This window comes from Mytilus edulis, chromosome 7 (genome assembly GCF_963676685.1).
Source record: "Mytilus edulis chromosome 7, xbMytEdul2.2, whole genome shotgun sequence".
Classification (NCBI taxonomy): domain Eukaryota; kingdom Metazoa; phylum Mollusca; class Bivalvia; order Mytilida; family Mytilidae; genus Mytilus; species Mytilus edulis.
Genome location: NC_092350.1, coordinates 48,888,488 through 49,032,666, shown reverse-complemented (window position 1 = coordinate 49,032,666; position 144,179 = coordinate 48,888,488). Strand labels below are relative to the sequence as shown.

General features: G+C 32.5%; 2 protein-coding genes across 2 annotated transcripts; one reads left to right on the top strand and one right to left on the bottom strand.

Annotated features, from left to right (window-relative positions):
• Nucleotides 1-42,002: 42,002 nt before the first annotated feature.
• Nucleotides 42,003-122,402, bottom strand: LOC139481681 (uncharacterized). The gene is made up of 9 exons (XM_071265147.1): nucleotides 122,260-122,402; nucleotides 117,406-117,573; nucleotides 115,788-115,900; nucleotides 94,272-94,422; nucleotides 88,037-88,156; nucleotides 62,837-63,010; nucleotides 54,533-54,712; nucleotides 48,928-49,006; nucleotides 42,003-44,700 (listed from the first exon to the last, which is right to left on the bottom strand). The coding sequence occupies exons 1-9, from the start codon at nucleotides 122,342-122,344 to the stop codon at nucleotides 44,340-44,342; spliced, it is 1,431 nt and encodes a 476-aa protein (XP_071121248.1). The 5' UTR covers nucleotides 122,345-122,402; the 3' UTR covers nucleotides 42,003-44,339.
• A 1,431-nt stretch (nucleotides 122,403-123,833) lies between these two features.
• LOC139481680 (uncharacterized) lies at nucleotides 123,834-141,206 on the top strand. Its single transcript, XM_071265146.1, has 9 exons — nucleotides 123,834-123,997; nucleotides 126,522-126,689; nucleotides 127,922-128,034; nucleotides 132,181-132,346; nucleotides 136,454-136,567; nucleotides 137,469-137,657; nucleotides 138,901-139,029; nucleotides 140,209-140,287; nucleotides 140,747-141,206. The coding sequence occupies exons 1-9, from the start codon at nucleotides 123,907-123,909 to the stop codon at nucleotides 141,081-141,083; spliced, it is 1,386 nt and encodes a 461-aa protein (XP_071121247.1). The 5' UTR covers nucleotides 123,834-123,906; the 3' UTR covers nucleotides 141,084-141,206.
• Nucleotides 141,207-144,179: the final 2,973 nt, after the last annotated feature.

Sequence of the window (144,179 nt, the reverse complement as noted above, 5' to 3'; positions counted from 1 at the left end):
ATATAGATTTAGAGGACATAAGTATACCGGTATGGATTATTGATTGACTGTTATTTAGCGCCACTTTCAACACTATCATGCTATTTCGTGGCGTTGGAGAAAGCCGAAGTGCCCGGAGAGACCCCTGACCTCCGTATGGAAAACAGACAATTCTGGTCAATTAAGATTGGAGTCGAGCTTACCTGCCACGTGGAGAATTCAAACTCGCACATCTAAGTGTTGACATGCTAGTGATACAGCAGTTTGCCTACTTATAAAAAGAAGATGTGGTATGACTGCCAATGAACAACTCTCCACAAGAGGTCAAAATGACACAGAAATTAACAACTATAGGTCACCGTACGGCCTTCAACAATGAGCAAAATCGATACTGCATAATCAGCTATAAAAGGCCCCGAAATGACAATGTAACCCCTCGATCACCGATCGCGAGCGCCCATCCCTTTCACTCGAAATGGATTAAAGGAGATATGGAATGAACCTGAACACGGTGCATTAAATTTTCGTGCAGCTTTTTATAATGTTTTTGTGCATATATTTCACAGTTTCAACTATAGATCATTATGGGTGGATTCTTGACGTCAAGCGGCAAATTGTTATATGCGAATTCGTTCAAGAACATGTTAATGTGATATGAATATTAACCCTGCTTTGTACTAGACTGACACCCTGAGCCGGATTTTTAACATGCTAGTTCAAAAGGTAACATTCCGAAGGAAGACATGCCACCTTACCAGGACACATTATTCCGATTCCAAGCCGACCAGCTTTTGCTCTTATTCCTTAATCCCGCGTGCTAAGCGGGGAAGTAGCATGCAAATATGAATTTTAAAGTCTTTGGTTTTGACTCGGCCGGGGTTCGAACCCACGACCTCCCTCACTCAAAGCGAACATGCTACCACGGGAGAAGCCGCTCATATACTAGTATTCACCTTTAGACTCAATTAAACCGGGCTAACGTACCGACCATTGATTTTTTTTTTAGTGTGGGGGCAGGGGGGCAAGTTCTTTTGTAAATGTTTGATTTAAAATTTCTTTAATGAAATTTAAAAAAAAAATAAACCATGTTATTTTTTATTATTGTCGAACAAGGAAATACACGTGCTCCTTCACACACTAGAGTCGGTGTCTAACACATTTATTTATTAATATATAATATACAGATCATCCGTTTAAGCTTTGGATACAAGGATCTGACAACACTTCATTTTACTTTCTGTCCTTGTATATATTACATCAGCCATTGAAATTTCAGCCTTCAAATTTTTGAAGGTGTGTATCAATCCGACAAAACCTGAGAATCCCAATGGTCTTGAATTGGGCGTTTTTAGATCGGCGTAAGCAGAGCTTAAACACACAATATCTGTATTCTAATCCGATTGGTGTCTAAAAGAACTTAAAAAATTGCATTTATTTATTGTTTAATGAGACCTGTTGTTCTCTTACAGATAGAGAGTTGTCAGTGTTTTGAATTTTTCAAAGTGAAGATTTACGGGAGCGGCTTTTAATATTTTGCGTTTCTCCTGGAAACATAATAGATTTAAACAAAAACAAATAGTGCAATGTGACTGCTTTATACTCTATAGTAAAGGTCCTTTTGAGGCAATTTTGGCTTTTCAGAGTTTTGTTGTTTTATTGGCTATTATCTTAATAACCAATAACAGAGAAACCTTTTCTTGCAAGGTATAAACAAGAACATATATAACCAAAGTACTGAAGTATGAAATTTGTTTGCGAATTCAGGGAACTTAGTTTGGATTTGCCGTTTGTGGTTTCATTGATATTTACCACACCTTCATTCAATATTAACTTCAGAAGAAAAATTCTCTGCTAGAAGAAATTGTTGAAACTAATTATTCAGTTTTTAACCATGCAGGTGAGCGAAACGAGGCGTAAAGATTGATGCCTACGGACGACGAAGAATTCGCCATAATATTATACCGCGGCAAATTTATAACTATATAAAATTGAATGCCACCTTTCCATTCCAAAAATGATAAAATGAAAGCCCTCCTTTATTTCTTCCTATCCCCTCTTTTTTTGGTTACAAATGACCGGTCCCTTATATGAGCCATTACCCTATCAAAGTCCGATTTTTTGCAATCCTTATGTGTATCTTGAGAATATATATAAAGAGAAACTCGAACAGCTAAAATGATCAGCAAGGCAATATTTACATAAATAAACATACTAGGATTCGTGTATTATAGAAAAAAATGCTAACGTTAGGTATACCGAAATTTGACAAATATAATGCCTTCCCTCGTTAAAACGATCATATAGCATGACATAAAATAATTATTTCTTAAATTTGATAACCTTAACCGTATTGTAGACTCCGTATGTTCATTATTGAAGACCTGTCGATTTAAACAAAACTTTGCAATTCATATATATTTTGACAATTTTCCAACAATATCAGATGTGATTTGTTGCATTTTAAAACGAGGTATTAACATGCCAAGCTTTATCTCAAGTCTCAACCATTTTCCAAACGGTAGCTACAATTTGAGCCTAACTAGTAGTAACTCCTTGACCATACCGACGATGAAAGCACATCATATAATGACGTTTCGATATCATATAATGAAGTAAATAAAACCACATCATATACGATTACAAGCACATAACATAATGACACAAACACATCATAAGATGTTTACACATATTATAAGAGAAACTGCACATCATATAATGATATGCACACATCATATAAGTATATTTTCACAGCATATAAGTATATTTGCACAGCATGTAAGTATATATGCACATCATACAAGTATATTTGCACATCATATACGTATATATGTATATCATATAAGTATGTTGCATATCATATAATGATTTTTGCACATCACATAAGGATATTTGCAAATCGTATAAGGATATTTGCATATCATATAAAGGTGTTTGCATATCATATGACGACAAGTGCACATCATATAAAGGTAAATGCACATCATATAATGAAAGATGGGCATAACATGACAGTGTTGACGTTCCATATCTGTAACTACGCATATTCATGTTTAATAGGGGTAATTTTCAGTGGACTTATTCCACCCTAGATCTGAGATAACTGTAACTATTTATGTATGACAATTAAAAAAAATCTGATACATGTACCTAGTATGTACAAATAGTTGAATAGCTTCAAATATGTGGCTCAACATTGTTATTGTTGCTCGTTTGGCTAGAGTGCAAAGTAGAAATTTTCCCGGCCTTAATCCGAACGTCCTTCATTATTTATTAATTTTGTTAATTTGTTCTAATCCTGAATATACATAAAATATGCATGATATGTGCCATTGGACGTTAAGAAACCAACAATCAATATGATACAATAGGGAATAAATAACTTCCACATGCACTTGTCTTTCAAAGTTCAATATTGATTGTTTAAGTTAATTGTATTTTTGATCTAAGGCAGAGTTTTAAAATATGACCGTGTTTCTCTTTTTGAGCCCTACCATGCATCTTGCACTTTAGTTGTCTAACGAATTCACATGTAAAATTAATGAAATATTGCATACAAAGAAAGTATTTCAAGACCTTTCCCTTATATATTTGAACAATTGTCAACAAATTATGTGTGACTCATTGTTTTTTCTAATTTGTGACTTTATGTCCTGTGACTTTCAAAACATTTATCATGCAATTCTTTTAAATTAAACAAATGATGCCTGCTTTTTGTACTATGTCTGTAAATATAGAGTTGGAAATACACGTGTAAATGGTAGAGAAGCTGTATGTTGCGAGGATTTAACAAAAAAAAACTAAGTGGGTAAATACTCTGTTTGGTATTGTTGTGTTTTGAGTACTATAAATTAAACCATTACTGTTTACAAAACATACCTGCAGAACGGTGAATCATTGGCCTTCTGAGACTACCTAGCCAGAAGTTTCCTCTGGTCAAATTGTTCGACTGTTTAATTATATCATATGCAACAAATCCATATGACGAACATTTTTTGAAAGAGGTAGCCCAATCATTTGCGAGGTAATTCTTGTAGATAAGTCTTGAATTTTGACCTTAAAATTAAAAACAATTAGTTACTAATCAACTCCGAAAAACGCAGATGCTAGAAGTCATAAAAACAATTTATCATTTTAAAGCCAGTTTGATATGAAACCTTAGAATTAAACGTTTTTAAAAGTAGCAAAATACACTTATATAAATACTACATAAATATATAATAACTTACTGTATGGTAAATATATTTCAGTTGATTTAATTTCTATTCACATGTGAAGTAAATAATTTAAATGCTCCATTTTTCTTCTTCAGGAATACAGTTTTATCTACTATTGCCCATCGTCATACATTTCGTTATTTTGCACTTTGTGTATTTCCATGGTAATTTTTCTTCAAAGTGTCCATTCATTGGAATTGTTTTCAAAGAACGTTACGCAAATTTAATGAAAATAAAAACTTATTTTTTTAAAAACAGCAGATACGTATCTGTTAGTCTTTAAAATATTTTGTACTATGAAACTTAGAGAAAAGGGACAAACACATACTTTCAAAGTATATACCTTTTCATACATTTTCTAATTAAGCAAATACTTACAACTTAATACTATCAGATTATTACATGGCATTTTTCATATCGCATGTATTATCAGCCCTAGGTTCAATATCAGCCCAAGAGCCGCATGGCTCGAGGGCTAATATTAACCGAGGGCTGATAATACATGCGAGATGAAAAATGACATGTTATGATCTTTTTATCATATGCTTCAACAGTAGAGAAAAATAACAGATTCATATATTGATCTTTTTACGTGGTTCCCGAAAAGACGTTCGGAAAGGCATGTGATAACAATCGAAGCATGTGATAAACTTTTCATATCCGCCCGCTAAACACCAATTCGAAAAATATGGAATAAACGTTAATTTAATGCTATTATCATACGGTAAAAATCATATGTTATTTAGTCTAAGTATATGATAATTGCACAGATGTTTGTAAAACGGTGTTTTGTGTTTTGTAGATTTACTTAATAGTTTCTAATATTAGTAAAAGGTGTTATGTTCTCGTTCAAATTATTAAATCAATGTTAATCTTTACTATGTATACGGAATAAATAAATACAATAAACAAATGCTAACTATTTTCAGTGCCGGAGATAAGAGATGATTCTTACCAGTACACAAAGGTTTGAACTTCGTTTCGCACGGGTTGGCTTTAAAATTCTTTTGGCCCTGAGAAATTGTTACACTTAAGCAATTTCCAATCCGGTACTGCCTACTGACGTTCACTGAATAATAACAATGACAATAATAACAACGACAATAAATACAACGATCACTATACCTTTTTATGCTTATATCTTTATGTTAACTTTACACAAAACAGTGTTTTCTAAAAGCATATATTTAAAATATATTGATTTTTTAGTGAATTAACTATAACTATTATAAAGAATATTGGTTTCGAAACCAATCCTCAGAGGCTGATCCAGGGTTGTCACTCTGTGTATGTTATCCCTTCAATGTGATTAACAAGAATAGTGCAACATGTACATTTTCCTTTAGAGTATATGTTACAGTATTTGTTCCTAACGAAATAAAGGTATCGGATATTTTTTTAGCATTGTTTATAACATAGTTTCCAATAGAATGTCTGTTAGACTAAACAAATATTTTTAGACACCTTTACTTACCTAAAAGCGAAAAACATATACCCTGCTATGTATGTTTATAAAAAGAAATATGTTCAAATGTATCAGCGATCGGTAATAATTTAGATATGTAAGGACAAAAATGAATATGACAGATTTGTGTAAGTCGTTCTTGTAGTAAACTAAACGAACATTTCGGTCGATAAAGTAAATCTTGTAAAAGAGCCAAGCTTAGGAAATCGTTAAGACACAGCTTGCCCTAGACATTTTGTCATGTTAATTATAAAGCTATTACTTTAGAATCAAAGCAAAAACAAAACTATTAAAATCGACCTTTACATTTATTTTGTTTTTGGGTAAGCAAAACATTCCAATTAGAGATCATATGGATGACGCAATACCTGTATCGGATAAGGGATAAAATCTTGTAATTGTCAAGCACCAACTCGTATGTATATACAAAAGAAGTTGTAATGTGATGAGTAATGGGATAACTGTTCAAATGAGACCACAAGACAATAACATCTAAAGTTAATATTCGACCGTCAACAATGATTAGAGCTTAACTCGCTTGGTCAGTTATTAAAGGCCTCGAAATGACAAATGTGAAAAAATTCAAATGTGAAAAATAACGTTTTTTTTTTATATTAAAAAACATATGAACGAAAAACAATCACTAGTATATAACACCAAAAACAAATGACCACTACTTCATTACAGGCTCCTGACTTGACAGAACACATACAAACAGAACGTGGAGGGGTTAAAAAGTAAGCAGAATGCCAAACCCTCCCCTTTAACTAGGACAGGGGTGTGACAGTACAACATCAGATCGAACCATATAAATCAGCTGAAAAGGTTTAACTCATCAGAAGGAAACAAAGAGAAATACATCCAACAAAACAGTGTGTACTTGTGCTCTTTTCTATGAGAGTACTATATAACTGAGAACCTAAAACTGACGTTGATAAATGGTTGCATTTCTTGAAACATATCAGAGAAATATTGCTTAAATGTATGTAATTACATTAAAAGAAAAATCACACGAAAACATCAACGTTTATAGCATTCCAGATGATGACGTGATAATTGGTTATGCATATTAGTATTTGTTTTGTACCAGACTGAATAGAAATTGAGTCAGATAATGTTTTTTAATTTGCCATTCTCAGATATACAATGCCTTCGTCGAGTCTACGAACTGTGTAACGTCTTGGTGCTCAATATTCCGATAAATTTATTTTTCTAAAACATATATAAAGAAATTATAAGCAAACAACATGAACAATGAAGTACAACGATGTGACCCAAAAATAGGTCTGCTTTTTCAGGCCTGTTGCAGACCTGTTGACACGTCTGATTTTGGCCTGCCATTTGGAAAAGTATGCCCCAGACAAGGTGACACCTGATGACAGGTCTTCATAAGACGAAACCTATTCACAGGTCTGCTTATGATCGATTGAAATTTCTAAGACTGTTCACATGTTTTACATACTTAAGCTTTTATTTAGTAAATACCAAGCGTATTGACCCTTTTCCCCGTACAGCAAATGACTTTCATTGTAAGTGACTCTGTGCACACGATTTTTTTTTTAAATTCTTATATATATATAGTAAATAATGGCTATAAAATTTCAAGCTTGTTAATTGATAATATATAAACGTATCGTAAAATGAAGTATTGACTACATTGGAATTTATCTTTTTACTTTTTTACTGGATTTAGAGTTAAAATGTGTTTAACGTATTGACATTCTAGACATAATATTGTTTAAAGTCTTTTGCTTCAGCTAAAAAATAAATCATACTCCGCTACATGAAATTGTGATATTTTGCACTTAATTATGTAAGTTTTACAAAACTTTTGATTTTTTAAAAATACTAAGGCTTTTCTACCTCAGGAATAGATTACCTTAGTTGTATTTGGCAAAACTTTTAGGAATTTTAATTATCAACATGATCAATGCTCTTCAACTTCGTACTTTATTTGGCCTTTTTAACTTTTTTAGATTCGAGCGTGACTAATGAGTCTAATGTAGACGAAGCGCGCGTCTGGCGTAAATACAAAATTTAATCCTGGTATCTATGAAGAATGTTTTTTAGTAGCCGCTTCTTGAGCACTTCTTTTTATAAAACAAATAAAATGTCGGCTCAGAGCTTACCTTTGTACAGATTATGTAAACACTCTTTTATCAATAAACGATACACAAAAGACATACAAAACCAAAATATAACATGTGAAACAGATAAACTTGCCATTACTGTTTATTTTTTACTTTTTTTATTATAAAAAAATGATACTGTGAATCTTACAATGGTATTATATACTTCATACATGCCTTCTATTGTCACTGTAAGATATGTGTGTTTAATTACCTTTTTTGTAGACAACAAAATTGTTCTGACTAGTGCTGTCGTTCAAATGGTATGAACAGTAGGCATACTTGTCACCGCGGCATGTCTCTTTCTGATTACAAGCTGATTCAACTGTTGTATTACTTAGTTTAGAAAGACTCAAACAGGAACAATTGTTTTGCTTGTAAAAAAACAATAAGATAAATTTAAAAATCATTAATTTTTATATAAAGTGTGTAAATAGAAATGATTGATTAAATAATAGTAAGCTAAACTTTAATTCTGAAATTATTTATTTTTTATGTAAAACGTTTTAATTATGATTGCCTGAAAATGTTCTGTCTATCAGCTCATAGACATTATTTCATCAACTTCATCAATGTTTTATTTAATAACTTACTATTTAAAATTTGAATTTAGAATTAAGTTAAAATGAATAACTGTAGGTTGTGTTCTCAATTTTTTCCTCTCGAAAAAACGTTAAAAATGTTATGATGAATACTTTTAAATAACAAGGGTGTTACAGTCCAAACACAATTGTTGAAGTCATTTCTTCAAACACAAAACAAAATATACAGTAACTTCTTTAAGAATAACGAAATAAAGGTAAACTTCATATGACTAAGTTAAAAATTATACTTATGTTAAATGCTAAATAAGATAAATATATTGACACACGTGTACCGACTATAAGATATGTGGCAGAACTGAAGTATTTGGATATGCACACAAAACCAGGTCCAACCCACCGTTTTTCCTTCATAAAATGTCCTCTACCAAGTAAGGAATAAGGCCATTGTTACATTAAAGTTCTGTGAGTGTTACATTTAAATGTTGTGTCGTAGTTATATTTGATGCGTTTCCCTCAGTTTTAGTTTGTAACCCGGATATTGCTTTTTTTTCTCAATCGATTTCTGAATTTCGAGCAGAGGTATACTACTGTTGCCTTTATATTCATATATGTGCAATACAATGAAAATGTGTGTTTGTTTCTAACCCGATGAATCAATCAATGTATTGATTCCATCATAAATTGGGTATTGTGTCTTGTGTACTACGTTTCTACTGTACTTATTGAAGCACCGTGGAATAACAAAATAGCTAAATTGTTGTTTATGTTTTTGTTCGATAGGGTTTGCAGTTTATAACATTATTTCGTAAACAAAAGGTTCAGTTCAAAAGAAAATAAATTTATAAAAATACTCCGGTATCAATAAGAACTCTCAAATCTAATTAATCAATAATTTTCGGAAATATGTCATTTATGAGTTCAGTTTTTTAATAGGCTGTCTCTTCCAAATGTAGAGAATAGTACAAAAGAAAAAAAAGAAGAAAAAAAGTACTACGAACACATTTTGTATTCCCTAATATAAATGCATGTTACCCAAATCTATCCCAACAAACTGACGAAGCACAATACTGCGACTAACAATGTTCTTTTTGCTCAACTTTATAATGTAACAAGGCCAATCGCCATGGTGCAATTTGTCCATTCTAACATCAGTGTGAAATACATATTGTAACAAATAGTCATAAAGTAACGTATACAATTATTTTATAATATTGTTCATAAAATGTTCATGACAATGATGGTATGGAAAGGTAATTTTATATTCTTGTTATTATCCTTTAATTATTGAAATCGTTATACAAAATGAATAACTGACTTGGAACTCTTTTAAACCAAACATATATAATACCATGGATAAGGAGCTTACTTGTAATCCGATGTAGTAATAGTCTTCACAAAAGTGCAAGCACTGCTGCAACTGAACACCATATGTAACACGCGTATGTTTATCAATGAACTTTGGCTTAACATACAAGCAATCTAGAATATAATAAGCATACGTGTATTAAGATGAAACCTACAAATACATTTCGGGATATAAAGATACGGAAAGAAACTTTCGCATCCATTGTATGCTTAACTTATTTGATAAGTCGTAGTAGATATGTAAAACGTGAGTATTGGTAATTTAAATCAAATGATTTATTGGAATGGTTTTTCAGATGTTGTTTTGAAGGTAGCAACAAAATAAGGGTGTTTTGGGGTAACAGCAATATACTTATTAAAAAAAAACCAAACAGGAGCATTTCTTTGTGAATGCTACATGACATTATATTTTGCTATACGAATGCGTTTATCACACTAAATAAGTCAGAATGTGGTGTAAACTTTACTTTCCGCTATAAAGAGGATGTTCTCTCACTAACAAATTCAAAACTTGGTGATTTTGTTGAAAGCATCATTCAAATCGAACTAGAAATAAAGGATACAAAAGCGACAGTAAAGTCTGTCTCATATCTTGACTTACATCAATTTAGAAATTGACAATGAGGGTCGGTTGAAAACTAAACTTTCGACAAAAGAGATGATTTAAGCTTTCCAATTGTGAAATTTTCATTTCTATGTTGCAACGATCCAGCAGTGCCTACATACGAAGTATCCAGTTTTTGATGTGGTTAGTGTTGGTTAGTCTTTATTTTCTTATGTTGTGTTTGTTTGTTAGTCTTTCTATTTTTCAGCCACGGTTTATGAGTTTAAATGTCTCCCTGGCATCTTAAGCCTCTCTGTTATACAACTATAAGAAATAACTCTAAACTTATGTCAATTATTACTTACTTTGATATTCAACCCATGGAGAGTATTCTGCAGACGCATCTACCCATCCCAATTGTCTTTCACTGTCTGGGACTTGTATTTTATCAAGTAACCCTACCATTTTACAGCGATCTTTTGCCGCTTCCCATGTATAACTGCGATCTGAGAAATATCCAGATGATATTTTAGCTGAAATTTACAATAGTACAACATATGTATGGATTTATAGAAAAAGGGATAGATACACCTGTTATTTCTCACTTACATACCAGAATTCTAGAAATTGTCAATTGAATATTTGTGTTATAGAAGACCACGGATATAACTCAATTGTTGTACAAAATGTACCACAATCCCGTCATTAACTAATTGGTAATGAATATCACCTGATGTGTATCTTTCTAAGCAACACGACAAGTGTCACGTGTAAAACAGACGGGTTTTTTTATCGAAAAGGCTAGCTTCAGATGTTAATAACTTGATGACCATAATATTGAAAGAACCGTTAAAGTACACATACTTATATTGTTGTTTTACTGTGAACTTACGTTATTTTTTTTAAATGAGCTAGCTAAGAAACAAATTGAGGAAATACTTTCTTTTCAATAAACTACATTTTCTAGTAAGAAAATGATGGACGATTATGAATGTAAAGTTTTCGACATGAACAGGAATATTGCAATACACCATTTTCTAAGCATTTAAAGTTCTTTAAATATAACAAGTGGTTGGCATTAGTTCTTTACTTAATCCCGGCATGCGCTCATAGATTACCTAACGATGTAATTTTAACACACTATTTAGTATGTAAATATAAGATCAAGTAAAGGCAACAGTAGTATACTGTTGTTCAAAACTCATAAATCCATGGACAAGAAACGAAATCGGGGTAACAAACTAAAACTGAGGGAAACGCAATAAATATGAGAGGAGAACAACGACACAACATTAAAATGTAACACACACAGAAACGGACTAAGCATTAGACAAAATCCTATGAGAATAACAAATATAACATCATAACCAAATACATGAATTTAGGATAGATAAGTACCGTGACACGTCTTATAGTAATGTGAATTCACACTAAAAAATAAAAGAAAACAAACGACACAACAGAAACACAACGTTAACGTGTAACACACACACACACACAGAAACGAACTATAATATAACAATGGCCATATTCCTGACTTGGTACAGGACATTTTTAAAGGAAGAAATGGTGGGTTGAACCTGGTTTTGTGGCATGCCAAACCTCCCTCTTTTATGGCCATGTGAAATATAACATTAAGATGACAAGACAACATTACAGGATTACAATATAAATAAATAGGAGAACATAATTAATAAAGAAACACACGAATAATAGTTGACAAAAGGCAACAAGTTTAAAATTTTTATACGCCAGAAGTGCATTTTGTCCACACAAGACTTACCAGTGACGCCCAGATACAAAGTTTGAAAGCCGAAACAAGTACAACGTTGAACAGTAACGAGGACCAAAAGTTCAAAAAAGTTGTGCCAAAAAACGGCCAGGGTTTTCTGTTAGGTACCAGAACATCCCTATTATTTAGAATAATTTATACTTTTGCAAACAGTATTTTTTTATAAAATTACTATACAAAAGATATATGATAAAACTGAAGTATTAACTATTTACAGGAACCAACCGAAATACACTACATAACCCGACGAAATGCAGCACATCCGAATAAGTTTAAAACTCAACGCCAAGTGACGTCATATTTGAAATTGTAAAAAATGACAAAAAAATTACGTCACATTTGAATTTGTAAAACAGATCATCAAAAAATGAAAAATGACGTCAAGAATGTTTAACATATTCACAATGCGAAAGAAATAAACGCAATATTTCGCTAGACAAACTAGTTTCATCAAACCTGCATCTCTCCAGGTGAAATCGGATATAGATGATACAAGACTTGTGTAGCTCAATGTACTGGTTGCACACTTTGCAGCTAGTTTGTTCAGCGATATATTGCGTGTTAAAATTACGTTGTTAGACAATTCATTAATTATATTTATATACATCAGTTTGCTTCAAAATTCCTAGTTAACTTCGTTTTTTTTGGAAATTTGAATGTTGCAATAACCCGGTTGTATTCGTACATGCCACCTATTGACTGATTGATATGTGACTTATGACCCGGTAAGTGTTACTTTGCGGATGCAATATACTTCAGATATAAATGATTACCATTATCGTTAAAAAATGTACAATGTACAAACAAAAGAATTGTACACCCCGTTTAAAACAAAATTTGTGTAAAAATTATTAATTATAACAGTGTACACATGTAGTTTGCGAAAAAACGTAAAAGAATCGCGAAACGATAACAAAGCAAACCTCCGAAATAACAATGATTTCGAACAACGCAATTGTTTATGACATAAATAAAACTGTGCACAATGACGAAACTGTTTGCCATAGAATAACAAAGTCTGTAAAATAGCGTAAACTTAAAAAAAATAGTACATATGGCTCTAAACAGACATTTTAGGCATTTTCTTGTGTTCTTCCTTATGCATATGGTGCAGTTTACCTATGAAAGAACATGTCTAACTTTGATTAACTTTACTTTGTTCTTGTATGTTTACGCTGTCTTATATTATTGCTATTTGCCGTATCAACTGATGATATATTCCACTGATCATTCTCTTAAGACAGAGTGGGTTTGTTTTATTCATGTAATCATAGCTTTAGAAAGCTCGTAGATTTTAAAGAGTCTTCTAATTGTGTGTGTGATTGTACTGATGGCCTTTGAGCAGCTTCGACAAAAAACAACTCTCGTTAAATTATCAATATCTAAGGCATATTGTATCGATGTTGTTTGTTGGGAAAATTATTGACTTATTTGTCCGCCCTAAGTACACTGTGTCTAAACCACACCGGCAAAATTTGCTCGGACTCGATGGTATCTAACATCCGGCACAATGACGGAACACCAATAGACAATAGACAAAAGAAAGGTAGGTTTCTCCTTATTTTTTTTATGATATCGAAGAATATATATACATATACAACTATTTTCTATTGTGAGATGCAATATTTTCTACAACCGTTCTATATTAACGGAGAAATATGTCAAAATGCATGTCAAAATGACGAATTGAGTGAACCTTGCCTCGAAATTGTTTAATTTCTCGTTAAATTGTTCACATTGTACGGAAAGAAAGGTACGGGAAGATAGATATTGACACGGAGATTGCAAATTTAATTATTATGAGCATCTCAATAATTGTATTTCTGTGTATGGAACGAAAGAAAAGGGTCATGTCAAATTAAAATAAACCGGTTTCGTCAATGTTGTTACTACACAATCACCCGGTTTCGTCTATATATATCACCCGGTTGTTTTGGTTTTTTTTAACAAACAATTTATGAAAAGAAACTTTGGCACGGATCTGAACATTGTCTTTCGAGAATTTAAATATATATTTATTGTAAAGTAAACTTGGCGTGTTAAAATCTATTTTAAACGGGCACTTTTGGACAATTGTTAATTATGATAATACACATTTTCCTAATGAAAGGCGTATCCCTTATTTCACTTAACTTCAAACTAATTTTAAATGGAATATAAATACTGAATAGCAAACACTGGTATCTAATTATTTTGTAGCATTATTATATTTTCTTTGTTTATAATAGTAGTATGTAAAGATGAAAAATAAAAGGATATGGTTTGATTGTGCCATAATTTTAATTTACTTAATGAATGGCTATTATTTATTTTGAATTTATTGAACCATAAAACTAATTTTTGACTCTTCACATTGAATAATCCGCGAAGCGGATTATGTAAAACATGAAGAGTCAAAAATTAGTTTTATGGTTCAATAAAATCAAAATAAATTATTGCCATTCATTATAAATAAATTTCTATCAAAACTAAGGCTCAAAGAACTTTTTATATTATTTATATCAACAATAACAACGTACACACATGTTGGCGTATGAATACACAACGTCAAAGTGGGCATGTCGCCATCAATAGTTATCAAAGGTACCAGGATTATAATTTAGTACGCCAGACGCCAAAATTGACAACATTGAAAAAAAAAAACAATTTTAACCAATCAGAAGACAGTAAAAACACAAAATTTATTTATTATACTATATTATATACACTTAGTTTACAATATTTACTATCAATTATTAATACATTTATGCATTCAATCATTGACGAACAGTCCCAAACCGACTATAGTCTATACTGTTCTGCACACATTAATCATGCATGCAGTCCTGCCAGATTTTCTGGTACTATATATACTGTGTTACTTACGCACTAAAGCGAGTTTTCACACTTAAGCATCCATAACATAGCAGTGAGATTTGCAACATTCTCCCGTTTCTGGTAGGCACATTTATTTTCATAGGCATGTTTTTCACATTATTTTTACAATTCAAATTCATTTTTTGTACAGTTCAAATTCATTTTTTGTACAGTTCAAATTCAATTGAAACTTCAAGATAACTTTCGAAAACAATATCTGACAGTTTTGTATTTTCAATGTGAATAAAAGTTGGTTTGCAAAACATGACCGTCATTTATATCTAGGTCTTATTAAGAAGAAGTGACGGTAACCACTTATCCCATAAACATTGACAATGAGACAACTTTCTTTTAGACACAAAAATTATGTTGAATTAATCAAGTTTAGGTCAGCGTATGCCTTAAACAATGAGAAAAACACACAAACTGCATGAAAGCAAGCTATAACAGGGCCCTAAATTATAAATGTAAAACAATTCAAACAAGAAAACTACCTGCCTATTTTATGTTCAAAACGCATATGGTATAAAGCAACCAAAGACAACCATGGAATTACAAGCGTGTGATTCGGGAATGGACTGAGTCAAAGTGTTGTCGCTGACACAAACAGTACAACAAAAGTACAAATAATAAAAAATGATGAAAAAACCTTAAATCTTCCGATGACAGAGCCTGTATAGTAAAAGCGCGATGTGTGCCAAAACTTGTATCATAGTTAAAATTATCCCTTAACGATTGTAGAAAAGATTACATACATAAAATGATTAGATTACTTATAAAGGTGTCCATCCTTTTGAGCGAGAAAATCACATATCAATTGTGTGTTTCGATTTTTAAGACCGTAAACTTTAATTTCAAGTTTAAACATGTTCAACATATTTTCCCATAACTCATATAGAAAACGCATATTTAGAGAGCTTTAATCTCAATATGCTGTTAAAAAATTTCGGAATGCAAAGTCAATTAAAATATTTGTGTTCTATAAGAGTAGGAATTCAAGTGTTTGCTTATTATTTATTTGAATCTGAGACTCATATAAATAATAAGCCGTTGTCCGGTGAACGAACTTGTTTTTCAACGACCCACAAAACTCCTTTTGAACGCTGAAGTTAAATAATCAATAATAATGTAATGCGATTATGATTTTTTTTATTTGACCAAACCGGGTTATGCATTTTGAAATCTATGACGAAACCGGGTTGTATACATTGACGAAACCGGCCAGTTCCATTTTGACATGACCCATTCCTTTCGTTCCATACACAGAGATACAATTATGGGGATGCTCATAATAACTAAATTTGCAATCTCCGTGTCAATATCTATCTTCCCGTACCTTTCTTTCCGTACAATGTGAACAATTTAACCAGAAATTAAACGATTTCGAGGCAAGGTTCACTCAATTCGTCATTTTGACATGCATTTTGAGTTATTTCTCCGTTAATATAGAACGGTTGTAGAAAATATTGCATCTCACAATAGAAAATAGTTGTATATCTATATATATTCTTCGATATCATAAAAAAAATAAAAAAAATAAGGAGAAACCTACCTTTCTTTTGTCTATTGGTGTTCCGTCATTGTGCCGGATGTTTGATACCATCGAGTCCGAGCAAATTTTGCCGGTGTGTTTTAGACACAGTGAAGTAGTATCAAATTTAAGCAGTTTGTATGTTACCATATAATAAACTAAGTTTTAAGCACTTCTTTCGTACGAAAGAGTGTGAATAAGTTATGTCTTTTACTTATGACAGGACAGTAATGTTGCAAAATTATCTTGGGCTGCAACTCGTTTTTAAATGTAATGCACTCATTTAATAGTACATGCATGTTAAGAAAATTTGCTCAATGTTTTATGCAATGAAAAGAATAACGTTTGATTTTAAGTTAATGACCTACCATACCCAAAGGTCTTAAATCAGCGCCCTATGTAAAACATTGTTTCAAAAAATTGTTAGGGTTTCAAAAGGTACCATATTTATAGTTCAATAAGCCAGACAAGCGTTTCGTCTACCCTAGACTAACCAGTGACGTCCAGATAAAAAAGTTCGAAAGCCAAAATAAGTTCAAAGTTAAAGATCATTGAGTACCAAACTTCTTAAAACTTGTGCCTAATACGGCTAAAGTGTTAAGAACATCCTTAGTATTGAGAATAATTCATACTTTTGAAAACAGCAACTTTAAAAAAGATTAAAAAAATAGGATAGCATTAGGATAGAATTCAAGATTAGGTATGTAATACTGATATAACATTTATTAATAACAATTAAAATTACAATACTTATTAATATAAAGTTGTGGTAGTAATTAGATACTTCATTGTATTATCTAGCTATGTCGATGTTTCTTCTAAATCAAACTGGAAACCAAATATATCGTAATAATTTTCAAACAAAAATCTAAATAATTGAACTGGTTGAATAATTATATTTACCATAACAAACGAATACAACAGAAAAATAGTAAGATTTACAACTACAAACAATAAGACATCTGTCAACATCCGATGAGAATAAAACATATAACATCAAAACTAAATACATAATTTTTGGATAAAAAGTACCGTGACACGTCTTATAGCAATGCAAATTCACACTCAGCAAAACAGTCAGTATCGGGAAAGAGTCACGTTCGGCAATTAAAAGATCAGACAATTATAAAGAATATTGCAATTGTATCATAATATGTGACACATTATTTATTGTAGTAAATCTCATTTTATAGTTTGAATCACTCAATTGGCCCCTACATATTACCTTTAAGTAATAGTTAAGTTCAATTATAAATCAATATTGAAATTAAAAGACCTACAAACAAAAGGGGATTTTAAGATCCACGAGCCCGAATAATAACGAACAGATTTGTAATGCGACGTACTGTATGGTTTGGTTACTTGTTGGTTATTTCGCTATTTAAAAATTATGTGATATGCACTGAAACTCTGGTTTATCCCTTATCATAGGATTTGTCACCATTGTAAGCAATGACTGCCTGCAACTAACGTTAAATTTATTTGTCGGAAAGGTCAACAAATTGTGTTCAGTTATGAAATAACAGATACTTTATAATCAAAGGATTTCAACATTAAGCATGCTAAGCTGATCAGATGTTTGTTTTGGGAACAAAGAATGAATAAAAATTAAATGTCCGGTCTCAATCGCAGTTGAAAGCCGTACGATGGCCTATAGTTGTTATCTTGATCATCATTTGAAATATGGTGTGGAGTTGTTTCGTTGGCAAGCCTAGCACAAATTCTTATTTTTTTATCAAACAACTGTTGTCGTGCCTCGTAGATTTTGCAAATTGTTAGTTCTGTGTTGCATTCAGCATTTTTATAAAAAAAAAGCTGAATTGTAATATTATATTTTAAACAGATTTGAGTCTGCTATCTTATCAATTTGACCAATATTTACTTTTTATGGGACAGAATGCTGATGTTGTCTACGATACATGATCGTATGATTAAGACCACGGAGATAAAATTAAAACACTTTCAAATGTTCATGTTTCGTGTAGATTTTGTGTTTGTTTTATCAATTACAGTGTGTTCCTAATTGTAAATTTCATAGATAACATAATTTTTACAAAAAAAAAAACCTCCATGGCAAATACAAACAGGCAATGCCCATAAAATTTGACAAGATTAAAAGACCGACTATATCAACCAACAAAACTAACGAAAACAACTGTCTTTATACTGACTTAGAATAAACATTTTCTAAAGACATTAGTGGTTGAAACCCTGTGGTGTAGCTGCCTACACTCAAAAAAATAAATTACTAGATTTTACTTAAAACAAGTATTGTTTTTACTCAAATCAGGTAAACAAAACAGGTAAAAATGTTTGTATAAAATGGAGTAATTGCTAGTAATAATCTAGTTAGTGATCAATGCAAGAAAATGTTCAATGTATATTAAGTAATTTTTTAATAATTACTAAGTAATTCTTTTCATAAATAATAAGTACTTTTTTTATACACATTAGGTATTTCTTTTTATTATAATACGTAATTATTTTAATACTCATTAAATATTTCTTTTGATTATAGTAAGTAATTCTTTTAATGTAAATTTAGTATTTCTATTTGATAATAGTAAGAAGTTCTTTTAATATTTATTGAGTATTTTTTAAAATAATTTTAGTAATTATTTTATCACTTGTGAATAAAATCATCATAGATACCAGGACTAAATTTTATATATACGCCAGATGCGCGTTTCGTCTACAAAAAACTCATCGGTGACGCTCGAATCCAAAAAAAAAACTATTACTCGAAACAGTGAATTCATTTGTAGGTTTTGAGTTATTCATTTACATACACATATAAGGTATAGATACAGATATATTTACAGATTACAATAAAAACTCTACCCTACTTTTTACAAATGCATATGCTTTTAGAAAGTAACATATATTTAAAGAATGATCACATATACTATATCGTTTGTTTGTATCCATTTTTATTCTTGTTTGTTGTAAGTTAACATGGGATACCTCCAAAGCAACTGTTCGTGCTACATTTTCGTTTAATTGAAATAGTGCACAACAAATACCTACAAAGTGTCCATTTTTGTATTTCTCCTTTTCTTTCATTATCGTCAATCGTGCAAGTATTTCAACAAATTCGTATACTTTTTGTTCAAATTGAAATCGGAATGAGTTGCAGCAAATTTTCAAAAATAGCTTACCAAAGTCAAATGAAGCCTTAATTCTGATTGGCCGAAAAAAAATCAGTCTCAAATCAAAAACTACTTATTAAATACAGAAAATATGATACAATTGTGTAAATTTATAAAACATAGTCTATGGATAGCACATTTAGTAAGACGAAGTTCACATTCTAAAAATTTAATCAAACGTGAATAATAATAGCTTCAATATATTCTGATATGGAAATACAGTGGAGATCACTTCTAACCTCTCATTAAATCTGTCAGAATCTGTCAGGAGAACTGTTCTAGGACAGTACGTAGAACTGTCAGCCTGACACCTTTTAGTCAGTTCTAGCTAGAACAGTTCTAACCTAGAACTGATTTGGTCAATTCTACCTAGAACTGATTTGGACATTTCTACCTAGAACTGATCCTGACAGTTCTACCCTAGAACAGGTTTAGACAGTTCTAGCTAGAACTGACCAAATATTTGGTCAGTTCTACTTCTTGAACAGTTCTACGGTTAGAATTGATTTCAGGTTCTACGGTTAGAATTGATTTATAAATTCTACGGCTAGAATTGATTTATAAATTCTACGGCTGAAATTGATTTATAAGTTTTAAGAACTCTTTGTCTAAATATAAAGGCAAACTAGCGATTAATATTATATACAGTTTTGCTATTTTGCCGGTTTTATTTCAGATCTATAATCGGCAAAAGAATGTTTAACCCCGCCATATTCTGCATGTATGTGCCTGTTCAAAGTCAGGAGCCTGTAATTCAGTGATTTTCTTTTGTTGATGAGTTACATAAATTATTTGTTTTTCCTCCAAGTTGTGTACATACATAAGGCCGTCAGTATTATGGGATGGGGGGGGGGGGGTGCATTTTTACATCTGTCATTCCGGGAATCAGGATGGCTCGTTATCACATCACAAAATTATATGACCTAATTAACCAAATGTAATAACTTGTTTCCCAATCCACAAATGTGATATCTGTTTACGAGTAGTTTTCATACCTCGGACGGATCCGTTTAACAAAAATCTGTTGACCGCATCAATCTAAACTGACATTATTTGCTCTTTCTTTCTGCAATTCTATATAGCTGCACAGTACTTCAGTTATAAGTTTAGGTCAAGAGGGACTGTAGTATACAAGTTACAGCAATATTGGAAAACAATTTCTAGTGCATCATATGTCCTCTTTTTATTCAAAATGTCGAATCATAAACAAATATCAGTTGTTTTCATACTTCAGACTGAGTCGTGTAAAAAAAATTTTTGACCGCATCAACCAAAACTTACCATATTTGCTTTTTTTGTATGTAAATCTAAATAGCTGCACAATAATTCAGTTATAATGTTAGGTCAAGAGGGACTGTAGTATATAAATAACTACAATATTAGAAATCAATGACCAAAATTTTTTTCCCGCATCAATTGAGAGTGCCAGCATTTCCTATTTTTATTCAAAATATCGCATCAGAAACAAATATCAGTAGTTTTTATATCTCAGACTGACTCATATAACAAAATTATTTGTCCGCATCAACCAAAACTGACCATATTTGACAGCATCAACCAAAACTCACCATATTTACACTTTATTATGTAAATCTTATTATATATAGCCGCATAGTAAATCCCTTATAGTTACATATCACAATGGATTGTATAATTGAAATGACAATAATGATGACAGCAATATTGGAACACATTGCCTACAAAAAAATTTCCACATCAATTTAGAGTACCAGCATTTCCTATTTTTATTTAAAATATCGCATCAGAAACAAATATCAGTAGTTTTTATACCCCAGACTGACTCATGTAACATAATTATTTGTCTGCATCAATCAAAACTGACCATATTTGACAGCATCAACCAAAACTGACCATATTTGACCGCATCAACCAAAATTGACCATATTTTCTCTTTTTTATAAAACTCATATAGTCGCATAGTAAATCTGTAATATTTTTATGTAAGGATGGATTGTATGATACAAATGATAGAAATATTGGAACACAATGCTACCTAATTTCGTTTGCATCAATTAAGAGTGCCAGCATGTCCTCTTTTTATTCGAAATATTGCATCATCAACAAATATCAGTAGTTTTCATACCTCAGACTGACTGGTATAACATCTTTATATATTTGCACTTTATTGTGTACATGATGTAAATCTTAAAAGCCGCAAAGTAAATCACTCAAGGAGGCTCGAGGGTATAAAAATTTCAGAAGAAATTGAACATTTTTTTTTCACTACAAATTTTATTTATTACCTTTTGTAGTTGTTACTTTATCATATGGTACAAAAATCATTCAAAACAATCAATTCGTGTTGGCCCCAGATGACATTTAAAATGTGTACATCATTGAAAAAGTTCCAAATTATCTCCCTTTGGTGGAAAAATGCCCTTTTTTGGCTTTAAAATTGAAATATCTTTTTTAACTCATCGGTGACATATATTTTTAAATATAATTTCCATATAAGCTGTACTTAAACTTAATTATTGTAAAATTTGAGCGATTTCTGTAATAAATTTCTTTTTTTATTTCGATATTACCTATATTTTTCCTATTACTTCAACCACCTTTACAAAAATGTATGCTTCTTTCGAAGGCAGATTGTGAGCGCAAATGAACGGTGACCCCACTTTTTTTATCTTAATTTTCTATTAACTATAAGATAAAGTTCATTTATAGAAAAATATAGAGAAATCCTATATAAATGATTTAGACCCGCGAACCCCCTTAATATATTTTTATATCAGGATGGATTGTTTAATATAAATGAAAGCAATATTGAAAAACAAAATTATGCTTGCATCAGTTTATAGTGCCAGCATGTCCTCTTTTTTATCAAAATTTTGAGTAGTAAACTAATTTCAGTAGTTTTGTTTTCTCAGACTGACTCATATAACAAAATTATTTGTCCGCATCAACCAAAACTGACCATATTTACTCTTTATTATGTAAATCTTAATATATATATAGCCGCATAGTAAATCACTTATTGTTACATATCACAATGGATTGTATAATTCAAATGACCATGATGATGACAGCAATATTGGAACACATTGGCTTCAAAAAAATTCCACATCAATTTGGAGTACCAGGCAAGTCCTTTTTTTATTCAAAATATTGATTTGTAAACAAATTTCAGTAGTTTCGATATATCAGACTGAGCCGTTTTAACAAAATTATTTGACCGCATCAACCAAAACTGAACACATTTACACTTTATCAGGTAAATTTATATGGCCTCATTGTAAACCAATAATATTTCTATGTCAGGACGGATCATATGATAAAATGACACCAACTGTGGAACACAATACACCTTATCGCTAATCCCAGCTGACCCGGCCACTTGAACTTTTGAAGCATTCAACAATCACTGTTCCATTGTGGCGTCAGATATTTCGTTATATGAGGTCAAAATTTTACGGGAACCTGTGTGATATCAAGAAATGGCGGACAAATAGGGATAACGTGTATGTATACCATATCTAAATATTTAGCGCGCCGTTATTTCCTCTCTGTATCCATGATAATGAACCGTCACTAAAGTTAATTTCAAGTTAGAATAGTTTTTGATGGTTTTAAACAAAACTATTTAACGGCATTATCCAACACTCACATGACTGATTATTTATTACTGTCCTCCAGTGTATTTCCATTGATAAAAGAATTCAATGTTCTCGAATTCAACCCACTTTTTTCTGACGTTCATTGTGGTCTTTGTTTTTGTTTTCATGCTTCAGTGAACATTTTTACTACACATTCCGATGATAATTGTAGTAGTCAGCGTGGTCATGCACGATGGGTCCCAGACAAGGAAAACCGGTTTATTGAGACACTCGTTAGTGACGTTACTAAACTTGACGAGATATCACTGCTTTTGTCAGAGGACAGTAGTACTGATCCAAAAGAACGAATCAACACAGCTGTTGACAAAATATGTGATCTTTTTAAAAGCACCGCTAATCGTGTGTTTAAACCAAAGGGAAGATTCTATCCATCTGGTACTTCTAACCAACTTTGGTTTAATAAACAATGCAGAGATAAGCGAAAGGGTTTCCATAAAGCGAAAAACCGTTACAGTTTAAATAAGAATAAAGAGAACCGAGATGAGATGAAAAAGTCCGGGAAAGTTTATAGAACCGAAATGAATAAAAGTTTCGAGAGTTTTCAACATGCACTAGAATCTGACATGCGTAAACTTTCGAAAAAAGATTCTGGTAAATTTTGGAAAATCTTGAAAAGATTTGATAGAGGGGGGTCTGATAAAGATACTCAAATTACTATTGATCAATTATATGAGTATTTTAAGTCATTAAATAAAAGTGATGTTCCAGATGATGATATTGATTTTGAGGATTTAGCTAATAGTATAAAAAATCAGGGTTTTATTGAAATTATAGATCAGGAAATTACATAGGACGAAATACTGTCAGCTGTTAAAAAGTTATGTAATGGGAAAGCCCCAGGGGAAGATGAGACTGTCAACGAATATATAAAAAGCAGGGTGAATCAATTTTTGCCTATTTACACTAAGTTATTCAATTTAGTGTTTGATTCTGGAATCGTTCCAAATTCATGGCTTATTGGTATCAATAGAGATTTACAGAAAGTCTCGGATCCGACTGTTGACACCGACTCTGACAGGTAAAATGAAGGGGGTCATCTAACAATAGAAAAAAGTACTAAATAATTAGTTTTTCAAGAAAGATTTTATTATTCAAATAAGGTTTGTCTTCTGTTAACAAATCCTGCACAAGTCTCCACAATCAGTCTGAGTTTTTGTCGTGGGTGCCTCCACAAAGTACCCATCACTTTAATTTTTTTAAGGTCGCCCATTGCATTTTCAACAAGAATTCTATATTCTGCAATAGCTCTGTTAAATTTTCTACTCTTGCGTTTCTGGAAATCTGGTTTTCTGGTAATTTGTTGTCGCGTAAATAGCGTAATTACGGGATGACGATTTGGATAAATTTTATCTCCCAACAGCACACATTCCAGAACCAGATGGCATATGACCGATTTATTACCCCAAAAAAATCCCAAAATAATGAAAGTTATCGGAGCTAGTTCTTCTGAAAACGATTCCGATTGATTATAGATTAAGAAAACAAATAAAATGTATTTCCTTCATTTGTTTAATTTATATATATATATATATATATATATATATATATATATATATATATATATAAGTACGTCTGAGTCAGTGACAACCCTACAACAGATGTATCCATCGGATCGCCATCAATGATGGTGATACATGGCTGTGTACATAATGTATATACAACTCGTCTAAACATCAACCCAACAATGTTAGATCTGTAAATTTGCTTTCGCAAATTTTTGGTTCTTCCCTCGCCGGGATTCGAACCCATGCTACTGTGATATCGTGACACCAAATCGCCTGCACTGCAGCCGTCCCGCTAGACCACACGACCACCTGGATTAAAACTGACGTGGAAAGGTAACACATGCCCACCGAAAGCTCTTTTTTGAGAGCCCAGGTGGTCGTGTGGTCTAGCGGGACGGCTGCAGTGCAGGCGATTTGGTGTCACGATATCACAGTAGCATGGGTTCGAATCCCGGCGAGGGAAGAACCAAAAATTTGCGAAAGCAAATTTACAGATCTAACATTGTTGGGTTGATGTTTAGACGAGTTGTATATATATATATATATATATATATAGTTTGAACATTCACAAATCTTATTCACTGTTTCTTAGCTCAAAGTTATTTGTGAGTTATAGTCCCTGGGGCCAGTTTCACGAAGCTATCCTAAGACATGTCATAAGACATATCTTAGGACATGTCTTATGATCCTCTTATGACTATCCTAGGACATATCTCAGATCTCGTCTCGAAGCTGTCTTAGGATCATCTTAGCTTAGACATCCTAAACCTGTCGCAAATTCTTTAAATTTTCAAATATAAATATGATCTACGGAAAAAAATCATGTAAATGTAGTATGCCTTACTATAAATTATTCTTAACGTATTGATTAATATAATGACATAATTTGCAAAATAAATATAAAAAAATAAAAGTAATTTATATATAATAGTTATCAAAAGTACCAGGATTATAATTTTATACGCCAGACGCGCGTTTCGTCTACATAAGACTCATCAGTGACGCTCAGATCAAAATAGTTCAAAAAGCCAAATAAATACAAAGTTGAAGACTTATAAATTATATAAATTATCTTTAAACAATACATCAATATAAATATGAAATTTTCAATGCAAAATTAAGAAAAAAGAATATAAAATTATGACATTGTTTTGGTAAAAGTGAGTTGAATTCAATTTCGACTTTATTGGTTATAAAAGGTTAGGGGATAAAATCGTGCAATTTTTATATCAATACATCGAATTTTCATTGTTGACAAATCCTGATAATCCGTCAATGTATACATGTTTTAAGCAGGAACAGGAGAATAGATAATTAGATAATAATAAGATATTTTTTTTCAAAAATAATATAAAAAATGAGTGTAATTTATATAAATAAACGTACAACTATCCTAAGACCATCATAAGACACCTCTCGCGTTGTCCTAACTTTATGACCAACTTTAAGAGATGTCCTAATTTAGGACCGCTTTGTGAAACCCACTTAGGACTAAGATATGTCGTAAGACCATCCTAAGACATGTCTTAGTCCTAAGACAGCTTCGTGAAACTGGGCCCTGATCACTTGGCATCTGTAGTTTTTTCCGTCATATTTTGCAACAAAAAAAACATAACGATTTTTAGCTTTACATTTCAAAAGGTAACTGTCCGCTGCGCATTAAAATATGTCAACCACCCGTAACGCAATATTGTGACTCTAAGCGGACCATGCTACGTGCTCTAAAAAAGGGGGGGATGGGGGTGATCAAAATTTTGCCAAACATTTCCGTTATTTAAATAATATTTATCCACATCTGTTTTGTCTAGAACAAAACTTGGTAGACCCCCCCCCCCAAAAAAAAAAAAAACCCCAAAAAAACACGCACACCGATTTCTATCCTAAAGATTACTCCCTTACCCGGATGTTCCATTTATTTTTGTATCTGTGAAACAGGAAAATGTATACACCAGAATGCAGGATATGTTTATCTATATTTTAAATTTTTTTGAGACGACCCCTGTAATTTTTGCTGTCAGAGTCGGAGTCGAAAGTCGGATCCGAGACTTTCCGTAAATTCTATTAAGCCGTTATTTAAAAACAAGGGGGATCCAAATAATTTGGACAATTACCGAGCTATTTGTCTTACATCGAATTTAGGAAAGGTGTTCACCTCTATACTTAATTCAAGACTTAATGCTCTGTCAGACGAGATCGGGATTATAACTGATGCCCAGGGTGGTTTTCGTAAGGGGTATTCTGTCCAAGATAGTATGTTTATCATGCATGCTCTAATTTCACTATATTTAAGTTCGGGAAAGAAATTATTTTGCGCTTTTGTAGATTTTAGAAAAGCGTTTGACACAGTGTGGAGGGTGGGACTATGGCAAAAACTATTAAAATATAATATTGGTGGGAAAATGTTTAAAGTTATATTGAGCATGTATACAGATATTAAGTCTTGTGTTAACAATGGAGAACTGAAAACAGATTTTTTCCCGTGTGAGGTAGGTGTAAGACAGGGAGAAAAAATGTCACCTTTTCTCTTTGCCTTATACCTTAATGACTTGGAGGAATATCTGGATGAAAACGCTGTGGATGGTCTAAAATTTATTAATGGAAAATTTACAGAGAATCTTGATTTGTACATCAAGTTATTTATTCTTCTGTACGCTGATGACACAATTATTTTTTGCGGAGTCGGCAGAAGGGTTACAAAAAGCTCTGGATGTTTTTGAGCAATATTGTTTTGAGTGGAAACTCACTGTTAATGTTACAAAAACAAAGATTGTAATTTTTTCAAAGAGAAAGTATAATAAGAATATTACTTTTAAACTATGTAATGAAATTATTGAAATTAAAGATTCATATGTTTATCTTGGTCTGCTGTTTAATTACAACGGAAATTTCTTTCAAGCTCGTAAAAAATTGGTAGACCAAGCTCAAAAAGCACTTTATGCTCTTTACAAGAAGATACAAAATATCTCACTTCCGATTGATCTACAGCTAAAATTATTTGATGCGTTGGTGGTTCCTATTTTGACCTATTCCTCGGAAATATGGGGGTTTGAAAATAAAAATAACACTGAAAAGTTACATCTACAGTTTTGTAAGCGCAGTTTGGGTGTGCGATCATCTACGCCAAATTTTATGGTATATGGGGAACTTGGAAGATTTCCACTTGAACTGCAGATCAAGTTAAAAATGGTATGTTTTTGGCACAAGATAGCAACAAATGATAAAAAACTATCGGGTAAACTTTATAAGTTACTTTGGTACATGCATGAGCATGAAGGTAGTAATTTTAAGTGGTTTAACTATGTAAAATCTGTGTTCAATGATTGTGGCTTTTGTGAACTATATAATTTTCCGGAGCAAGTTGATTATAATTATCTTAAAATTAATGTAAGGCAGCGTCTCCAGGACCAGTTTATTCAAAAATGGTTCTCAGATATAAACAATTCATCAAGGGGGGAGTTTTATCTACACTTTAAAGAAGAGTTTTGCTTGGAAACATATCTGTTAAAATTAAGACGGGGGCATAGAGTAAACATATGTAAACTAAGGGTATGTAATACAAAGTTTCCCATCGAAACAGGAAGATGGAGAAATGTACCACGAAATGATAGGATTTGTCCACTCTGTAAAGCTGGTCTTGGAGATGTATACCACTATATATGTAAATGTACCAACTGTGAAGTTAAGGATTTAAGGGGGAAGTTCATACCTCCATATTATTTAAAATATCCAAATGAAAAAAAAGTACTTGGCATGCTTAAATATAGTAATAGTAATGTGCTGTCTAAGCTGTCAATTTTTATTCAAAAGGTAGAAAAGATGCTTGTCTAATTTAAAACTGTAATAAACACAAACTTATTTCTGAAGATGTATAATTTAAAAATGTATTCTGTTTGTATTATGAACTATGTTGTAATTAATATTGTGTATATAAATATGCTCCTGTTACGCAGTCTTCTGCGGCTGAGTTTTCTCTAATAAACTAATATACTTTATCTTAAAATAAAAAAAGTACACATATGGAAAGTTCTCTTCTTGGAATTGTATACTGTTATTATAATTTGAAGAAGGCAAAGAAAAGTGCATGATTTTGTAGCCGAACGTCCAGGGGCAAATGTTTCATTCATGTTCAGATCGAGTATATTTTTCTGACGTTCCAGACTCACAGATATCATTTAAAATACTTATGAATAAGTCTGGCTAAATTGACGAGATGGTGCAAATGTACATGTATATGTTTTTACGGTATACAACACTTTTTTCATTTATATCCCATAATTCATCCACTGTACAATTTTCGTTTGAACATTTGTCAAAACAGAATCTGAAATCATGAATGTCAAACAAAATAAATTACGATTAAAATTCCATGAATTAAATGCAGAGTTATATTTAGGAAGAGACTGTTAAAAACGGGGAACGAAGAAACGTAAACAATGATGTTTCATTATGCAATCTTCTAAAAATATTTCTCCGATGAGTTGGATAACCTTCTATCCACTTCGATATTTGTACATGTAACGTTTGATCAGTAAAAAATGTAGAAAATCTGCTATTATATAGCAAAGAAATTGGAAGTGATTTTTTTTTCTTCTAAATTCTAAAATGCCCTTACTACAGTGACGTCATTTAGAACTGTTCTACAGTCCTGACTGATTTAGTCAGTTCTGCTGACAGTTTTAAGATTAGAACTTATTTGAACAGTTCTACCTAGAACAGTTTTAGACAATTCTACCCTAGAACTGATCCTGACAGTTGTACCTAGAACTGATTTAGTCAGTTCTACCTAGAACTGATTCTGACAGTTCTACTTAGAACAGTTCTAGGGTAGAACTGATCTGGGTAGAACTGTTCTAGAACAGGTTAGAACAGTTCTTTGACAGAAATGTTCTAGGTAGAACTGTTCTAGAACAGGTTACAACAGTTCTATGACAGATTATTCTGACAGTTCTAATGAGAGGTTAGAAGTGATCTCCACTGTTACTTGAGTAAAAGCTAGTAATTTGATTTTTACTAAGTTTTAGTAATTTGAAGTAAATTTATAATAAGAAGTAATCCAAATGTTTAAGCATTTCAAAGAATTAGCTAAATAACCTTGTTAAAGTTATCAAAACTTAATATGCAATTTTCAGAATCTGAAACCTACATGTCAGTAAACTGCTAGTAGTCTGTTGTTATTTATGTACATTTATTATTGTCATTTTGTTTTGTTTCTTTTTTTTACATATTCTAACATCAAACTCGGACTTCTCTTGAACTGAATTTTAACGTGCGTTGTGTTATGCGTTTACTTTTTTTCTTTGGCTAGATTTATATGGTGGGTGAGATCTCATAAACATGTTTAATCCCGTCGCATGTTTCGGCCTGTCTCAAGTCAGGAGCCTCTGGCCTTTGTTAGTCTTGTATTATTTTAAACTTTAGTTTCTTGTGTATAATTTGGAGTTTAGTATGGCTTTCATTATCACTGAACTTGTATATATATATTTATTTAGGGGCCAACTGAAGGACGCCTCCCGGTGTGGGAATTTCTGGCTGCATTGAAGACCTATTTGTGACCTTCTGCTGTTATCTGTTATATTGTCGGGTTGTTGTCATTTTGACACATTCCCCATTTCCATCCTCAATTTTATATGTTGAAATTGTAAAAATAATAGAGTTAAATTTTTTTTTTTTTTTTAGTTTAAACATATTTATTTAAATTTAAATTATAGTTAAATTAGAGTTAAATTTCATAGGAAGCATTCATTAATACAAATTACATCATTATGAAGTGCATTAGCCTACTTAGGAATACGGAGTTTTATATCCAAGTTATTAGAAGTAATTACAGTAACTTGTATACTTCATTTTAGCAGAAAGAAAATATAAATATGTGTAGTTCTTTAAATATATTACTTAATCTAAGTAATTTCATTTTACTAAATGCCGTAAGTTACTACTTAAATAAGAACTAAGTTATTAATTATAACTTTGCTATAGTGTATAATGCTTCGAACTGTCTCGCAATTTTACTCCTTTTTAGATATGTTCAATGTTATAGAACTGTGTTTTAGCAAAGTTTTAACATACTTTTATGGTTATATGATGATTGATTTCTGAGGAATATGCAAACAAAAAACTGTCTGTTCCTTTTAAAGTCTTTTTTGAAAATCATGGTATTATCTATACTTTTAAACGAGAAGACCTCATTTTGTGTGTCGCTTCTCTTCTTTCCACAATAAATTAAGCAACACGCCTCTGTGTCCTATAGGTAAAATGCATAGTCGCATTTGTCATCCATTCATATGATAATTCAGATTGAGTTATTTTGGGAGAAAAACGAGAAAAAGGCATCTGGATATTGTCCCGTCATTGGGCGACATTTTAAGTCTGATTAGACTTCCAGTTTGCGTGTTTCTGTATACTTTGAACATACATAAACTAAGGGTATTTTCAGAATTCTATCTGCTATCATTTTCCGGTTAACTTTCCACGGCGGTCACAGAGTTTATTACATAGAGAGGGTCTGTATACTAAATCAATGACCACCATGGATGGATTAGTAAACTTAGAATTGAAAGTAAATACACTATATTTATATAGTAATGAATGTTAATAATATACAGATAAGCGCTAGAATTATTCATGTGAACTTTTGATACCTTTTCTGAAATTCTCCAGTCATTAAATCTTTTACAAAATTCATTGATTAGGGAAAAAAAGAAGGTGTGGTACGATTGCCATGTTGAGACAACTCTCCACAAGAGACCAAAATGACACAGAAATTAACAACTATAGGTCACCGTACGACCTTCAACAACGAACAAAGCCCATACCGCATACTCAGCTTTAAAAGACCCCGAACTGAACAATGTAAAGCAATTCAAACCAGAAAACTAGCGGTCTTTTCTATGTACAACAAATGAACGAAAAACAAATATGTAACACAAAAACAAACGACAACCACTGAATTACAGGCTCCTTACTTAAATGTTCATAACATACTAAATATATTATGTTCATATTGAAATTGATAGAAAACCAAAAATTGGGAATATTGGAAATAAAGGAGAAGGGATAAAAAAAAGTCCTGTCCCCAATAACCTATGACTTATGATACTTTTGCTGAAATTCTCCAGTCATTCAATATTTTACAAAATTCTCCCAACAACACTTTACATTCTTAAAACTACTCTCTGAATGCCCGCGATTTCGTGGGTGTTTTCTAGTACTATTTACCTGTATAATGGGCGCAAATGAATGGTTTAATTTTTGTTGCAAATGAAATATGATTTGTGGTGCAAATGAAAGATTTTTTGGCGCAAATGAAATGCCAATTGGCACAAAAGCAAAGCACCGAATTGAACAAAACAAAAAACTATCGGGAACATTAAAACCTGAAAAAGACTCGGGCAGTATTTTATAACATCGTTTCCACTAAATACGTGAATGTCAGTCCTCAAAAATCAAATTCACAATATTAGTGTAGTATATGACAAGATGTAAACTATTTAAACTAAGTAAATAACACATAATACATGTAGTAATACGACAAGAACAATTAAAAAAAGGGAATTCCCTCTTTACTTCCTCTTCTGAAACAATACATTGTTTCTTAAGTACATGAAGTACGCATAGCCTTGCGTGTACTAATACAAATGCCACTTTTTAAGGATAACAGATGCAACACATTTGTTAACACTTTTTAAAAGTTAACAACCACTTCCTTCCTCAAATTATTGATTATCGTCCTACTTTCTATGTCGAACATAAAATTTAATCATGAAAAAAATTATTTAATAAATGCATGCTACACGCGTGATATTTAAGTAAATGTTACTTTTCTGTTAATGGTCACATGAATTAAAAAAAAAACATTTGCTAATAGTCACTATCTGATCGCTGAAAGTCCACGTTTAAAACCATGTAAATATGTCTTAGTTCTGTCAGCTTACTGAATGAGTAAAATGAATAATAATCTGGACATTTTACCATATATATGTAATATGTCAGGTAATGCATTTTGACGTTGCTATTCAAATTATGAGCCGTCTTTTATTTATTTTAACAAAACAAATTTGCGTAGCTGGACTGTACAGATTCTTACTGTTTGTATTAGTTGTTCGACATGATGATATATCATTAGCAAAAGGGGGATTTGAATACATTAAAACTCAACCACAAAAGGCGCATATACCATGTCAGGCTAATGCGTTGTTCGTTGTTGTCTATACATGTGGGCACGTTTATTTTCATGTGTGGATAGGCCGTTGTTAGTACGTAGTGGCTAAACTCTAAGGAACTCTAAACAAATGTTGTGTTCCTGCTATTTTTTGGGGTTATGGAATGCGTAGGATTTATTTAGAATGCAATTTCAAAGATAAAAGAAGAGGTTAACATTAGCTACACACAGATTATCTTTAACATACTTGTGTATTTGTGGTTGGTGACACCTGTACTTTATAAAGAGCTGATATTGTTGTGGTTGTTTTGGTTGTTTCTGTCGTCCGTCAATTTGTTCGTAGTTCGACATTGGCCAGGCTACTCCGATTGCACACACAATCAATATAGATAAACTTAAAGATTTGGTAAACTTTAGTGCTTCGAGTACTACATAGAAGAGGGACGAAAGATACCAAAGGGACAGTCAAACTCATAAATCTAAAACAAACTGACAACGCCATGGCTAAAAATAAAAAAGACAAACAGAAAAACAATAGTACACATGACACAACATAGAAAACTAAAAAATAAACAACACGAACCCCACCAAAAACTACTAGGGGTGATCCCAAGTGCTCCTAGGACTTTACTTCATGTAATATCTCCAAAAAAAAATGATCTTAGAAAAACATGTCTTATAAAATCAAGGTATGTTTTACATTGCAAAAACTAACCATTAAGATGATTTAATATATATATAACAAATAATATATATATCGGCTTACCTTTTGAATTGATTACTAGCACATTAAGTATAAATGTAAGAAGATAAAACATGTTAATAACAAATTTTTTCCATATTTCATGAATCCCTACATCGATGAGATCATCGTGTCATTATCATCGACACACGGAAACATTTTAACACAGCTAAATTATAACCTATTTCCGCTATGTTTGAAAATAACTATTTGTATTAAATTTGACACGGTATAGTAATACGATACATGTTTGTCCAATAATGAGCATTTAATGCTAACGATTCAGGCGACTGAGTGTCAATCCAGCTACTTTCCTACTGTTACAGCTTTTTCTTAAAACCCCAAAAATGTCTAACAGCCATACTCACATGAATTAACAAAATACATTCGTAATACAGTTTAAGTATTTATGTCTATTATTTTCACGTGTATACCTTTAAAAAAAAACCACATTATCTCTACTAAAACTCCAACTGTTCACCTTTAAGTAAAACTAACAAATCAGTAAGTTCTTGTCCAATATGCACGATCTAGAGTATATTTGATTCTTGCTTCTTTGAAAGGAGACAAAGAAGGTCCAATTGCTCTTAAAGAGTAAATACTATATTTTTACTGAACTCTATTACACTGCTGCTGTTTTCTATGCATGTCTTATCACCTTAAAACAAAATAACTTTAATATTTTATTAAGCCACTGTTTTATGGGGTTTACTTATACTTGAACTAAGTTTTATTCTTTTGGTCAGTCTGATATATTAAATCTTCAGTATTTCTTAAATAAAGTATCAGGGCCCTCTTTAGATATAATAATCCGTTGTTCTAAAAAACCGGAACTAAAATTTTGTTGTATGGGTTACAATTTTTGTTTTGTATCGACAGCCATTTAAGTAATCTTATTATATCATTATATAAGGATGTTGAATTATAGGAATCTAATAATATACACTCACCTAGTTTTATAATGCTTTTAAAATTTGTATAGTCCGACAAAGATTCTGGTTGATTGCGGTTCTCTAGTTATAAGATTTGTATCTTAATGTGCATAGAGAAGGTATATATTTAAATCCCTGCACAGTTGTTTATTTATCTGTTATAATAATAATTAATACATTCTAAATTGTGCATACACTGTCGACAACAAATATCTAAATGTTAATTCAAATTTAAATTGTATGTGTTTATTTGGTTAAGTTTTCTTTTTGAAATTGGTAAAGCTTGCTTCACACTGCCTCACCTAGATTTCTTTGCACCCGTTGCTGTCTACTCCTTCTTGTTCGTCTTCTTCGCTCACCTCGAATGTCGTCCCAGCTATATAAACCTGTCTCTCTGAGATCTAACCACCTTGCCCACTTATCTAACTGCTTTTTTTCCATCTTGATATTTGAAATGTATTATTTTACTGTGACCTTCTGTGAACTTCTGAATCTAACCAAATAAGCGGAGAGTGTGTCAATGGGACACTGACAATGAACCACCATTGCATTTAACGTTATAAAGAGGCATTACTTAAGAACGGTAAAAGTGTCGCAACCCAATACGCACTTGTCTGCGTTTAATAGGAATAAACATTCAGTCGTGTATGCGTTTCTTAAAATTTGGTTGCGGCAAAAACATATTAGAGAACGGAAACTAATTGTTGGGACGCACGTACGTAATTTCAGATGTACAAAGGTAGCACTTAATACCCATTCGATGCAGCAGGTCATATAAAATAATTCAGACCTTTTTATTCTAAACTTGAACATACTCGACCAATTCCCGACTATCCCTACGACCCCTATACGACGAAGTTGATCTAGTCTGATCGAGAGTTCAGGCTGAGAGCGGGTTTAGTTGATTTGGTCTAGCAAGTCAAGTAAAAATCGTGAATTGGTCGGAATTCTCAAATATGTATTCATTTAGTGGTCGGGTTGGAGTCCTTATGGAGTCATTAAGGAGTCGTGAATTGTCGAGGGCAGGTCGTGTACAGTCGGATAGCTGTCGGGTAGAAGTCGAAAACAGGCCCTAACAAGAATTGTGTTACGCTTGGTTGTGAAAATGTGGAAAATCGAGATAATCGAGTTGATCCGATCGGCAGTGTGAACCTAGCTTAAAACAGGCAAAATTGTCCGTTTCTAGATAATCAATAAATTGAATAAAAAAAGTAATTAATGTTTCAAGTAATGTCCAATGATGCTATACTCCGGAATGATGTATCAGCATATATCTAATATATCATTATGTTTTTTAGTTTTAATTGTATGTAACATGATTCCTGAACTTTTAGACGATTTTGTCAATTAAAATTTTGGTGCCTTTGTTAATTGAAACAGAAGTCAACTTTGAATGTTCTTTCATGGTAAGACTTACACCCAAACAAAGATACTGAATATCAACTGAGATATTACCTTTCTAAAAGTAACATTGGGGGGGGGGGGGTAGAATCTTGCGTTTCCTGCTTTCTAACATGAGACTGTTGTCTTTCATTCATTATAAGAAATGTGTGACACATAAAAATCATTTATTAAGCGGTATTTTATAGCAGGGAATCTGACTTGTACATTCAGTGTATATGTTAGCGGCAATAAGTGAAATAAGGCATTAAGCTTAAATCCTAGGCAATAAGCTAACGCCTAGGCATTAAGTTATTGCCTGAAATTTTCAGGCATTATTAAAGCTGATTACCTGAAATCTTATGATGATTATTCATCCTATTGCCGAACATAATTTTAGGCAATAAGTGAAATCTGGAATTAATGCATATTTGGTGATTTATTCTTGATATAAAGGAGTTACTTGATTTATTTCTAATATAACATGTGTAAATATACATTCATTTGACAGATCTTCAAATTTAGTAAGTTTGTTTAATAATTTTAGAAGTTAAAAAACAGAATTTACACATACTTTTTTTCATGTTTTTGTGATATTACAAAATATTAAAAAGTGATTGTTATAATCCAATTAAACAAGGGGGAGATTCTATAAAATAATTTTAATATTTATTTGAAAAAATGTTCACTTCACTATAGTCGAGATGATTTAAACTGGTCAAAAGTAGACACAATTAAAATGTGATTTTTTTGCTCACACCATTTTTCAATTTTTTTTTTATAGGATAAGTAAGTTTTCTTTATTAACAGTTTCACAACTTGTGATAACAAAATTATTTGAACACAAATTTTTATCAAGTTTTCATATTTTTAGATTATTATTTTAATATAGATAACATATCTTATTAGTGATTTTATTTCCAGTCTCTTGTGGAGTGTTGTGACACTTCCATTTCAGCTCCCTCAAAGCATGATTTTATTGATTATATGTAAAAGTTAAACTATTTGCAGTTAGTTTGTTCAATTCTAATATAAAACGTAGTTATATCTTTTACTTATGTTTTGTTTCATATAGTTTACAATGTACAAATTATTATAATTTAAAAGTAATATTTATTTTCAAATAATTAGTCGGTTTTTAAATTAAAGTTGTTGGTTAAATTTGATACAATATTAATTTTTTTCATTTGCTATTTTTTACGTCAATCCGCGATTAGGACATCCTAGCTAAAATAATCCTCGGATAGCTTCAATGTGCATGCTGAGACATGTCGTAAGTCGGTCCTAATTTTATCATAATTTCTGTCCTAGGAATATCTTATAGGATCGATCTTAGGACAGTTTCGATAAACAGGCCCCAGTTCTCATAATGTTATTATTTAACAAACATATTGTAATTTAACTGAATAAATGTCTTTTATTTACTCGCATTTATGTTTTAGGCATTAAGCTTAATGCCTGCACATATTTCTCAGGATTTAAGCTTAAATCCTAGGATTTAAGACTAATGCCTAACATCATTTAGGCAATAGACATACTGCCTAGGCGTCAGCTTTTTGCCTAGGATTTAAGCTTAATGCCTAATTTCACTTATTGCCGCTAACATATATATAAAGGCAACAGTAGTATAACGCTGTTCAAAACTCATAAATCCATGGACAAAAACAAAATCGGGGTAATAAACTAAAACTGTGCGAAACGCATTAAATATAAGGGAAGAACAACGACACAACATTAAAATGTAACACAAACACACACACACACAGAAACGGACTAAGCATTTGACAAAATCCTATGAGAATAACAAATATAACATCAAAACCAAATTTATTCATTTGGGAGAGATAAGGACCGTGACACGTCTTATAGTAATGTGAATTCACACTTTAAAATAAGAGAAAACAAATGGCAAATCGGAAACACAACGTTAAAATGTAACACACACAGAAACGAACTATAATATAACATTGGCCATATTTCTGACTTGGTACAGGACATTTTTAATGGAATAAATTGTGGGTTGAACCTGGTTTTGTGGCATGCCAAGCCTCCCTCTTTTATAGATATAGGAAAATGTGGTATGAGTGCCAATGAGACAACTCTACATCTGAGTCACAATTTATAAAAGTAAACCATTATAGATCAAGGTACAGCCTTAAACACTAGGCATTGGCTTATACCTAACAGCAAACTGTAAAGGACCCCACACAATAACTATAGTGAAGCCATTCAAACTGGAAAAAGAACGGTATAATCTACATAAAAAAAACAAGAAACGAGAAACACTTATGATTCGGGTAAATTAACGACAACTACTGAACATCAGATTCCTGACTTAGGACCGGTGCAAATAATTGCAACGGGATTAAACGTAATAATGGTTCCCATATATGATACAATACATGTAGTGTAGCATCACAACATTGAAACACACACTATAAAATATCAATTTGAATGGCTTAACTTAATAAAATTAACGGAGTTCGCTAATCAGTTTCAAAATAATCATCTTTTCAAAATACTAGTTTTTATTGATAGGGAATTAATTAGGGAATCCAAAGAGCACAATATATATATATATATATATATATATATATATATATATATATATATATATATATATATATATATATATATGAGTCTGAAAGATTGTGTAACAATACCGATAAATAGATGAAAAACAAAACACTAAAAAGTGTTGAATATCATTGCACAAAGATGAAAAAACTGAACAGATGATATAAATTATACAATAATTGCAAATATTTCGGCTCAACAAATGGCCTTCTTCGGTGACAAAAGTTTTAACAATAATGAGATATAATGTATTGGTGACAAAAGTTATTGTTAAAACTTTTGTCACCGAAGAAGGCCATTTGTTGAGCCGAAATATTTGCAATTATTGTATAATTTATATCATCTGTTCAGTTTTTTCATCTTTGTGCAATGATATTCAACACTTTTTAGTGTTTTGTTTTCCATCTATTTATCGGTATTGTTACACAATCTTTCAGACTCATATAATTTTTCCTGTTTGTGTAGTATTGTCAATTTTGATGATCCAATACCTATTAAGTTTACTGGTTGGTAGATTCGTATAGACTCTATATATATATATATATATATATATAGGTCATAGCCATTGAAAAGTTGGTGGAAAAATATTCTCTCTTGACTTTTCATAGCTTTATCATTGACAAGTTGAAGTTCTCAAAAACTATTAAAAAATAAATAAAATGTTATAAGACTTTTACAGATGGCTTATCATTATACATGTAAAAGATTTATAAGAAAAAAATTGGGGACCAATAGGCAATTGTGTTTAATGAATTCAAATTAATAAAACTAGAGGATTTCGAAAATCTGACAAAAATCGCAACACATGACAAGCGAAATATCATAGATATAATGAACGAAAAATTTGATCTATGGTATTTGTTTTGATGGTGTCAGATTTGTTTTACAGCTGGACCAAAACCAACCCCATATAGCAAATACTAGGATTCTTTAACGTAAAGAGAACTTGACGTGTTGATTTACGCACCGTTTTATAATTTAACATAGCCGTCGTCTTGTTGACTGCGTATTTATACACAAATCAATGCGGACCTTATGTTTTAGCACGGATTGTAGGGGGGGAGACCGAACGGCCATAGTGTCATTACCTGGACAACTTTGGGGTTAATTCAAGATGTTGTCATCGTAGAAGCTATTATTTATTTCATGTTCTACTTACTAATCACATTGTGTATAAATTGATTTCATGTATAATTTATGATTAGAAAATCAGGTATAAGTTTAAGGATTAATAACTATGTAATAACTTTACACCTTGGAATATAACGGTTGTCATTGTAACTGAAGGTATATCGTTTGTTAACTGAGTGACAACAAGCAGTAGTAGTTGTTTCCAAATAACTCATTTGTATTGAATGTTTCCTTTACGGCTAGATGCACCTGGTAGCAAACATATTCACAATATTTGAGTTTTTTACTCCTAAGGGTTTGTCACAAAATATACATGTACTAATAGTTAATTTACATCACGAGTACATCACGAGTACATGTATGTATATTTCTGTCTGTCTCTGCTTGCAATCATTACCGACTTCGTCTTCCACCTTCTCTAACGTCCTTAAAATGTTTGACGTTTTAAAATCAATTCTCACACAATCGGTCCAGCGACATACTTAGTATAATCAAAATAAGATCATGTATCTACCTTTCAATGTAACGTGCACGTTTTGCTTCAAATTTCCAAAGTATGCACCGTCATGATCAAGATAGTTATATTGGCAAAGTACAGGTCATTTAATGTTGTGAGGTGCTTTAAATATACAAACGCGGAGGTTTGTAAGCATGTTAAACTCTTGATTATCAAAGAGTTGTTTACCTGGATCAGATATATTTGTTGTATGTTGTTTGTTTTTATATTGTGTTATTCGGCGTAGTTGGATGCTGCTGATGGTTGTTATTTGTTGTGCAGTCAACTTATTTGAGCAATTTGTATTTTGAATTGAGGAAGGGGTCTGCGTTGTATGTTTTCGGTTGCGGATTAGCATGGAATAAGACGATTATATGTCTTCAAAATTTAATTTTGGAAGTGACACGTCATCTGATTGACTGACAGTTTTTTGTTTATCAGCTGATAGACATAATTTTGTCGTGTGACCGTGACGTCAATAACGTTTTTTCATGATTTAATCCTTAAAAGTGAATTAAGAGCTCTAAAATTATAAGGAATGACTGTACTATGTTTCTTGCTTGTTTCAAAATAACTCCACTTTTAAATGAATGTTAAATTAGTAATAAAAATGCTATGCGGTTTATATCAATCTTATATTAACTTGAATTTCTAGCTAACTGGTTTATCACTGTATATAAATAAGTTTAAAACAGTTATTTGAGTTCAAAACAATACACATCAACAGTTGTATAATAGTAAGACAGCAAACTTACAATAACATTTAGTAAAATTCATAGACAGACGTAGACCTGTTTGCAGGGGTTTTCGATTAGTTTTTTCTTGGTATATTATTGCGACAACTTTGTAATTAAAAGAATTAAAGCCATCATATATTCCGTTTAATTGAGTTAACATATTGGATCGTCTTGCGTGATTTAAAAAATATTTCTGTTACGTCCAATATTAGCACTACATGTAATCTTTTGTACTCACTCCAAAACAAAAGTTGATTTTGTTTTCTTTTTGCAGTTTGATATAATGATGATACTTATCAAGTACGTTTTATCTCGTTCTGTGTGCTGTAAGAGTGTGAAGACCTTCAATAATGGGTACACATCTCTATGATAATGACAATGTATAAAAAAATCGAGCATACAAAATATTATACAGTTTTTTATGTTAAAAGCACATATTAAATACATGAGAAATATGTGTACATTGTCAAAAAGTATAAATTTAATTGTACAAATTTAAAAACAAGACGAGTAAAGAGACTCATTCATAATCGAGTACACAACATTTTATATCTGAAAACATATCAAATACATAATATGCAATATGATATGTATATTGTCATGCTTTTCGAAAAAAAAGTGTACCCTTATTTGTTCGAGTTTTAGAAATAGGACGAAAATCGTGACTTTTCTGTTTCGTAGCGTTGACAAATGATTTATATTTTCGACACAGTACCTGCAATTTAAATCCGGCACTCTTAAGTTTAGTTTTTATAAATCCAAAAAGTTGTCTCTGATGTTTTAAAGAAATTGAGACAGTTCGAACGCGCACTACAAAAAAGACACAGAAACAAACTGTCATACATAAAAAAAATATTTACATTACCGCTTGCTCAATATGGAAGCGTTGTAGAAGGAGTCTTTATTTGTACAATTACGGTATATCTGTGTACCTGCTTTGTTCAATAGTTGGCTGATTGCAGGATAAAAAGCGTTTTTCTAACAATTCATATACAATTTTTCGGTATACAAGTAACAACAACAAAAAACAAAAAAAAACGTCGCAATATCACAGAGGCATAATATCGATCTGACTGATGCACTTTATATAGATCTACTGTGTAAGTATGACACAGTTATAAAAACATAACATAAACCTATTTTAATTCTATCTTAATTAAACCATAGTATAAGTCAGAGCTACATATCTTCTCATATATTTCTTAAAATTCTTTTCTTTTTTCAAATAAACAAAATTGAGTTTTCCTTCTTTCCATGTATAATTTATATAAACTGACAATGTTATACCACCTTTAGTTTGTAAGAAAAAAACACCAATACAGCATGATGTATTTATTTTGACTATATTTTCTTAAACTGTTACAAATAAAATGAAAACATCCTGGTAAAATTTAATATTAAATAAGAAGATGCGGTATTACTGCAAATGATACAACTCCACCAGAGACCGAAAAACCTAGAAGTTAACAACTATTATACAATATTCCGTCATCGACAATGAGCAAAACCAATACCACAAATTTAGCCATAAAATAAAGGCCTTAAAATGACAAATCTAAAACATGCAATTTAAAAGAAAAAAATAGCAGCCCGATTTATGATCAAAACAATGAACGAAACCAAACATATATTTAAACAACAAACGACTACAACTTAAGTTAATAAAAGGCTTTTAACCTATAACAGGCATATATGGAATGTGGCAGCCCTCAAAATGACAAATGTTCAACAATTTAAAAGAAAACTTGCCACATAATTTATAATCAAAAAAATATATGAAAACAAATATGATATAAAACAGCAAACGACTATCTTTGAATTGCAGGTTCATGACGTAGGACAGGAACATACAGAATGTAACATGGTAAACCATGCGTGTTGGTGCAAAATCCTTAGATTTACCTCATAAAAGAGGGACGAAAGATACCAAAGGGACAGTCAAACTCATAAATCTAAAACAAACTGACAACGCCATGACTAAAAATGGAAAGACAAACGAACAACAGCACACACGACACAACATAGAAAACTAAAGAATAAACAACACGAACCTCACCAAAAAACTAGGGGTGATCTCAGGTGCTCCGAAAGGGTTAGCAGATCCTGCTCCACATGTGGCACCCGTCGTGTTGCTTATGTGATATCAAATCCGGTAAATAGTCTAATTCGGTAGGTCACATTCGTGAAAGGAAAGGGGATTGTAGTTACGACGTAAGGAACATATCCGATATCATTTGTGAAACGGTTATTCCATAACGGTCAACCAACTCGTGATTGCATCCGTAAAATTTACGAAGGGATGATTTCAAGTTCACCATTTGGAACTCTTGGTTTAATAGCTTTCTTGTGAGCAGCAACCCTCTATCACGAAAATCATGGTAGGAAATGCAAGCACATGAATATCGTATCAGTTGGGAGATATATACCCCGTGTGCAGGTGCTGCTGGAATGTTGCTACTTAGAAATGGAAAGTTCACAATTGGAAAGCTGAAATCATCTCTTTGTGACAATGGTGTAACAGTACATTAGAACAAACAAATATTAACTTTTCAAGATATGTTGCCGTTTGCTTAAAATCAAGCGACAATCATTTTTTACATATTTAGGACTAGAAATGGTTAAAACGGTCCAAGTATTTCCGGACTGACTTTTTCACTTGTGTATTATGCTGTCTTAATACGCCATTGTTTGAATTTATATATACGGTGTTCGTTTTGCTTATTGGTAAATGACCTTACAGTGACTTTGAAATTGAAGGCACTTATAATGTAAATGACTTCTTTTATTGCGTTACAATGAATCAAATTAGAAAATTTTCTTAGAGCATCGTCAATCACTGAAATCGTGACTGAAAAACGCGGGCTTGTTAGGTCAAACATCAGTCCTTGAATAAGAGCCACACGTGCGACCTCTCACAGAATTCTGCAAATTTTTGTAACGTACATAGAGCTTGGTGCAGTTGCCCTACACTAGGCATAACATCCATACATATTCATTCTCCACATGGCAATTAGAGCAAGTTTAAGAGTGCCAAATCTAACATTAATGTATATACATTTGTACATTAAATAATTCACAAATAGGTGAATATAAGAATACGAAAAATAAGTATTTTAGATGTTATGTTTAATTTGTGCGTACAAGAATTCACCAGATAAATATTCCTTTTCACAACCCAACTCACATATTAATCACATTGGTACATGTGATAACAATATGTGTTCACACACACTGAACCTCTTACAACATCCTTTGAAAACACATTCCGCACATTCCAAAAACAAACTAATTTAGTCTCTTAATTTTTGTATCATTAAAAGAAAGTAGCAAAGCATGGTTATTTGTACAAAGTTGTATGGTGAAGCATTACAAAGATCATTATAAAAAAAAACTAATACCAGTACTGCTGCATTATCTGGCTAACGAAATACAAACGCAGTACTCGTATATTACAAAGTAATACAATTATATTCCTTATGTCGAAACATCTTTTAATTCCTGATATTCAACTTCGCCTTCCACATGACTATATTCTTCAGTGTCATCAACGACAATTTGTCTTGGTCTGTCTGTTCCACTTGTGACATCATAGTCATTTTCCAATTCTTCATTTCCAACAGACTGCATGATATCATAGTTGCTCTCAGTTAGAATCTGATTCTGACTGAGTCGATGATGTTCCATGTGATCATAGGTATCGTCGGCTGTGTTGTTCCTAATCGGTTCGCCAGCAATGACAGGTGCTCTATCTTTTGTAGGCTTGTTGACCTGTGCGTATGTTACTTCATTGTTTTGTGCAGGAATTTGCTGATGTCCAGATCTTAATGAAATCCGTCTGAAGAACGACAGAAATGAAAAAATAAATAGTTGAAAATTCTGGAATGTTGTAATATCGTCATATATGTTTATACTGAAAATATAAGGTATAATAACTCACACTAGAAGAAGTCAAAATGAGAACAACGTGTTGTTTTTAACGAAATTTCAACCTATCCCCCCGTCCCCCCCAAAAAAAAAACCCACATAAGTATAGGACAGGCATCCCCTGTTCTTCGTTCCTCCTTTATATTTGTGTGTATATTAAAGAAATTAAAAAAAAAAATACCATGTGTATATCAATAACTGTTTTTTTTTTTGTTATAATCATTTAAAAATAAAATAAAAATATACAAAAAAGGGTTAAATAGTAGACCCCTGCTTTGGTTTAGCTCCTCAAGGTCCCCTTTTAGAGACCCTTAAAACAATGCAAGTCGGACATATTGTGTTGTGGACAACTGTAAACTAAAAAAAAACCGGCAGAATAAGAAGAGAGAAGAAGAAAAGAAAAAAAAAGAGAAAGAATAATCAGAATCTGAATTGAGCAAAACCAATAAGTCTCCCAACTTTGTTTTTCTAGACTAAATTAAACTTACTAGTTAAAAAAAACCCGGAAAATATCAAAAAGATATTAAAACTGGTAAATAGATGATAAATGTACAATACCATGACGATGATGACACACAAATAAAAAAAGATCGAGAGAAAAACGATCAAAAATCTAAACTGAGAAGCACGATTCCAACTTAAAACCAGAGATGATGTGGTGCTCTAGAAAAGTAAGAGGACCCTGATTACACAATGCATACTGCTCATATAAATACAAGTTCGCTGATGAGTCTTATTTGGTGACGACACATTTTGAAGTAAGTAACACTGAATTGTAGTTACAACTAATGAATAAAATCCGACCTCATCTTTACAACAGATGTTCCATAAATGCAAGACAACATGCGATCGTATCTATTACAAAAACAAAAACTTAAATTTGTAGAAAGAAATGTCCAAATTAACACCATTTTCAAATTTGATAACGGTAAAGTAATTACACCAGAGACTGCTTATTTACAAATCCCCAAAAATAGCAGTTTGATAATAATTAAACTGTTTTACATTTGACGAAGGTTAAGTAAGTGAACGTGGCTGAGTACTTATGTATATCAAATGAATAACACCCTGTGATTTAATTTGATATACATTGTACGCAGCAGTCTTTGTTGTAAAATCTTATGTCGCCACCGAAAGCTTGATTTTTGTTCGAGGGGTCAAGCGCGCCGGTCATAGAACAAGGCGATTTTGCGCCACGATATCTCAGTTGCATTGTTTGTAAGAATCCTGGCCGGGGAAGACAAAAATTTGCTTCCGCAAATATTCATATTTAACATTGTTGCGCTGGTATTTACACGAATTATATCGTGAACTCGTAAAAATTATTATTATTTCTTTTAAAACTGCTATTTATGTAGGATGTTTAAAAACGCAGAGTCTGGTGCAAATACGCTACCATTGTCGAATGTGAAATTTTATATCAAGCTTATTTGCATTGATCAGTGCTATTTATTGGGAATGTATATACACGCAACGTTGTTGTAACATCGTAACTGTCATCACCTCTTAAATTTTCGAAGTGTACTAGTTCATATCGCACGTTACTATTTTTATTTGAAGCATATCTTTGAAATTTTAGTTGTAAATAGCTTTATCTTACCTCCTATCCATTTCTAGGAATATGATTGATTAAAAGCATGAATATGTAACCTGTAATATATACGTGTTTCTCGTTTCTCGTTTTGTTTATATAGATTAGACCGTTGGTTTTCCCGTTTGAATGGTTTTACACTAGTAATTTTGGGGCCCTTTATAGCTTGTTGTTCGGTGTGAGCCAAGGCTCCTTGTTGAAGGCCGTACTTTAACCTATAATGGTTTACTTTTTAAATTTTAATTTGTATGGAGAGTTGTCTCATTGGCACTCACACCACATCTTCCTATATCTATGAAGACTGTGTATGTTTCATATTAGGTTAGAAGGAAGGCTTATTTCAATACACGGTTAAAAGTGTAGTAACGACTTTGGCACTATTTAAATATTTAAATGTATTGTAAGTTCTGTTTAATCATGTTAAAAAAGTTTTTGTTCTTGAATTGTTATTGTTGACATAAGTTTTTTTTTGTGCAGACCAATGGAAGTAGGTTAAAAAATTTAAATACCTTAATATGAAAATAATCAAATGTGGTATGATTGCAAGTGAGACAACTCTAATTTAAATTCAACAAAATTAATAAAGATATTCGGTAAGATAAGATCGTCACATAGTGTGATAATGACCTAATACAATATATTCGGGGTTAGTTTATTCCATATGGGGTTTGAGCTCCGCTGTCACCCCACATGTAATTTACTGACCCTGTATATAGCATAATAGGTCACTAACACACTATGTAACTAATAATATAACCTAAGTCCTGTTTAAAATGTTGAAATTGTAAAAACTAGGATTTCGGGTTTAACTGTTTCATTATTAAATTTCAAGATTGTTAAAGTTTAATCAAAGTAGATTAATATGATTTATTTTACATCATAATCATACTAATATAGGATATCTGTTTTCCGAAAAAAATATAGATAATTACATTAAATGTTTTCTTTTTTTTTTTGTTATTGGTGTTGTTATGTACACTTTATATGCGTTAACATAATTTATTTATTGTGGTCATTTATCGTTTCTCGTAACGATCCCGCGCCCTCGTTGGAAAGATCGTTCACTATTATTCAGACGTTTTATATGTATAATATAATAAATATTCCATACGCAAGCTCTTCTTGAATGTTAGCGCTTAAACATAGAAAGTTCATCACTAAAATCACCTAAAATCATCTCTCCAAACGTAAGATCGGGGTTTAACCGACAAACATTGTCAATCTATAAATGTAACTAAAGACACGTAACGGACATAGTATCAATTAGAAGTAAATGTTGATTAGGTAGATACCTTCAATATAGTCAACAACATTGTAATTATTTAATGAGAAGAATATTTGAGTAGGTATAACCATTTGACAATGTCGTTATATCACATTTGTTTTTCTGACGACTTGTCAAAATATTTTTTTCGTTAAGGAACATTACAAAAAAATATCGAGAACCTTTTAACTAACAATTAAAATGTTTGTAAATAAATGTAAGATTACAGTTTGCTTTAATATCCTTTTTTATCGACTATAAATTATAATAATGACAATCACTGTAGTTGCTACAAACAGCTGAACATATGGATGCAAAGCAGGTATGTTTATAATAGTTTTACCAAAACAACAATCGACGTAGAAAATAAAAAAGAGCTTCTCATTCTCTCTGATGCATAATACGACGAACTTACCCCTAAAACAACAGTTTTACCTCGTATTTCTAGGTTTTTCTGTTCACACATTGTTGTCAATATAATGGAATTTGATGCGACTGTCATACAAGTAAGAGGTTTAGCTAGCTATAAAACCACCTTTAGTCAACTGTTTTCTACATACTAAAATACCTGTACCAGGTACCTGTATGAAAGCTTTAAAAGGAATTTACTGACCCCATATATCTCGTATTAGGTCACTAACACACCATGTAACGAATTTATCTTACCGATTATATACACATTTGGTATTTAGACTAGCGGCCTATCAAAGTTATCAAGTCTTCAATGTTTAGTATTAAGATCCTATACTTCCATTTGTCTGTACAGAAAACAAATGCCAACAATAACAATCTTTTAGCTTTAAATGTGTTGTATTGATTCAATTTATTTCAATCAGTCGTGTATTATATGTATTTATTTCTTCGTCTGTTGAATGCTTTCAGATTTCTTTTTTTGTTTTGAAAGGGAAGTAACTCCGTTATGCCAACAGTAACAACATGTTAGCTTTAATTATATTTTATGAACATATTTCAACATTTCATTGTCAATTTCGTCGTCTGTTGAATCATTTCACCGTGCTGTTTTTATGAAGGGTTGTAGCATCATTTGTGTTTTGAAAGGGAAGTAACGCCTTACTTCACCCATATGGTTGCTAACCCTATATGGCAAATAACCATGTGACACCCATATCAAATATACATGGTCACCACGTGTAGTCCATTAACCATTCATGTCTCCATAAATCTATTGGAGGTAAGATAAAACACTATATAATGCTCTTTCTTAATATAGATCATATTACAACTCTTATAGTATCCAATAAGCGGGACAATAAAAAACATACCTTCTATATAAAACGATCACTACGATAAGTACTGAAACAGCAAGGACGGCGGTTATAATCAGAGCCATCAGTAAAACATCTGAAAAAAAAACGTATACAATAGTTACCATTTAGTGTATTTATTAGTGTTAATGTTGTTATGGAAACGAAGAACTGTTAATAATAACAATAATAAAAAAACAACATTTTGCTTCGGACGACATATACAGGATATTTCATATATTTCAACCAACCTTTTTTTTCTTAAAATGCCCTGTACCAGGTCAGAAAAATGGCCATTGTTATATTACAATTCGTTTCTATGTGAGTTACATTTTAATGTTATCTTTCTTTTGTGTCGTAGTTCTCTTATATTTGATGCGTTTCCATCAGATTTTGTTTGTAGCTCGGATTTGTTTTCTCTCTATCGATTTATGAATTTTAAACAGCGGTTTACTACTGTTGCCTTTATTTATACAGATTTAAAAAAAAAACATATGGTTGTTATCGACTCTTCCGTGGAATTAGGGAGATCATCCACCACTTCGAAGTCAGTACATGTGTCTTAGGCCGTGTTCACATTGACCTAAACTCGGTGTTGTGTAAGTGTAACTCACACGTAAACTAAACAAAATTACGTTCCCATTGATAAAATTCAATGTTTACATGTAGTGTAAAACATGTTTTGTCTACATGCAGTCGATACTCGATGTAGGCCTTGTGTAGATTAAGTGTACACAAAACTAGGCATTTAAAACATTAGTTTCACCGTGTATATTTAAGAAAGAAACATTTTTTGAATAAAATTGATATTTATAGCAATTATTAATAAAGATCTTTACAGAAATATTTGTCTAATTAAAACTTGATATATATTTTTTTTTTTTTAAACTTAACGTAGCTTTATTTATTAAGCCCTTATCAAGACTCAAAGCAGCATCATTGCCGAACACACAATTCATTTGAAAATTAAGGTCTTTTCGAATCGACTTGACTTGCACAGAAATGTTTGCCACTGGTCTTTACTCAAACAACCATTCACTCATAAATGCATTACTTAAAAAGTGTGAGGTAAATGTATTGTTTGTCTAGTACATATATCTCGGATCCGTTAAATTACCCTTAAAACTAAAAAAAAAACCATTACCCCTCCCTTTGCCAAATACTCCTTGGAGAAGAAATATACCATTTAAAACAAACAGAAAAGATAGGAATATAGTGATCCCTAATATATCATTCCTTCGTCTCCTTCAATCTCTGTACCGATGTAATGCATTGGCTATATGAGAATAAAAATATATATTCTTCGCCTGTAAGCATGCTGCTGCAGCCTACGTTTTCTAATGCTTAATCGAGATATCTTTATTATTTTTAAACTACTGCAAATCATCAAAATGGCTTTCATAAAGAAGCAACCACTTAACTTTAAAAAAAAAAGGGGGGGGGGGGGGTATTTTGTTAATTTATCTTAGCCAGAAATTTTTCCGCGCAAACGTTTTATTCCGTTTTTTTTCGATGCTGGTAATCAATTTTTTTTTTCAACATTTAACACTATAATGTATGGGGAAACTCTTGATTTAGAATATTTTTGTATCATCTGTAGGACCTTTTTTTCCAATTGGGGTTCGGAATATTTCCATCGATACCCCCACCCCCATTTGAAGTCAAATGGTCGTTCCCTTACTGCTAGAAAAGTTGTCCGAAAACTTTGCATTCGGTTCTACGTAATGAACATTTAAATGTCATAGAGTTTACAAGTGTGAACAAATCTTATGTACAGCAGCCGGTTGTACGAACGTGTCATTAACCTTATGTGTCATTAAGTCTTCATTAAGCCCTTATGATACATTAGGATAATGAAGACTTAATGACACATTAGGCTAATGCAATGTTCGTACAACCGGCTGCTGGTAATTAAACAAGGTGTATAGATGTGAACAAATTTAATGTGAAACCAATGTCCAGTACGTTAAACTAATTGTAAACAAGATTACTGTACATGGCGTTTGTTGTGAACACGGCCTTAGGCCGTGTTCACACCAAACGCCGTGTAGAGTAAACATGTTTACAATTAGTTTAGTGTAGTGTACACTGGTTTTACATTACATTTGTTCACATCTATACACCTTGTTTAGCTACCTGTACATAAGATTTGTTCCCACTTGTAAACTATATGTCATTTAAATGTTCATGACGTAGAACTGAATTCAAAATTTTTGGAAATTTTTTCTAGCGGTAAGGGAACAACCAATTGACTTCAAAAGGGGGGCGGAGGATGGGAATGGAAATATTCCGATCTCCAATTTGATAAAAAAAAAAAAAAACGGTCATACAGATGATAAAAAAAAAATGTTCTGAATCAAGAGTGTCCCCATACATTATAGTGTTAAATATTGAAAAAAAAGTATTTGACAACCAGCATCGAAAAAAAAGGAATAAAAACGTACGCGCGAAAAAAAATCTGACTCAGATAAAAAAAAATAACTCTCCCCCCTTTTTTAAGTTAAGTGGTTGCTACTTTAAGAAAGCCATTTTTATAATTTGCAGTAGTTTGAACATACAAGAGAAGTCTCGATAACGCATTAGAAAACGTTAGCTGCAACAGCGTGCTTACAGCCGAAAAAAAAAGGATTGAGATATTAGGGATCACTACATTTTTATCTTTTCTGTTCGTTTCAAATGGTATTTCTTCTCCAAGGAGTATTTGGTAAAAGAATAGGGTAGCGTTTTTTTTTTTATATTTATTTTACGTGTTATTTAATGGATCTGAGATACTAGACAAACATATCATTTACCTCACACTTGTTTTAGTCATGCATTTATTCGTGAATCGTTTTTTGAGTAATGACCAGTGGCGAATATTTCTGTGTACGTCAAGTCAATTCGGGAAGACCTTTTCAAATGAATTAGGCAACAATTATTTACTTCATTTTTTGTGGAGGGGGAGGGGGGCGTGAGCTATTGATTTTTTTCAGGACAAATTTTGGTGACAAGTCGATATCAATTTTAGCATTATATATAGTGGCAGATGAGGGTGAAACAAACAATTTTTTTTCAGGGCCAAAAACTGGAAACTTTTTTAGTTTCCAAAACAAAATCCATAGCTCACCACCCCCACCCCCCTTGCCTTTATGTTTTATACTCAACTATAATAGCCCCCCCCCCCCCTCCCCCGAAAATCAATTGGTTGCTGCCTTATGGGTTCGGTAATGATGCTGCTTTGAGTCTTGATTAGGGATTAATAAAGTACGTTAATTTTTTTTAACAAAAAAAATCTGTAAAAATTTAGACAACTTATAATTATCAAAAATATCAATTTTACTCAAAAATAGTTTCCTCCTTAAATATATACACGATAAAACTAATGTCCTAAATGCCTAGTTTTGTGTACACTTAACCTACACAAGGCCTACATTGACTATCGACTGTGTGTAGGTAAAACATGATTTAAACTACATGTAAACATTGAGTTTTATCAATGGGAACGCAATTGTGTTTAGTTTACGTGTGAGTTACACTAACACAACACCAAAATTAGGCCAATGTGAACACGGCCTTAGATAGCTCATTTTACACAGGTATCAACAATATATGCATTCAATATACTATTGCCCTAAATAAGGTCCATAATTTGAATACTACGGTTAAAGTCATATGAAACGAGTGACTGGTGAAAAATAATGTTTTTCCAATTCTTGAACCAATGCATGTATATATCATAAACTTACTAGTCTTCTGTGCACGATTTTATCATTTTTTACGCAAATATATCGTATAATCGTCATTTTCTTTCTCTCTGTCTGTTATAATTTAACAAATATGGCAGCTCATTAAATGCCGTATTTTTACTCCGATGTTTACCGATTATCACCTTAGAGTAAACAATAAAAAAGCAGGGATATTAAGCACATGTTTAACATGTACAATCAGATAATAGTTTATTTCGGTGACAGATCCATGCGTGTTGCGATCACCGGATTTTACGAGAGGTTCACGCTAAGGTCATTTTGCATACGGAAAATATGTCGGCGAGTTGTTTCCTGGAACATGTGAAAGCAAGCAATTAAAAAAGTTAACTTCTTCTAATAGTGGACAAATTAAAGAATTTTCTTCAGAAAAAAGGTATATTGCACATAGTTTAATAATGAAAACTATCCATTTTGTTATAAAAAACATATGCATCATTTTTTTTTAATTTGAAGTTTCATACACTGTATGACTTCAGGAAAATGTCACATACGGATTTCAAAGATATACAATTTATATACTTTTCTTAAAATAAAGGAGATACTAACTACTTCCATGGCCAGTTTATATTATATCTTACTTTAAAAGTTTAAGAGGAGATGCAAACACACTACTTCAATTAAAATTGACAGAGAAGTTAACGTGCAAATTTGAAAAAAATAATTGTCGGTCATTTTACGATTCTGGACACAACTCGTAATCAGTGATGGACAATAACTGTTCGATATCGTGTATGAGTAACATCTTAGGGACAAATGTCGAATTCATTATTCACTGCACGAAAAACAATTGATGGAAGAAAAAAAAAATAACTACAGAACAGCAGTTGTTAGATAAAATTCATGTTTTATGGGTTGCACTTTGTAAAAACAGCTGTTTCTCAAACCAGGCCTCCTTAGGGGAGATCTTGAATATTCATAGAAAACTCATTTGGTTTACATACTATTTCCCAGTTATGGTCTCTGTGTTCCATCTCATAGACACATAACTTGGGCCAATGGGAATGTTACCAGTAAATATACATGTGCATATTGTTTACATTGAAATCTATGGTAACCTTTCATTCGAGGTAGGAGTAGTTAAGAAAATTAGTGTTAGTTTAAACTCTGAGAAGTATAGGGCATATAAACGTTGAAAATATGCCGCACAGCCCTATATTTTGACCTTTGAAAAAATTTTCAATTTCAATTCTACGATAAGATTTTTTTTTCAAAACTACATAGTAAAAGAGGTACAGTTTTAGCCGTAAAAGAAGTTCCTATGGGAAATTGCATTGTCAATATTTACAGAAATGTAACCTATAGTTTTGCAGACACGCAATTGAATGTAAAACAAACAACCAAAACGTGTAGAGATTCGTATAATGCAAAGATTAAAAAAAGGAAAATGATAAAAAACAAGAATGTGTCCAAAGTACACGGATGCCCCACTTGCATTATCATTTTCCATGTTCAATGGACCTTGAAATTGGGTAAAAAATCTTATTTGGCCTTAAAAGTAAAAAAATCAACCAATAGGGAACATGTGTACTAAGTTTCAAGTTGATTGAACATTAACTTCATCAAAAACTACCTTGACCAAAAACTTTAACCTGAAACTCACACTTTTAATTTCTATGTTCAGTGGACCATAAAAATGGGGTCAAAAGTCTAATTTGGTTTTAAAATAAGACAGATCATACCATGAGGAACATGTGTACTAAGTTACAAGTTGATTGGACTTCAGCTTCATCAAAAACTACCTTGACCAAAAACTTTTACCTGAAATGGGACGAACGGACGGACAGACGAACGAACAAACGAACAGACGGAAGGACGCACAGACCAGAAAACATAACGCCCCTCTACTATCGTAGGTGGGGCATACAAAATTAACTTACTATCGATGCTTTCTTTTGATTCCAATCCAGGAGGACTTTCAACTGACATTGTAGATGTAATATCCGTATAAGCACAGATTGCTTGATATTCTTCATTGCATGGCCTAACAAAACTAAATACTTTATGATCATCTTTCCGTATCCGCACAGCAATACAATATGTTTGGTTTACATTTACGTCTGTAATGTACGTAAGTATTATACGATGCATGAAATTGTTTCGACTGATTTGATTGTATTGTAAGCTTTCTACCATTCTAATGTGTTCATTCTAAAATGAGTGAATGTTCACTAAGTATCTTGTCTTAGGGAGGGATAAATCCTACTTTGTAAAGAATCACTCTGATTCAAACAAAAAATTCTCTGAAACCGATATTATCAAGATGCTTGATTTCTTGATTGACAACATATTTGTTACGTTCGGAGGACGTGTTTTTCAACAGACTGTCGGCATACCAATGGGAACAAACTGTGCCCCTCTACTTGCTGACTTGTTTCTTTATTATTATGAGGCTGACTTCATGCAGGAACTTCTTAGGAAGAAAGATAAGAAGTTAGCAATATCCTTTAACTCTACTTTCCGCTATATAGATGACGTTCTTTCACTAAACAATTCAAAATTTGGTGACTATGTGGAACGCATCTATCCCATCGAATTGGAGATAAAGGATACTACAGATACAGTTAAGTCAGCTTCATATCTTGACTTACATCTAGAAATTGACAATGAGGGTCGGTTGAAGACAAAACTTTACGACAAAAGAGATGATTTCAGCTTTCCAATTGTGAACTTTCCATTTCTAAGTAGCAACATTCCAGCAGCACCTGCATACGGGGTATATATCTCTCAATTGATACGATATTCCCGTGCTTGCATTTCCTATCATGATTTTCTTGATAGAGGGTTACTGCTCACAAGGAAGCTATTAAATCAAGAGTTCCAAATGGTGAAGTTGAAATCATCCCTTCGTAAATTTTACGGACGCCATCACGAGTTGGTTGACCGTTATGGAATAACCATTTCACAAATGATATCGGATATGTTCCTCACGTCGTAACTACAATCTCCTTCCCTTTCATGAATTTGACCTACCGAATTAGACTATTTACCGGATTTGTAATCACATAAGCAACACGACGGGTGCCGCATGTGGAGCAGGATCTGCTAACCCTTCCGGAGCACCTGAGATCACCCCTAGTTTTTGGTGGGGTTCGTGTTGTTTATTCTTTAGTTTTCTATGTTGTGTCATGTGTACTATTGTTTTTCTGTTTGTCTTTTTCATTTTTAGCCATGGCGTTGTCAGTTTGTTTTAGATTTATGAGTTTGACTGTCCCTTTGGTATCTTTCGTCCCTCTTCTTTTAGTCTTATCTTGTCGTAAAAAGAACCAAACATAATAAACAAGTATTTTTGTTCTTATTTTTAAGGTCTATTTTACTTGAAGAATACCTGCGCTAGGTTACTTTTTCCAAAATGTAAGTACTTTCTTGTAATCAATTGGTGTCTGTCACGCATGCACGAAGAGCACAACGTTACTGTGTTTCAAGTCCCAGGACTATTATACTAGTGTATAAATTCCATTTGAAAGTTTTTTCCTCATCCTTTTTTTGAAATTTTATTTTTTGAATTTAGATGCTGTAGTTCCTATAACAAAACCCGTAGAAGAGTGCTTTTGACAACTTAAAAAACGATAATATGCACTAAGCATGAAAAGGGGAAACTTATATAAAAGTTTAACTTATCCTCTAGAAAAAATCATTCTCCATGTTATAATCCACAATGAGATTTTTAGAAAAACAAATTAAGAAACTTAGGCACTAGTTCACTCAAGCCAGAATGTCAATGTGGTATATTAAAATCATTTACCTCATAATTATTCAAGACAACTGACGTAAATCGGAAATGAAAATAAAGACAAAACCGTGTGCTTAAATATACAAACTACTATATAATTAAGGGACGACATCAAAAGTTCAATGTAGGATAAAAAACTTAATTCATATAGTTTTTTCACTGACCCCCCCCCCCCCCCCCCCCACCCCCCTCTTAACTTAATTTGGGAAAAATTGATTTACCAATAGGGATATATGTAAAAATCGATTTTAGATATACAAAACTTGCAGAATTTTAACCCCCCCACCCCCAAACTATTTGATTTAAGTTTTTTATCCTACATCGATCTTTTGATGTCGTCCCTAAGCAAATGAGTTCTTATATATATTTTTATATATAAAAATGAATATATTCAGCGCTATGATTTTATTACTCAATATATAAAAAAAACACATACGTTATACTTTAAGCAATATACAGTACTTGCAACCTTAGGCGTTACTGTTTGACGTGAACTTGACTGATCGGTGAATGATCGGTGACGGATGTTTGACTGATCGATGACTGATCGGTGATCGGTGACCCATAGGATCCGTCAGATAAGTCAAATAACCTATGTAAGAGTTACCCTGACAACTGTCACCGATCGATCAGTAAATTAAATTTATGCACGGATCGGACGGATACGTAAAATTGAGAAAGGAAATGGTGAATATGTCAAAGCGACAACCACCCGACCATAGAGCAAACAACAGCCGAAGGCAACCAATGGGTCTTCAATGTAGCGAGAATTCCCGCACCCGTAGGTGTCCTTCAGCTGGCCCCTAAAATATGCATAATAGTACAGTGATAATGGACGTCATACTAAACTCCGAATTATACACAAGAAACTAAAATTTAAAATCATACAAGACTAACAAAGGCCAGAGGCTCCTGACTTGGGACAGGCGCAAAATTGCGGCGGGGTTAAACATGTTTATGAGATCTCAACCCTCCCCCTATACCTCTAGCCAATGTAGAAAAGTAAAAGAATAACAATACGCACATTAAAATTCAGTTCAAAAGAAGTCCGAGTCTGATGTCAAAAGATGTAACAAAAGAAAATAAATAAAATGACAATAATACATAAATAACAACAGACTACTAGCAGTTAACTGACATGCCAGCTCCAGACCTCAATTAAACTGATTGAAAGATTATGTCTTCATCATATGAATATCAGGTACAATCCCTCCCGTTAGGGGTTTAGTATCATACTATCATAAAATATATGAGAAGAACATAACCCGTGTCATGCCAACAACTGTTTTTTTTAGAAGTAAATGTGTTTAGTTCCGATGCAAAGACCCTATCAGTGAATCAATGTTAAAGCCAAAATATGCAATCTTTAATGACCTGACAACAGTATCGTAACTATATCCCCTTTTAATAAGTCTATTTAAAGGTTTTGTTAGTTTCTGAGGAGAATACTGACATTTTTGTGCTTTATAAAGAATATTTCCATAAAATTTTGTATATATTTAAAATTCTTATATAAACCGAACTCCACAGTGTTTACAATCGATGAACGCGGACCTCTACGAAGACACCTTAATTTACACGTTATAATTTGTAATAAAATTAGTTGCAATAAAAAAGTAAAAATAGTTTAACAGAATAAGATGCTTAGAGCGTTAAATTGTTTGTGTTGATTAATATTTTCGTATTAAATATTATAAACCTCAGAGACATATAATACATAATTGTATTATATGACTCAGTTAACATGAACTTATTTCTACGAAAATGGTTATTGTTGACCGCCATTGGATTTTTGAACTTTTAATAGTTTCGAATAGGTTGTTTTTTCATGAAATTAAAAGAATGTCAAAGAAATGATATAAAAAGTTTGTTCCCATTGTTTAGAATTACCATAATTAATCTTCTTTTTATCAAATATTGTACTATTTTATTTGCAATCAGTTATTTTTACCATCTTGAGACAAGTCTTCTAATCAGAATTGAGATATAATGAGAATTAAAATACTTAAACTTTTAATTTTGTGGAATAAGAATGCAGTTATTGATTTATTTTTGATGCATATTATTAACTGTCATATGATTTCAGTACTTTTTGTACATAATGATTGGCTGTTCTTCATAAAATAATTTTACTTTAAGGAAAAAGATATTAAATTTTTGTACGCGTTGCCTAAAATGCAAATATTTCTTCATTTTACTGAAAATTATTGGCCGCCATTGGATTTTTGTACTTTTTATATTTTGAATAGTTTTTTTTCATCAAATTAAAAGAATGGCAGAGAAATCACACTAAAACTTTGTTCGCATTGTTAAAAATAACCAAAATTATTCTTCTTTTTATTAAAAATGATACTATTTTATTTGAAACAGTTATTTTTACCATCTAGAGACAAGTCTTCTAATCAGAATTGAGATATAGTGAGAATTAAAATACTTAAACTTTTCTTTTTGTGGAATAAGAATGAAGTTATTGATTTATTTTGATGCAAATTATTAACTGTCATATGATTTCAGTACTTTTTGCACATCATGATTGGCTGTTCTTCATAGAATAATCTAACTTTCAGGAAAAAGATATAAAAATTTTGTACGCGTTGCCTAAAATGCAAATATTTTTTCATTTTACTGAAAATTATTGACCGCCATTGGATTTTTGTACTTTTTATATTTAAGAATAGTTTTTTCTCATAAATTAAAAGAATGTCAGAAAAATCCTACTAAAATTTTGTTCCAATTGTTTTAAATAATTAAAATTATTCTTCTTTTTATTAAAAATGATACTGTTTTATTTGAAATCAGTTATTTTTACCATCTTGAGACAAGTCTTCTAATCAGAATTCAGATATAATGAGAATTAAAATACTTACACTTTTATTTTTGTGGAATAAGAATGTAGTTATTGATTTATTTTGATACTAATATTAACTGTCACATGATTTCAGTACTTTTTGTACATCAAGATTGGGTGTTCTTCATAAAATATGCTTACTTTTAGGAAAAAGATATAAAATGTTTGTACGCGTTTCCTAAAATGCAAATATTGTTTCATTTTACTGAAAATTATTAACCGCCTTTGGATTTTTGTACTTTTTATAGTTGAAAATAGTTTTTTTTCATAAAATTAAAATAATATCAGAAAAAACATACTAAAATTTGGTTCGCATTGTTTAAAATAATCAAAATTATTCTTCTTTTTATCAAAAATGATACTATTTTATTTGAAATCAGTTATTTTTACCATCTTGAGACAAGTCTTCTAATCAGAATTCAGATATAATGAGAATTAAAATACATAAACTTTTATTTTTGTGGAATAAGAATGTAGTTATTGATTTATTTTGATAAAAATTATTAACCGTCATATGATTTCAGTAAATCATGATTGGCTGTTCTTCATAAAACATGCTTACTTTAAGGAAAAATATATAAAATTCTTGTACGCGTTGCCTAAAATGCAAATATTTTTTCATTTCACTGAGAATTATTGACCGCCATTGGAATTTTGTACTTTTTATAGCTTAGAATAGTTTTTTTTAATAAAATTAAAATAATATCAGAAAAATCATACTAAAATTTTGTTCGCATTGTTTAAAATAATCAAAATTATTCTTCTTTTTATCACAAATGATACTATTTTATTTGAAATCAGTTATTTTTACCATCTTGAGACAAGTTTTCTAATCAGAATTCAGATATAATGAGAATTAAAATACATAAACTTTTATTTTTGTGGAATAAGAATGTAGTTATTGATTTATTTGATACTAATATTAACCGTCACATGATTTCAGTACTTTTTGTACATCAAGATTGGGTGTTCTTCATAAAATATGCTTACTTTTAGGAAAAAGATATAAAATGTTTGTACGTGTTTCCTAAAATGCAAATATTGTTTCATTTTACTGAAAATTATTAACCGCCTTTGGATTTTTGTACTTTTTATAGTTGAGAATAGTTTTTTTTCATAAAATTAAAATAATATCAGAAAAAACATACTAAAATTTGGTTCGCATTGTTTAAAATAATCAAAATTATTTTTCTTTTTATCAAAAATGATACATGTACTATTTTATTTGAAATCAGTTATTTTTACCATCTTGAGACAAGTCTTCTAATCAGAATTCAGATATAATGAGAATTAAAATACATAAACTTTTATTTTTGTGGAATAAGAATGTAGTTATTGATTTATTTTGATAAAAATTATTAACCGTCATATGATTTCAGTACATCATGATTGGCTGTTCTTCATAAAACATGCTTACTTTAAGGAAAAATATATAAAATTCTTGTACGCGTTGCCTAAAATGCAAATATTTTTTCATTTCACTGAGAATTATTGACCGCCATTGGAATTTTGTACTTTTTATAGCTTAGAATAGTTTTTTTTAATAAAATTAAAATAATATCAGAAAAATCATACTAAAATTTTGTTAGCATTGTTTAAAATAATCAAAATTATTCTTCTTTTTATCACAAATAATACTATTTTATTTGAAATCAGTTATTTTTACCATCTTGAGACAAGTTTTCTAATCAGAATTCAGATATAATGAGAATTAAAATACATAAACTTTTATTTTTGTGGAATAAGAATGCAGTTATTGATTTATTTTGATGCATATTATTAACTGTCATATGATTTCAGTACTTTTTGTATATAATGATTGGCTGTTCTTCATAAAATAATTTTACTTTAAAGAAAAATATATTAAATGTTTGTACGCGTTGCCTAAAATGCAAATATTTCTTCATTTTACTGAAAATTATTGACCGCCATTGGAATTTTGTACTTTTTATAGTTTAGAATAGTTTTTTCAATAAAATTGAAAGAATATCAGAAAAATCCTACTAAAATTTTGTTCGCATTGTTTAAAATAATCAAAATTATTCTTCTTTTTATCAAAAATTGGAATTTTGTACTTTTTATAGCTTAGAATAGTTTTTTTTAATAAAATTTAAAAAATATCAGAAAAATCATACTAAAATTTTGTTCGCATAGTTTAAAATAATAAAAATTATTCTTCTTTTTATCAAAAATGATACTATTTTATTTGAAATCAGTTATTTTTACCATCTTGAGACAAGTCTCCTTATTAGAATTGAGATATAATGAGAATTAAAATACTTAAACTTTTATTTTTGTGGAATAAGAATGCAGTTATTGATTTATTTTGATACAAATTATTAACCATCATATGATTTCATTACTTATCAGGATTGGCTGTTCCTCATAAAACATGCTTACTTTAAGGAAAAAGATATTAAATTTTTGTACGCGTTGCCTAAAATGCAAATATTTCTTCATTTTACTGAAAATTATTGACCGCCATTGGATTTTGTAATTTTTATAGTTTGAAATAGTTTTTTTGTTCATAAAATTAAAGGAATGTCAGAGAAATCATACTAAAATTTTATTCGCATTGTTTAGAATAACCAAAATTATTCTTCTTTTTGTTAAAGATGATATTATTTTATTTGAAATCAGTTATTTTACCATCTTGAGACAAGTCTGCTAATTAGAATTGAGATGTAATGATGTACTTTTTATTGTTTAGGAGTAGTTATCTTTTTTATTAAAAAAAAGACTCTCAGAAAAATATAATGTAATGTTGTTTGCATTGTTGAAAATTATTTCTATTTCTTGTTAAAAGCAGTTATTTTTGTAATTTGTTGTTTTAAATGCTTCGATTGTGACGAGAATATAGAAAGTCCGTGATTATGATAGGTTTTTTTTTTAAGAATTTTATGATGATAAGGATACAAAAATTTAAAATATTGAAAAAAATAGACTATATTTTTCAATAACTGATTCTTTCATTTTGTTTTTCCCGAGAATGTTTGGAAAATAATAAAATAAAAACCGCGATGTAGACACCGTTTTAGAACTCGCCGGTTTTGAAAATATATAACCTAAATAAAACGAAAAAGACCATTCTTTAATGATGATATTTTAATTTAGGTTTTATCTGTACATTTCTTTTCATTTCAATTCATAAAACTTTGCTAAATAATTAATAAACAAAATGTATAATTGAACGTTCGATTTTCAATAGTCGCCATTTTAATTAGATTAAACGAAACTAAGATTCCGTAATTTGTATTAGTTTATCATGTGACGTATTAAAGTTCAATCCGTCATCAAGGTCGATCGGTACTATCCGTCCGATCAGTCCGATCAGTCAATTACTTTTACTATAAGTCTGACGGATTGCTGACGTGAGTTTGACGCGAACTTGACTGATCGGTGACTGATCGATGACCGCTGACTGATCGCTGAAATAGTAACGCCTAGGGTTGCAAGTACTGTAACATTTCAATTTCAGAGGCGCTGATATAAAATTTAGACTCTAATAATACTATTTCTCTTACAAATAATCTTACCAACGCCCCTGACTTTGAGCCTATTCGTCTAGTAATAAACATGATATAGATAGATGTATAATCATACCTGGTAACTGTTGCATACTATGTCTCCTTGTATTTCCTAGCCAGAACCTTCCGTTATGCGATGTTTTTAAACTTTTGTAAACATCATATGAAACCAGATTATCCGGCGAACATATGTTGACAGATTTAATCCAAACATGAGAACTGCTGTGGGAGTAAACTGTTGCTGAATCTTCTAATTAAAAATAAGATAATAAATCGAGGTTTTGAATGTCCTTACAGATAAAATAACAAACAATGTTAATACGACTCTTCGAGTACCTACATGTAGCAATGATTTAACAACCTCGGTTGTGTCCCAGAGACTGCGTTTACTCATTTCAAAGCAAAACTTGTGTAACATAAATTTGAAAAGGATAATGATTTTTCACGATACACTAGAATACATTTATTTAAGGTAACAGGTACGTAAATGGCTTGTCCTGCGATTGTTAAAAGAAATTGCATGCACGTAGAACTTATTAAACGTATAAAAAACCTGATCACAAGTACAGTATAAGTAAACTTCTTAAAATTGTTACTTACTAATAGTATACCATCCAACTATTTTACGGCTTATAAGTTTTTAAAAATAAATCCTCACTTTAAAATTGTAAGATATCAGTTATAATTTAAAAAGAGTAATGACAAGATCTCCATATAGAAATTAAACTGTAAAGAAAATTTTTGTATATATTATACCTTAAATTTTGTCCAAACCCCAACCACTTTACATAAGTCTTACAGGAAATTTTCATTATTATTCCTGATATATGTATAGCACACTCAGCTATGATTATAAGTAATTTTTAACTTTTGACCATTTTAATTCTTGTAAATACATGTATATGCAGTTGTTGTTTTTTAACACTTTCCTACACCCTAGCACATATAAATTATTATATATTTTTTAAAAAACTTTATGATGACAATCCTATGAATTAATTATGATATCTATTATTTAGTGATCATTATAACCAAATTCAGTCATCTGTATATAATTTAATTAATTGTTTCCCTATGTTTTAAGGTGTAAATAGTTGCTCAAACTATACCCTTTGGGTAGTGCTCCACATTTAATGGAGGAATATACAAGAAACTGAACTGAACTGATTAAAAGAAAATGAAAAATCGAAAAATTTGAGTTGGTCACCGATCTAATTTCTGAATTCCAGACATCTGAAAAGGTTTAGGAAACAACATAAAATACATGTTCACATTTTCAACCACAATTTTGCTGCTTCACAATAAGGGAGGCAAAATATACGGCGCAACGGTAAATTGAAACTTATAAGCCGAAAACATACTAACAATGCCATTGGAAAAAAACGAAAAACAGCAGAAAGACAAACAATAGTAAATAAATGGGGAAATATTTCCATGGGACACAGGTGATGCTCCTGCTTGCATATAATGTTATGAAGTGACATAACTAAAAACTGTAAAAGTGACGCTACCCAAATTTGTACTTGATCTTAGTTTTATGGTAATAAGAATTGCGTAAACGTTGCATTACATTTGGTTGATGCAAACTAATCTTAAAGAACGGAAACAAAATATGTAGCAATTTTTTATTTGTTATTGAGCATAACTCTATAAAACGGTAAAAGTGACGCCACCAAAATTTAAACTAGATCTGTGTTTTTTTTTTTTTTTGTTTGTTTGTTAATCAGCATTGTGTATAAGTCTTCTAACATTTGGTCGAGGCAAACTAAAGTTAGAGAACAGAAACAAACTTTGGACGGTAAGACTTACAGACAGACGGACAAGTGTTAAACTTAATGCCCCCTCCGCTACGCAGGTGCATAAAGAAAAACACAAAAGTACAGTTTTATTCCCCCGATAGTTAAAGGGGGTCATGCATATAAAATATTTAAAATTATGTTTCAATGGCACGAGAACACAACACAAACATTAACACATACTTCGATCCAAATAGCACTGGTCATTTGCAAACTTAAGAAGTGTGTTTAATATGACACGAAAGGAAATGTGGGATAAATGTAAATTATAGGCAAAAGACAAACAAAAAGATTATTTCAAAGTTTGTTGCATATTATCCTTACTTTTTTCCCACCTTTGTATATAAATTCCAACTTATTCATCTTTTGATGTTTTTGTTTTTTTGTTTTTTTGTTATTCGGCGGCTTCGCCGTGGTTGACAATTTTTTCTCGGTTTACCAATCTGCTCTATCCCCAACTCAGCTATATGTTGTTTATAATTGTTCAGCATGGACTTCGAACACACATTGTACGACGTTCCGATAAATTTATCCAGTCTAGATTTCGTGAGCTGTAATGATCAAGCTAACAATGTACTGAATAGAAAAGCTGCATGTGATTTTGAAGAACCGTCTTCGAGCGAGTTTTAATTTGTTAACTAGATATTGCAGCGGTTGGAAATCGGCAACAGCATAATGTACCTCGTAATTTATGCCAACAATATACCTGTTCATACTTTAGAATTTTTTGCTAAGTTTTGCGAAAATTAAGAAGAAATACGTATAGCAAAAATAAATCTATAATTCATTTTTTTTATAGCAGCATTTGCACATGTATACAAACAGTATCAACTGAAATAAAAATAACTGTAGTTCAAATTTTTTGCGCATTTTAAAATGAATTGATTGGTGCACGCAGACTTTTTTAATCTTCAGTATAATATATTTACTTTGCTAATTATTTTAAATTTAAAGTGGCGGTAAAGAGTAATTTTCAATCAGCGGATCTCTATTTTTCCCTTGCCGCTTTTTCATGTTGGAAAGCATGTAATTCACAATGTTCCATTCAATTCAAATTGAGTGAAAAGCAACGTGTAACATTTATTTTAAATTTTCGTTCATTTTGAAAGACAGTTTTATTCCCGTTTGTCCGTGCATATATATAAGGCCCCATCCCCATTCCGATTATCGTTCAAGTTTATTGTCCCACGTCTGAAGTAATTCCCGACATTATACTAGTATTTCACAAATTTCATGTCACACAGGCAACAATTAATTAAACTATTGCTTTTCAATATTTTTTAACTATAAATTATTTGTTTTAAAATAGAACTAGTACTTTCATTTTTTGATTCTATTTATAGACCATATCGCGGACGTGAAAGAAAGCACTGTAAAGAAAGGTTTATGTATTTACAAATATTTTGATGAGAAAAAAAGGATTATATTACAGTCATAACAGGAATACCAAATCAAGAATATTAGTATTAATCTCTCGATGATTGAATACGTCCTAGCCGTTTTCACTGTGACTGGTCAGTTGCTTTGGATTATTTTTTCTTTGAATGCAAATGACTGAACTTGATGATGATGTACATTGTAAGTCTGTGACTATATTTGCTATGCCTATGGAATTTCAATATATAAAATGACAATATATGGTGTAAGCTTTAATTTTTTATTGTGGGAGTTTATGTGTGTAATGCATGTACATGTTTATGATATTCTTATCAATACTACATTCCGTTTTCACGTCCCATATCAACATTCCCGATTTTTACGGTAGTAAATACCAAATCGGTAAGCGGAAGAAGGGATCCCGTAGACCGCCCTACGTCACGATTCATGAATTATGCATATTCTATTTATAGGCTATTTTTAAACGATTCGGAAAATACTAATGCTAAAAATAGAATTTTCTTAACATGTAAAACTATCTTTAAAAAAAACGATGCAAAATCAATAACTTTGATGGAGAGTGGTAAAGGGTTATTTTCGTGGAACGTGATCGCGTTTTTTTATTTCACGTTCAACGTGTTTTTACTTTTTTATTACACGTTCAGTCGTGCAAAACAGCTAGGTGTTCAACATGTTCTGCTTATGTAATTTTTATACGTGCTTCGTGATTCAAATGCTTATTTTGCGTGCTCGGTATTTTTCAAAAAAAAAATCAAACACCAGACAGGGATCGTCAACATGGTCAAGAACGAAATTTATTTATGTTGAAACATATTTATTTATAGTGGATTGGGAAACAAGTTTTGCAACTTATATTAATCCCTTTCCACTTTGCGGGTGCGAGTTCTGCCTTGTAGCGGCATAAGCCTACTCTTTTTCTAAATCTACAAGGGTGTCTTTAACGTCCAAGAGATATGGCTCTCTCTTAACACGGGTCAGCCATTTATCGTCCCCTTCCGACGGACTATCATCGTTTCCTCAAGACCATACTCGCAAATGGTGTCGAGGGAGAGCCGAAAATTGAGTTCCTAAAATTTTCATCCCAAACGGGAATCGAACCAGGAACCTTAGTGTTAGTAGTCCGATGCACTAATCAAAACACCACGGCTCTCTACAAATTGATTTAATTTTGTTTCCGTGATAAGAAATGATAAGGCGGTAAGGCCAATGATGTTGTTCCTTTATTTGCATTTTAAAAGTTCAGAATATCTTTATATACTTTTTTAAAAGCTGTAAATTATTTATATCATAAATGTGTACACACTAAATAGGGAATATTAAGTAAAACAGAGAGTTCATATATACAAGAGGACAGTGACTCAGTCACAAAAGGTTCACCTTAAAGTCTTTATTTTTCGTGCAACGTTCATGACAGAAATTATTTCACGTTCAACGTGAACATGGTGAAATGGTGTCTTAAATAGGAAAATGTTCTGCATTATAGTAGCATATATCATTGTGCCCTCATTAAGCAAATACATATTCCTTTTTAAGATATAAAATTTAGTTCGTCGTACGTAAGTAGTTCATGAATATTCATGACATGTGACCATTTGTCCGCACTTAAAACCCGTGCGGTCACTTTTCTGACCATCGACTCTCGCTATAGCCTAAAGTAGACACGTGTATTATGTCCGAAGAAGAAATTTCTGCCGTGGAGCCAATGGACGAAAGTCAACTCTTAAAAGACGACGATAGTGATCTTACTACAGCTGATGCAGTTTCCTTATTTAACAGTTCTTTAAATAAGGCACTTCAGAGACAGAAAAGTGAGATTTTGTCGGAGTTTAAAAAGACCCAAGTAAGCTCTGTCAATACAAACACACACACGTTAGTCAGTGGTCAACCCTCTACAATTGCTTCCCAGTCTCCGTCATTTGAATTCAGACAGGAAGGGATTAAAATACAGTTTAATTTTAACACCGACCGTATTTCTTCATTAAGAAGAATTGAACATTTGCTAACTTCCGAGTCACTTGACCAAACTCTTGACCTACAGTCTATTGTTAAATCTGAGCTTGACACTTTGAACCAGCGAAACAAAATTCTAAAAATCGCTGATCGCCATGGGTGGGATACCGTCCACGAATATCTGGACGATCCTCTTGCTGACAATGTTGAAGATGCTTCAAAGTTACGCACTGCCGTTTTCAGAGCTAACCGTAAACGTACAGCTAACAAGCCTTACAGCAGAGGTGGTGGCAGAGGAGGTTTCAATGCTAGAGAATTTTTTCGTGGCTTCAGCAAAGAATCTGGACCCAGAAATGACAACTACAGTCAACAAAACAACTCCCAGCAGCAGTACAACGACGGACTGTGCTTTTACTGCAAAAGACCAGGACACACTGCCCGTTTCTGTCCCTTCAAAGCACGTGCCTTCAGTAGTTCCAAGTCAGCACCAGCCACTATTACAAGTGCTCCATCCCTGTCTTAATGAAAAAGTTGAGTATGATATAGAATTTGATAGTTATGAATATACTGATGGAAATAAGACTGTAAAAAATCGATTAAAAGATCATGTTCAGTTTTGGGAAGATAGTTTAAAACCCTCTGAATTAGTTTTAAGCACTGTAAAATTTGGTTACGTTATTCCTTTTATGCAAGAACCTCCATCAGTTTATTTGAATAATAACAGATCAGCATTTAATAATTCCTCATTTGTTTTGAAAGCTATTACAGAATTAAAACTGAATGGTTGTATTACTGAAGTTTCAAATAAACCTTATGTAATAAATCCTCTAACTGTAGCCATCAGTGATTCGAAGAAAGAGAGATTAGTTTTAGATCTGAGACATGTTAACAAATATGTACAAAAACAGAAAATAAAATTTGAAGGGGTAAAAGAGGCCAAGCAATACGCAAAAAAGGGTTTTTTCATGCTTAAGTTCGATTTACGTCATGGTTATCATCATATTAATATACATCCAGAACATCAGAAATTTCTAGGTTTTTCCTGGGTAATGGATGGACAAGAAAGATATTTTATTTTCTCAGTTTTACCTTTTGGGCTAACTTCAGCTGGACATATTTTTACTAAAGTTGTTCGTACATTAGTTAACTTTTGGAGATCACAAAGTTTCCCGATTATTGTGTATTTGGACGACGGATGGGCTTGTGACAGTAGGGAAAGATGTGTACGCATGTCCAAATCTGTTTTACATACTTTATTGAAATCTGGGTTTTTACCAAATTTTGAGAAATCAATTTTTTCACCAGTGCAAAAATTAGACTGGTTAGGTTTTTCATGGAATCTGGTATCTGGTGTCATTGAAGTTCCCAGAAAGAAAATTGAAAAAATACAGTTAAAAATTGAAAAAATTCTTTCAGATAATCGTTCAACTGCTAGAAACTTGGCATGTGTTCTTGGGAAAATCATATCTTTGATCCCAGCTTTTGGTCAGATTTGCCAATTGATGACACGTAATTTATGCATGTCTGTTTGCCAGAGAAATACTTGGGACTCATATTTTGAAATTTCCACCCAAGTCAACACCGAACTTGAGTTTTGGAAAAGTAATTGTAAATCTATACCTAATTTATTGGTATGTCCTATACACAAAATTCCAGAACGTATTATTTTTTCCGACGCCAGTATGTATGCTGGAGCAGGTTTTGTCGATGGTAATGTTTTACAAATTGCTCATTATATGTTTAGCGAACAAGAAAGACTTAAGAGCTCCACATGGAGAGAGTTGAAATCTGTCGAGTTTATATTAGAAAGTATGTTTGCACAGTTAGCAGGAAAACTTGTAAAAATTTATACTGACAATCAAAATGTCGTGCATATTTGTCGAGTTGGCAGCATGAAGCCTGATTTACATGAACTTGCTATGAATATTTATACAACTTGCATAGTTAATAGTATTACGATTGAGGTTGAGTGGATCCCTCGATCCGAAAATGTACAAGCAGATTACTTAAGTAGAATTTTTGATTTTGATGATTGGGCTGTGGACGACAGCGTTTTTCTTATGTTTAATAACAGATGGGGGAAATTTACGTTTGACAGATTCGCAGACGATAAAAATCACAAAATTGCACGGTTTAATTCAAAGTTTTGGGTTCCAGGAACTACAGGAGTCGACGCTTTCGCTTTCGACTGGTCAGGAGAAAACAACTGGATTGTGCCTCCAGTCTGCTTAGTTTGCCGAGTTTTAAATCATATGTTAACTTGTCGTGCAAAAGGTGTATTGGTAGTTCCTAAATGGAAGTCTGCTCTATTTTGGCCTATGGTTTGGAACAACACAGAAAATAAATTTAACGATTTTATCACAGATGTTGTTGAATTTGATCGTCCTAAACATTTCTTTTTATCTGGTTCAGACAGAGACAGTGTTTTTGCTAAATCCCCATTCATCAGTAGCGTCCTTGTTTTTAAACTTGATTGTTCATCGTAGGAGGTCACATTCCTTTGTACGGTTCAATGCACAATTTTACTATCGGGTGTAAATTTTTACTACACGGTAAAATACACGTACACAAAATAGGTAATTACTACGGAATGTACCCACACGCTTACATATGTGTACATTATTAGTTCAGAGTATATTAGCTTTAAAGAATTAAGATGCACCTTGTGCGGTTATAATTTGAGAAGCACCTTGTGCAGTATATAATTTAGATGCACCTTGTGCAGTTTATTTTTGAGATGCACCTTGTGCAGTATATCATTGAGAAGCACTTTGTGCAGTTTATAATTGAGATGCACCTTGTGCAATTTATAATTGAGATGCACCTTGTGCAGTTTGTAATTGCAAAGCACCTTGTGCAATATATAATTGCGAAGCACCTTGTGCAGTTTATAATTGAGAGGCACCTTGTGCGGTATAAAATAACAAAGCACCTTGTGCAGTTTAAATGCAAAAATGCACCTTGTGCAGACTTTAATTGAGAATTACATTGTGCTGTTACAGTACAAAAAGATTTAAGATAAGAAATGCACCGTATGCGCTTTAAAATATGAAATATGCACCTTGTACAGGTGTTTAAGATGCACTTTGCATGATTGTTCTGTTAAAGTGATATATTTATATTTAGCATTAAGCTCAGTTGTATTTAGTTTTATTTATGTTTCATTATTACAGGACAGTGCAACATGGAGGGAAATTTCTCAGTTTGCGAATTCGAATCAACAGTTTACCGGATGTGAAAAAAGCATTTTCAATATTGTGAGAAGCAGTAAAGCAATTTCTACAAATAAAAAGTATGATGTGTATTTCAAAAAATTTAAAGAATGGTGTATGACACATAAAGTTTATTCCGTTACCTGCAAGTGTATCATCCGTTGCAGTTTATATTAGTGGCCTTGTGCAGCAATCCGTATCTGAGTCAGTTTTATTAGCTCATTTTTATAGCATAAAGTGGTATCATGATTTCAATTTAGTGTGCAATCCGTGTGAAGACAAGCTTATTCGGATGATGATTGAAGGAGCTAAGAGAATTTTAAGTAAACCAGTATTGAAAAAAGAGCCAATTACAGCAGATCATTTACAGAAGATAGTGGACAAAATTGGTAGTGATCGTGCTCATTTGCCGAATGTTAGAATTTGTGCTATGATGTTAGTTGGTTATGCAGGATTTTTACGCTACAGTGAGATAGTTAATTTAAAAATGTGTAACATAAAATTTTTTGACACTTATGTTTCTTTGAATATTGAAACTGGGAAATCTGATGTATATAGAAGGGGTAATAATGTTATAATTTCTAAAACAAATTTGCCTACTTGTCCAGTAGTTTGGTTATTGACATACATTAATTTAGCTAAATTGGCTTTGGATTCTAATCAATATGTGTTTCGTTCAGTTAGATTTTTTAAGTCAGTAAATTCTTATAAGTTAGCAGAGGTTAATCGTCCTTTATCTTATACTAGAGCTAGGGAATTACTTTTGGGCACATTAACTGCGATCGGTCTTGATTGTAAACTTTTTTGTCTTCATAGTTTGCGCAGTGGTGGTGCAACTGCTGCTGCAAGAAATGACGTTCCTGATCGTTTAATCAAAGAGCATGGAAGGTGGCGTACCGATTTTGCTAAAGATGGTTATATCAAAGATTCTGTTAAAAAGCAACTAACGGTTTCGTCAAATCTTGGTATATAACAGGTTTTAGATATTTAACCATTTTGGTGATATTATTCGGCTCAATTATGCTATGAATTTACTATTTTTTCCCTTTGTCTCGAGGTTATAGCGAGTAGCACACCTACTTTATGTCGTTTGTTCTTTGTTAAGGCCATAGAATATTAATTACTTTATATTCGGACGAACGTAGTGAGGGAGAATATAAATAAAATTTAGTTCGTCGTACGTAAGTAGTTCATGAATATTCATGACATGTGACCATTTGTCCGCACTTAAAACCCGTGCGGTCACTTTTCTGACCATCGACTCTCGCTATAGCCTCAAGTAGACACGTGTATTCACGGTTGATTTAATGTGAATTTGTAATTGGAATTATGATATTATTGTTGTTATGTTTGTATGTGGTACATACATTGTTGTATTATATAGAATTAAAGGTTATAGCGAGTAGCACACCTACTTTATGTCGTTTGTTCTTTGTTAAGGCCATAGAATATTAATTACTTTATATTCGGACGAACGTAGTGAGGGAGAATATAAATATATGATATTTCGAATATATATGACACACAGTAGTGGTGCCTTAATTATGTTGTAAAGACTTGCAAATGTCCCATGCACGTGATCCCATGGCTTTGAATATACTATGGAGTTAATATTTTTATTATCTGCTTAATAGAGGACTTTGATGTAGGCAAATTGAAAAAAAAAACATGTAGCTTACACGTTCTTAGACACGAGACATTTCCTTTACGGGGTGTGAGGGGGTGGTGGTAGTGGTGGTGGGGTGGGGGTGCTGGTCTTCGTTTCCCCTGTTAATTGTTTATAATAAAGCTACATGTTCTATTAGGGCGTTCTACAGGATCTTCTGGGTGGTCTACATGATCCCCTGTTGTCTGAACCTTATATTTCTACTATAAAACGGTCTTTAGGATCTCCTATATTGTTTGTTTATCATGTATATACTAAAGGACGTTCTACAGGATCACCTGGGCAGTCTATAGGATCCCCTGTTGTCTGAACATTATATATAAACTATAGAACGTTCTATAGGACACCCTATTGTTTGTCTTTGATGTATCTACTAGAGGACTTTCTACGGGATCCCTTAGTCGGTCTGTGTGATCCCCCGCTTTCTCAACATTATATATCTACTACAAGACGTTCTACAGGATCCCCTGTTGTTTGTTTTTCAAGTTTATACTATAGGGCGTTCTACAGGATCCCCTGGTCGGTCTACGGCTCTCTTGTTTTCTCAATATAATATATCTTCTATAAGACGTTCTATAGGATCCCCTATTGTTTGTTAATCAAGTCTATACTAAAGGGCGTTCTACAGGATCCCCTGGGCGGTTTTCAGGATCCCTTGTTGTCTGAACATTATATATCTACTAAAAGACGTTCTATAAGACCCCCTGTTGATTGTTTTTCATGTTTATACTATAGGGCGTTCTACAGGATCCCCTGTTGTCTTTACATTATATATCTACTATAGGACGTTCTACAGGATCCCCTGGGCGGTCCACAGGATCCCCTGTTGTCTTTACATTATATATCTACTATTGGGCGTTCTAAGGATCCACTAGGCGGTTTACAGGATCCCCATTTGTTTAAATATATATATATCTACTATAAGTATCCCCTGTTGTTTGTTTTTCATTTATATACATTCGGGCGTTCTACAGGATCCCCTGTTCTCGCAACATAATATATCTACTATAAGACGTTCTATAGGATCCCCTGTTGTTTGTTAATCAAGTATATACTAAAGGGCGTTCTACAGGATACCCTGGGCGGTCTTCAGGATCCCGTGTTGTCTTTACATTATATATATACTAAATGGCGTTGTATATGTAAGACCCCCTGTTGATTGTTTTTCATGTTTATACAATATGGCTTTCTATATGATCCCTTGGGCGGTCTGCAGGAATCTTTGTTTTTCAACATAATATATGTACTGTAGGACGTTCTGTTGATTGTTTTTCATGTTTATACTAAAGGGCGTTCTACAGGATACCATGGGCGGTCTACAGGATCCATTGTTTTCTTTACATTATATATCTACTATAGGACGTTCTATAGGATCCCTATATTGTTTGTTTATTATTTATATACTAAAGGGCGTTCTACCGGATCCCCTGGGCGATCTACAGGATGCCCTGTTGATTGTTTTTTTATGTTTATACTATAGGGCGTCCTACAGGATCCACTGGGCGGTCTACAGGATCCCCATTTGTTTAAAAATATATATCTACTATAAGACGTTCTCAAGTATCCCCTATTGTTTGTTAATCATGTATTTACTAAAGGGCGTTCTACAGGATCCCTTAGGCGGTCTACAGAATACCCTGTTGTCTTTACATTATATATATACTAAATGGCGTTCTATAAGATCCCCTGTTGATTGTTTTTCATGTTTATACTATAGGGCTTTCTATATGATCCCTTGGGCGGTCTGCGGGAAACTTTGGGTGGTCTGCAGGAATCTTTGTTTTTCAACATAATATATGTACCATAGGACGTTCTTTAAGACCCCTTGTTGATTGGTTTTCATGTTTATACTATAGGACGTTCTAAAGGATCACCTGTTGTCTTTACATTATATATGTACTAAATGGCGTTCTATAAGACCCCCTGTTGAAACTTTGGGCGGTCTGCAGGAATCTTTGTTTTTCAACATAATATATGTACTATAGGACGTTCTGTTGATTGTTTTTCATGTTTATACTAAAGGGCGTTCTACAGGATACAATGGGCGGTCTACAGGATCCATTGCTGTCTTTACATTATATATCTACTATAGGACGTTCTATAGGATCCCTATATTGTTTGTTTATTATTTATATACTAAAGGACGTTCTACCGGATCCCCTGGGCGGTCTACAGGATGCCCTAATGATTGTTTTATACTATCGGGCGTTCTACAGGATCCACTGGGCGGTCTACAGGATCTCCATTTGTTATATACTACTATATAATATATATCTACTATAACACGTTCTAAAGTATCCCCTATCGTTTGTTAATCATGTATATACTAACGGGCGTTCTACAGGATCCCTTAGGCGGTCTACACAATACCCTGTTGTTTTTTTACATTATATATGTACTATAGGACGTTCTATAAGACCCCCTGTTGTTTGTTTTTCATGTTTATACTATAGGGCGTTCTAAAGGATCACCTGTTTTCTTAACATTATTTATCTACTATAAGACGTTCTATAGGATCCCATGTTGTTTGTTTATCATTTATATACTAAAGGGCGTTCAAAAGGATCCCCTAGGCAGTCTACAGGATCCCCTTTTGTCTGAACATTATATATCTACTATAGGACGTTCTATAGGATCCCCTATATTGTGTGTTTATCATTTATATACTAAAGGGCGTTCTACCGGATCCTCCGGGCGGTCTACAGGATGCCCTGTTAATTGTTTTTTTTTTTATGTTTATACTATCGGGCGTTCTGAAGGATACCCTGGGCGGTCTACAGAATCCCCTTTTGTTAAAAAAATATGCATCTGAGATAGGAAATTCTATAGGTTCCCCTGTTCTTTGTTTTTCATATTTATACTATAGGGCGTTCTACAGGATCCCCTGGGCGGTCTACAGAATCCCCTTTTGTTAAAATAAAATATGCATCTGAGATAGGAAATTCAATAGGTTCCCCTGTTCTTTGTTTATTATGTATATATTATAGGGCGTTTATGATCCCTTGGTTGGTCTGCAGGATCCCCTGTTTTCTCAACATTATATATCTATCATAGGAAGTTCTATAGGATCCCCTGTTGATTGTTTTTCATGTTTATACTATAGGGCGTTCTACAGGATCTCCTGTTGTCTGAGCATTATATATTCTTCAGGATCCCCTGTTTGATTTGTAGGCATCTAGGATAAGACCTTCTATAGGTTCCTCTGTTTTTTTAAACATGTATCTACTTTACGTATATACTAGAGGGCGTTATATAGGATCTCCGGGGCGGTCTATAGAATCACCTGCTGTTTGTTCATTATGTTTCTAGTATAAGACGTTCTTTAAGATCCTCTGGGCCGTCTATGCGTTCCCCTGTTGGTTGTTCATCATGCATCAATAACAGGGCGTTCTATAGGATCCCTTGTTGTTTAATAATTGTGCATCTGCTATAAGGCTTTCTATAGGATCTCCGGTCGGCCTATAAGATCCCCTATTGTTTTATAATAGTGAATCTGCTATAGGGCGTTCTATAGAATCCTTGGGTCGTTGTAAAGGACCCCCTGTTGTTTGTTCACCATGTATTTTTTAGAGGGTCTTCGATATAATCCAACGGTCGATCTAAGGAAGCCCCTGTTGTTTGTTCATCATGTATCTATTAGAGGGCATTCTATAGGATCCCCGGGACTGTCTATATGATGCCGTTGTTGGTTAATCATGTATCTACTAGAGAACGTTCTATATGATCCCCTGTTGGGTCTATATGATCACTTCTTGTTTAATAATCGTGTAGCTGAAATACGGTGTTATATAGGATCCCGGGGCAGTCTATAGGATCCCCTGGTTATTTTTTTCATTATGTTTCCAGTATAATGCGTTCTATAAGATTCTCTTGACCGTTAATAAGTTCCCCTGTTCGTTGTGCATCATGTATCCATTACAGGGCGTTTTATATGATCCCCTCGGTGGTCTATAGGACCCCTTATTGTTTAATATTTGTGTATCTGCTAGGTGTATCCACTTGAAGGTGTCCTATTTAGGATCCCCTATTGTTGAATAATCGTGTATTTGCAATAGGGCGTTCTATAGGATTCCCTGGGTGGTCTATATGATCCCGTATTGTTTAATAATCGTGCATCTGCTATAGGGCGTTCTTAAAGATCCCCGGGTCGGTCCATATAATCTCTAGGTCGGTCTATAGAAGCCCTGTTGTTTGTTCATAATGTATCTATATATTGGAGGGCATTCTACAGGATACCCTGGGTGGTCTATAGGATTCCCTGTGGTTTAATAATTGTGTATCTGCTATAGTGTGTTCTACGGGATCCCGTTGTTTGGTAATCACGTATCTACTAGGGAGCATTCTATGGGATCCCCTGTTGGGTCTATAGGATCACCTGTTGTGCAATATTCGTGTATCTGCTATAGGGCGTTCTATAGGATTCCCAGGGAGGTCTATAGGATCCCCTGTTCGTTGTTCATGCATCTATAACAGGGTGTTTTATACGATACCCTGGGCGGTTTATAGGATCCCCGGGTCGGTCTTAGGATCTCCTCTTGTTTAATAATCGTGCATCTGCCATAGGACGTTCTTTGTTATCCCTTTCAAAGGGGGCATATTGTTATTGTTCGTTTCTTTTTTTTTCATTTCGTTTATAATATATCTTCTTAAGTGTATAATATATCTTATTGAATTAATAAGATATCTTATAAAGTATATAAGCTATCTTTTAAAGTTGATAAGATATCTTATAAAGAGTAAATTATATAAAATATCTTATATATTATATATTATATGAGATCTCTTGTATAGTATATTAGATATCTCATATATTATATATACGAGAGAGATTTTATATATCATTTGAAATATCTGATATATTATATGAGCTATCTTGAAGTTAGAATAAATAGTAAAACGGCTTGCCATATATACTCATTGAATCTATTATCATTAATAGACAGTACATCATCAATATATCGGAAAGGGATATTAAAAGACGGGTCAATTTCTTTTCTCCTGTCTGTACAAATCCATAAGAATACGAAAACAAATAGAATTGGCATTGCGAGCAAAGGCGGATGTCATACTGTTGACAAGTTTCCAGACGACCTTGCCATTGCTAGGTTACCGTCAGCAATTTTGAAAGAAAATTTATACTAAAAAAACACAACTACATACTGCTAGATACATGTAGTTCTGAGGATCATACAAATTGTTGACACCTACTTTGTATATTGAATATCATGGTTCTATGCTCAGGAATACTAGAATTATATACAAAAAACATTAAAAAAAAATACTGTTGACCAGTGTTTATAGTAATCGAGACCATCTTGGACCATCCCCTTATTAAAAAGCACAACTTTATATAATGGTTTACATTATGCCATAATTCCATAAAGATGAATGTGTCTATCCTTTTCCGAGAACTTGTCGGGACAATAAAATTATGGGGAAAAAGAAAAGAAAAAGAAAAAAAAGACAACCAATAACAATATGCCCCCTCGACCTTTGAAAGGGATAACATAGAACGCCCTATAGCAGATACAAGGTTATTAAACAATAGGGGATCATATAGACAGACCCGGGGGTCCTATAGAATGCACTATAGAATATGCGCGATTATTAAACAAAAAGGGATCATATAGACCGCCAAGGTATAAACAATAGGGATCCTATAGACAGACCCGGGGATCCTATAGAACGCACTATAGAATATGCGCGATTATTAAACAAAAGGGGCTCCTATAGACCGCCCAGGGGATCGTATAGAACAACCTGTTATAGATACATGATGAACAAACAACAGGGTATCCTATAAACCGCCCAGGCGATCGTATAGACCAACCTGTTATAGATACATTAGTATATACATAATAAACAAACAAAATATGGGATCCTATAAAACGTTCTATAGTAGATATATAATGTTCAGACAAAAGAGGATACTGTAGAACGCCTTTTAAATAAACACTAACAACACCAACAGGGGACCCTATAGAACGTCCTATTTTAGATATATAACGTTGAGAAAACAGGAGATCCTGCAGGCCGCCCAAGGGATCATAAAAGCCTTATAGTATATACATGAAAAACAAACTACAGGGGGACCTATAGAATTTCCTTTCTCAGATGCATAATTTTTAACAAAAAAGGATCCTGTACACCGCCCTGGGGATACTGTAGAACGTCTTATAGTAGATATATAATGTTGAGAAAAACAAGGGATCCTGCAGACCGCCCAGGGGATACTGTAGAACGCCCTATAGTATAGACATGAAAAACAAAAACCAGGGTCCCTATAGAACGTCATATAGTAGATAAATAATGTTGAGAAAACAGGGGAGACTGCAGACCGCCCAGGGGATACTGTAGAACGCCCTATAGTATAAACATGAACAACAAACAGCAGGGAATCATATAGAACGTCTTATAGTAGATATATTATGTTGAGAAAACAGGGGATCCTGCCAACCAAAAAAGTGATCCTATAGAAAGCCTTATAGTATATACATGATAAATAAACAACAGGGGAACCTTTAGAATGTCTTATCTGAAATGCATAATTTTCATTAACAATAGGGGACCCTGTAGACCGTCCAGGGGATCATGCAGAACCCCCCATAGTATAGACTTGAAAAACAATCAACTTGGGGTCTTATGAAAGTCCTATAGTAGATATATGATGGTAAGACAACAGGGGGTCCTGAAGAACGCCCTATAGTATATACTTGAAAAAAAAACCAACAGGGGATCCTATAGAACGTCTTATAGTAGATAAATAATGTTGAGAAAACAGGGGATCCTGTAGACCGCCCAGGGGATACTGTAGAACGCCCTATAGTATACACTTGAAAACAAACAACAGGGGATCCTATAGAACGTCTTACAGTAGATAAATAATGTTGAGAAAACAGGGGATCCTGCAGACCGCCCAGGGGATACTGTAGAACGCCCTATAGTATAAACATGAACAACAAAAAACAGGGGATCATATAGAACGTCTTATAGTAGATATATAATGTTGAGAAAAACAAAGGATCCTGCAGACCGCCCAGGGGATACTGTAGAACGCCCTATAGTATAGACATGAAAAACAAAAACCAGGGTCCCTATAGAACGTCATATAGTAGATATATAATGTTGAGAAAACAGAGGATCCTGCAGACCGCCCAGGGGATACTGTAGAACGCCCTATAGTATACACTTGAAAAACAAACAACAGGGGATCCTGTAGAACGTTCTCTTCGCCTAGTAGATACATCAAAAACAAACAATAGGGTATCCTATAGAACGTTCTATAGTTTATACATAATTTTGAGAAAACAGGGGATCCCACAGACCAAACAAGGGATCCAGTAGAGAGTCCTCTTGTATAAACATGATAAACAAACAACAGGGGATTCTATAGAACGTTCTCTTAGCCTAGTAGATACATCAGAAACAAACAATAGGGTATCCTATAGAACGTTCTATAGTTAATATATTATGTTCAGACAACAGGGGATCTAGAGAACACGCCCTTTAGTATATTCATGATAAACAAACAATATGGGATCCTATATATATGTTTTCCAAAAATTACAGGGCTCATAAAGGGCATAGAATCAGATACAATTGATTTACATAATTGGTAACAACAACAATAATAGAGGCATATACATATATATTTGGAATATAAGCATTGGTCAGAATTAAGCCAAAAACCACATATATATTGTGAATAAAAGAATAATAAAATTACATTATATATGTATTTGTTCTCAAATTGTTTACTTGACTTAGTGTCAGTGTTCATATCTGATCTCCTTAATTTAAAAAGTCACAAAATTATAACAGCCCAGTTTTTCCATAAGAGTAACATTTTCTTGGGTCAAGAGCCATAAAATTTAGAAGATTTATTTAAATTTATAAAATTATAACAATTGTTAGAAATGTCTTGGAAAAAATCGTCCCTTTGAATATCATAAAGAGGGCAACTAATAAAAAATGAAGCTCGTCTTCAACTTTACCGAGTGAGCAATTAGAACAAAGACGCTCAGATCTTTCTACATGTTTTTTTGAATTTCTGTTTGTCTCAATTTTTAAAGAGTGAGCGCTTATTCTTAATTTACAAATTGACTGTCTTTTTTTTTGAAGTCCTGTAATTCTTAATATTTTTCTTTTTTAAAACAATTTTTTCCCTTTTTCGGAGTTAATTGTTTGATACTTCAGTTTATTCCAAAATGTGAAATTACTTTTACATAGTTTATTTTTAACATACTGAAATAAAGAACCAATTGATTGGTCAAAATTTGGTAATTCAATCTCTCTCTGAATATAATCTATACTAGAATACCATGTATTTACATTAGAACTATATAACTGTATGTTTACAACATATACATGCATCAAATAATAATCCTTCTTTAAAACGTTCCAGTCTATGCCAATATTTTAACATTGATAAAATTATATTAAAATACATAGGAAATCTACCAATCTCTGACATTACAGCTATATTACTTGACTTTCTGTTTACACCAAGAATATATTTCATAAATTTGGTATGAGCTTTTTCATAAGAATCCTGACCAAAAGCTTGTTCCTATAAAACGTTCTATACTATAGTAGATATATATATATAATAATATTCAGACAACAAGGGATCCTGTAGACTGCCCAGGGGGATCCTGTAGAACGTCCTTTAGTGTATACATGATAAAAAAAACAATATAAGGGATCCTATAGTATTTGTAGTAGATATATAAGGTTCAGACAACAGGGGATCATGTACATGATGTAGAACGACCAGGGGATCCTGTTGAACGTCCTAACAATAGCTTTATTGTAAACAAGTATTAATGGTTCCTTTAGAACGGCCAGCTATAGTAGAATGGTCAGACAACAGGGGGTCAGATTACAGATTTGTTTCTTTAAACGCAGACCAGTTTAAACACCCTCTCACACTCCTGTAAAGCCTTAGTACGTGTAACATGTTTAACATGTGTAAGCTACATCTTTTTTCAATTTGCCTACATAAAAATACTCTTTTAAACGGATAATAAAAAGATTATTAACTCCATAGTATATCCAAAGCCATGGGACCACGTGCATGTGACATTTGCAGGTCTTTACAACATAATTTAGGCACTAAGTCTTACTGTTTATCATATCTATATATGAAATGTATCATGGGTATTTTAAAAAGGAATCTGTATATATATTTGTACTATGATATATGCTACTCCAAAGTATAAACAAAATACTTCCGAGACCCATTCTTTTTACTTTAAACAGTTTTGTAGAAACATTATGGTGAATAGAAGTTCTTGCAAGCTTGAAGTTGGTCAACGAGTACGGAACAAGTAAACCCAACTCTCCGGCCATCACGACATGCCAATTTTCTTTCATTTTCATTGGAGGGAAGCATTATTTAACTGTTACAAGATATTTTATTTTACATTCTTCATTTTTTGCTACATTTTGATGAGATGCATTCAATACTCTTCCACCAAATTGACTATTATTCCGACAAAGCGGAATATATTCCGACATCTTGAAAATATTTGTTCTGGTGTACGGGAGATACATGTAACTCCCATAGCAACAAACGTCGATTTTCCCGTTTTCCGCCAGAGGCGTTCATTTACGTAACTCTCACCTTAATTGATCAAACAAAAAAGCCTATTTCATGACACATAATTTACATAAGAAGTTCAGCCATAGAAGACATCGCTTGACTTTATATATGCAGTCTGGTTATCTGATTAACCTACATAGATATAGGAAGATGTGATATGAGTGCCAATGAGACAACTCTCCATCCAAATAACAATTTATAATGCCCGCGTCACACTGTCCCGATTTTTACGCCGATTGCAACACGATTATGAAAATTTTCAAAATCGGGACTGATCGTATCCAGATCGGGCTATTCGTAGTGCCATCTTTAACCATCTTTAACCATCGGCCACTTTTTCTAACCTTCGGGGACAACTTCGGGAAGGGTTCTAAACTTTTTAACATGTTAAAAAATCTCCGAAGGTGCGTCCGATGTTGAGGGTTCGTATTGAGTTCGTATAACCATCCTCACCATCGTAATGTCACCGGAAATGCATCTTTGAACATCGTATTGCATTCGTGTTTCCATCGTTTTTATCGGGCAGTTTTAACATTACGATGTCTACACGAATAAATCACGAAGCTACCCGAAGGTCTAACGATGGCCACACGACTTCGTGAAGACCTCGTAATCCCGTCGTGTTGCCATCGAATAAAAGTACGAAGGCGACAAGATGGAACTACGACGGCAATAAATCCAGCTAAATGTAAGTTAAAATACATTTAAAGTGCCATGCGCGATATGCACTGGTCAGTCTAATACGACAGTTAAGAAAGACGTTCACAAAACATGGAGCTCATATCATATGATTCTATGAGAACAAGAAAGGCGACAGCGTTGTTTCTATTAATTCAAATAGAACAAGAAGAGCAGCTATTACAGAATCTGGATTTACTTTTACAAGTAAAATATTATTTTTTGTCAATTTATCATATCAAGTAACATAATGAAAATCATAAACGCGTCTCGTACACCAACACTGCAGGTACACGTGTATAGGGAAACCAACTTTACTCCATAACCATTTTGTTTTCTATATGTCATATTTTGCCGCATTTGTTGCTTTCTCCACATCCTTCCTTTTGTCTATTATATTATTATGATATTCTCCTTAAAAGAGCTCTTTTTGAATAAAAGGGATCAACGAACCCATTACCTTACCTTTAAGATAGATCAGTAAACATGGGCATACTTATGGGTGATTATTCAGACTAGTGCACACATTTTACAGTTCATACAAGGCAATGCCGAGCGTGGCACCCCCTCGTATGTAACATATTGGGGACAAATATGGATGTACTATATTTGTATATGATACATGCAGAAAATGGTAAATTGAATATGCATATTTGATACATAAACTATTTTTTTTAAAAAATCAACCAAAATATTCAGTAACTGGAAATACATTTAATATTGTCTTTAGAACCAGCAGGTAAAAAAATGAGCAACCAATTTCCTGTGTACACGACGTCTTTTAGACATCGTATGGCCCTCGCGCCATCATCGTATTCCATCATGTAGCCTTCGTAATCCATCGTACAGCCTTCGTGATCCATCGTGTAGGCTTTGGCTGAGATATGAAGCTTAAATACCCGTCTTCGGTTAACCTTCGTATGTCCATCTTTTGCTATCGTATATAATTTCGACACCATCGTATAGACTTCGTTATTCATCTTACTTGCTTCGGTCACTTTTTGGTATTTTAACGAGATCGGGACCAACTTCGTACGAACTTACAATGTTCGCATTCGGGTGTCCATCGTATATAAAAATCGGGACAGTGTGACGCCTGCATAAAAGAAAAACATTACAGGAAAAGGTATGCCCTTCAATACGGAGCCTTGTCTCACAATGCACAGAAAGCTATTAATTATACAAGGGCTCTCAAAAATTGCTAGTGTAAAACCATTAAAACGCATAGCCAGAAATTAATAGTGGTTTTGCTAATTAATATTCATAATATGTAAATGAGAATTGTACCACGTGATAGTAGTTTGAACTGGACTGGCTTGATATCATTAAAATCATTAAAATCTATAAAACACGGATATTAAAAGTTGCCCGTCACAGAGTCCTTACTTACAAATCACTTTGGTATTTCCGTAAAGTTGTCAGGCGGTCAAAATCAAAACAATGGACGCGAATTTAGTGAATTGTTCGTGCTTTCGTGAGTTTATTCTTCTTGAAATAGTGACATTTTAACTTTACGTGGGAACCTAGAGTTCAACGACTACACATACAAGGTTTGGACTTGCTTATTCTTTGGAAGTTCAAGTTTCAAATTTCACCCCGGCAACCTGTTTTTGTAATGACCTTAAATAGTAGCCAATTTTCAACACGAAGTTTGCAAATTTGACGTTTCAGCCATTTTAGCCTGTATTTTACACTGCAATGTTAAAAGCCTCTCGCTTCGAATTTTAAAATAGCTCAGGAACCTGTATTTTTGCAACAACAGTCATTATGTTTCTTTTAAATGTGGATATGGTGTATATTGTTGTGTATATTCATTTTCTGCCCCGGCAACCTGTCTATCACTTAAATTAAAATTAAAACAGACATTTTTTCAAAATTCCCTATCATTTTAATGTAATTTCCGTGACCCGTATCCGATTTCTTTAGTATAATATTCAAAGCAAAGTGGCGTTAATTCTGGATATGGGGGAAACCAACGGTCAAATTCATCATGTTTATATTAAAACGAAAAACGAGAAGCACTTATGAACCACATTAACAGACGACAAACACTGAACATCCAATTCCTGACTTAGGACAGCTTCATAGCCAAAAAATGTAATTATAAGTATTGAATGCTTCTTTTGTAACTTTATAGGGTTGTAAAAGCGTTTACCGTGTGTACATTTTTATAATGAAGCGCTTCATACAAACTGTACTTCGGTCAACGCTTATACACCCCAATAAATTAACAAAAAGAAGCATTCAATTCTTAAATGGAATACGAAATTGCTGTTATTATTTCATTCCTAAGTTGTATCGTACTGCAACATTATATTATGGTTTTATAGGTCTCTTAATATGTTTAAGAATTGAATGCTTCTTTTTGTAAATTTATTGGGGTGTAAAAGCGTTGACCGAAGTACATTTTGTATGAAGCGCGGAAGCGCCTCATTATAAAAATGTACGCACGGTCAACGCTTTTACAACCCTATAAAGTTACAAAAAGAAGCATTCAATACTTATAATTACATTTTTTAGCTATGATTATGAAAACACGAATTTTATATATTTTATCATTTAATTCACCTGTGCACTTTATTGTTGGAGCACGTGTTATCATGAATGAAAAGTTGTATTGAGCAATGCAACTGCTTACGGAATAACACGTGATGTGCAGTTAGCCAATCAGAATAAAATATTATAATGAAACATACATCTAATGTAATTATTGTGTATTGCAACATATTCATGAACGGAAATTAGATAGTTACTTACTAATGACGAGATTTATTATAAACAATTGCCCATCTCTAGTTTACTTAAGTTATAGGAGTTTTGTTTTCACAATACATTTTATATTTTGAAAACAAAATAATATTGAAAATTAAGCAAGCAATATTGAATAAATCAACCAATCTATAAGATATAATGTGATAAGAATTGATTAAAATAAAAGAACACGTGCAGTGTACATTAAAAAGTCAGCATTTACCACAACTGTATCAAAATGTACCATTTACTTAAAAAGAATACAGTTCAAGTTGATATGTTACGAAATAACAAACATATAAATCATTGTTATGGTACGAATTACATACATATAAATCTCTATTATGGCAATGATCTCTTATATGGCACAACATCCTAACAAATAAGAGATCATATAATACAAAATGACATTACACATGAACTATCCATAATGTGATACGAATATTTCCTTCGAAATGTTTTGACTGAAAAACAATTATACTGGTAACTAGTCATAACACATAATAAGAATTGCATATTTCAGCTGATGGCCCATATTTTTCTGTTTTGGGACCGCTGTTAATTATTATCTATATTAATGATATATATGAACATGTTATTCTTTGAGTAGATTTTTTATACGATATTCCCGGATTTGTCTTTTCTATCATGATTTCCTTGATAGAGGGTTGGTAAATTCAAAAAGTGAAAACTAACAATCTAATGTATGTACAAAATATGAACGAAAACTATTTTATAGACTGTTATCGACCCAATAATTATTTAGACCTTCAACTATACGAATGTGGACTAACCTTAATGAAGTGACATGCAGCATTAATACTTTAGATGAATCTAAAACCAAACTAAACAATATCAAATATATTTCAAAAGCCGAAGTACCCAAACTTTATGAATTTGGCAATCATAAATTCAGTATTATTTTGACACTGAGTTTTCAGCCTCTTAGTGAATTATTATCTCAACTTGCATATTGTGTACAACCATTCCATACTCAAATATTATTTTTCACAGTTCCAATAAAATTGAGAATGGAAATGGGGAATGTGTCAAAGAGACAACAACCGGACCATAGAGCAAACAACAACAGACGGTCACCAACAGGTCTACAATGCAGCGAGAAATTCCCGTACCCGGAAGCGTCCTTTAGCTAGCCCCTAAACAAATATATATACTAGTTCAGTGAAAATGAACGCCATACTCAACTCCAAATTGTACACAAGAAACTAATTAAAAATTAACAAGAATGTGTCCCAAGTACACGGATGCCCCACTCGCACTATCATTTTCTATGTTCAGTGGACCGTGAAATTGGGGTCAAAACTTTAATTTGGAATTAAAATTAGAACGATCATATCATAGGGAACATGTGTACTAAGTTTCAAGTTGATTAGACTTCAACTTCTTCAAAAACTACCTTGACCAAAAACTTTAACCTGAAGCGAACGGACGCACAGACGGACGAACGGACGCACAGACGGACGGACGAACGGATTCACAGACCAGAAAACATAATGCCCCTCTACTATCGAAGGTGGGGCATAAAAATAATACAAGACTAACAAAGGCCAGAGGCTCCTGACTTGGGACAGGCGGAAAATTGCGGCGGGGTTAAACATGTTTATAAGATCTCAACCCTCCCTTTACACCTCTAGCCAATGCAGAAAAGTAAACGCATAACAATACGCGCATTAAAATTCAGTTCAAGAGAAGTCCGAGTCTGATGACAGAAGATGTAACCAAAGAAAATAAACAAAATGACAATAATACATAAATAACATCAGACTACTAGCAGTTAACTGACATGCCAGCTCCAGACTTCAATTAAACTGATTGAAAGATTATATATTGAGCTATATTTACGAATGATGACCTTATACCGATGATAAAATTTAGTAAAAATTTTGACAAGTTTGTGATACCAATGTATATATATCTATATATCATGTACTGTTTACATGCATGCTATGTAAATTGTCTCTTGTTATAAATTGATCATAGGAGAACACTATATAATTTTGATTAACTTTAGCAAATATAATATGTTTAAACTGAAAACATAATTAGAAATCAGTACAAAGCAGAGCTAAGGCTAAAGTAGCTACATTTGAAAAATAAATATAAAGTTATAAACATAAAGTTACAATTGACAAACTAAATATTATTATATTTAATAAAATTTCAATTCAAAAGACAATGAATTTAGTTTTTATATTCTTACCTGGTGTACATATCGGAGAGAAAAGGCTTTCGCATGGGTTGGCTTGATACAACTTTGTACGGCCGGTATAATCAAAAACATTTAGACAATTTCCAGATTGTAAATCCTCATTGATGGTCACTGAAGAAAAAATATATGCAAATGGCAATGTAAAAAGTTAAAACAAATACATTACATATATTGCAAAACAGCCTAATTACCGTATGACTTGTTCTGATGATGTTAATTTCCAGTTTCGTCCTAGCAGCTTGGGTTACTTTTCAGAACATGCAACAGTTAATGCTTGTACAAGGCAAAGGGCATACGTCTTCACGCTTTCTGATGATTAGTTGTAAAAATATTTTATGTATAGGTTAATCGAATTTTAAATACTTTTAGTTCCAGTTATTTAAACAGGTAGAGTGATTGAGACAGCTTGACATCACTATTAAAATAATTGTATAAATTTTACATACATTAATGCAGCATTGTCTTGAAAAGTAATGATCGTCCCTCACAATGATTAAGAAAAAAAACATGTGATTGGGAAAATTCCTCCTCAACCTCAAATGGTTATTCCATAATCATGATAAGCTAAAACGACAATTTTACTTTCAAGTTGACCACATGTACCACCCTTTTCTGTTTATAAAAATAACACCATATATCCCTTCACTTTAATTATTCGTTTTCCGGTTGTTATATTTAAAGCAGTTTTTTTTCTCATTCAGATGGTGATCTTCCATTGGCTGAAAGACGAATAATTTAATTTCGTCCATAAGTTTCATTTCATATGAAAGCATTCAATGCCAAATGAGAGCAACTCATGCCGTACGAAAGTGTCAAATGTCGTATGAATCAAATCGTTGGTTTTATTTGTTCCACCAACCCTATTCATCAGCGCTTTTTGTTTACAATGTTTATTTATTTCAGACAGAACATAAAATCACAAAAATATATAACTCCGAGCAAAATTCAAAAAGAAAGGTTTCTAATCAAATGACAAAATCAAAAGCTCAAAGACATTAAACGAATGAACAACAACTGTCATATTTCTAATTTGGTACAGGCATTTTCTTTTGTAGAATTTTCTTATGTAGAAAATGGTGGATTTAACCTGGTTTTATAGCTAGCTAAATCTCTCACTTGTATGACAGTAACCTCAAGTTACATTATAAAGACAACGATGCGTGAACAAAACAAACAGGCAAAAAAGGTAAACATGTCAAAATAAGGGATACAGCAGTCACAAAACAAGCTCAAACTCAACAACCTCATTTTGCTTTTTAATAAAATCTATGTAAAACCCTCGCATAAAGAAGATTTTTAATTCTTGGGATCTAACCTCTACCCTGAAAGACACATGGTTAGATTAACATTAACTCTGACGAATAATCATGCGTTTGACGTCACACATATATATATATAAAATAGTTTTATCGTTCAAAGTATGACGGGATACATAAGTACAGAGTCACGTCAGATGGATATCGCAAACCACAGACTTAAGGTAGCACAATACAAAGATTTTTCATCCCCAATCAGACATCTTTAAACTGATGTAATTCCACTCATCTATCTTTAAATTTTATAAATGAGGTACCAAAAGAAAGAAGAAGGATTAATCTTTCAAATTGTGATAATTTCATTATGACATAATTATTACATAATTAATTGTTATGTAATTAGTTGCCATATTGTGATGTCCATACTTGAATGAATTTAGCTTCTTTGTATTCATAGCATCCCAAAATACTTTATAGATTCTTGTACAACACAGTTTGACCTCCAAAACTGTGTCTCAGATTTTTCCTATTGTATTTCATTCTCTCATAAATCTTCAATGAAGTTTGCAACATCAATTCATAAGAGACCACTAAATTCAATTGGGTATAAAATTTGTTCTATTGATGTTTTTAGAAATCTGATATATCGTAATGAAATTATCACAATTTGAAAAATTAATCTTTCTTCTTTCTTTTGGTACCTCATTTATAAAATATAAAGAAGGATGAAATGAATTACATCAGTTTAAAGTTGTCTGATTGGGAATGAAAAAATCTTTGTATTGTGCTACCTTAAGAGAAAAAGTAATATTTAAAAAAAACAATGAAAAGAATGCTGTAACACGTTTTTTAGATGATAAACAACGTTAGTACTCAGAATCTATCCTTCAAGACCATCGTGTATTATTTGTGAAGTTGATACGAAATATTTATCAACAAGGTCGAGGTACCTTCCGATGAACTTTTGTAGAAAAAGGACAAGATATTCTTTGTTATACCCTTGGTTCATCAACTTCCTGCCCAGACACTGATGAATTTTACAAAGTCTGAGTTGGAGCTGCAACCTCTTGACTACCGAATAAATTGGGGAATGTATATCTCATATGAAGTTGGTGTATTGCTACTAAGGTGGGGGAAATTGATAATTTCAAAATTAAAATCGTCTCGTTTGTCATAAATTCTGTACTGAGATGACTGTTCATGTCAAATACAAGGTATAAGTCAAAAAATGAGGCAGAGGTAGCCGTGTCTGTTTTTTCTTTAAAATCTAGTTCTGGGGCTCATATCAATGGAACCCAATTAGACAAGTTCTGATTGCTCATGGAAAAAACATCATCAATATATTTGAAAGTGAAAATTTAATTACTTGGCTTCTACTCATATTCTTGTTTTTGACAAGTGTCTGAAGGAACTCCAATTCAAATGAAAGTAAAAAGAGGTCGACAAGGAGAGACGCATAATTTGTTCCAATAGGCATGCCGACATCATGTTGCAAATATCTACCTCCATATTCAACAAATTTGTTGTCAATAAGAAACTCCAGCATACTGATCACTTGATTATGCAAATTATATGGGATTCATTTGATAAAAAATGTTGACAGTGTATTTCAAAATATAAACTAAGAATATGGATATATATTAATAAACGAGTGCCTTATGATATACATGCACGGTAATTAAAATTTGATAAATATTTTATATAAGTTATCTATTTTCAAATCAACATCGCCATATGTTAATTTTTGCTATGTGACATAATATACTGATTTAATGCAGAATGATACTGCCTTTATCTCACTGGAAAATAATGCCAAAGTTGTGTAGTTTGAGCTTCAATTTAAAATTCAAAAATGAATTATATTTATTTCACTATTTTGAGAATCAGTTGTAAGAATTAAATGCTGTGTTTTGGGGTATTAATGGAAGAAGCGCTTCCGAGTTTCAGGCAAAATGTAAAGATCACTTACTATTATTACTTCTATATATATAAAGTTTCAAAAACAGCAATATTTTCTATCACTACGATAACATAAATATACTGTAGGGAAAACTTTCAATGCAAAAAGAAAAATGAGCCGAAAAGAAGAAAAAAATAGAAGAAGATAATCTAGTCGACAAGACTATAAAAAACACTCGGTGGTTGTATGTCGTTATTGATGTATGATGTATACAGTGTTTTATGCTGTGCGTGTACTGATGTTGTGTCATAAATGGGTATATATACCAATTACATTCATAAAAATCAAAAACGTCATTACAGATAGGAGCATAGCGGACGAGTTCGGATACATCACTACTGCAAGATGGTGGCAAAGGAACATTACTAAAAATCAAATCTAAATAAAAAGAAGGGAAAGAAAAATCGTCCCTTTCATCGTACATTTTTATAAATAGTTTCTCGTGTAAAGCCGAAACATTCAGGGACAATAGGTACAGATATTTCTTGATTTCTAAAGAAAAATATCATCAAGATAACGGTAAATTTTGTCTTTATCATTTCACAATGTTTCAATGGAACTTAGACGAGTTTTACTATAATCTGTAATTACAACAGTACAAGGACTAAATCATCCTTTTGTTATTTGAATCGATTAGATGCTATCTCATTGACATATACCTGATCATATAAAAATGTTTCTGCAAATAGTTTTACTGTCATACATTTTAAAAATCGGACAGTTTATGAGTGAGTTCACTCTAAAACATTTTTAAGGAGTTGATTTTTTACCCCCGGAAAAACATCTTCAATAGTACAGAATGACTAGAGATGGGGAAAGTAATAACAAATATATGCCTTAACACACAAATGTAGAAAATGTGAAATTAATAATTTCTTATTTCCGTGGGTGAGAAAGAAAAAAAGATAATTAAAAAAATCGATATGTTAGTGATGATGGAGAAATAATTCGGATCAAGAGAAACTTTGAAACTAAAAACAAGATTACTACGAAAATATGTATAATTAAAAAAGTTTTAAAAAATTTAACAGAAAAAAATATATCAATGATTCAAAAGAAGAGAATAAAGTTGTTGAAAATGATGTTGAGGAATACACACAAGACATCTATAAATACTTAGATAAATCTCGGTCATAAAACTTTACTCATTACTAGGAGTACAAAATTATAATAAAATTGAGAATAGAAATGGGGAATGTGTCACAACGACATCAACCCGACCATAGAACACACAACAGCAGAAGTCCACCAATGGGTCTTGACAGAACAATTTAACACTACATTCAAGCTCAACCTTTTATGAAGATTCAAAATTATGAATATAACACACAGTCATTAATCAAGTGAATAGTGACTACATACGATTGCTTACCAACAGTAAAGTATAATTGCTTGAAATGTGTTTAAAAATTATTCCGTAAAATGCACGAACTACTTGATGCTCATAACTCTTTTAAACATTATTTGCCTCTTCCTATATAAAAAACAATACCAATGGAATGCTTACATGAACTCCCCCCCCCCCCAAAAAAAAAATAAAAAATTATGCAAAGTCCGTCAATGAACATTTTGACATTACTAATTTGTAATTTGTTATTTTGCCGATTTGAATAGTGTAACATTTTTTGGTTATGCTTTGAAGTTGTGGTAGTATAAATAAACCAATACGGATTGAAAAAAAAACGTCAAAATGTTCAGGCTTTATTAAATCTTTTTTAGGTAAGTTGATGCAAGCTTACGACCTGTAATGTGTATAATACTATTAGAGGCACATAATATTTATCTACTGTATCATATTGATGTGTTGACAGTCAAGTAGTACGTACATGTCTTTTGGTAGTTTAAAAACAACTTAAAACAAATACACTTTACTGATGGTTTCCATTTGTTAGCAGTCACTTTCCTATAAAGTAATAACTGTTGGTAATATTAATAATTCAAAATGTTCATTGACACTGAAACACGCATGCTGTGATAATTAAATCGTGTGTTGTATCATGTCTATGCAAGAGTGACATCCCTTTGATTATATAAATAAAATTTGGTATGAGAGCCAAGGAGACAACTCTGCATCCAAGTTACAATGTATTAAATGTTATGATTCCAAAAAGTCTATCGAATCAATGCATTTATTGTCTCCCTTGAACATACACGTACGCACAACCACAACAATAGAACATCTTAACCTTCACTTTATTTCAGAATCTTTTGTCAAATGATTTAGTGATAAATAATGATTGGAACCTGCATTGAGCATTCGAACGAATTGTATTATCTCCCCATAATGAAAAAAATGTAGAAAAATAACCATTAGTTACCTTCCATTTATCACAAAGAGGGGCTAGTAAATACATTTTAATGGGAGCTTATTTAACGTTTAAATTTTCCCTTAAAAATAAATGCTATTTTATTCAATTATATGGATATAGTAAGCCAAATCTACTAATTTTTTTGATGTTATGACAATAGTTAAACATACTTCGTTATGTCATAAAAACTTGATTTAAACTTAATTTAAACATTGATTTTTATGAATGGGAACGTAGTAGATCTACGTCGTCCTGTTAAAGATAAAGACAAATATTTGTATAAAATGTGTGATAATACGCAAAATACAGGATTTATGGGAATTATAAATAAAATACGTTGACACGAGCTACTAATATATATCAATAAGAAATGTTGTAATATGATTACCAGATTACAAATAACGAAGAAATTAGCGTTCTGCTTTAAAAAATAAGCAAAACCCATACCGCATAGTAAGCTATAAAAGATTCCTAACTGACAAACTTTAAAGAATTCAAACTAATAAACTAGCTGCCATGTACAATGATGTTTGCGCAAAACAATAAACGAAACTCAATGATGATAAACAGAATCAAATGACGACCACTGTATCAAATTCTTTTGATTGTTATGCCATTTGTCGCAATTAAAGACAAATCTAAGACAACTCACCTATATCATGTATTTGTTCATATAATCAAAGATATTTTCTAGATTTTACCTTTTTTGTAAATAACAAAAGCTTCTGAACTGCTGTTTGCACACAATGCGTATTGGTCTTCCAGACATGTTGTCATCTCTTTCGGTTCGCAGACGGATTTCATCGTGTCACCACTGATTTCAGAAAGACTCAAACAGGCACATTTGCTTTGCTGATAAACATTGAAAAGATAAATCAAGAATAAGCTAATATAATTTATTTTCACAAGTTCATCAAATAATCATCATCAATATGTTTAAACACGGAGTACACGAAATTGACAGTAAAAAACAACAGAAATCTTCATCAGCTTAGGAACCAAGAAATATACTAAATATTTTTGTGTTTATGCATAGTTATGGAACGCCGGGACTGTCTTATAGTGTAAATATCTAATGTGTTTTGTCGCTTTGCCTTTACATTCTGCCATTTCTTCTTTATGTTATGTGCAGATACCTTTATTTCCAGACACTGCATCTCCGTGTTATGTCAAATTAATTAATTAATTGATTGGTCAAACATTTGTATGACATGTCATTGCTAAATTTTGTTATGTGCAATAGACATTACATTATGCTGTAACTACTATATATTCTGTGAATACCTCCAAATTTTATGACCAAACCCATTTACATTCTTTCCTATTTTCTCTATGTTGTGGCTATTCTTCCTTTAAGTAAGTCAGTTAATAATTGCGTCCTGTTACAAATGTGATTGTTATGCCGAATGGTCTAACCGTTTTGTTTGTTGCATCTTTTTTCTATGAAAACCTCATGTTGTTATACTCTAATGCTTGATGTAGTGTATATACATATGTATCTTCATTGAAAAACATAATACATCATGGTATAGTTCATATGAGTTTTGCCGAACAATTAATACTCTCTGTTAGCATTCATTACGTCATATGTGAATGCCTTTTACATTATGTTCAAACACCTAATACATTATGTGCAAACACTTATAACGTTATGACGTGCGAAACAATTTTTAAGTTTTGTGTAAACATTGTTTACGTTAGCTGAAACCTATTACGTTATGTGCCAATGCCGTATACATTTTGTGCAAACACCTATAACGTTATGTGCAAACACCTTTTACGTTATGTGCAAATGCCTCTTAAATTATGTCCAAACATCTATTACGTTATGTGCAATCACCTATTACGTTATATGCAAACACCAATTACGTTCTGGTAAACGCTTTTTTGACATAAAAACGCATCAATGATACACACTTTGAAATTTACTTTCTTAAAAGCTGTGGACTGCTTCGCTGTTTCCTTATTGAAGGTAATGTCTGTACATTGGGTTGTTGATTTAGTATTAGAAATGTGGTATTTTTATATTGATGGTAAACATGCTATATAAATGTTTAGTTTCTAGGGGAAATTATGTTGTTCTACGTTAAGAGTGTGCATTTTACACCCATGCCTTTAAATTAACAAAAGATATAAATATACAGACACTAGTCTAGTTTCCAAGAAGTGCAATTGAAAGGAACAATACAATATATAGAAGAAGATGTGGTATGAATGACAATGTGAAAACTTTTTACGAGAGACCACATGACGCAAATATTAAAAACGATAGATCAACGTACGGCCTTCACCAATAAGCAAAGCCAGTACCGCCCAGTCAACTATTAAAAGGCCCCGAAATGTCAAACGTAAAACAATTCAAACAAAAAAACTAGTGACCAAATTAATGTATAACAAAAATAACTAATAAAAAATAAATAAGTAACACAACAACAAACGGCAACCACTGAATTACGGACGCCTGACTTGGGACAGGTACACACAGCATGTGGCGGGTTTACACATTTCAATGAGAGCCGAACCCTCTCCTTAACATTGGACAATTGTGTAATAGTACAACATAAAAACAAACTATATATTTGTCGAAAAAGGCTAAACTCATGAGTTGCATACTCATAGAAATACATCTAACAAAAACACAGAGTGGACGTGTCCAGGAATTTGTACGTCCCAACGAAAACAAACCACGCCAAGTACAGATCTGAGATTACTCGCAGTTACTAATAGCTAGTTCAAAGTTCCAATTGTTTCTCCCGACTTCAACATTGAACTAGAAATATAACGGTTGTCTGGTGTCGGAGTGATTTGTTATAACCCTCCGAGGAGGCTATTCTAGCGAGAAACGTGTACCAGTTTAAATGCTACAAATGCAATGACGTCTCCCAGGATTAATGTAGCAGCAAAGGAACCCTGCAAAATGTTTTAGATTTTATTGTCGATCATTTCTCATAACAGTCGTGCATTTTAATCAAAATAACCCTCCTTACTTTTGTCTCCGTCTCTGACAAGGCGTGTTGAGACATGTGGGTGTCCTGAGGGGGGCTCTCTCCTTTTTTGACTTTTTGTAAAAATAACAGGATTTTGAAAAAATGGTAGGGTCATTTTCCAGTAAGTTTTTTATTTGATTAGCTAAATGTAGGTAAATCGTGTTTCAAAATAGCCCGATAGATGTTAATTATAGTACATGCAAATACGTCACATCATTTATTTTCGTACCTTGAACAGTTTTTCCTACAATAATCAAGGTCAACACTATTGTTTTTGTTTTTGTTTTTGTTTATCAAAACAATTATTAATTTTGCTTGTTATGTCCCTGTATATGAATTATCAACTAATAGATATTCATAATTAGTTTTGTATGAAAAAGCGTATTAATGTTGATAGATGATTTGTAGCGTACATGTGTTTCATGGCTTTGTTGAGAAACTAACAAAATATTCAACAAGAATGTATGCATAGTACACAGATGTCCCACTCGTATTATTTTTTTCGATGTTCAGTGAACCGTGGAATTAGAGTAAAATTTGTAAGTTGACATTAACAATAGAAAGAATATATCATGTGTTCTAAATTTCAAGTTGTTTGAACTTCAACTTCGTCAAAAACTACCGTGACCATAAACTTTAAATTGAAACGGGACAGACGGCCGAACGAAAGAACGGATGGAAGAATGAACGGGCGCACAGAAAAACTTAATGCTCACAAGTGGCGCATGAAAAAGGGGTTAAATATATATACAAGACACATTGTATTACATATGTCATAGTAACATATATTACACACTGAAGATAAAAATTGAAAAATCAATCATTAACATGATTAATACGTTTTTATTTGCTTTGTTACTCTGCAATATGCACGATTTGGTTTTCGAAAAAAATTTCTAATACAATGTTCACAAAAATACATTTTATGAATTTTATAACTATTACAAATCTAGGTACACACCAAGAGAGCTCTAACAACAGCTCCAGAATTTTGTCTGTATTATTTGTAAATATTTTTATTCTCAACAAGAAAAGTTAACAAAATTAAAAAAAAAAAAATATGGGTGTATAACGCGCACTTTTAAAGTAAACAACATAATTTCGACTAAAAACTAAACATTTTCATATCAATCAATATCTAAATATACAACATTTCAAATAGTTAATCAACAAACAACCCTATGCACGCATACTTCCCTCAATAAGGATAAGGCGAAAAAGTCCACAGCTTTCTAGAAAGCTCAAACTTGTAATTTTCAAAGTGTTTATCATTGATGCGTTTTAATTTTAATCTGTGTCAAAAAAGCGTTTACCATAACGTAATAGGCGTTTGCACATAACGTAATAGGTGGTTGCACATAACGTAATGGATGTTTGGATATAATGTAATAGGTATTTGCAAATAACGTAATAGTTGTTTGCTCATAATGTAATATGTATTTGCACATAACGTTATAGGCGTTTGCACATAATGAAATAAGTGTTTGAACATAATGTAATAGACATTTGAACATGACGTAATGAATGCTGACAGAGAGTATTAACTGTTCGGCAAAACGTATATGAACTATACAATGATGTATCATGTTTTTCACTGAAGATACATATGTATATACACAACATAAAGCCGTTAGAGTATTACATCACGAGGTTTTCATACAACAAAGATGCAACAAAACAAAACGTTTAGATCATTCGGCATAACAATCACATTTGTGATAGGATGTTATAATTAACTGATTTAGTTAATGGAAGAATAGACACAACATAGAGAAAATATGAAAGAATGTAAAAGTGGTTGATCATAACATTTGGAGGTTTTCTCAGAATATATAGTAGTTACAGCAAAATGTAATGCCTTTTGCACACGACAAAGTTTAGCAATGACATGTCAAACAATTGTTTGACCAATCAATTACTGTGAAAGTACTTTAATTCGTGGATATTAATTTTCGTGGTTTAAGCAATTTTTACATGTTCGTGGGTTTTTAAAATTCGTGGATTTCAGTTTTCTAAAAAAAAATTAATTAAAGCCTTATGAACGAAGGTTACAAATAGTCTGGATTGAAGGAAATTGCAAAGAAAACATTGACCCGTGTAAATCGTAGTGAAAACACTAATTAACCCAAGATAAAGTGATAAACAGATAAAGGACCATCAAAGGTGTTAATTAGGCCATAAACATGTCACATAAATAAATCAGTATCATAAACAAATGCTATAAACGTATCTTGAATTGTCAAATAATTCTTATCAAAATCAAGCCCAGCATTAAACTATTATTTCTCACATGTACGAGAACTATGAGGATATAAAATGAACACTTTATCATGCTAACATATCAATATCGGAAATCTGACTTTCATCGGAAAAAAATATTTTTATGAGAATTAAAAGATCAAAAGTTATGTTCTGTGACTGCTATTAAAGTATTCTCTGCTTCGAGGTTATACAATATATTCTCTAGACCATATCAGTAGTCAAACCTTCATGGGGATCTTTCCATGTCTTCATTTGGACAATGGTTGTTTTATTTCGTTGGACACTTAAATTCGTGGATAAAGTCATCCACGAAAACCACGAAAATTGGTACCCCACGAATAAAAGTACTTTCACAGTAATCAATTTGACATAACACAGAGATGCAGTGTCTGGAAGTAAAGATGTTAGCACAAGACATAAGGAAGAAATGACAGGACGTAAAGGCAAAGCAACAACACACATTAAATATGTACATTATAAGACAGTTCCGGCGTTCCATACATAGTAACTCGCACCACAATTCATCCCCATGTCGGATGAATAGTCACCCGACGAAATTGCGTGAATGCACGTGTCGGTGAAAAGTTTACCACATTTATCATATAAAATAATATCAATGTTCGTATTGTGGACCAAATAACACAGGGATACTATGTAATTTGTCTGTTTACACAAATACGGAAAGTCTAATGAAACTGTCCTTGCAGGATGAGGCTGGGATACTTTCTGTATCTTCTTGAATATGTTAAATTCACTATCTATATTTATACGTTGCTGCCATCCTTTAGTTCATATTAAAAGATAGATCTGTGAACTATTCGCGTCCATATACGCTGAGACGGAAAGTCCCGCTAGTCATAAACTTTGTTACATAGTCCGATAAATAGTATTTGTAGAGTAAATCCACACAATCCTTTGAAAACTCTGATGCACAATTGATGTGCTGTTGATTCAAATACTTGAAAAAAAGTCAACGTACGAGAATACGAAATGAAATTGTTCTTTGTGGTAAATTACAAATTCGTCCGAAAAACAGTAGCTTGCGTTCATTAATAAAACTGTCTAGGTGAAAACAACCAATAACAAAAAGGCACATATCAGCTCTTGTTCGTCTATGCAATCCTTGAATGAACTTGCATACATAGTGATGCGTTCGTTCACACATAAGTGTTTCGGTTCTAGACAACTTGTCCAAGATCTTGCATCAGTAAAGAGCTTTTGGGTAGCAAACTTGGCGAATAATCTATTCACACACTATAGGGTTGAGAACAGCAGGATGAATACCGGAACGAATCATAGACGCAGTGGTTACCAGTACTCTTAAAGTTTGACACGCTTTTAATGTACGATCCATAGTTTTTATCGAAGTGTCTTTTGAAATACAAACATGTGTTGCACTTTTAACCGATACAATAGGTTCGTTGTATAGGAATATATCTAGCCCTGTTAAGTTTTTGCCGAATTGAAGAAGTTTGCTTTTCGCGGGTGAAAAGGTGAAGCTCCATGATTCACTGTATTGTTCACATATTGATACCATTTTGAGTGGATCGTGATTTGTGGCAATTAGAGAAATGTCATCAACCTGAACGGAAGACTACTATTAATGTCATATACGAATGTTCATTTGTTGCTAGATTCAAGTTCATTTATCAAATTGTTAATAAAGATCAGATATAACTCGCACTGCCCTGACGCACACCATGGTTCAGTATAAACCATGACGAAAGTTTTCATCAGATAGAATAGCACTTTATAAATCTGTGTACATGTTGTCTAATAGTAGCCATAATTTTTCCTGTCGCACCATATTCAAAACGTTTGATACGTAATCCATCAGGAGGTACTGTGTCAAATGCCATAGTGCTGTCCAATAAAATAACTATACCGGTTCCGTCCTTTTCTATGTGATGCATAATTACTTCAATAAGGTTAAATGAAGCATTTAAACTAGAGAGGAGTTTTTTGGTAAGCTACTTATTGAACATTCGGAGAATCAGTACCCAATAAGGTAAGCATACGTAGCAAGTCAACCATCCTCTCGAAGATCTCTGTGATACTCGACACGAACGATATGCCTCATTATGAGTTTGTATCTGTTTTTTGGCTTGTTTTCACCTTTGTAAAGAAGTATGACCATACTCTTTCTCCAGTCGTTCGGAATGTACGCACATTTGATGCACAAGTTGAAAAGGTGATGTAAGTGTTTATAAGTTATTTACCGCCGTATAGTATGTGCTCATAAAACAAGCCGTCGTGATCACAGGCTTTGTTGTTCTTTAGATTTAAACACATTTCATTTACATCTGATAATAAGGTTATAAAACCTATTGGTTTTCTTCTGATTTTTTTTTCTTCCGCCTAATATTTTTCTTTGCTGTATTGATGTTTCGCAGGATGTCGCTTAGATATTTGGAATATGATATCGTACATTTTGTACGCTTTTGTTTCTACTTCTGCGTAAAGTAATATTTTTCTATGTTAAAGTTATCTCCCAGAACACTGTTTTCTTAAACTTCGCAACCGTATAAGAAACCGACAAATTTATTTTTTCCAATTTGCTTATTATATTCTCAGGATGTTTTATTTAATTTTGACCGAAGCTTAAATAAAATACATATGGGAGTTATTTCCCCTTTTTTATTAGGTTGCAAGCCATTTAATCTTGAAAAAGCAAACCGGAAGTGACCTTGTGTAAACCGGAAGTAGCTTGTCTTAGTACTAAATTAATGTAAAAGTATATAGAACCATATATTTTTGGAATCAGTATCAAGTAAACTTTCAAACAATACCAAAGTGACATTTTTCAGACCGGAAGTAAAAAATTATCTACCTTATTTATATCATTTAGTATACAAACCATATATTTTGAAATCAGCGTACAATATGCTGTCATTTGACGCTGGGAGTGACTTTAGAACTAAATTTAAGTATTTTCATAACAAATTGATCTTTACTGGTGGAAAGACCATTATTTGTTCTCTGAAGGGGTAAATTCAGTAAATAAATATACGTCATCAGGGACCGCCCATTTAGGGGAGAGCTTTCTGTATAACACTGAAGTCATATGCTCTTCTGATTGGTAGATAATGTTTGTAATAAATATTTTTTGGCAGATGGATCAAAACTAGAGTTGAAAAAAAATAAAAAATAAATGCTGAATGTACTAATTTTTTTTACTACAGGGTTGAAAAGTACTGGGGGTCAGTTTAGGAATTCTGTGCAAATCTACATTGTTTGTAAACAAGGCCATGTGAGTGCCCAAAAATGCCGCATGACCCTATGTTTTTATTAGTGCAAAAGATAGGGCTACATTTGTACTTTCATGAATGTTATATGAAAGTTTCCAATTTCTAAAGGTAAATCAGGTATAAATTTAATTTCATACATAGATTAGCATTAAAGTCAATGGGAGATTTTTTACTGAATTTACCCCTATAGGAAAATATGCACTCTTTCACTGTACTTGTCCAAGGCCACACAATAATCCACAAACTCATTTCCTGTAAATTTTAATGTAATGGAAGATTTTGGAACCATTTGAAGTTGTTTATTACACAAATTTCTATCTTAGCCGCTGCTATTCAGGATGCACTGAGTGTACTGTGAGAGGAAGCATGGGGCATATGTTAAAAATCAGTTTTTGTGTGCAGATTGAACGAAACAATAGAAATGACACTTTAGAGTTATGATATCAATGAAAGGCACAAATATCCTCCCCATTTACATCACATTTTGCACATATTTCTCCTTATAATATATATATAAAATCATATGAAAAATGGATTACCTCCCTTTGACATAGTGATTTTTTTTTTAGCTGTGTTCCCCATGTTAAGTTGTAGAACAAGTGGTAAATAAGCACTTTTCTAGTATTTTAACACTCAAATAATCTGACCGCATGAAGATATTCATTTATTTTCACATAACGCATTGCGATTCTTTATTTAAAAACTATACTAGACAACTTTTCATGATTACATGTCCTTCATCTAGGAAACTAGTGTTGAAATGTTTGTAATTGGATTTTTTTGTTAAATAATTGCTTTTAAATATTCTAAATTGTTACTTTAATCTTCCAAATGCAAAGTTTGGTTATATTTAGACTTATTTATTCATATTTGGCACTTTTTTCTACTTCAGTTTTGGCTGTCTAGTTTTGGCGAAGAATCCATCCTGATGTTGGGGTAACAGGAATTTCTGCAAAGTGATTGTCAATGACATTTTGTGAACTTTACAAGTAATTAAAACACAGATTTAGTATAATGAAACATAATTGTTGTTTTATTTGGTATCAAACTGCTTAAAAAAACCTTTAAAAAGTCCTTTTGTGCTCTTTTCAGGGTATTTAATCAAAAACTTCCATATAAGGAAAAATTTAACTAAGGGTACACCAAGTCTTTAGTTTCTAGGTGTACTTGCAATACTGGTCAAAGCAAACACTGGAAACAATTCATATTTATTAAACATAGTATTTTACACCATTCTTTTAAAAACAGTCAATGTGGAACTTTATATACCAAATATACATTGGCCGCAGTATGGGCTGTAGTATAAATTTTGCTCTATCTTTACAAACTCAGCATTTATGAATGTTGTATTGAAACTGGAACTTGAAAATTGGATACCTTACATGTTTATTACAAAAAAAGTAAGAAAAGAAGTAAAAAAGTCCCTTATAGGGGTAAATTCAGTAAATAAATATACGTCATCAGGGACCGCCCATTTAGGGGAGAGCTTTCTGTATAACACTGAAGTCATATGCTCTTCTGATTGGTAGATAATGTTTCTAATAAATATTTTTTGGCAGATGGATCAAAACTAGAGTTGAAAAAAAATAAAAAATAAATGCTGAATGTACTAATTTTTTTTACTACAGGGTTGAAAAGTACTGGGGGTCAGTTTAGGAATTCTGTGCGAATCTACATTGTTTGTAAACAAGGCCATGTGAGTGCCCAAAAATGCCGCATGACCCTATGTTTTTATTAGTGCAAAAGATAGGGCTACATTTGTACTTTCATGAATGTTATATGAAAGTTTCCAATTTCTAAAGGTAAATCAGGTATAAATTTAATTTCATACATAGATTAGCATTAAAGTCAATGGGAGATTTTTTACTGAATTTACCCCTGAACAATTGGTTTTTAATTTAAATGTAAAATGGTTCTGATCACGGTTGACAAGTTTGCAAATAGATGACAGTTTTTCGGCAATTTCAGTTTCACGCTTCTGGTCGGTATATGTCGACGGAGAAAATACATTTTGAAAATGAGACAACCAGATATCGTTGATCTTTTTTATGATCTGTATAAGTAACACCATCTGTCACTAACGCACAATAAGCACTTGATTCCTTTTTTCGATTATTTATGATTGTCCAAACGGTTTTCTGATTAATACAATTAATTTCGATAGTTTTTGCTAAATTACTTTCATATTCATCAAATGCTTTTCTCAAAACTATACGAAATTCTCTTTTGGCAGACTTGTATTGAAAAACTAACAGTTTGTATCATGACAGAGACAATTGTTTATCCATTCATTCCGAATACTACGCATTGAGTCTCGTAAAACTGTAAGATTGGGATTCCAATACGCTTTCGAGTTGCGATACGTTAAAATGTATTTTTCTGCTTTCTTTATAGCACTAACTATGCAAGAATAGTACGATTCGATCATATCAAGTAATACTGTATTTGGAAATTTTACCGTCAATAGATTTGTTGATACTGCATGAGTGTAATCCTCTTTAAAGTTGGCACTTCGTGCTCGTTACAGTTGGGTCACTAGTTTCTTGAGGATAATAAAGATGAGATTCCGTTTCTAAGGTACATAATATTTGTTGTTGATCGGACGTGCTGAAAGAATGATGGACAATAACCTAAGCTTTTTTAACGTGTTGCAATTTTGTACGGTAATTTAAGATATGATCAATACAAGTCGAAGGACCACCTGTGTAAGATTGGAACGTATTAGCAGGTCTTTTACACATAAATTCCATATTTCCTGAACACAGATTTTGCGTTGACATAGTTTTACAAAGTTTCTTTCGTCATATTTTATTTTACACCTCGGACCGCCAGTTTTCGAATTGAAGTCCCCAATTAAAACCACGGAACCAAATTATTAATAGACGGACGAAATTTCGAACAGTACATCTACTTTAGCACGGAAACACTCGTACGGTTGAGGTACTGCAGGTAAGTATAAAGAGAGCACATACTATTTTTCACTGTATGGTATATTTATTTCAATACCGATAGTTCTGTCGCTGTTAACATCAATTAAAAATCTAGATGTAAACGGATAAATGTCTTTTGATATGCGTGATGGGAGAAGCGTCCTTTGCAGGTGAGTAATTCAGGATTAAGTTCAACAGTCACTTTTACAATTGCGATATACTGTAATCGTACTTATTTTCGCGTTGTATTTATTTTCACGAATTTCCCGGGGGGGGGGGGGGGGGGGGGGTGGGGGGGGGGGGGGGGGGTTATTCGCGAAAATAAGTACACGCGAATCAAAGCAAACCTTTTCAGCTAAAAGGCAATAATTATAAAATCGCGAAAATAAATTCCCGCGAACATGTTTGAAATACACAATTCGCAAAAAAAAGTACCCACGGAAAAAGTATATGTACAGTAATTCTGATCAATCGAGTACGTAGCCAACGTTCTGATAAGGCGCATACATTTACATTATACATCCAAAGACATTCAGCTAAGAAAGGTATACACGAAAAAAACACCTCTACAATCCCCACACATTGAATTAAGTATTTTCTCTAGCAACAGTCATTATGAAGGGTCCATAGAATGTTCATTGGCGAATTGCTCCCATGGTAACCATGGTGTCATGTACATACCTTGGGGCCAAAATTCAGGATGAGTTATCAGATGTTCATCACCTACTACAAGATTGAGTTGAACGGCGGCAGTATACGTTTTGATGGTCATTTGAAATATCTTTGTCATACGTATATTCCGCTCGGCAAAAAAATATCGCGTAGACTCTTACGAAGATTTATCGATTCCACCGATATTGAATTGACTATCACGTCTACTTTTGCGAGCGAAACCTTTATAATCCGAGGTTTTTTTATAGTTACATACTGATGTCGGAAATGGTACCAAAATACTGTTTTAATCATTTGCTTGAATGTTTGTTGATTTAGGTGAAGTTGACATGTTTCTTACTTCAGGATTATCCGTTTTAGGTATTGTTTCTTGAGATACATTAATTCGATCGTGTGCAAGTGAAGTTGAAGTGCTAGGTTTCTTGGATCTGTTCGGAGAATATAATGGTACAACAGATACATTGAATTAAGTATTTTCTCTAGCAACAGTCATTATGAAGGGTCTATAGAATGTTCATTGGCGAATTGCTCCCATGGTAACCATGGTGTCATGTACATACCTTGGGGCCAAAATTCAGGATGAGTTATCAGATGTTCATCACCTGCTACAAGATTGAGTTGAACGGCGGCAGTATACGTTTTGATGGTCATTTGAAATATCTTTAAAATGTCATACGTATATTCCGCTCGGCAAAAAAATATCGCATAGACTCTTCAGAAGATTTATCGATTCCACCGATGTTGAATTGACTATCACGTCTACTTTTGCGAGCGAAACCTTTATAATCCGATTTTTTTTTAGTTACATACTGATATCGGAAATTGTAAAAAATTACTGTTTTAATCATTTGCTTGAATGTTTGTTGATTTAGGTGAAGTTGACATGTTTCTTACTTCATGATTATCCATTTTAGGTATTGTTTCTTGAGATACATTAATTCGATCGTGTGCAAGTGAAGTTGAAGTGCTAGGTTTCTCGGACCTGTTCGGAGAATATAATGAAACAACAGATACAGATGTATCTGCTTTCTGAACTGCGGCTGCTGCATATTAAGTCATTCACGTTTTCTCGATTGGAAAGTCTTCTCGACATTAACAATGCGTCTTCGTAATTAACTAGTGGATATTATAGATGAATTAATTTTTGTCTGAAAATCCTCTATAGCGGTATTGACGTCCTTTACTTGATCGCTAAACAGAAGCACCTTACTTTTTACACTACAAATTCAAGTTGAGCGGATATCATTAATGTTTGTGAGGCGTACTGCTTCATAATTCAAACGGGGTTTTGTTTCATTTGCCACAACAGAAACTTAAGAGATTCTAGTTTCGCATTTCGAAATAGCCGTTGTGATGTTTTCAATAACAAGTTCGATTTCTTTTATTTTATTGTTTGCTGATTTTGTTGTTTCGGTGGTATTCTCTATAACTAAATCTACTTGGTTTAGTGACACACTTTTAAGTTAAGATTTAACACATGCTAAACTATCATTTAGTTTATAGTTTGCAGGTCTAGCTAAATTTAGTTGATTTTGAATGTTATTCGTGCGTTCCTTTTGCTTATTGAAATCATCATTAGGTTTTACATTTTGCTTTTGTAAATTATCATTTTTACACAGTAAAGCTGACTTATCGGTCTCGTGGGCAATTTTTAATTCATTAATTGAACTTTCGATTGTATCAAAGTGTATCGAAGGGAACTAACAGCTGCGGAGTAGATTTGAAAAAAGCACCCATTCAAGGAGTGTCCCTTATAGATAGTTTAATACTTAGGTCTTCTTTTAAATCATCGCAAATTTGGCCGTTAGTTGCAAGACGGAGGTAAAAGAAAGCCTGGTTCATTGTTTACACTTTTGTTAAAGTTCAGTTTGAATTGACAATTTAACGGGTGGATTAAAACAGTTCACTACTCATTAGTTTAAACATTGACAAAGTTTGTGTTGACGTTTTTGTTTTACAGTTGTGGTTGTATTTCTTATCGTGGTAGGTGAAAATGTTGTATTTGTACAAAATTGTTCTTTCTCACTAAATATGTTGACTAAACTCCTAGTAGAAAGCCTAAAAAAACACAAGAAAATTCTCCGAGCAATATCCCATCAAATATCCTTCAAAGATGTAAAAAGAGAATGGATAGAAGAACAATACAGTGAGTTTTTGCTGTTGATTGCTGTGATTGATTCATGACATCTTCACATTTTGACGTCAGGTACTTGAAATCATGTCATCGATCGTGGAGCCGGAATTTTGTGTTCTACATTGACGACCGGAAGACACGTGACCGAAAAGGTTTTCATCTAAGCAAATTATCAATCCAAAGACTAGAAATATTTGTTTTGCCATGATTTTTGCGTATGCCTTAAAATCAGTCACGTGACCTGAGTCTGATTTGGATTCAATCCTGTTTGATTATGAAATCATATCATCGCATAAAGACGTAACCAACTGGAAATTAAGTCATCCTACAGGGGACAATGGGTTATGCGTATGCCCGACCGGAAATCAACTTACTGGAAACGAAAAAAGTAAAATCACAAAAATACTGAACTCCGAGAAAAATTCAAAACGGAAAGTCCCTAATCAAATGGCATAATTAAAAGCTTAAACTCAAGATATGAATGAATAATAACTGCCATATTTTTGACTTAGTATCGGAATTTTCTCATGAAATTGTTTGACGCCTTATCAGGTGCACGGTAGGTATAGTATCCAGCTAGGATCGTGGTTTTCGAGTGATTCGGTCCATTTTGTTCGAGTGTAGTTCGGGCTTTTTCGAGTGATAAAACATGCGATAAGTTCAATTAACAGCTGTTTCGTAATTATTATAGCTTTTTACATTACTACTTTACATGTTTTGATAATTAAAAAAGCACAATTTCCTTATATTTAACCAAAAATTTCATTGTTTATTATAGTCCGTTTTTTTTCGAAAGCAACTGTGAAATTGTGCGGGTTTTTAGACAAATGGTCCAGGTTTTTTAATGAAAATTTTAATACACATGTAAGAAAATAGGTATCATTAACTTTAGAAAATGGCTTTTCTAGTTTATACCTGTAATTAAATGAATGAAAATATGATATATTCTCAATATAAATCACAAGCAAATATTACTACATTGATAACAAAAATTTCACTTTTTGAATTAAATGCAAATTTTCTGTTCGGAAAACGTTCTACCACAACTTTCCAGTATTAGATAAGACATAATGGATCCTTTATAAAAAGTTCTTTAGAACATAGTACAGGGTTATCATAATTTTTTTCATCTTCATTTCATGGTACTTTTGTTGTCAAAGTAAATAAAAAATTTCGTGGTGAACCGTGTGTTTTTTTTATACGGGACATATTATGGTACCTAGTTCATCATCCGTCCATCATCAGCATGGAGGACAAAAAATCAAAAACGCTGCAACCAGTGTACATGAAACTTCGGTTAATTGTCTATCTATTGAGGTATCGCACTTTCGAATTTTATAAATTTTAGATTTTACGTTTCCGAATTATGGGTATTTATCAAACAATCTAGAGTATCAAAGAGCCTGTGTCACTCACCTTGTTTTTTTTTTTTTTTTTTTTTTTTTTGCTGTAGTGCATGTTTAACAAAGGACACCCTTCAAAATTAAAGACAGGAATAGAATTCATGGAAATTCTCTGTTTTGGTGGTGGTGAAGTGCTTGTAGATATTATTTTACGGAACATTCTTGCCGTTTACAGTTATCTCTATCTACAATGAACTTGGTCAAGTAGTTTCAGAGGAGAAGATTTTTGTAAAACTGAGTTAACGGACGACGATGACAGACAACGACGAAAACCAGGTGAGGAGAAATCTAACTTGATCCTTTTGGGCCAGTTGAGCTACAAAGGAGTGACTTTACAGTTTTTGGACACTGTTTTTAAATTTTAGTGACTGATCTATATAGATTAAATTAATCTTCCTTTAGTTTTTTATTATTTTTTTACATTGAGAAATTAATTATAGGTTTTGGTAACGAGTGAGAATGGATTTCGCTTGATATCAACCCGAGTTATTTAATTTCAATTTGATAATAAACGAACCTGTGGCGAGTTTATTATTACTATTTCAATTGAAAAAAGAGAGTTGTCTTAATATGGTCAACACTCCCATTGTGTTAAATTGAAAATTCTGCGAATCATTGTGCTAGTATTTTGCACACGCAATGAACATCTTCGTAACCTTTGAAGGTCACCAATAACGAGCTGATCAAAGTAACTCAGATTTTCGTATAACTTTTTCATATCAAACCCCGTGTAGTGTTATTCGATAAATGATTATTTATTCAATAAATAGTTCATAAGACACAACCATGCATAACAGAAATGAACTTTGAAAATGTGGCAGGTGTATCATGCCACCATGGCGCAGCTGTTAATTAAAAAGCGGAGTCAGAAACCTCAGTACTGGATAGCAAAGACAAATCAGAAAAATGCTATGTAATAAAAAACACATTCAGGAGGTCTGCCCCTCGCCCCAATACAAATAATCCACGAATAAAAAATGAAAAAATAACCACAGACATACTTAATCCGCCTCATTTCTATTCTAATTGACAAAAACATTTAAATTAGATTTTATACATAATTAACAATGAAATGAATAGCTCACCAGTAATGCAAACTATATGTATATACGTCTCAATCCAAATTATCTGTGCTTACATTATATTGTTGACATCACAAGTATATACATTTGTACTGTACATGTAAGGTATAAGATATGACAAACAACAATTTATATACAAATGAACAAATGTTTTGAACATGTAAATGTTAGAACACCATAATCAAACTGACGAATGCATTGGTTCATGCCTGGAATTAAGGTACTTAATTTGAACCTTTGTGTATTGTTTTTAAACGTAAACACACTGACACATAACATTTTAAGCTATTGGCAATTTGTATAATAACTCGAAATAAATTGGACACACTCGAAAAGCCCGGACTGCTCTCGAATAAACCCGAATATCAAGAAATGAATTAAGTCTCAAAATATCTTTTTCAATGCAAAAAAAAAAAAAAAAGAATTTTTGTAAAGTGTGTTTTTTTAGGGATATATAGATTCCGTTTATGAATTTCCTTCAATATTATCAGTGTTATGTGTATAGAAATGGCTTTATTCTGTATTTTGGAATTAAAGCATTTTAAGGCTAATTTTAACTTTTTATACGAAAAATAATGTCGGATAAGTAATGTCTTTCAATATCAAATACTATCATACATAATATAACTTTGTATATTAAACTCAAGCGTCTATATCACGTCTTGTTAGAAAGGAGGTCTGTTTTTTTACATTTTTGTTCATATTCACTCGAACAAAAGTGGTCACACTCGAAAAAGCACGATCAAATCACTCGAAAACCACAATCTTAGCCAAACACTATACATACCGTGAGGTGACTAAAATCGAAATATGGAAGCCATTGAATAAATATTGCGCATGCTTAAATATTTTTCATATTCTATTTTTAATAGGTGTGGACTTTGATTATCCGAACATTCGTGTTTCAGAATCTCTAAGTTAGGTATATGTGGTCTATGGTTCTCAGTTTTTAACATTATGTGTCAAATTTACAAATTGTTGGGAGATTACTGTGTTTTTTTTTATTGGAGATGCATTTTTGTGGGTTTGCCTGTAACACACTGTGGCTGCTCCAGTGGATCCTGCTATGATCATTTCACACTTTTGATGATGTTTGCTGCTGCTTTAGGATTTGCAGCAATAACAAAATGTTATCTGTGAATGGAGTATTTTTGTCTCAACCCATATAACATACAAGATCTTGCAGTTGCTACTCAGATTTTGAAAAACGTCATCGGTGTCTGAGCAAAAAAAAATGAGCAAGGGCGTTGTCAAAGAACGTCTCGTCATTTTTCTCAAAGATCTAATTTAGATTATTTTATAAACCCAACAGAAGAAAAACACCTAACTCTTAAATTACAGTATAACGACACAAAACGCAAAATGAATAATAAATTATACCGTTCTATGTATGACTACATTTAAAAGTGCTAAGAAATCAAAGCGTTCTATACTTTACACTTACACCAATTGAACTAAAACAAACAGTATTTTTAATTTAAATTTAACAGCGGGATATTGATGTTTTACTGGAAGCATTTGTTTTATGTTTGGTGGACTTATTTTCCAACATAAAATACCCCTTGCGTTATTTTGTTTGCTTATTTGAGGCACACCTAAAATGGAATAACGAAGAAACGCAACATAGCCCCTCAATTATACGTTTTGTTTTCTAAGTGATAACCACTGTGTCTAAACCACACCGGCAAAATTTGCTCGGACTCGATGGTATCTTACATCCGGCACAATGACGGAACACCAATAGACAAAAGAAAGGTAGGTTTCTCCTTATTTTTTTATTTTTTTTTATGATATCGAAGAATATACATGTATATACATATACAACTATTTTCTATTGTGAGATGCAATATTTTCTACAACCGTTCTATATTAACGGAGAACTAAGTCAAAATGCATGTCAAAATGACGAACTGAGTGAACCTTGCCTCGAAATTGTTTAATTTCTCGTTAAATTGTTCACATTGTACGGAAAGAAAGGTACGGGAAGATAGATATTGCCACGGAGATTGCAAATTTAGTTATTATGAGCATCTCCATAATTGTATCTCTGTGTATGAAACGAAAGAAATGGGTCATGTCAAAATGGAACTGGCCGGTTTCGTCAATGTATACAACCCGGTTTCGTCATAGATTTCAAAATGCATAACCCGGTTTGGTCAAATAAAAAAAAATCATAATCGCATTACATTATAATTGAGTATTTAACTTCAGCGTTCAAAAGGAGTTTTGTGTGTCGTTGGAAAACAAATTCGTTCACCGGACAACGGCTTATTATTTATATGAGTCTCAGATTCAAATAAATAATAAGCAAAAACTTGAATTCCTACTCTTATAGAACAAAAATATTTTAATGTACTTTGCATTCCGAAATGTTTTAACAATATATTCAGATTAAAGCTCTCTAAATATGCGATTTCTATATGAGTTATGGGAAAATATGTTGATCATGTTTAAATTTGAAATTAAAGTTTACGGTCTTAAAAATCGAAACACACAATTGATATGTGATTTTCTCGCACAAAAGGATGGACACCTTTATAAGTAATCTAATCATTCTATGTATGTAATCTTTTCTACAATCGTTAAAAATAAATCTTGTTAAGGATAAACGTTGATAATAAAACAACTGTATATGCACGCATAATCAACATAGAAATGAATGTAGGATTACAACTACCATGCATTAAAATATTTTTTTTTATCCCTTATTGTAACTATACTGCTATGTACAAATTAGTATAATAGTATAATAGTCTCAGGTCATCGACAAAATTCAATAATAATTATTTTGTTAACATTACTAAAAAAAAAACGAGTCTGTACTGTCACCATTGTGTTATGATGATCGTACACTGACGTTGGTCAATATATTTTGACAATATATACGGACAGACGGATTCAGTTTATTTCAAAGTGGACGTATTTTTTAAAAATGTCTATCAACATGAAAAGTTCATACAAATTCCAAGCGACAATAACCCGACCATAGAGCAGAAAACAGCCGAAGTCCACAATGGGTCTTCAATGAAGCGAGAAACTCCCGCATCCGGTGGCGTCCTTTAGCTGGCCCCTTAATAAATATTTATACTAGTTCAGTGATAGTGGACATCATAGTAAACTGCGAATACTTGTATATTTATTATATTTAAGGGATAATTTTAACTATGATACAAGTTTTGGCACACATCGCGCATTTACTATACAGGCTCTGTCATCGGACGAGTAAAGGTTTTTTCATCAATTTTAATTATTTGTATTTTGTTGTACTGTTTGTGTCAGCGACAACACTTTGACTCAGTCCATTCCCAAATCACACGCTTGTAATTCCATGGCTGTCTTTGGTTGCTTTATACCATATGCCTTTTGAACATAAAATAGGCAGGTAGTTTTCTTGTTTGAATTGTTTTACATTTATAATTTAGGGCCCTGTTTTAGCTTGCTTTCATGCAGTTTGTGTGTTTTTCTCATTGTTTAAGGCATACGCTGACCTAAACTTGATTAATTCAACATAATTTTTGTGTCTAAAAGAAAGTTGTCTCATTGTCAATGTTTATGGGATACGTGGTTACCGTCACTTCTTCTTAATAAGACCTAGATATAAATGACGGTCATGTTTTGCTAACCAACTTTTATTCACATTGAAAATACAAAACTGTCAGATATTGTTTTCGAAAGTTATCTTGAAGTTTTAATTGAATTTGAACTGTACAAAAAATGAATTTGAACTGTAAAAATAATGTGAAAAACATGCCTATGAAAATAAATGTGCCTACCAGAAACGGGGAGAAAGTTACAAATTTCACTGCTATGTTATGGATGCTTAAGTGTGAAAACTCGCTTTAGTGCGCAAGTAACACAGTATATATAGTACCAGAAAATCTGACAGGACTGCATGCATGATTAATTTGTGCAGAACAGTATAAACTATAGTCGGTTTGGGACTGTTCGTCAATGATTGAATGCATAAATGTATTAATAATTGATAGTAAATATTGTAAACTAAGTGTATATAATAAAGTATAGTAAATTAAAATTATGGCACAATCAAAACACATCCTTTTATTTTTCATCTTTACATACTACTATTATAAACAAAGAAAATATAATAATGTTACAAAATAATTAGATACCAGTGTTTGCTATTCAGTATTTATATCCCATTTAAAATTAGTTTGAAGTTAAGTGAAGTAAGGGTACGCCTTTCATTAGGAAAATGTGTATTATCATAATTAACTATGTCCAAAAGTGCCCGTTTAAAATAGATTTTAACACGCCAAGTTTACTTTACAATAAATATATATTTAAATTCTCGAAAGACAATGTTCAGATCCATGCCAAAGTTTCTTTTCATAAATTGTTTGTTCAAAAAACAAAAACAAACCAGGTGATATATATAGACGAAACCGGGTAATTGTGTAGTAACAACATTGACGAAACCGGGTAATTTTAATTTGACATGACCTTTTCTTTCGTTCCATACACAGAAATACAATTATTGAAATGCTCATAATAACTAAATTTGCAATCTCCGTGTCAATATCTATCTTCCCGTACCTTTCTTTCCGTACAATGTGAACAATTTAACGAGAAATTAAACAATTTCGAGGCAAGGTTCACCCAATTCGTCATTTTGACATGCATTTTGACTTATTTCTCCGTTAATATAGAACGGTTGTAGAAAATATTGCATCTCACAATAGAAAATAGTTGTATATGTATATATATTTTTCGATATCATAAAAAAAATAAAAAAATAAGGAGAAACCTACCTTTCTTTTGTCTATTGGTGTTCCGTCATTGTGCCGGATGTTAGATACCATCGAGTCCGAGCAAATTTTGCCTGTGTAGTTTAGAAACAGTGATAACCTCTACCTAAATTATCCATATTTTATTTATTCAGTTGATTGCAGTATCTCATTGAACCAAATGTCACAATCATCACTTACATTAGGTTTCGACAAATGACAAATATGCATTTTCAGGCTCACTATTTAGTTCACGGTATTGTTGTGCTTGTCAATTAAGTTTGCACTAATTTGAGTGATTAAAATAACAATTAATATGTTTAGTTAGTCCTTAACTATATTAACGCTTGTATGGATTGACTCTTTAAATCATTAGTTTACAAGTTGTGAATTTACAAATACTTAAAAACATTCGATCGGGTAAAGGAAAGAGGGACAGAAAGATACCAGAGGGACATTTGAACTCATAGATCGAAAATAACCTGACAACGTTTTTTTACTTATTACTGCGTATAAAGCTCTGCCGTATAAAGTAAATGTTGGCTGCGCCTGATTTCGTTATCATGTAGATTTTGATTTTTAAATTGGTGAATAAGTTCACTACTAAGTCATACATATGTTAAATAACAAATACTTATGAATGTTACACTAGGGAGAAAATACACGCTACATTATGTATGTAACACAGATTTCGAAAAACCAGATACATATTTGTCTATCTTTAATGCATATAAACTGAAAATAATATCTCTACCTGCAATCCAATAAAGCGATATTCTTCACAAAACTGTAAGCATTGCAACAACTGATCACCAAATGGAACAGATTTCTCTTTCGCTATGTACTGTGGTTTTACATGGTTGCATTCTGAAATAAGTAGTAATTAATTATCAATACAAAAATGAATGTAGACATATTATAACAAGACATAAACAGACGATCATAGAAATGAAAACAGTTGGGTTTAAAGGTTCTCCAATCGATCTCTCGGTTCAATAGTCAGACCTGTGACTACTGCGATACGAGTACGTAATATGACCCCCTAATGTAAATTGCAACACATCTGCGAAGTGTTTATTATTACGAAACAAGAGGCAGACTACGTTTCGAAAATAAAAACCTGCATTTTAAATTTTGATAGAATTAGGCCGTGTTCACATTGACCTAAACTCGGTTTTGTGTTAGTGTAACTCACACATAAACTAAACATAATTACGTTCCCATTGATAACGTAAAAAAAGTAGAAAGACCTAAAAACAAATTCAGAAGAAAACCAATAGGTCTTTCCACAGAAAAGTGGAAAGACCTAATAAACAATGTTTGAGCATCCTTGGTGAAGATTAATCCAGAATAACGCATCGGAAGCACTAAATGCCTACAGAATTATTTTCCTTAACCTTCCTAATATACTATTCAAGATAATAAAAAAATACAGAATTGAAATTAACATTTTTGTTGTTTGCAGATTTTATTTTTCTACTATAGTTTTTTTGCTTTTAAATCATAAATATATCCATAAATATGCTCGCTTTAATTTGACGTACATTTTTGTTTTATCAGTGTTGTGTATTGCACCTTACGCTTTGTTTTCAGAATAATTTTCTACGTACACCATTGTCGAGTTATATATTTCCAAAATGAACATTCATTTGTTTTTATATAAATAAGGCCGTAAGTTTTCTCGTTTCAATTGTTTTACATTGTCTTATCAGGGCCTTTTATAGCTGACTATGCGGTATGGGCTTTGTTCATTGTTGAAGGCCGTAATGTGACCTATAGTTGTTAATGTCTGTGTCATTTTAGTCTCTTGTGGACAGTTGTCTCATTGGCAATCATACCACATCTTCTTTTTCATATGTACATTCATTAAATTACCCGGCAAATTGTTCAGTAAGAATGAAAGGCATGCAATTTTCGTGTATTTTGCACATACATCCTAAATGTTGATTCACATTTACATCCGTATCTATGTTTATTTTACCGTAAAAATGGTTGAAAATAAGGAGGTTGAAAACTAATGTCTGAAAATACATTTACAACTGGCATATTTGACGACATTACGTTTAAGTTTGATTTTTTTCATTGAACTTTGTGATTACAAGTCTTTCAGTACGTTGTCGTACTAAAACACAGTTACGTCAATGTATTACAGGCATCCTGGTACAACTTCGTTATATGATCTCAGACAAATATAAATTGCCTAAATTTAAGTAGTTTTGTATCACTTTTTATCAAGTTTAAACAGTATAAAAAAAATATATTAAAAAAGGTTGTAGGAAAGTAGGAGCAGTTGTATGTCATATAATGAATTAAATATAATTTAAATAGAGTTTAGCATATATGTGTCAACACAATCTGATAGTGATACTTACTAAGATATTCAACCCATGGGGTATATTCTACAGCAGCATTTATCCATCCTAATTGGTTGCCAATGTCAGTAACCTGTACTTTATCTAATAATCCAATCATTATGCAACTATCTTTTGCTTCTGTCCATGTATATTTACGACTTGTTAAATATCCGGCTGGTAATTCCGCTAAATAAATAATAGAAACATTATATATATATAAGTCTATAAAAAGTACAAAATAGCAAATTTGAAATTATCGGATCGTGTAGAATTGAAGAAAAAAAAGATATAAGTCTAAACAATTGCAGAACAGTTCTAATATAAGTTGGTATTATACGAAGATGTTGTTATTAAATCGTGTTGACAAATATTTAGGCTTAACAAATAGCCTTCGTCAGTGTCAATTATTTTAACAATACTAATTGTATGCGTAAAAAATGTATATCTGCAATCTGAATGGTTGCCCTGAGAAGGTATATAACCGTATACTAGTAATATACCCTGAGAACAAAAACGAAGACCACTAGTGTAATTTAAGTTGAAATCAGGACATTCCATTGTAATATAATTGTCATTTTGGCTTCACACGCGAAATAATCTCACATTCCCTGAAATTGCTCTATATTCCCTTTTACTGGTGGGTCATGGAAAGAAAACACTGACAGGGAATAAGAGCCTTTATCCTCTAATATAAGATCCATAATAATCCATACTATGAGATTGATTTGCACTGTAGTCTAATTTTATGAAGTGTATCCTCCAATCGACCTTTGTACTTAACAAATACTGGTGTACAGATAACACGGAGCGATAAACGTTTAGTATACCTTTAAAGTCCTCTGATATTCTGCTTCCCTTTCGCGCAATCGACTATGTTCAAAGTAGTGTTCACCTTACAGTTCGATTTGTGGTCCTCGTAGCCGTTCGCGTTTATGTCATATTCGCTCTATTCTTAAAATGTTGTTGTTACACATCATTCTATCTTTGTACCCGTTCTATCGTTTACCTGTAAGATCCCATTATGCTACCTTTAACTGTCTAATATTTTTCCGACGTAGTCGGTATAGTTTCGGTTTGTGCCCTTTGAACTTAAGGACGCTTAACTATGGCAACAGAATACGCATGCTCGAAAATCCTTTCTGCGAATTGACAAAATGATGTCATGGTGGGTGATTTGGTTGTGTTTGAAAAAAACGTCTCGTTAATTATATCGTGATGGAAAGCAAGTGAAAAACTATAAATATTTGAACTAGATCTTACAAAGATTTATATTTTTATTAAAATAATTGTTTCTCCGATAGCTCTTTGCATCCGTGACAGCTGTTTATTCGGGACAATTATATAAATTTTAATGTTAACTTTGTTGTACGAACGTCCATGACTTTTAGAACGCACCTACGCATGTGAGATTTCCGCGGGGTTTTGGTGAATGAAAACAGAAATATACGAGGACCCAGAATACTGAACACAAACAGAGAAATTTAAAAGGTATCTTTGTGCTTCTGAAGGTTATCGAAATGATAGATTTAAACATATACTCAAATTCAAATACGTCGGATATCTTTTTTAAAGATAGTTCTTGTTAAGAATATACCTCTTCTTTCTTAAAAACATTGGCAAACATAAGCCCATCGGTTTTCACTTTTGATTTTCTTCACATTTAGCCGTGACGGCCCTTTTTATAGCTTAATCTCCTACTATGCAAAATGTAATGATTATTGATGCAGATCGTAAAATGCACAGTTGTTCAACCTTTGATCCCTTGTAGATAGTTGTCTCAAAAGACATTATACCCCATCTCCTTATTGGACACATTTATGTTTTGTGTTCTCTTGTATTTAATTACTGAGCATCACATGTGACTACACGTGTATTTTTTTAGTGGAAGGTCTTAGAGGCATACAGGAGATGGAGGAATTCAAGATAAGCTTGTGAAATACATTTAAAGTATATTTCAACTGAGGAATATAGATAACAACCGACAGTCTTCAACTATTTAGGTGTCCTTATACTATTTGTATGTCAAGTTTGAAACTAATACGAGTTTATAAAAGTTGTGAATACGATTAGCCGAAACTTCAAGGTAGAATAAAATGACATAATAACGCAGCTTAAGAGATGTATACACTTACTAACCCTTTGGATTTGTAACCAATGCGTTTAGCAGAACTGTGCTAACATACAAGATGTAAGCACTAGCATATGAAGTTTTTTAGCACTAGCATATGAAGTTTTTTTTTTTTATTCCTAATATGTCCTTACCTTTATGTTATATCTTTTTATTTTCGTCAAAACACGGAAATAGATTCAACACATGTAACTTGAGATAGCCATTTCAGCACAAGGCAAGTTACTCTTCAAATCTACTTCGCTAGTATGTACAGTTGAAAATGAAAATATTATTGTGTTTTGTTTTATGCGGCTATCCATATAATAATATATGCGTTAAAAGGTTACGTGAAAGTTTTCCTCTATTTTAAAAATCTTCTGTGATTAAAAAACGTGTGTCTTACATCTAAACATCAAACGCTTCATATGGAGACGATGTAAACATTACATGTGGTTGTTGTTGCATGCATATGATTGAAAGCAAATATTCTACAAACTAATTTGTCAGTTCTTGATGAACAGAAAATAAGCTTACAGTTTCGTAAAATCGTATACTGTATTACATGTCCAAAGATTATAAGACTACTATGTTAACACTTCTTTTAATGTTGAAGGATAATTCCTTTTAAACCATATTTGTTTCCTGCACTTAGTAAAAGTCTTGATCATGTGTTGTTCGTTGTCGTTTGTCTTTGTTTTTCGATTTTTTTTAGGAGGGGGAAGTCGGGTTATTATTGATGTATTGGTTGTTTTGGGATATATGTTAAAACAGCATACTCCCCTTCTCTTCATTATCAAGTAAGTAGCACTAACACTGTGGTTTTATAGTAAAAATAAAAACAGATAGTTTCACACGTGAATTACACACCTTTATAGTTTTAATTAACATCATATGAAATAACAAAATATGTTTTCAGACATGTGGATGACGTTGGAGCAACACGAATTGATTGATAATGGTTCAGATATCGAAAAATATTCATCTTGCGACTGAACAACACATGAGAGTATGGTGTTGTGCAGTCACTGGTAGGTTATTTTATTTCTAAATGTGATTTGTTGGGTTAGTTTTTCCGTAATGAAAACTGTGTAAACGATAATTTTTGGTCCTTATCATGTTTTCCATTTCAAATCAATGATGCAATTAAAGTAAACAATAGTCGAGAAGTAAAATATATTATCAGATAGATATCGATTCTCGTTACAATGAGCGACGAAACAAAGAAAATTCTTTATAAATTTAAGAACAAAAACTAGTTTGATTTTAACTAATGTCCATTAAAAAACACTTGATAAATTTTGTTCAAGGACGTAAAACTATTTTAAAATGGTTGAAGGGAGATAGTAGTGAGTATATATGTGTATTCAAAAGTTTAAATTAGTAGATGCATCATATGATCTCAAACAAGTATCCTGAGTATTATCAGGTATATTCAAAAGACATAATTTTAAAGAATGATATTTTGAAATTTCTATGGGACTCGTTAATTTCATGGTTTGTATGATTTGAATTTGATGTTTCAAGGAAATTATTTAATTAAATAAAAACTATATACAGAGCTTACTTTGTAGTTTATCTAGTTTTACATTCTTTTTCTATGAGTCTGTTTAGTCCTTTTGGTTTGCAAAAATGAGATGATCAGTTTTTACATGTAATTAGTTTGAATAGGAATTACACTGCCTTATAGTAACTGTGATTTGTTCTGCCGAATCTTTTTCAACTGACTTGTGTATATTGTCGATATGTTGTGACTTGCCATTCCTGTCACAAATATTTTCCATAGCTGACTATATCAGAAACATGGGTTTTAATAATTGTTGAATGCCGAACAGTGATCCATAACTGCTTTCATCGACGTCATTTGAATTCAGATGGATAACTATTTCATTGGCAAATAAATGATACCATATATCGTTTTTCGCGCAATTAGCCCTACACTTCATGTATGGGCATATTACAATTTTTAGTCTTGCAATCTAGTGGTTATGGTTTTTTGTTGTCTGTCCGTCTTATTTATTTGCTCTTAAGTAAGTACCCGATCGTTGGTTTTCACGTTTGATTTTCTCTAAATTAGAAATGTCTGGACTTTAAACCTTGTAAAGCTTAATCATTTGATATGCAGCATACAATTAGATTTTTGTTGCGTGTCATAAAATAGCTAAAAGCAAAAGGAGTCGAAGGCTGATTAATTGTTATTAATCGATTATGAAAACAAATTCTGTTCACAAAACAAAACCGAATGAAACGCATAAACTATTAGAGAAAAACAACGGAACAACAGAAACACACAAAATCAACAGTTATTAAGATGTGTCATGTGATCTCACATAGATACATTTAGTTGTAACATTGGAAATCATAACCCATCTCCTTATTGATAGTTAATGGTATTTTATGTTCTATTTCGTTTTGTCATAAGTGAACATAATATGTGACTACAGGGGAATACTTTAAGAGAAACATCACAGGTTGATACAGAAGATGGAGGAATTCAAGATGGGCTTGTGTAATGGGTTTAAAATATTGTTTAACTAAGTTACAACGTGAGAAACTGGCGGTCTTCAACATTTGATGTGTCCCTATACAAGTTGTATGTCAAGTTTGAAATTATTCCGGTACTGTTGTGTGATAACATTAGATTAGAGGACTGCACTGCATCGAAGAAGTAGAAGTGTTTGTTAAAGTTGTGAATAAAATCAGCAAAAACATCAAGATACATTGCTATATTAACTCAGCTTAAAAAGATGTATATACTGGCTTACCTTCTGAATTGATAACCAATACGTTTAGCAAAACTGTGATAACATAAAAGATGTAAAAAATAGCATTTGAAATGTGTTTCTCCATTTCTAATATGTCTCTTAATTTATGTGTGTATCATTTTAGTTTCGTTAAAACACGCTTTAAGGAAATAGATTAAATACATATAAAATGAAATTGTCATATCCGCTGCTTTTACTTGTAACCCTTAAACACTACTTACATCAACATGATGAAGTAGATCTATCAATTTTAACGTACAATTAACCTGGTTTGTACATTTGAAAAAAAGTATTGTTTTTGTTAAAAGGAGAACCATTTAATGATATGTGTGTTAAAAAATCCCGATTCAAATGTGAAATAAATCTGATAATTTCACTCCTATGACATAATACGACAATGGGTGTTGCCAGACATTGTGTGATGTTGTTGCATCATAGGAATAGCGATTACTTAGAAAAGTATATATTTCCTTGCATTAAATGGTCAGTGGTCAATGAGAAAAAAAAAGAATAACTACGCCAAGAAATCAAGTAAAGCTATAAGAAAAAATCCACTCGCAACTGACCATATTTAAAAAATTTGCGAAGTACTGTATTGTTCGGTCATTTATTGATCATTTGCTTTCTTGGATTGATTATTCTGCAATCAACAATATTAAAATGACTTTGTAATACAAGTACGTTACAAAACATGGTACATTACATCCGTTTTTATACAGATTAAGAAAGAACAATATTGCTTTTGATTCATTAAAATTAACTCGGCATTTTATTGGAGATTTATTTTCTGAGTTCTGCGTATATATTCTTTCTTTTATATTTGGTGTTTATATAATTAAGATATTTGGAAACGTGAGATGACATGGTAACTGAAGCCTGTAAACAGAAAAAATGCCGAAAATTTGATTGATTTTATTCCTTTGATGGTTTTTATTCTATTTATATGCAAACGGTATTTTCAATTTGCACTTATATAGAACTAGACAGGATAAAACTGTATTCTTGTCAAATATTTTATTTTTGAAATAAAGATAATTTCTGTTCTTTTTTTCATATAGATCATGCTAAGTTCCAAGGTTAGTGGTGGTGTTACATCCCTTTAAAAAAAAACACGGCGTAGAAGGGGCAATCTAAAACGTTTCAACAGTCCAGAAAATTAGCGATGGGTGATTGAATCAATACAAAAACAAAATTACTAGCGTAAAAGATGTTATTGTTGACATACGTTGTTTTGCAAAGACCAAAGAAAGTGAAGTCTTGGTCACTCTGATTGGCAACTTGTCTAAATGCCACATGATATGATAGTCTGTAAGATAAATGCGTTACACGTTGATCTAGTGAACTAATGTGATATATATGTGGTGATTAAATTCCATAAGGGGCTCGCTCTCAACCTATATGGAATTTACTGACCCTGTATATATTGTATTAGATCACTGTAGCTTGCTAGCACACTATGTAACTTATATTACAAGTGTGATGTATGTATGCAGAGTATTCTGTTTAAACTAAATACACTCCACTTGCCTTTTAATACAATTTCAAGTACAATATAAAATTGCGGAAACAAGTTATCAGACATTTAAGATCTTCATGTGTCAACATAATTTCCGGAATGGTCGTAAATACATTCATTGATTATATATAATGTTAATTTGGATAGTTGGTAGAATGCGTTGGTACCGAAACTTTCTCTATTTTGCTGCTTCATTATTTGCATGGACTTTACAATTAGAAGGTAAATTGTTGTCATCTACTTTTTTCCTCTCATTTGTGGTATAAGATGTAAACATTGTCTACACTGGACATGTCACAAACTATGCATTGAAATACAAATATTGATCATGGAATGTTTTAGCAATTTAAGGGTCACGGTGTGTAACGTGGCAATAATATATACAACAATGTATACATTAGAAATTGGTACTTTTTCTTTATTTCATCAAACTGACTGTCGATGCTCCGTAATCTCATTAAATAGTAAGCAAATTGGCATTAAACTTGACCATCTCAATAGTATCGGAACGTTGGCGCGAATTAACGAACATGGCCACCTTTTCAGGATATTTGATATATGTAAATCAATATATGAACTACATGTACATTGTATAGACATTTAATTTACGTTTTGTCAGCTAAACGGACTATGGTACTCTAAAGCACGTCAAACGTTTCAATATTAAAAAAAATGAATTGATTAAAAATAAAAAAGTCTTTGTTAAAAACTTACATATTAATACGTTATATTGTTATGCCCCATTAATGAGCATTAGGTTTTCTGGTCTGTACGTCAGTTCGTCCGTCCGTATGTTCTTCCATCCATCCGTTCGTTCGTCCGCCCGTTCGTCCTCTTGTCGTACTTCAGATTAAAGTTTTTGGTCGAGGTAAGTTTTGATGGAGTTGAAGTCCAATTTACTTAAAACTTAGTAAACATGTTCCCTATGATATGATCTTTCCAATTGTAATGCCAAATTAGAGATTTTGCCCCATTTTAACGGTCCACTGATCATAGAAAATGATAGTGCGGATGGGGCATCCGTGTACTAGGGACACATTCTTGTTCTATACATTTTCAAAAGATAAAATGTATGTGCAATATATTATTATAAATGTGGTTAAAATTTTATATTTTCAGTAATATGCGCTCTGGGTAATATTGTTTTGATGTATTTCATTTGCTGGTAACTTAACGAATGCATCATAAATTTCCCCGGAGATTACTTGGACCAAGTCAAATCGGACTGACTTAAGAATCTGCACTGGGGTCACCCTGCCTGACCCGAACGACGATCAATACACGGCTCCTGCGCTAGTTTTCATGTAGAGTGAATAAAAGGGGAAATGCGCATTTTAAAAAGTAGTAAAAGGTTGGTAACTCAACTTCAAAGTTTCAACTTTTGGGCTTTTTTTCATAAATAGTTACAGTATTTTGAAAATTGTGTAATGATGGCAGATATTTGATTTTTTTCTGTTATTTATTTCAACTGTCCTATACATTCGTGACCATACAATCAAATTGGCTTTCCTTTAAGTCGACAAGCTCGAATAACAAAACAACATAAGGTCCGCGTTTTTTTAACCGTCAAAAACGATAAGAAACACAGTTAACATTCATATCGATGTGTGACAAATCACAAATGACAGGATTATTGAGTATAAACAAATTGCTTTTTTTACACTTAAGAATATGTTCAGAGAGAGATGAATCTAAAAATATGGTGTAAAGTAGTTAGAATGAAATTCAAAACAGTGTGGTCCTGGCCATTGATTGACGACCTAAATTATCCCATTGACTGGGACAGATTAGGTGAACGTTTGTCGGTAACAATCACTGCTCACTATGTACTTGTTAAAGACACTGAATCTGTGAGGTCACCAAAGGTTCTCAACACCTAAATAAAAAAATTCGAAAAACGAATCCCGAATAATACGATGTGTTGATTTATATCAATAATATAAATCAAAACATAAAGGTTATTCCTGAATAATTTTTCGAATTATTTTATTATTAAAGGCATTAAGAACCTTTGGTGACCCCATAGTTTAAATTCTATAATAAGTAAGAGGTGAGCAATGGTCGTTACAGACAAACGTTCACCTAATCTGTCCCAGTCACTGGGATAATTTAGGTCGTCAATCAATGGCCAGGACCACACTGTTTTGAATATGATTCTAATAAAACAGGAAAAAAAAGTTTCATTTTTCATTTGTATGGAATTGCGCCACTTTATATGCTTTTGAAAAATCCCCAATCCGCACCTAAATATAGCAGTAAATTGGACTGCTGATTGTGTATGAGTTAATCAATGCTTATCTTAGCTGGGCTTTATTCAGATCATGGCACAGTAAGAATACACAGGTTTTGCCTATGTCATGTGTTAAAAAAAATGCCAGACATTTATAAATATGAAAGATATTACTAAACTCAATTAACCTCAAAGGTTTAACATATTGTTTTTATAAAGGCTCACATATGCGTATGTCATTCGAATGAACATTAACTTATATGTTCACGACAAAGATCGAATATGCAGGACCAATAACACTGCAGAAAGATACCGGTGGAAAATTTTCTTTTGTTTTTGTCAAAAGTCAAAGTAGATATTTTGTTAAACATTTACATTTTGTTTGGTACCACCTTAATATAATCTTAGAATACATGTACCACAGTGGTACAGTTGTACTTATCTACGGATATCAGAGTAATAAAATAATTAGTAATGCATGATAGCCAAAGCTACATTGTGATGTTATATTTTCAGGAGGAACCGTATCAACATACTTATCTACTGATAAATTCACTTGGCTGGAGGGAAAGGAAAATTGTCAAATGGCTTCTCCCGAAGAAACAGTAAACATATCGTCCTCATATACCGGCTTGAGCTGGGTCGATGTAACCGGAACTTACTCTACTTGGGTTGAGTATTTAGGTAGTATAAATTAAACATAGAAACATTCGCACTTACTTTGTGTCGCGTGAAATTCTTTGAAGCTACATTGTAACTTGCTGTGACTTGTTTTGGCGATCTTTTCATTTTTTTTATATAAAACATGTAAATAACGCTACTGGATCCAAGGTCCACATATTCTCGACGATTTAATTCTTTCAATCTCGAAAGTTACATTACATCACTTATAAATATTTGATGGTTTACAGTACAAATCGGCACACATTTTGGAATAAAAACAGAACATTAAAATAAGAATATTAAATTGGTTCCATTCGAAGTTAAAGACAAAAGATAAAATTGAAGATTGTTATAGGAGTGGGATCTTAGTTGTCTAGGTAGTTCATCTACAGTGACCGCTTACTCTAAGTTGCGTAAGACCCGTGGCATGATGTTTACGTTTCCAATTTTATACTGCAACTAGTTGTGTTTATTTCCTAAATAAAGTAACACAGCTATATTTTGTACAACGTCAATTTCATCATGGAACACTTTTCTCACAGTCGGGGTTCATTAAGAGATGAACACAAGTTTGAAATTTCTGTTACAATTTAGATGGCTTTGAATTTATTTCTTTAAGTTGCAGTATAAAGACAATATTAGGTCAATGTCAGAAAAAATCAACTTTTTTGTACTCGGCGCAAAACTGGGGAAGGGCTCTGTAGAACCTTGCCCTTCCCCAGTTTCTCAGCCTCATGCAAAAAAATTCATATTTTTCTGACATTGACACATTGTATATTTATTTGACAAGGATAAGGAGTTCCTGTCGACTTCAGTTGTCCTTTGTGGGTACAACGGTCTCCGCTTGAAATAAAAGTTTTATAGATATGCAAATCATATATGAATTATTGATTGAGGAATTGGTGTTTTGAAATAATTGCCACTTTAAGCACTACATGTAGTGTGCTCTTTCTTGGCGGCCAGTTTTATTGGTGCAGGAAGCCGGTGAAAACACCGACTTTAGTATGAAGACTCGCAATCATATTGAAATGAATTAGAGGACGATTGCACCTGTCACGTGCATGAATCGAACTGATAACCTCAATAACAGGCTAGTGATACAGAGGTTCGACTACTTACACCACTTAGCCATCGATGCCTAAAACGAACGATTAATATACAATGCATGCATTATAAATTTTAAAAAAAGTACACGCATAACAATGTGTTCCAATGTTTATAAGTTTTATGATGAAAATTCAAATATTTTGTAGGCTGCTTTGACGTACTCGAAGATAAATTAGCTACAACGAAATTGTTTCTCAGCGGGACTACGTTATTGGATTGTTTAGAAAGCTGTCCTGATCATTACTTTATCGGTTTACAGGTAAAAATATAATATTTTTTTTCTTAATTCAGTCCAAAATAATGTCAGTTCTGATTCATCTTTAATTTATTCAAGTCGTTTCTGTAATAATCAGCTGATAACTTTTTGATCTTATTGAAATAAGTAAAACTGTGAAACAATATTTTAATTACTTCCACTTCAATGTGGTTAATCTGCAGTCGGAAATTCCCTAACGTATATATACTGTGCGCGTGTGTCAACCAGTATACGCCAAGTTAAAAATAACAAAAACTTTGGTGTATGTAATGGAACAAAAACAAATGAAATTATGTGATGCTTGCAACAACTGTACAGGGTTAAAATCAGGTATCAATAGTTACGCCAGGAACTGCAACACACAGACACTGAAGTCGTCTGTTCTGGGGGCTTGAATGGCACTTTTAGGTAGTTGGTTCCAGTCAACAATTGTTCTTGGGATAAACTGTATTTATAGGCATCCGTTAAAGTGCTGAATCTGGAAAACCTGTCTCTGTGGTATTGTCGGGTTGTTACAATTGGTCTCCTGATGTAATCTGGAATGATGACTGATGCTTCCCCATGTAGAATCTTATAAAGTAGTTCGAGCCTGGCTCCTTGTCTGTGTGTTGCTAGTGTTGACCAGCCAAGTGTCTATAGGATGTTCGTTACAGTTCCCGGTTCCCGAGAATAGGTTGATGTCACAATCGGGCAGCTCTTCGTTGTACCATCTGGATGTGGTTAATATGACACTTTTTATATGGGTCCCACACTGCAGATGCATTCTTAAGGTGAGGTCGGACTAATGTTTTGTATGTGCTCTCTTTTATGTCTTGTGGGCACTTATTTAAGTTCCTTCTTAAAAGTCCAAGTGTTCTGTTGGCTTTTGAAGTTGTTTTTGTTATATGGTGGTCTCAATTCATGTCTCCTGATAGTTATAAGCTGAGGTATGGGTAGTGCTGAACAGTTTTCAGGTAATGTCCCATCATATGGTAGTTGTGAACAACAGGGTTGCGTTTTATGGCTACCCTAAGAATGAAACATTTTGCTGGATGGAATGTCATCTGCCAGCGTCTGCTGGCATGTATCCGAGTTGTGGACGCTTCTGTACATCAAACAGTCGTAGACTGGTACATGGCAATATAGAATCGCCTATATCGTTGATGTACAACAGGAAACATAGGGGTCCAAGGACCGTCCCATGTGGTACACCGGAATGTACTGCTTTCATATCACTCATTTAACCATCTACATAAACTCGTTGATTTCGTTTGGTAAGCCATGCGCTTATCCAACTAAGAACATCTCCGCGGATACCGTAGTAGATCATTTTCTGCAATAGCCGCTGGTGTGGGACTGTGTCAAATGCCTTGGAAAAATCTAAGACAAGCATATATGTTTGTTCTCTCGATCATGTTCAAAGATCGTGCCACTGGTTCTATGGTGTTCACCAGTTGAGTTTCACAGGAGCGATCTTGTCTGAAACCGTGTTGGAAGTCCACTTAAATGTTGTATTTTTCCAAGTGGTTCATTACATGGCGGTAGATGAAGGTTGTGCTGTGTGTACTATTGTTTGTCTGTGGGTGTTTTCAATATGTTTGGCCATGGCGTTGTCAGTTTATCTTTCGTCTCTCTTTCATATGCTTGCATCTATTATAAAGAAAACTACAACCAAGGTGAGGAATTTCATTCTCTAAAACAGAAAAAATTATTTAAAGGCTGTTTAATGCTTATTTGTCATACAGCCACTATAAACCTTTACTGGGAGTCAAATGTTATTCTAAATTACAAGAACATTCAAAGAAGAAAGTTTTTTACCATCAGCAGTGTGATATAAATGCTATCTCTAGTTCAGATGTCAAATCACTTATACAGACCAGACTGTATGGCATAACGACTACGACAATCGTAAACATTCCACAGACTGCAGTCATGTGATCATGGCTAGTGTATAGTGTCGATACGGATAACAGATGTTGGTTTTTTCTGGACTTTTGTTTAGATATATTTTGAGTTTAAAGCAGCAGGAAAAGACGTTTCCTTCAATATAGGCTTCTTTTGACATTTGTTTCAGAGGTGCACTGATATTTCAGTTGTTGTATGTCCCCCATAAAATAGATTGACATTGCCAAAGTGTATTTTGTAATGACGATGATGTCCTATGGTAATGGATAAAAGCACGCTATATGTGGTACCCAAACATTTGACCACCACTCTATTGCAATGCACAACACGTTAAATGTCCGAAGTTTAACATTGATATTCGCAATATTATTATAGGATTCGTGTCATTTAAACCCTATGGACCAATACTGACATTCGAGATTTTCCAAACCTTCCACTTGCGAACATATAAAATTGAGAATGAAAATGGGGAATGTGCCAAAGAGACAACAACCCGACAATAGAAAAAAAACAACAGCAGAAGGTCTTCCAGCCAATGGTAACAACGTCGTAATAACGTTTCCACGTTACAAACGTCATTTGAGGTCTGAATAATTGATTAAAGTTCGTATATTTAGAGCTATGTCAATATATCCTGTATGAAAAAAATATGATCTTGCTTTACTTAGTTTGTGATTGAATAACCGAAACTTTCTCCATTTTCGAACGTATAAAAAGCTGTTATACCATAAAACATATCTTTTTAAGTTGTAAGTTTATCTTAAAATTATTTATTTTCCTATTAATACAAATTTATTTCATATAAATCGCCATGACATTGTAAAACCTCAATTATAAGTATGTTTTGAAATAATTTTTGTTGTCTGGTTTGCATGTAGCGAATTCAACGTATACAGATAAAACTTAAATTTTCACTTTCATTGATGTATACTAGATGGTTTTATTAATAAATACATATTTGTTCATAATTTTCTATAAATTTTGTTAAGTTTTAATAGACTTTGTTCTTATTATTTGTTTAAATTACATCATTTAAAACTGAAAACTACCCCCCTTTTTGTAAAGTCGCATGCGTGTGTTCGGAAATCTCAGATAATGATGGGTTTCCCTTTTTGGATGAAAATTGAATAAGGAAGGAAACAGATTCCAAAGTTTTCAATCATTCTACTGTAAAAATGGTATTTAATTGGAGCTAGATATTCAATTTTGTTTTTCCTTGAAAACGACATGTGACCTTTGAACAATATTTCTGAAAAAACAGCACCATATTTTCTTTTAACGACCAGAAGAATCTCAAAGTACACATATTTCCGAATCCAATGATATATGATATAGCCGTGTACCATTATTGACGATTAAAATTTCATAATTCCGACTTTGGTCACCGGCCTATTATACTAGCGTAATCAACATTTCAAAAGATTAGAGGGTTAATCCGGTTACACATTTTAAAATATCAGTTATAATTTTTTGGAATATTCAGTTTTGCTCACAACGACAGCCATTGCCAGTCTTATAGGTATCCAGTTAACATGAGACTGAAATTAAACAATTTAAAGGTCGATCCAATTACATTTTCAGACAAAATTTAAACCTAAGAATATCCGCATTTCTCAAAATGATTAAGATGAGAGATTCTGACCGAAAAACGTAAAATTTGTGATTTAAATACTGGAAAACGATGATAATCAAGGTCGGTGACGAAATATTTAATATCACTAGAAAGTGCTGAGACTAAATACTGTAACATGTAACCTATTCTTTTCTGGCTCGATACTGTACTATTTGTAAACTAGTGATTTAAAAGTTGTCTGTCCTATGTTATTTATAGAAATGTGTAAATACATTGACGAAAGATTTTTGGGATGAGCTTCATTGGAACCTTAAAACAGCATAATAAACAAAAACCTGTTAAAACAGTTAACAAATGCATGCACTGTATGCGAATACCTTCTTTATAACTTTGAACATAATTAATGTAATGAAGACAGTCGAATGTCTGGCATACACGATTTACTTCCCGTCTGTCATACACGAATTACTTAATTATAAGACATTCACTGACGAAATTCCTGAAAGAGGATTGATACATCAGAGGCTATTTTAATATTTTTTGTACACAAAATTAAAAGGGCAGGGCATGTAAGAAAATACAAACTTACCTCTTTTTATGGGTCTTTGTTTATTCAGAGCTGTTAGTAAAATATCATGATATGTGCATGCAAACAGTTTAAATTACTTTAATATTATTGGTTTTATTTTCAGGTGAAGCGATGTGCTTGTTTAAAAAATATTTTACTAGATGGATCTAGCGAAAAACGTGAATGTGAAGTAAAAATTGAACAAAACAAATGTCTCAACGACAGACAAGCATTTTGCGCATCGGAGGACACTGATATACACACACATCACTATGCCGTTTACAAAAAAGGTACTAATATACAACCTTTTAGTGTTGTTTGTTTTATTCCCCATTTATGGGCATTATGTTTCTGGTCTGTGCGTCCGTTCGTTCGTCCTTCTGTTCGTTGTACCGTCCGTTCGTTCGTCTATTTGTCCATTCGTCTGTCCCGCTTCAGATTAAAGTTTTTGGTCGAGGTACATGTAGTTTTTGATGAATTTAAAGTCCAATCAACTTGAAACTTAGTACCCATGTTCCTTATGATATGATCGTTTTAATTGTAATGCCAAATTAGAGATTTTCCCCCATTTGTACGGTCCACTGAACATAGAAAATGATAGTGCAAGTTTCAGGTTAAAGTTTTTGGTCAAAGTAGTTTTTGATGAAGGTGAAGTCTATCAACTTGAAACTTAGTACACATGTTCCCTATGATATGCTCTTTCTCATTTTGATGCCAAATTAGTGATTTCCCCCCATTTTCGCGGTCCATTGAACGTAGAAAAGTATATTGCGGATGGGGCATCCGTGTACTAGGTACACAGTCTTGTTTGGGTTTTTTTTAATATTTTTTTTTGCATATTCAAAAGAACAACTAAACAAGGAAATTGTTACATGTCTAATGTGGTTAAATGCGTTTTCACTTAAAAAAAAAAGGATTCCATACAGTTTATACTGTTTTTGTCGAGCGTCAACATAACGGTCAGTATGTGGTTACATTTGTTTAGACAACACACATTTTGTCAAATCTTGGTGGAATTAAAGGAATCTTTGAACATATATGATCATATTAAATCTGATTTAAGAGCAAAACTTGTAACCTGTTTATCCTTTGTTTAGCATGTTTAGTTTTTTACAGAGAAAAAAATCATTTTTTTAAGATACAATTATAGGCATATTCAAAAGAACAACTAAACAAGAACATTGATATTTGGGACTTTCCTTTTGAATTTTCCTCGGAGCTCAGTATTTTTGTGTTTTTACTTTTTAGTATACAGTCTGATGTTTATTGTATTGAGACACCAATAACAATTATTGCATTAATTTTTTGAAATTTTGGCAGAAACTATGAAGCCCTCCCATTTGTTTTTCATTTTTCAGAAATTATTTTAAGATGGGCTTCCACATCAATCAATATGATAACTTTGTTTGCAAATCTATGAAACTTGGATATAAGCTTCTTCAACATCATCCATTTTAATTGCATAAGAAAGATATTCCATTTTCAAAATTTAGTTTTTTGTGATTCTTAAATTGACATAGTAACATATCAGTTTTACTTTTTCATTCAAAATCCAAGGCAATATACATATGCGTCGTTCCGCTGAAAATTTTTCGATTTTTTAATGATAATAAATGGTATGTTCGGTTAGTATTTTACCTGCTTTGCAGAAGTCGAAACATGGTCTAGTAACCGCTAGACTCCGTGTGTCCTAATAACGTTAACATTCCTTTGGTTTGAAAAATCGTTGATGTTTTTCTTAATTGCGAGTAAGAGTTTTGTTAACATCTTCCGTGCAAAATACTTCATATCTGCCAATAGTTTTAAACAATTATAGAAGACGAAAAATATTCGTCAAAGTATTCTTTGATTGTATGGAACTAAATATTTGACCTGCAGTCAAGTTAAGATATGATCCCTATAGTTATGTTATTACGGGAAATCCAAATATCAACCAGGACAGAGGGGTTAGAAACTTTTTGATAAAAAAAAACAAACTAACGTCCTCCATATAAAATAGATTGAAAACAATGCGTCACGTAACCAAAGACTCTCTTCCCTCTTTTTTGGTAAAAATTGGTGTAAAAGGGGAAATCTGATTCAAAATCTTTTGATTCTTATTTCAATAAATGTATGAATGTTGTGGATAACAGAATATCTCATTTCGAAAAATAAATCAGAAATAAATAAAAGAGTACAAAATACACCTATTTCTATATAGAATAAGAAATAAACTTCAAAAACTTGCACAGCGGTTTTTGTTTTTACCGACTGACAAACCAACACATTTGTTGGTTGTCTACCGTAAATACTATACTGACGTTCTTAAGAATATTTTTTTTAAGTAATCTACATTCAAGTCCGAGCGCCCCACAGAGTGCCATACATATCATAACCATAACACAGCAGAAGGCTCCTTCTGAACGTTCGAAAGTCCTGACTATGTATTTGTTAACTACAATACACAAAAAAAAAAAAAAATAGTAGAATATCGTTTCATTCATGCCTCTAGTAAGAGTTCAACAAATAATCATTCAGTGCTTGGAAACAAGTTCATTAACTACTATCAAAGAACTTATCTTAAACTATTGTTATAGAATACTAGTATATGAAAATATTGGAATTAACTATTTTCGGAGTGTAAAACATTCTTTGGATGTTTTAGATAAACAATGAGCTTTTGATGGTTCTTTTGATTCTGTTGACAGTTTTTACTTTTCTACTCTTTAAACTACACTTCCACACAATTTTATATAAAAAAGGTGTTCCTATTTAATCGAAAGGTTTTTTGGTAAATCTTAATGAAAATATATTTGCAGCAACTCATTTAAAGTCTTCTTTCTCAAATTAGAAAGGTAAATACTCTATGGAGGTGTGATGAGATGATTGAAGCTGTTAATGATCTCCCTGATAATATTTATGTACGTTTCGGCAACAAAGTTTATCGACAGGTTGTAGGTATTCAAATGGGCACTTATTGCACCCCTTTAATAGCAGCTTTGTTTGTGTACTGTTATTAATCACAGTTTATGACTAACATCAGTAAAGTCCCGTCTTAATTGCATTTAATTGTTAAATCCAACCAAAGTTACCGTTCTTTTGATGGTATTTTCGTTATACAATCAGAAATTTTATGAATATACTATCAAAATTAACCCAAAGGAACTTTCTTTTGAATAAATCTAATGTAAATGGTAATGAATGTCGTTTACTGGATTTCAATAGTTCGATTCGGTACGGGAAACTCCACACTATCATTACGACAAAACGGACGATTTCGTTCCCGTTTGTTGATTTGCCCATTTTGAATGGTGTTGTTCCTTTGGCACTATCTTACGGTGTTTATAATTTACAAGCCGTGTCTGTTGTGACGTTTTTAACTCTAACGAACGTTAACTTTGTATTAATACTGATTAGTTTTTGAGCCAGGGATCAATTAAAACTTTTATTAAATTCTTCCATGAAAATGAAGATTTGGTTTTGAAGTTTGATTGTACCTGTAGAAAACCTATTTTAAATGGGAAAGCTCACATCCTCATTTTTACAGAGATGTTGTTTACCGTAAACAGACATTCAGAAACGATCCTGATAAACTTATCGATCATTTAGATAAACTTATTTTGAAAGGTTAGCATATAAGGAAAGTGATTTGTTAATTAATAGTTGTTTTTATTGGTATTATGATTGATTTTGTTATTAGTAGATTAAAAGCAAAATAAATATTTTTGTTATATTATTGTTATATGCATATACACATTTCGGGTCCTGTTATAAAGGATTTAACGATATGGGTTTTGCTCATTGTTGAAAGCCGTACGATGACCTATAGTTGGTTTCTGTGTCGTTTGGTCTCTTGTGGAGAGTTGTCTCATTTACAATCATGCCACATCTTTTTTTTTTTATATTATATAAAATTAAGATTAGTTTTTCCTTATAAAATTAAAACTTTAATTCTTTAGATTTGCTATGTTTTTACATTGTGATTCGTTTCTGTTTCCAGGACTTATTGCTTGTGCATTATTATACGACTTTTCTTTTTTCGAAAATAATAGCTAGAATAGATAAATTAGACTAGTAACTATACCTGTATTTACCTTAGTAAACTGTGAAATAATGTGCGCAAATAAAACGAAAAAGCTGCAGGAAGACGTAATAAACTGAGGACAGGACGAAGTCACAAGCTTCCAATTATCAGTAATGTTTAACCTCTCAATGCGAAAAATGCACAAGCAATAATAATTGCCAATGACGTCATTTCTGTCCAATGAAAAACAAGTTTTGGGAATAACTAGTATGATATAAATATTCTTTTAAACTATAAAGTGGCAAATAATCTGTTAAAGTATTTTATTTATGACATACTTAGATATATTGGTAAATTGACACATCTTATGAAACTAATCTACACTTTTTTTAAGTTAGCATCACAACACAAACTATTGGAGAGTGTTTATCTGTATCTAGGGACGTGCCTTTCCTAAGATATACCGCACTTGATTGTTTGGCAGAACTGTTTCCTATATGTTTAACAGGTAAGTAAACAATATTACAGTATCACAATTTAGAACTTTAGTTTTAGAGGCGTAATTTTTATAGGTTGTTTGTGCCTTTGAACTAGCTGTCAGTGACTGGGAGTACTCTCAGACCTGTTTTTAGCTTCGTGTTGTTGTTTGGATAAACAAGTACCCGGCCACCTGCACTCTGTGTAGAATTTCTATTTGTATCCATCTGGTGAGTTGTTAACTGATTTTTATAGTCTTATGTTGCAATTTTACATAATTGTCCTAGGTTAGGGGGAGGTTGTGATCCCGCTTACATATTTAACCTGCCACGTTCTGTCTGTATGTTTTCCTGTCCCAAGTCAGGGTCCTGTAATTCAGTCGTTTGTTGATGTGTTACATATTTGTTTTTCGTTCATATTATATACATAAATAAGGCGTTATTTCTCTCGTTTGACTTGTTTTACATTTGTCATTTCCGACCTTTTTATAACTGACTATGCAGAACGGGGTTTGCTTATTGAAGCAACTGTTCTTTGTCATTTGGTCTCTAGTGGTGAGTTGGCTCATACCACATCTTCTTTTTTATATTCAATACAGTTATTATTATACAGAACTTGGTAATGAAATGTCCGTCTACGGTCAATGATGTACTAACAAGGAAGTTTGGGTTCTGAAGGAGATAGTAAGATATTGATCAACTATGCATAATTATACAATCGATACAAATTTGTTTTTATTTCTTCAATATATACATTTGTACCCATTATTCAATTGACATGATATTATTACGATAACTTTGTTTTTACATTTGTTTTTGAAATATTGGACTGTTTTTTTTTCTTCATTTACATGTCGGACGCCTTCCCTTTTATTTAAAACATAATTAATGTTGCTTAAACTATGAATCCATTTGGTAATTTTTGTTTTCTAGATAGATATCACAACGATTTCTATGCGCAAAGAACTAAAAAACAAACTTGGATTGAATCATTCATTGAATGTTCACCGACGTTTCTAGCGCGGCGTAGTCAAATACCGTATGACACGCCCCTGGACATCAATGGTAGTTACTGGTTATCAAATACAAGGCGATTTATGACGCACGTTTCGGTGCGAAAAGGTATGTTATACGTTATTAGGAAGTCAAACAATTTGCTTACCATATATCAACAGTTGTGAAAAATTTTAACTTTGAGTAAATTGTATTAATTGTTTTTATTTAAAAAAAAATATAGTCGAACCTATAAATAGTAGCCCTTTTGCTGCCAGTAGCTATTCAAAGTTGCATTTCGTGTGCCATAAAAACACGATATTTCGACATCTGTGACGTCACCTGCCTAACAATGATGTCATTCAATATATGACACCTCGCTCTAACGACCGTTACTATTCACCTTATCGCTGTTTGATCCAATCCGAAAAATAACAACTTTCAGTATGGGTGAATAGGCAAAATAAAAAACAAATGTCATCATTACGAGCTGAGGGAGGGACAAATTTACAAACCAATAACTAGAAACCTTTGATAAATTATGATCGACTTGATCAAAACTCAAAATATAGTAACACATTTTTTGTTTGAGGTATTAACGATCGTTTAAACAGGTATCATTATAAAGTATCATGCATTGTGCATTGTTTACACAGGATTACAGATAGCTTCAACTGGATGTCAAAGTTGTGTAATTTTTAAAGAACTTACCCGGAATGAAATTAATAGCGATTAGGTGTATTTGGAGCCATTGAAGAAAAATATAACACTGTTTTTTCTTCTGTCTTTTATTATAAAGAGATAAAACAATGATGAGAAGCTTACATACATTAAAACATTGCCATATGTGTACCTGCAACACATCCGGTGTTGACATACATGTGTACCTCTGGCAGCAAGAGAGTTAAGAACCATGAATGGAAATGCAGCAATCGGTAATCGTTTAATAATATTTATTTGATTTATCTATGAAAAAAGCATATATTGTATAATTATTGACTGGAATATTAAGTTTATTGTCCACAAGGTGCAACTATTGCCCCGAAACACTTAATACGTGTTTTTTATATCAAAAAAGACAACAGAAAATAAATGGCGGAGATGAATCAACTATCGTTATATAAAAGCAGAAACCTAACCATAACGTTTACTTCATAGATATTCTGAACTGCTACTTCCTGCATTGACGTCAACCCTAGATATAATAACCAAATTGCAACGTCGTACAAAATGTAACTCATAATATGTTTATGAATATGCATTAAAATCAAGAAATCATTCATAAAACCAATATGAATAATTCGGAACACAGAAACAATTACGACATATAATTTATTTTCATTAATCATGAATTATTTTTCACTATCCAAAGATCCAGAATTTTGCATGGCAGTACAAGTACAACAAAACGGTAAAACCAAGCAATATCCTAGTCCTTGTAAAACACGTTTACCTGTCTTGTGTTTAGGGACTAAAGTCGATAACCGGGACACTACCAGAGGTGAGATACATGTAATTAGGAAATAAAAGTGTTAGTTGTTTATTTTAACTTAATTTGAATAATAAGTGGTGTGTGCTTTTATTTATTTACAGCTATAAATAGCTCTTGCACTTTGCTTTTGCGCCAATTGGCATTTCATATGCGCCAAAAATATCTTTCATTTGCGCCACAAACCATATTTCATTTGCGCCAATTCTGAAACTTTTCATTTGTGCAAATATGACATGTAAATACATGTAAATAAGGTAAATAGTATTAAAAAAATCCTGAAAAACACTTATTAATAAAGGCAGAGTTTTTTTGGCATAATTAAAAATATTCCTCAGAAATCAATCATCATAAAACCATACGAGTTATGTTAATTTTTTTGTTGTTAAAACACAGATCTTTTATGAATCAACGTTATCATAAAACCTAACATAAAACATAAAAGAAAGCACTATACACTGGAGTAAAATTATAAGACAGTGCTTAGCACTTTATTCTATAGTAAAGTTATAAGTCTGTCACAAAACATAAGCGACGGACCTGATGTATTAATGTCTGGTAAATTGACAATTTCTATCTTGACTGCTCTAACATGTAAACACTACACATAACTCAGTTTAAACCTTTCTGACTCTCAGTTTTGTATCAGAAAAAAAAGATGAACTCACTGAATTATCTAGAGGGAATACTTAAAACAAACCTTTTAGAGCAATAAATATCTAACTTTTCCGTTATATATTACCTGTATTACCTGTAAAGTGGCGCAAATAAAGTTTTTATTATGTGGCGCAAATGAAAAATTGGATTTTTTAAAAATCGGCGCAAATGCAATGCGCCCAATAATTCACTGTATTGATACTTTTAACATTTTGTCAACTACGAATACGATTAAATGTCCAATATAAGAATATTCAATAGATTTTTTTTTTTTAAATAGAAAACAATTGGACAATATATATATTTACATACGATAACATATCTTGGAGGACATTTTGTTATTCACTGTATCTCCTAACTCTCAAGGTAAAATAATCGAATATAAATGAAAACAAATCTAGGGCTTCCATGAATTATTTCTGAAATCAAAAACGACAACTCTTTATTCATTGTTATTTTACAACAATCTCTTATTTAAACAAAAGTTTAATGAGAATAGTCTTGTAGTTATCTTAAACCATTTGTTTATCACAGAACTACTGGTTACTGTGTTGGTTATCACATCAGTATTGACAGTTGTGGTTGCTTCCATGATCATAGTTCTTTATATGAGGTACATGCAAACCTATCTTTTCTATTCCATTCGAAAAATTATTATTAAGATATTGATCAAATGAATCATAATATTTATATAACATAAATAATAAATAATAATAGTAATAACAATACCGCAAATATTGAAAGATGAAAAAAAGAAAAGACAAAAGCGCAATCAATGACATGCTATTGATAAATTGACAGTTTCATTAGCGCTAAATACATTAGAAAGAAACCATTTAACTTCAAGGATGGAGATATTTTTTTTGTTTAAGTCGGAATTAATTTTCGTGATCAGATAAAAAAATATCGAAAGAAAGGTTGTATTGCTATGATGTCACAAAAAATTTAGAAAGTGTTTTTGCCGGAATATCAATTGTTGAATCTTATGACCTCATTATTTCAATATTTACTAAAGTTCCTTCCTTTCAGTCTTAAAGGAAATAATTTAACTCACTTTTATTATTCAATATAGATTACGAAAACGAGGATCGAATGCAGTTCATGTGCCAATAGATTCAGGCAAAGAAGTAATATACGCTACTGTAAACAAGCCAAGAAAGTCACCAACAAATCAAGAACAAAGTAGAAAACGTACAACCGGACAGTCTGATTCTGATGAAACATACGATCACACAGACCACCATCGATTAAGTCAGAATCAGAGTCCGAATGAAAGTTATTATGACACAATGCAAGGAAAGGGAATAGAAGACGAGAGTAACTACGATTTAACCCATGAACCGGATAGAGAGAAACCCGTTGTTGTTGATGATTCTGCAGAGTACAGCCACGTGGAAGATGACTTTTAAATTATAAGAGACGTGCGGAACACTCGATAAAGCATTTATTGTTCGTGTGATTGGGATTTTTGTTTTTTTTAATTTACATAATTAAAGGTTGCATTTTTTAAGCAAAACCTTGTGCAAGGTTATTATTCACGAGTTCTTTTTCGCATTCAAGCTTATCTCTTTCGTCAAAATACTCACACATAGGCAAATTGGCTTTTTTATACATAAATATTTTGAATAAAATTAAAAAACTAGAGTTGCAGGTGTCATTGTAAGTTGAAACACACACACATGGTAATGGTCAATCAATTAGTCATTGTGACTGTAAAATGTTTACAATGTCGATTCCAGTTGTCTTTCTTATAACCGTATTGGAGCAAGTATAGTGTCAGTACATGTTTAAATAAACAAAGTCCATATTGGGTAAAGATGATCGGTCAACTATCATCATATATATAAACACCGTATGATGGAGAGATGGTATGTTACTGAGGCAAACATGGGAATGGGGATTAAACAATTGAAAACACACTTGATAAAGCAATAATACAGAGTATAAATACTAATAATTTTGCTTTTATTAAATAAGTTTAAGAATGCCATAATTTTTCTTTTTTCACAGAAAAATGTTAACAGAAGGTGTTGTACCTCACAGTCGATAGGTTTGATTACATTTGAAACTAATGAATTGGAAGGCATGTCGCATATTCAGCAATAAAAGTTAATCATGATAAAAGTGAGAATACCAGTGAACGGATATACGAAAAAAAAAACACATATTATAGACAACAACCAAAACAACAACCAAATTACGGATACTCGCATATAAAAAATAAGTCAGACTAAACCATCTTTATTGGGAATGTGGTGAAACAAAATAACATAAATTTTTATAATCTGAAACTATGAAATTTTATATTAACCAACGAACACTGATACGAGGTCAATGTCAGACGCTACCTGCAAGAAGGACAGGTACACTTTACAATCATTCATCCAATAAATCATGAAATTAAATTGTAAATGTTTGACAAAACATACCTGATACAAATAAGGATATGCGTATATATTCAAAGCAATTCCTGATAGAAATCAAAATCAATAGGAGTCTTTACGAAATCCAGTTTGTCATTGTATGTCTTAAACCGGCTGTATGTCCAAAGATGTATTTATCTAAAATAACGTCATTGTTAGAAACTGGGAAACAGTTTTCTAACAATCAATCTTTGTCGGGAGAATTTAGTATAAGTTTGATAAAGGTTATCGGGTTTTTAAATGGCATTGATACCATGACCTTCTAATCTCAAAATCGGAATAGATTTTTCTTTTCTATGAGCTTTCATCTACACTAAGTGAAGGATAAAAATTTGACTAACAGGGAATATTTTCTAGAAGAGAAATGCTTTGCTCCCATTAACCATTCGCTCAAAATGTCTTCCACTTCGAATTTCATTTGGCTTTTGTAACTTTTTTGATTTAGCAGTACAGTAACTGATGAGTGTTTTGTAGATGAAACGCGTGTATGACTTATTTTTGCTCAATCCTAGAACCTAGTATGATGATTTCCTTCTCTAGTAATTGTGCTGTCACTTTAACTTGACTTTATTACCCTTAAATCAATTAGATATTCTTCACATCCTGGCTATAGGTATTATTAGTTGTTGTGTTTCTCTTCGTTGTAGTTTGTATCTCGGATCTGTTTTCTCTTAATTGATTTATGACTTTTGAACAGAGTTATATATAAAAAGAAAATGAAGATGTGGTATGATTTCCAATTAGACAACTCTCCACAAGAGACAAAAATGACACAGAAATTAACAATTTTATGTCACAGTACGGCCTTTAACAATGAGCAAAGCCCATGCTGCATAGTCAGTCAATTATATCACATCTTCTTTTTTATATCGCTGTTCAAAAGTCATAAATCGATTAAGAGAAAACAAATCCGAGATACAAACTACAACGGAGAGCAACACACCAATTAAATTTATAGTACTGTTGTATTTATTATCAAACAAAATAAGGTGAATAGTGTTTATGATTTCTCGTCCGGAGCCTTAAACGATAACAATTGGTCGACGAAATTCAATGACAACATTCATTATATTTGTAAATTAAATATAACCTTACTTTTGATTTGCAATTTCAACTGTTTTGCGTTTTGCTTAACTGTATTTTAGAAATCAAAAGATTCAATAACCGTCAACCGGTAGTTAGTTCACAGCAAGCATATGAAACAAATGTAAGATAATTGTCAGATTTTAACTGTCCCATTTCTTTATTCTAAGTATATATATACATGGACAACTCATTACTGGCAATTGTTTGTATGCCCCACCTACGATATATAGTCGAGGGGAATGGTGTTTCTGGTCTGTGCGTCCTTTCGTTCGTCTGGCTCAGGTTAAAGTGTTTGGTAAAGGTAATTTTCGATGAAGTTGAAGTCCAATTAACTTAAAACTTAGTACACATGTTCCCCATTATACGATTTTGTCATTTTCAATGCCAAATTAAAGATTTGACACCAATGTCACGGTCAACTGAACATAGAAAATGAAAGCAAAAAGTTCAGATAAAAGTTTTTGATTAAAGTTTTTGCGCAAGGTAGTTTTTGATGAAGTTGAAGTCCAATCAACTTGAAACATAGTACGAATGTTCCCTATGATATGATCTCTCCTAATTAAATGCCAAACTAAAGTTGTGACCGCCACTTCACGGTCCATTGAACAGGAAAGAAAGTGATGGTGGGGCATCCCAGTCCTATGGACACATTCTTGTTATAAACTTATTTTACAAAAATACTTTAACTAAGACAAAGAACGCAAATTTAACAGACATCTTCGTCCGTCATAAGAAAACACTTCTTTGGGTTTTTAAAAAAGAAAATGATCCCAGTTTCAACATTCAATGAATTGAAAACAAGTCTTTTTTCATTTAAAACAGCTTGATCATTTGCAGACTGTATTGTGTCATAGTTCCTTTGGATTGAATTCCGATTCAAACTAAGACTTTGATACTTGTATTGCATTTGATCAAAAATTCTGCTGGTTGTTATGTTTCTAATCGATTTGGTCCGTACCGTATATAACTTTATTGCCTTAATCTTTTTTATATTTT

Excerpts from the sequence above, each read along its gene's own strand:
- LOC139481681 (XM_071265147.1), bottom strand. The coding sequence starts at position 122,344 with ATGGAGAAACACATTTCAAATGCTATTTTTTACATCTTTTATGTTATC. Across the intron at positions 63,011-88,036 it reads CTCTCCGATATGTACACCAG|AAGATTCAGCAACAGTTTAC; the intron begins GTAAGAATATAA and ends ATTTTTAATTAG. Across the intron at positions 44,701-48,927 it reads GTGATCGTTTTATATAGAAG|ACGGATTTCATTAAGATCTG; the intron begins GTATGTTTTTTA and ends GTCGTTCTTCAG.
- LOC139481680 (XM_071265146.1), top strand. The coding sequence starts at position 123,907 with ATGTTAATTTGGATAGTTGGTAGAATGCGTTGGTACCGAAACTTTCTC. Across the intron at positions 126,690-127,921 it reads TACTTGGGTTGAGTATTTAG|GCTGCTTTGACGTACTCGAA; the intron begins GTAGTATAAATT and ends AATATTTTGTAG. Across the intron at positions 137,658-138,900 it reads GCACGTTTCGGTGCGAAAAG|ATCCAGAATTTTGCATGGCA; the intron begins GTATGTTATACG and ends CACTATCCAAAG.